The following is a 144,179-nucleotide window of genomic DNA, read 5'->3' on the forward strand; positions in this document are numbered from 1 at the left end:
AAGAAAACCTTTGTATTTCCAAAATGGGCACAAGATAAGGTGTTGAGGAGCACTAGTTATTTGCACATCTCTGAATGACCATACTAGCATGTGAATTACAGGGCATTTCTCAAATAGATGTCTTTTTTACACACTCTCTTATATTTGGAAGGAAAAAATGTAGAGAAAGACAAGGGGCAAAAACACTTGTTTTGCTAATCTATGTTCCCCCAAGTCTCCCGATAAAAATGATACCTCACTTGTGTGGGTAGGCCTAGCGCCCGCGACAGGAAACGCCCCAAAACGCAACGTGGACACATCACATTTTTTTTTAAAGAAAACAGAGGTGTTTTTTGCAAAGTGCCTACCTGTAGATGTTTTGGCCTCTAGCTCAGCCGGCACCTAGGGAAACCTACCAAACCTGTGCATTTTTTAAAACTAGAGACCTAGGGGAATCCATGAGGGGGTGACTTGTGGGGCTCTGACCAGGTTCTGTTACCCAGAATCCTTTGCACACCTCAAACTTTGGCTACAAAAACACATTTTCCTCACATTTTGGTGACAGAAAGTTCTGGAATCAGAGAGGAGCCACAAATTTCCTTCCACCCAGCGTTCCCCCAAGTCTCCCGATAAAAATGATACCTCACTTGTGTGGGTAGGCCCAGCGCCCGCAACAGGAAATGCCCCAAAACGCAACGTGGACACATCAATTTTTTTTAAAGAAAACAGAGGTGTTTTTTGCAAAGTGCCTACCTGTAGATTTTGGCCTCTAGCTCAGCCGGCACCTAGGGAAACCTACCAAACCTGTGCATTTTTGAAAACTAGAGACCTAGGGGAATCCAAGATGGGGTGACTTGTGGGGCTCTGACCAGGTTCTGTTACACAGAATCCTTTGCAAACCTCAAAATTTGGCAAAAAAACACGTTTTCCTCACATTTCGGTGACAGAAAGTTCTGGAATCTGAGAGGAGCCACAAATTTCCTTCCACCCAGCGTTCCCCCAAGTCTCCCAATAAAAATGATACCTCACTTGTGTGGGTAGGCCTAGCGCCCGTGACAGGAAATGCCCCAAAACACAACGTGGACACATCACATTTTTTTAAAGAAAACAGAGGTGTTTTTAGCAAAGTGCCTACCTGTAGATTTTGGCCTCTAGCTCAGCCGGCACCTAGGGAAACCTAGCCAACCAGCACATTTTTAAAAACTAGAAACCCAGGGGAATCCAAGATGGGGTGACTTGTGGGGTTCTGACCAGGTTCTGTTACCCAGAATCCTTTGCAAACCTCACAATTTGGCTAAAAAAACACGTTTTCCTCACATTTCGGTGACAGAAAGTTCCGGAATCTGAGAGGAGCCACAAATTTCCTTCCACCCAGCGTTCCACCAAGTCTCCCGATAAAAATTATACCTCACTTGTGTGGGTAGGCCTAGCGCCCGCGACAGGAAATGGCCCAAAACACAACGTGGACACATCAAATTTTTTCATAGAAAATAGTGCCTACCTGTGGATTTTGGCCTCTAGCTCAGCCGGCCCCAGGGGGAGCGACCCTTGCCTACGGGGTCGCTCCCCCTGCGTGACATTGGTGACAAAAAAACAATCCCTGGTGCCTAGTGGTTTCTACCCCCTTGGGGGCAGATTGACCTAAAATTGGCCAATCTGCCCCCAAGGGGGGCAGAAATGGTCTAAATACAATTTGCCCCCCCCAGGGGAGCGACTCTTGCCTAATGGGTCGCTCCCCATCTCTAAAAAAACAAACAAAAAAAACACCACAAAAAAAATTGCCCTGGCGTCTAGAGGTTTCTGCCCCCCCGGGGGCCGATCGGCCTAATAACAATAGGCCGATCTGCCCCCAGGGGGGGCAGAAATGGCCTAAAATAAATTCACCCCCCCACTTCCAACCCCCCCCCCCCGGGAGCGGCCCTTGACATTGGCGCCAAAAAAAAAATCCCCGGTGCTTAGTGGTTTCTGCCCCCTTGGGGGCAGATTGACCTAAAATCGCCCAATCTGCCCCCCCCCCCAGGGGAGCGACCCTTGCCTAATGGGTCGCTCCCCATCTGTAAAAAAAAAAAAAAAAAAAAGAACACACAATATTTTTTTGCCCTGGCGCCTAGAGGTTTCTGCCCCCCCTGGGGGCAGATCGGCCTAATTACAATAGGCGGTTCTGCCCCCGGGGGGGCAGAAATGGCCTAAAATAAATTTTCCCCCCACCCTGACAACCCCCCCCCATGGGAGCGACCCTTGCCTACGGGGTCGCTCCCCCTGCGTGACATTGGCGCCAAAAAAAGAAATCCCCGGTGCCTAGTGGTTTCTGCCCCCTTGGGGGCAGTTTGACCTAAAATCGGCCAATCTGCCCCCAAGGGGGGCAGAAATGGTCTAAATACAATTTGCTCCCCATCTCTAAAAAAAAAACAAAAAAAAAAACACACAAAACAAATTTGCCCTGGCACCTAGAGGTTTCTGCCCCCCCCCGGGGGCATATCGGCCTAATAACAATAGGCCGATCTGCCCTCAGGGGGGGCAGAAATGGCCTAAAATAGATTTGCGTGAAATTCACGTAAAAAAGAAAACTCCCTGGTGTCTAGTGGTTTCTGTCCCGCTTGGGGGCAGATTGGTCTCATCAAAATAGGCTATTCTGCCCCCAAGGGGGGCAGAAATGGCCTAAATATAATTTGCCCCCTAGGGGAGCGACCCTTGCCTAAGGGGTCGCTCCCCACACCTAAAACAAAAAACTAAACAAAAAACTAAAAAAATTATCCCTGGTGCCTAGAGGTTTCTGCCCCCATGGGGGGAGAAACGCACTGGAAGCTCTGCGCTGACGGCACAGGGGGGCTGGGGGGGGGGTCAGGATGGAAGGGGAAGGGCTTCCCCTTCCATCCCTGCCTTTTGGGGGGTGGGAGGAAGCACACAGAGGGAGCGAGAGCGCTCCCTTTGGGCTGTGTGCCGAGGACGTAATGGTTACGTCCTCGGCACAGCAGCACTGTGCCGCAGGACGTAACCACTACGTCCTCGGCACAGAACCGGTTAAGGAATTGCTATTACCACCAAATTGAACTTGGTGGTAACCATGTGCAAATTTTAAAAATGTATTAAAAATGCATTTTTAAAATTGACATGTAACGCACACATGCCCCTTTGGCATGTGTGTGCCTTACATGTCCTGAAATATTTTTTGGGGGTGCAGCAGAGGGGGCCTTAGGCCCCCAGCACCCTGGGTTTTTGCATTTCCTAAATTGCGAATTCCAGTTAGGAATTTGCAATTTGGGAAATGCAAAAAATTCGCACATATGGGCTTACAGGCCCATAGGTGCGAATGGGGTCTGTATCGCAATTTGCGATTCGGTAATAGCATTTGCGATTTTTAAGAAATCGCTATTAACGAATCGCAAATATGATACATTGCATTTTGCGAATCAGAAATAGCGATTTCTTAAAAATTGCTATTTCCGAATCGCGAATGCCTTTTTTGTTACTTCTGGCCCATTGTGTTCAATGGGCCTCTGGGAGCTTTGCAGGATTAGCGTCAACATTTTTTATGATAGTCCTTCAAAGCCCTGGACTAGGGTAAAAAATTATAAAGCTAGTCACCCTGACTACCGCCATGGTGCGCCATATTTTAAATATGGTCCACACATGGTAGTGCTAGGGGGACGCTAATGGGTGCAAGAAAAGTGGCACTTATCATAAATCTGGCCCTTAATTTACAAGCCATAAGTACATGTAGTACCATTTACTAGGGACTTATATGTACATTAACCATACCAATTACATGACGGCCAATTTTACTATGTTTCCGGGAGACAGTATAGACACTTTACCACTTTATAGCAAGAGTAAAGTGCACAAAGTTCTTAAAGTCAACAAAAGCAATTTTAGCAAAGGAAGGCAAAACGCGAGGGTGACCCTGCAGAATGGGCTGGGTCCAACACTTGACTTGTAGCAGTGGTCTCCCAGCATAAAAACAATCTCCATGGGCAGCTGCACTAAATATTTGAGTAATTATCATTGCATCAGTCTGTGAACGATTTCTGTTCAGACGATTAGTTCATGAGCTGATTAATTTGTTCAGACTATCGTTGAATTGTTGTCCTCCATAAAATCTTGGCTGCATTTGTGCAACTGTTTCTTACTTTTGTTGCTGGTGCCAGGATGAGGAAGGCATATGGTAATATGCAAGTAGCTATTTTGTGTATTCTGTGCAGTTCACATGCACGTGTTTGTCTTTATTGAATGATTTATTTTGTCCTCTCCATTACCAGCTACAGTGATGACTGTTTTCATGTTAATTGATTTCAGCGTCCAAGGAGCGCATGCCCTGCGGCTGCACACCATGATTTAAACATCCATCAAAGAAAACAGACACCAACGTTTTTTTGTAAAATCTTTTAAAGCTACGAATATTGCTGCTGCTTTGTCTTTCTATTTAACAAAACTATACAACAACACTGCCACTTTGTGCATTACGCAAAATAAACTGCTGAAAATCCGATGTCAACTGTGCCGTGTAATACATGCAAAATGCTTAAAATTAAAACCATTATGACGACGCTCAATCAGAATGCTTCTGACTAAATATGTAAAAAGTTGCTTCTTATAGTAAGTTAGAAATTTCTAAATACTGGTTATGGCAAGCACAACACCAGTGCCAGTCAGGCCCATTTATTCAAATGTAAATTTAACGGGAAAGCATTTATTCAGGAGGTGGGACCTTTTTTTGCACTTTGGAATCTTGTAGAAAATCTTGCAGAAAAACCAGTAGACAAACTTTCCGGCCTCCATTTTTGGGGGTGTTCCATCCCGATTCCTACCCCAGATGGAAATTCCATCCTTTTCTTTACAGAAATACATCTTTGTGCTTTTTGGGTTTGGAAACTAAGGGGCATTTTTATACTTTTTGGGGCAAAACTGCACTAATGCAGTTTTGCATCAAAACCTTTGGCATCGGCTTGCACCATTCTTGAGCACCAGCCGGGCACCATATTTGTGGAATGGTGCAAGCCGGCGCAAAGGGTAGGCTAGGGTAAAAAATAAACAATACGTTCGCCGGGTGGGGGTGGCGGTATGGGAGGAGGAGGTTTTGCACAAAAAAATGACATTAGGCAGGTTAGAGTAAAAAATAAATGACTCTAACCAGCCTAGTGTCCTTTTCCGACGCAAAACCATCCATACCACATGACTCCTGTCTTAGAAAATGCAGGAGTCATGCCCAGCACCCCAAAGGCCAGCACAGGGGACCAGGGTTCCGTGGGCATGGCCACTGCACCCAGTGCCAGGTAAGGGGGTCCATTTCGGGGTCCACAATGGCACATATAAGAAAAAAAGAATTACCTGTACTTACCTATACTTACCTGGGATGGGGTCCCCCATCCTTCGCTGTCCCTCTAGTGTGGGTGGGGGTGTCCCTGGGGCGGGCACCTGTGGGCTGGCTCACAGGTCCCCTAATGCCTGCCCTGACCCAGGCATTAAATAATGGTTCAAAGCAAGCTTTGCGCCATTATTTGACCCTCCTCCCACCATGCGTGATTTAAGCACAGGGGATAAATATGGCGCTAAGGCCACAGAGAAGGGGTCTTCAAACTGGGGCGGGCCCCCCTATGGGGGCCTCATGTGATCCTGGGGGGCAACAGTCTCTGTCCAAAATAAGCATTACACAGATAACAGTATTTTGTTTTAAGCATAAACTTGTTATTGCATTTTTAAAAAGGCAACAGTACTTAACTGCAATGTTTAAATACGTCTAGACTTAGTTAAACATTGCTATCTTTAGAAAATAATTGTGAAAGATTCTGAGGGGGGGCCCAAAGATCTTTATTTTTCAACTGGGGGGACGCGGCGTTAAAGGGTTTGGAGACCACTGCCATAGAGTAATTTTTTGCACAGGAATGCCTACCTTGTATCTCATTGACGCAAGGTAGGTTTCCACTTCCAAAAAATGACTTCAGCTCCATAACTTTGATGCTAGACAGGTCTAGCGTCAAAGTGTAAATGTGGAGTTAGCTTTGCACAGAATTTGCGTAAAAAAATGATGCAATTTCGGCACAAAACAAGTATAAATATGCCCCTAACGGTCTTTTTAGAGGTTGGCAAACAGTATACTCCCAAAAAGTTGTGGACAATCCCTCTGCTATGTCCACCACGTTTGCGATGGCGTATCCTATCTGCCAAGCTCTAAAGAATGCCCTGAATCTAAACATTTGCTACATACTCATGAAAATCGGAAAATATGAACAAACCTGCCAGTTAGTCAGTGTTCAACCTTCACAGGTGGGTCTAGCTTGAATTCCCACAAGCACTGAAAATCCACTGTTCTTGCGAAAATTCTGCACAATTGAATCCCATTTAAGAGGGCAAAATATAATTACTGATCCTATGTATCAGGAAAAAAGCCCTCTTTAATTAGATGCATGTACGTTTTACTAAGGTACACAAATATGCTTAGAAAGAAATTTTAGGCTCTAACCTAGATTTAAAAATGTCATAAAAGACATTGGTGCACTATTGTACCAACATTTTTGTATGAAATAGATTGCACTGGTGCAGATGCAACTTTGCATAGGCATTTCAAAGGTCCTAAAAGTAACAATGTGTGCCTGTGCAAATATTGGTTTGCACATATGACTGCTCTTCTGTTTGAGTACATACATCTGTTTTTTCTATGACATGCCCGAAATCATCATTTTTTGCAAATGCCAACTGTTGTGGTTCGTGGAGATGGCATATTACAATTTTCATCAGTTTGTGCACATTGTATTAAGTTGTTCCCAACTGAGAATATGGCTGTGAGCAACTGGGCATTTTGTTGTGTGGCCAGCACAAGTAATGAGACCACATTTGCCCTCCGCTGGCAACCAAACACCCCTTTGTAGCCCTTGACTCTTTCAGGATAGCAGAGGATAGCAGTCCAAGGCCTACAAGGGATGTGGTGTGGCCTAGTAATCACCATTCACAGGCACACAATAGTAACAGTCAATAAATATTTGTCCAGTGGGTGTTTTTCTATAGAAAAGGAAAAGTATATTTATTACACACACACTACTCAATAGTGCACAATAATTTGCAAATATACATAAAGTTGTTGGAAATACCCTTGGCAACATCTCATTTGACCCCTAAAGGGTCATAGTCACAAAGTTCACGGTACACCCAGATTCATGTATAATTTAGAAACATAACTATATATGGGGTTGTCAGTGGCATTAGGTCAATGTTGTCACAGTTCAAACTTAGAATCACAGGTCACAGTGATACTTCATTCCATCACTGACTCCAGTAACCATAATTCCTTTGCACTTATCATGAATAGTCAAGTCTTGCAATCATGTGCCAACATTATCAGTAATCAAGCATGACATCTTCTTCTGCACCTATCATGAGTAATCAGGCATTGAAAAAAGGCCCTTGCATTATTAAACTCATGGTGAATAATAATTTGAGATAAAGCATTTTCAAACTGTCATGAAGAACACTAGTCAATAAAGCATTGTTCAAATCCTGGGACCACCTGTCCCTAAATAAAGTGCTTTTCAATCCACCATGACTCTGATTCTTTTTTAACAATCTTTAGGCCACAAGCCTTGCAGCCATGAACTCAGCTCCGAGATGGAGTTGCACTCCCAGCTGTAGAGCTTCAGCCTAAACAGTTCTTAGAGGAAGGGAATCCTGGGTTGGTCCTTACTTTTTGTACCCTACAGATGTAGGGCCAGTTTTATTTGCAAAACATCTTGTGGAGAGCTGCTGCACTTCTGGAATCTCCCCACCCCCAAATTCCCCTGATATAGTTGGTGGTGTCCCTGCCATCCTGGGGCCATAACTTTGTGGAATGCTTTGGGCAGAACAAAGCTCAATGGAGCATTATGGGCACACCCTCCTGGGAAAGTGAATATCTGATTAGCAGTCACTTGCTTTTGATAGCCGCACACCCTCATGCTGGGGGTGCCCAGTCCTACCTGGGCACCCCACTAGCCTCCAAGGGTTAGTGGAAGCACAAAGAGCCCACCGATTGCCCTGCTGGCTCCCTGGATAGGCAGTACTTCTCTGTGCTGCCACAGGAGCTGGCAGTTCTCTTTCCCTGCGCACTCCTGCGGGCAGGGTGCTACTTCCCATGGTAGCCATACGCTCCCCTAGACATGAGCACGGGGAAAGAGGTATGCCCACAACAGCTGAGAGGGGTGCTGCATCACTCCACCTCCTAGATGACGTTGGGGCCCAGAATTGGGATTACAGAACCCTCTCTTTTTTTGCAGGAGTGTGACAGAGCTCCTGCTTTCGGTTTGGTAGTAAGGGGCCTGGAGTTGGGGGTCCTGGGACCCCATTTTCAAAATCTGGCCCACGGATTGGGTTCCCTGGGCCTTCTTAGCTAGCTTCTAAGCAGACCCTCTCCCAGGAGAAAAGTTACAATTCACTCCTTGTGGCAAACCCTGGCCCTGGCCCACCCAGTGGTGTGGGGGAGGTGAGTGGGGGTTTAGTAGCCGAGAAGTTGTGTTCCCTGCAGTCCTTAATTGTGCTGGTGTCATTGGTCAAATCCTTCTCCAGCTGATCTTTCCAGCCCCTTTGAGGCATTTTGCATGCTTTTGCCTCTTTTTGCTCCTTGTAGTAAGCCCTAGCCATCAGGAGTACTTTCGTCAGGCCTCCAGGGCTGCAGGGCCTGCAAGAAGCTGATTCCACTGGCTCTCTGTGGCAGCTTTCCTGCTCCTTCTCCTCAGGCACTTCTCTCCTCCTTGGTGCAGAGGTCCAGTTCTTTTTCCCCACCTAATCCTTCAGGTGGGTAAGGGCACCAGCTTTCCTGGTCCTGGGGAGATTCCCACTGATCCTGGGGGCAACTGCAGTAAGAGTCCTTAGTCCAGATGGCTACCAGGACTAATGACTATCCAGTGCCCAGCAGAAAAACACAGCCAAGAGAGTGCTCTCCCTCTTGCACAACACCTTTTAAGTGGAGGCGAAATGTTCTTGAAGCAGGGCACCCCTGGCCTATCCTGGGGTGCCACATGTCCCTGCAGAACTTTCTGGGACTATTCAAAGTGGCTTCACCCAGGAGTCATATCTCCTCTCGAGGCCACAGTTCTGCCTCACGCTGACATCATGGCCAGGGCCATCCCCACCAAACCTCCAAAGTGGAGCCTCCTCATGTGTTGACACCAGAGGGGTGGGCTTTCTCCTTTGTGCAGTGGGCTTGGACTGGCGCATGCCTTGTACAGTGTGGCAGTTGATTGATTGATGCTGATCCTTCTTCACCACTTCTTTCCTCCTCAGGAGCTGTGAGAAGCACTGTTAATTGCTTCCTTTGTGTGGGGAGGCCTTTCTTTCTGCGGTTGGAGAGAAATGTAATTAACTTGGCACAGAAGGGTGACAAACGGCCTGGGCCCTGATCCTGAGCTGAGACAGAGAAATATGACAATGCGGATGACCTGTACGCTGAACAGATAGCTTTTTGGAACCCCCATATTTGGGTTTGGCATACAGATTCCTCACCAGTTCGATACCAGGCTGTGCATGACAGGAATCTCGAAATTGGCAGTAAATACACACAGTCTATTTAACGTGAGTTTACCGTGGATGAGTCTGCAGTTGCGAACCTCACCTACAGTGAGAAGACCGAAAATCATATGATCAAAAAATGAGAAATTCGGGTGGATTTGATGGGCAGAACCCATCACCTTACAAGGGTAAAAATATGGTTAGCACTCATTTAAAGAACTGGGTTTATCAATCTGATAAAATATAAACGTTTCAAAGCAGGACAATGTTTAATATGTGCAACTGATATGTGTGACTCTAAGGTACTGTAAAAATATTACTCTGCATTGTAACACTAATAACTATACCTGTTTAAAGAATACTGCCATTAGAAATTGGGTTTTCGTTGACTGGGGTGTTAACCTTAGTCAAGCAGCAACCACAATCCTAGCCAGGGTAAGTGTCAGGCAAACCCTAAATTAACCTTTACTTACCCTCTGGTAGCTTGTCACAGAGCAGTCAGGCTTAACTGAGAGGCAGTATGTAAAGTATTTGTGCAAAGCTTCAAACAGTAAACTAATGAAAGCACCAAACAAAAGATTCCACACCATGTTAGAAAAATAGAGCAACATACATAAAATAAGACCAAAAAAGACACAAATCTAATAAGTAGAACTTAGGATATTAATTTTTAAAGAATAAGCAAGAAGTGCCAACCAGGGATATCTGGTTGTGCCAGACCAGGAAAAGTCAAAAGTTCAGATCGACACTGATGGAGTGCGGGCCAGCTACAGGGACCCAGTTGGCCCCGCTGAACCAAAATACCTTAAAGTCCTGTTGTGGGAGCACTGCATTGGTTTCATACCACGCGGTCGAGGAGATGCGTTGATTTTCCCTATGCAGCTAAGGAGATGCATCGAAGTTCTCCACACAACAGTGGCGATGTATCAGTTCTAAGATGTGATGGAGTTCGGGTGCTACCTGTGTCAACATCGAGGTAATGCGTCAATTCCAGTGAACGCAGTGGCTGCAATACAGAGTTCAGTGTCGCCGTTGAGGATGTTATTGATGGGGATGCAGGGACTATGCGCCAAAGAAAATGCTGCAGTGCTGGTACTGAAGGTGATGTACCCGTTCTGTCCATGCAGCAGTGATGATGTGGCGTTTTTTCCCATGCAACAAGGGATGTGTTGGGTCTGCTGAAGCAAAACACCTTAGACCCTCTTCCAAGGGTCCAGGACCGGTGTAGCACCTCTTGGCAGGGAAGATTCCTAGATGACAGGTTCTAGGTGTAGAAGCAGGTTGGTTGGAAATCTTTAAGTCCCTGAGACTTCAGATCAGAAGACCAGTCAGCTAGTCCTTGGAGTCACTCTGGGCTCAAGTGATGCACATGCAGTCTTTTTCACCCAAACAGGGGGACAGCTGGCAGCAGGCAGCACGGCAGCAAAGAGTCCAGCATGACAGCAGTCCAGCACAGTGACAGTCTTAAAGCAGTCCTTCATCCTGGCAGAATAGTCACAGGTCCAGACATATACTGAGTTGGGGCTGTCAGAGGTCCACTACGTATACCCATTTGGGCCTTTGAAGTGTGGAAGACTTCAAAGATAGGCCTTTGAAGTGCACAGAGGTCCTGCCCATCTTGCCCTGGCTACAGACTCACTACGGGGGTTATGCAGCCCTTTGTATGTGTACAGGACACCGCCTCTTCAGGTGTAAGTGAAGCTGTGGCCAGCTCCTCCCTCCCATCCTACCAGGATGGCCCATCTAGGCCCATCAAGTCACAATTAAGCTCACATTGTGTGTGGCTGTCTGGGGGAATACAGAAATCCCAGCTGTCACCCAACCCCAGAAAAGTAATCAGCGACAGTCAGCAGGCACCAAACAGCTAAAGTCAGGAAATGCCAACTTTCTAAAAGTGGCATTTTCAGAATTACAGTTCAAAACCCAACTTCACCATAAGTTACAATTTTAAATTGTGACTCCAGTGGCACCAAACCTAAAAAAAGTGTATCTCTTCCAGATTGTGAATTACACCTATAAAATGCAATAAGGTAATCCCAATGTTATTCTATGTAGGAGATAGGCCGTGCTGTAGTGAAAAACTACTTTGGGAGTTTTTCACTACCAGGACAAGTAAAACTTAAAAGCGCATGTCCTGCCTTTTAAATGTATTGCACCCTACCATGTGGGTTATTGATGACATACTTTAGGGGTGACTTACAAAATGTGGGCCATACAAAAGGGTTATTTTGCCAGGTCAGCATGGCAGTGTAAAACTGCATAACCAGACTCTTCAATGGCAGGACTGAGATATGGTTAAAGGGCTACTTAAGTGGGTGACACAATCAGTGCTGCATTCCCACAAGTAGCATTTAATTTACGGGCCCTGGACACATGTAGTGCACTTTGCTGTGGAGCTTTATATTATATATATTATTTTTATATTATATATTATATATTTATACTCTGTTTGCGCCGAATGTGCGTCAAAACTTTTGACGCACAATCAGCGCAAACCCTGCCCCATATTTATACTTTGACGTCCGACCCCGCGGGCATCAAAGTTCCACCATGTGCGTAATATTTTGGAAGGGGGAACCAGCCTTGCGTTAATTATATGCAAGGTAGACGTTCCCTTCCAAAAAATGACTGATGGGCGCCGTTTTTTAACGCCTGAGTCAGGGCAGGCGTTAAGGGACCTGTGGGCTCAGAAGGAGCCCAGAGGTGCCCTCCCATGCCCCCAGGGACACCCCCTGCCACCCTTGCCCACCCCAGGAGGACACCCAAGGATGGAGGGACCCATCCCAGGGACCCATCCCAGGGAAGTTGAGGTAAGTTGGGGTAAGTATTTTTTTTCGGTTTTTTTTGTGGCATAGGTGGGGCCTGATTTGGGCCCCCCTACATGCCACTATGCCCAATGACCATGCCCAGGGGACATAAGTCCCCTGGGCATGGCCATTGGGCAAGGGGGCATGACTCCTGTCTTTGCTAAGACAGGAGTCATGTCAATGGAGGTTGGGCATCAAACAAAATGGGGCAAATCGGGTTGAGGCCTGAATTTTGCCTCAGACCTGACTTGCCCCATTTTTTGACGCCCAACCTCCATTTTCCCCTACGCCGGCGCTGCCTGGTGTGAGTCATTTTTTTTTACGCACACCAGTCCGCAGCACCGGCTAACGTCATTCAATAAATAAGGCGCCCGCATGGCGCTTTGGAATGGCGTTAGCCGGCGGTAACATTTTTGACGCACCACTGCGTTGGCGCAGTTGTGCGTCAAAAAGTATAAATATGGGCCTAAATGTGACGATAAGCCAATGTTACCATGTTTTAAGGAGAGAGGTCAAGCACTTTAGCATTGGTTAGCAGTCGTAAAGTGCACAGAGTTCTAATGCCAACAAAAACAAAGTCAGAAAAAGTAGGACAAGGAATGCAAAAAGTGTGGGGGTCACCCTACAGAAAAGGACATTTCCAACAATTGGTTTAAATGAGATGTGCTGTTGTGTGCAGATACAGACAATCCCAAGTTTTGTTTTGTCAAAAATGAAACATTGTGCCCCAACAGTATGTGTTCTAAGATGACTGATACCTAGCAGCACTTCATTGAATGTCACTTTACAAATACATCTATGTTCTGGAACTTCCTCCCAGTCATCACGCATTGTGCAACCACACTGAAGGAATTCAAAAGTGAACAAAAGAACCACTTTCTAAACTTGCATTAATAATGCCTAAAAAAATATTCATCTGTTGGCGGAGCACACATGAGTGTTTGTCTTTTATATCCATTTTGTCTCACCATAAGTGGATAACTAACTGCTTCTCCTATGTATGTGATACATGTGACACCTATTTCACTGCAGTGCTTAATTTGTAAAAAGAACATATGTGCCAGGGCTCTGATCAGGAGGCCACTGCAGCTTGTACTGTTGTGTAGCCACTTTAGTTATAGCTCCATGTACGTTAGTTTAACACACTAGGCCGCTGTGCACTTTGGCCTAGATGTATTTTATTTGGCTTCGCATTGTTACTTTTAGAATAACCAGTTTTATGGTCTTGTTTTATTTTCATCTATCTAACTGTTTTTGCTTAGCCCAGCACTGTGTTCTCAAACAAGACATTCTTGATCACTTTGTGCTTCAGTCAAGGCTACAGTTCAGTACATTGCCGGTGAACGTGGTAGAAGTTTAGTCTCCAACATTCGTAGAAAATACACATCCTGCTCTTGGAACATCAGCTGTACTATTATCAAAACACTTCCTAGTCCCATTACACGTTAAGAGGGAGATTCCAGCCAGGGAACCACGACTGAATACTTCGCTGCAGATGCTAATGCAGACTACAGGCCTATGTTCAGGTATGAGGGCTGATGTCCTCCCGGGGGAACCTGAAAGGCAGAATTAGAGACTAACATGCTGTGCTCAGATTATGACTTAGATAGGAAATAGTCTATAAATCCAAGTGACAATATGATAGCTTTATACTTATGCTTCACTCTCCTCGTCACCATTTTAATATTGTCATGTAGTGCCGTTCTGGTTATTGCAGCTCACGCTTTGCTATCTAAAATTCAGTCGTTTTATTAAACCAGTCATTAAAACTTATACTGCCTCTTATTGTCATGTATATAGGAGACCGAAGTGTGAATGAGAGAACCGGATGCGACCTGAGTGACCACGACTTCCCTGAGAAGTATAATATGCCATGCGCTCGGCTGCCCAATCATCCCTATCTCCTGGTAGAGATGAGGCACTGCTAGTTAGCCAGAGCAAAACCCGGATTTAGAACGACAGGTGTCACCCGCAGTGGGTCAGACTCAGTCTCCCACACCGTGGATGATCTTGCTGCTCAAAATCCAATAGTCTCATTAGAATAATGAGAGCCTACGCGACAGCACCACCCATTACCGCTGTTAACACTGCTAATGACAGTACCCACATAACTACTAACCATCACACTCATACAAGTGTGACAATTCAGACTATTCCAGGCCTGCAAAGCTATAAGAATGACTTGGATGCAGGAATTAGTTGTTTTATTGTATATTGTATTAATAAACAACTGCTGTCCTGCCCACCTCTAAATTATATAAACTGTGCCACCATGTGGCAGACTGATGTAAGTGCCGGTTTTGAAAGTTAGGTGCAAGTGACGAGCACCAGAAACCACTAGCTCAAATTAAGTACTGCTTTCATGTTTACACTGGCTCTCCATTTATGTACTCATTAATATCTTCTATTTATATTGTGATCTATCTCTCTCTCTTGTCTGGCCCCCTCGTGCAAATGTTCTTGCTGCCTTTTTAGCTTCATGGCATTATCTTAAGCGTTGCTTTTACAGTTGGACTTCTGCTCTTATAACAATTTTTAATTTCTTCTCCAAGTTGTAAAGTGCGCTACCACGCCAGTTCCGATCCCACCACAAAATTAACCTAAGTGCTTTTTATAACAAAATACAATAAAAATAAACTGGGTGGCCTGATACTTCAGCACCACTTTCTAACCCTATCTTAAGGTAAGTCCTTCAAGTAACCTTTCATTCTGGCACACTTATGCCGCAAGCGTATGTTGTATTTCACTGTGCATTATCATTTGTTCCCAATTTCGATGTTGGGGTACATTTTGATTGAGTTCTAACAGTTGTAGTGCTGAGAGCTCACAGATTGAATGCACCTGTTCGCTCACCTCCAATTTTACCTTGTTGCAGACCCAGTTAGAGACTCTGTTATAGACATCTGAACACCTCGCACACTGTCAATCATCCCATCGTGAGAGTGACAATGGGGTGAAGGTGTATTGAAAATATACGTACCAGTGGTGGTTGGTGACTGAAAGCAGTGGTGGGGCACAAATACAAGACGGAATTGCACCTTGTGAGTGAGCTTCACTACCCATGTATTTCCATTCACCTACTCACCCACTGCCTTTGGTTGCCTACCCATTCACTCATCCACATTGTCATCCACTGCCATTCACACAACTCTTATACACAGACACCCACATTTTCTCAGCCACTCAGTCAAGCCCTGCAAACACTTATTCAAACAGACACACATTGCCTCACCCATCCAGTATCCAGCAGTTTCAGTGATAAAAGGTACACGTTTATTTGAGCTGCAGATTACATGTTTAATATGACATATCACGTCATTAGCCTGCAGAAGAAATAAAACGAGCATAACTAGCCATGATAAATTACTGGAACCATTACTGCCTTTGAGAGACGAAATCACCTACAGAGGCAGTGAAGGGAGAGGAGAGCTGAGAGAACAGATTGTTTTCTTATTGTTTGTAAAAAAGATAGAGCTCCAACTTACTTGTGTGCAGGGTTGTCTTTGGCATATTTATGACTTGAGGTCTTCAGGTCACACTCCTGTCTCCCAGAGAGCCCTGGATGGAGTTATTTGTGGTATTTATTCCATTTCTCTGCCACAGACTGCTTGTAATGCAGGAAAAGGGGATTTTCTTTGCACAATGCCACATTCTTTTAATAAAATGTGACCTCTGGTATGTAGACCCTTCTGATCACACCCCACCATTTGAGTAAATAGGAAAGGGTGGATAATAATATCGGAGTGACATGAAGTTTTCAGAAACCCGGGCTGAACAAAAAACGCTCCAGGCTGTTTACTATCAGGGCTTCTGGTGGAGGAGGAGATAAGCCAGGGACATCACTGCGTTCTGAGAAAACGTAAGGGCTTTGCGTGGGCAAACACTGTCAGCCCTACTGTGCAGCTTTCAGCCACATACTGACGCAGGCACAGCCCCTCAGCCCTTGAACACCAGCCGTCCCTGATACGTACTTTGGTGAGAAGGGAGTTCATTAAAAGGAGATCTCTGTCCATGATGCGATGTCTAAAACCGGCCCCTGCTATATTTTTGGGTTCATTTTATGAATTTTACACCATGTAAGGGTGTGCCATGGACCAACCATTTTGAAGGTCATCTCCTGGTTTAGGTCTCGTGTCTCCCTCTAGCTGATCCTAGAGCACAGCTCTTTGAGGTTTCCTTGGTGTTTTGCCGCGCTTCACAACAACCCCAAATAATTAACAATAAGGGGCACATTTATAAAGAAGTGACACAGCGCTTCAGGTCACTTTGCTGCACTGCATGACAGGGCAGGAATGCACCATATCTATCCTTATACAGCACATTTCTGCCTTTTCTCAGCGCTGACGCACAATGTGCTGCGTACAGTCAACGCAGGCACTCTTGCACCACGGTGCAAGAGTACCCGCGTTGTAAGCAGGACTGTTTTTATGCAGGAAGGGCAACTTCCTTTACAAAAACAATCCCTTGACACATTTTCCTCTTTCTACGTGTGCTGCATTCTGCATATGTATCCTCTTTAAACCTCACCTGGGGAAGCATAGCAGTTTTGGCGCATTCTCAGGTCTACCGGTCATTCTAAATCTTGGAATGCGTCAAAATCCATGGGTGTAGCTTGGGAACAGCCACACACCACCCACTGAATGCCTCTCTGGGGCAGTGTAAAGCAATGCAGCCATTTGCCCTGCATTGCATTACTCTGGATTTAGCAAGCCACTCAGGGCCACGCAAAGTGGCCTTCCGTGGCTTGATAAATTGCATTTTAAGGGTTGCATCGCTTTTGCACCCCATTGTGTGGAGCAAAAGTGATGCAACCCTTTGATAAATGTACCCCTTAATATGGAACTGAGCTGCAAGGCTCACCAGCACACAGGAGGTGTGATAGTCCATGCTCATTGTTTGTTCTGTAGCCATTGGAGTTTTTCTCTAGCTTTCCGGCTTCGCTAAGTATGAGAAAAGTAATTTGCCTGCAAATTAGTAACCAGTGTAATTTAGCATTCTGAGTGCCTCTCCTTTCTGAAAATCACTTTCAAACCTTTGTAAAAAAAATCTATCATTGATTAGGATTTAAAGGTCTGCAGTCTCTGTTTATTACTAAATAAGCCTTATAAATGGAGTGTTTTCAGTTCAGAAGCACACCTTCCATGTCACAGCACAAAGTGGGAATCGATCGGGTGAACAACCCGGCCGCGTGGATTAAAACGGCGCTAGAGAGGGACATCTGTACCACATTATTCCTGGCCTGAGTTTACATAGAGCAGCTTTTAAGTGGCTACAAGTATTCTGCTCAGAAGGCATGAAATCGGACACGAGGGCACAGTGCTGCTTTTGTCAGTCCATTGCTTGATGGGTGTTGTTTGACTTTATTCAAGATGACCATTGAAAGCAGTTCCCTTCTTTCTAAATTTTAGGATATGGTGCCGTATTTTCTGTGCACGTTACCAGCTGAAAAACCTAATGTGAAGATCAAGGTGGTAATAAATCACAACGATTTTTTTAAAGAAAAACTGTGCCATTCCATACGCATGGGAAAATAACTGAACGACTCCTTTTTTGTAGAGACCGTAAAGTACAATCACAAATTTGGGGAATAATATATACTTTATAATTGCTAAATCTACTCAACTCTTCATTTACTGAACATTGTGCACATGTTGTAGAGAGTGCAATACATACATTTGCTCTGCTTGTAGTGCATCCCAAATCGAGCGGGGCCAGAATATCGTGGACAAACTATCGAGCTACAAAAATATAGTAGCAAAAATACTGACTAACAAACTACTGTCAAGACAACTATCTACATGTAAGTATAGATTTATTATACCTACATCAGCATCTAAGTACCTTGAAAATACACATATAGACAGATACACTGTAATACACTACTTATGGTTCAATAAATAAACCTTAGCTTGCACCCCTTATGCACTGCTAATAACCTCACATAATATATCACTCATGACGTGTTAAATGGAATCACTGATGATAAGGTTCACCTTATTAGATGTTTGTCGATTTGGTGTTGGGTTGTCAACTTTTTAACTGTTTTGGTACTTCTAAATGCTTAATATATTTTCCTGATTTAAGTCTGTCTGCTCTGTGCCATAGCTACCAGGGGATAAGAAAAGGTTTGGATTATTGAAAACTTTACTGGACCTTACAAGAATAGTTACCTTATCACTTGAAGTGGACTGCCATGCACCCCAATTAATAATCCACTTTCTCACAGTAGTAGTGTGTCATATAACTGGGACTGCAGCCAAACCCGTCCCCACCCTCAATGTGTTTTTCACCACTACTGCACACATCCTTTGGTTGTGCAGAATAAAGGGGTTTCTGCAGCCCTAAAAGTAGTCTTCAGCTATTGACCTGTGGCAAAGCCCTGCGTCCCACATTCCAGGGGATGTTCCAGATCATGGGTGCATATATGGAAGAGGCCTGTGTTTTTGTTTTTCCTTTTTTAAACCTCTTAGCCTGCATTCTGATGGAGCCTGGTTGCAGGTGTGCAGGGAATCACCAGAGATGGTGAGGTTGTCTGCTGAAATTGTGATGGCGTTGTAAATGATGCAGTGGTTTTGAAGATGGTGCAGGCCAGCAAGGGGAGCTGGAGAAGTTCCATCAAGATGGGGGTGATCAGATCAGATTTCCTTAGGCCAGAATGAGGCATGCTGTGGTGGTTAGGATGCCCTTATGGGGTGCCAGTGTGGGGTTTGGTGTGACTCTAAGGCCCATATTTATACTTTTTTAGCGCCGCATTTGCGCCGCTTTGTGACGTGAAAACGGCGCAAACCAACAAAATACAATTGTATTTTGTAAGTTTTGCGCAGATTTTGCGTAAAAAAATTACACAATTGCGGCGCTACAAAAGTATAAATATGGGCGTAAGTACATCATGAGGCCTTTGCCTCCATCAGGTTGTCATGCACTCAATGAGGGCATGCTTGTTCAGGTCTGCAATGTGCACCTGAGTGTCTAGATGAGTGATGGTATAGTGACACAGGGCCCCAGACATGACTCTGACTACATACTAGTTCATATGCCTCCATTACACTCTCATGGAGTCAATGATAGTGTTCTTGTTCGGGTCTCTGAGTTGGCCCACAAGTATGTGGGTGACTGGTGGTGTGGTGATACAAGTTTCGTGTTACCTTGTAATTGAAACTGAAACTGAGTTTTAACTGAAACATGCATGTTGCAGATATTTCTTGATTATCTTTATAGTTGTGTAGTTTATACACCAACTCAATTCAAAATGTCTTGACCTCAATGATCACTCATTTTGCAAAGCAACTTTGAACACAAGACCATTCTTTATAAATTCTCACTTTTATTTTAAAGGGTTTTCATTATGCAAAAGGTACTTATTTGGATAAATCTACTAAGACTGTGAACTATAATTCTCCACTTTAGATTACTTCAAGACTCTACAATAATCTCCCTAGATTTAACTGATGGGTTGCCTTTACAACCTGTTGTGCTCAACCACAATGTATGTTTTAGAGATAATGCTGTAATCCTAAATCTTGATAATTTACCTTCTCAATTTAGAAACATCAAGTACTCAGAAGAAGACAAAGAAACCAAAGAGCATGTTTAAAGCAAAAAGGGTTGCACTCGGTTTTTAATGCTCTCCTTTGAGTATTCTACCATCTGAGCAACTCAAATAACCATGAAAAATAAACATTATGATGAAGGGTGTTAGAAATGGGGTCTCTAATTGGCAGAGGTATACACCTTTGTCCAAGTAGAGACCACAATCATAGTCAGGGTAAGTCACAACGCAATCCAAATGATCCTGTGCCCATCCTCCGATAGCTTGGCACTGAGAAGTCAGGCTTAACTTAGAAGGCAATCTGCAAAGTATTTGTGCATAACTTTATATAATGGCACAGTGAAAACACCACAAAAGACATCACACAGGTTTAGAAAAATAGATAATATTTATCTGAATAAAATACTGTTGAAACAATGAAAATCGAATGTATACAAATACAGTTATGAATTTTTAAAGGTTAAATCTAACTAAAGTGCTTAGAATACACCATAGCTCCAACTGGGGCTTTCACGGCGTCGTTGATGGAGTTGTTCCCAGCAATCTGACACCACCGGTGCCAGTCACGGAGTCACACGGATGCCCAGGTAAGTGCCTTTTGAAAACGAAGAACAAGGATGTTGCACGGAGTCAGAAAGAGGGGTTGATGGAGGTGGTGCGCCATCAGTCCCTTACTACTTCTGAGGAAAGAGGTGTTGGTTCTGCGCTGCAAAGCAGGTGAAGCGTTGGTTCCATCCGGATGCAGGGGGAGATGATGCGTCGTAATCCGCGATCCGTCGATTCCTTGTGACCCGGCGGGGTCGCTGGATCCGGTCCGTCAGCACGTGATGTCGACTTCGCAGTGTCGCAATGACCCTGAATGACATCAGTGGAGTTGCAGCAATGTCGGACATGCGTTGCAGGCTGTAATTGTTGTGTGCAATGAGGTCTACGGTGCAGTAGCAGGCTGTGGCGTTGCTGAAGTCATTCCGTGGTCGCTGGAGCAAAAAGCTAGCAGTTGAAGTCTTTGGTATCCCTGAGACTTGAGAACAGAAAGCAAGCTCAGTGCAAGCCCTTGGAGAGCACTTTGGGGGAAGGCAGAGTCCTTCCAGCACAGTCAGAAGGCAGCTGGGAAACAGCAAGGCAGCAGTCCTTTGCAGCACAGCAGTCCAGAGAGTCCTTTGGGCTGCCAATCAGGTCTTCTGACAGAGTACAGGTGCAGGTCCAGAAGTGTCTGAATTGGTGGGGTCAGAGACCCAGTTTATATACCCAAAAATGCCTTTGAACTGGGGGAGACTTCAAAGAGTGGTTTTGAAGTGCACAAGTTCCCCTTTCAGCCCAGTCCCGTCCGCCAGTGTCGCAGTAGAGAGTTATCAGTCCATTGTGTGAGGGCAGACCACTGGCCTTTGAAATGTAAGTGACAGGCCCTCCACCCTTCCAGACCAGGAAGACCCATTCAATATGCAGATGAATGCAGATGCGACTGAGTGTCTTGTGTTTGTGGTTGGCTGGGTGAAATGCACAAGGGAGCTGTCAACCAGCACAGACCAGATGTTGATTGGAGACAGGCTGTAAGCCACAGATGGTTTTAAGTGCAGAGAAATGCTCACTTTCTAAAAGTGGCATTTCTAAAATAGTAATATAAATCCAACCTCATCAATAAGCAGGACTTTCTATTATAATTCTGGCAATACTAAATATGACCTGGTTGCCCCTTTCAGATCAGAATCCACCAATCAAAAATATATGAGGGCAATCCTAATGCTAGTCCATGAAATGAGCAGGCCTCACAAGTTTTTCACTACCAGGACATATAAAACATACATGTACATGTCCTGCCTTTTACATACATGGCACTGTGCCCTATGGGTTACCTAGGGCCTAATTTAGGGGTGCCTTATTTGTAGATAAATGGGAGTTTAAGGCTTGGCAAGTACTTTTAAATGCCAAGTCGAAGTGGCAGTGAAACTGCACACACAGGCCTTGAAGTGGCAGGCCTGGGACATGGTTAAGGGGCTACTTATATGGGTGGCACAATCAATGATACAGGCCAACTAGTAACATTTACTTTGCAGGCCCTGGGCATGTGTAGTGCACTTTACTGGGGACTTGTAAGTAAATCAACTATGCCAATTGGGGATGAACCAATGTTACCACCCATGTTTAAGGGAGAGAGCATATGCACTTTAGCACTGGTTAGCTGTGGTAAAGTGCGCAGAGTCCTAAACCAGCAAAAAGAGTGTCAGAAAAATTGAGGGAGGCAAGCAAAAAGTTGGGGGATGACCACACTAAGTCTGTCAGGTCTAACAAAGGGGTACTGCAAAGTAAGGTTCCCCAGTCATTGAGAAAGAATTTCAAACTAATTTAAATCTCACAGAAAAATATCACCTTACCTTAACCCAGCAGCAGCTTCTTATGTTCCATCATTGCTTCTTCAATTATTGTCTAAACGGGCTCCATCTCAAAGTGGACCAAATAGGACACCTCCTTCATCCAGCACTCATATGCTCTGCGTGCAACAATAGTAGCCCTTTCTTTTATGGATCACTGCCCTGCTTTGCTATTTGACCATGTCTTTTCTGATTACGACTGTTCAACCAGTGAATTGAGCACATATATCATCAGTATTACAACTCATCCCTAAATTAGGCTTAATTCAGTCAACAGATTATTTTTAGATGAGGATTTCTCAATTTGGAAACTAAGGGTTTCTTGAGTTAGATTTCTTTGCCTTACAATTTGTTTCATGATCTGGGATTGCATTGATTGTTTTCGTAGATGGGGCTTAAATGTTTATAGCTCCTTGCGATTTGTCAAGTTCTTTTTCATCTTCTTCCCACCATCACATTGTGCCTGAGACTATGGTGCAAATTTTTAGAGAATCATAGCCCCAATGAAGGAAAACACATTATTTCAACTCCTAAGTTTTATTTAGAGCATGTGACAACTACTCTTCACTCTACTAACATACCACAGATATTGGACCTACTCTTCAATCGAAGTACCAGATATGTAGCTGAATCTTATTTCTTGGAATACTGCAGGCTCCCATGTGTTGACAAAGGGTTCCTTCAAGTTTGCTTACCATGGTGCTAGCACAATTCGTTTTCCGGAAACATAGCTAACTTAAGGGTATGGTCCAACAGATTTTTTATATTTTTTTATATAATCATGTCTAAGGTGGGTCCTGCAAAAATGTGCCTAGTGATATCCGTTGATAAATGTATTAACTGCAAGTGAGTGCGGATTGATTTTAGTTTAAATACCCTGCTCATTTTGAAAATTAATATGTCTTTAGTTAGTTTGCAAATAGCTACGTTGCTATTTAACAGATTTATGCTGGTAAATCACCTTTGATGTAACAGGAGAGATCTGGGAGTTTCCAACACAAACTATAGATGGCATCATTTTTTTTAATCAAAGGCCAACTTCTATTTAATTGTGTTTAAGGTTGAACCTTGCTTTAGATTACTTATACGCTTGTGGTATAACTTACATACATGCGATTCTATATCTTTAAAGCAACCTGTCTATATAGAAATATACTTGTTAAGAGATAAATCTGCTCTTTTCCTTGCTGTAAAAATTGTTGCATATAAATTGGCACTTAATCTTGGCTTATTAAATTCTGACAGGTTTAATGATACCTTTGAACAATGGATTAAATGATGCAATAGAGTTCAGAGCTGTACTCAATATTTTAATCATTGTATGAAAATTAAATAACTGGTTGTTATATAAGTTCTTGCCTACCCACGGAATGCAATTTTATCTTACAGCTAATTTAGATCCACATGTTCATCATTTTTATTTGCATTTTAAAACCACAGGCTTACAAATCTTTGATAATTTATGGTCTAATCTTTCCTATGCTGCAGAAAGAAATTGTACTCACTATTCTTGTCCAATACAAAATTTAATGCATGTGTTGTTTGGGTACCCTGGTGTAGCAACTGTGTGTCTGCAATATATTACTCCAATGTTGCTTAAACAGGGGATTTTAATGTTGTGTGGTCAAATTGTTTTATTTTATATGCCCGATTCTGTTAAATGTATGTTCGTGTGTCCTATTTTTGTTCAATGTTACCATTTTCTTATACATTTTGTGGAATGCACAATATAATAAACAAATAAACGGAAATATATGAATATTTATAGGTAATGGGTTATTTCAAATATTTCTTGCAAACATGCATTAATTGAACTTGGCTTAACCTTACAGTCTTTAATCAATAGTATAATCTCCCTTTCTTTTGTACACCAGTTTCCAAAGGTTACCTGATCAGATCATGGTCCCAGTTTTTAGTCAGGTCAAAAGATCATCATGCTTAGTCTTTTCTTCAAGAGACTACAGCTTTGAAATCACTAAGCATCCTTGGTATTACCCCGTGAGTTTAAACCAAGTACTGCAAAGACCATCTTTTACAGAGCATGGTAACCAGTTGTAAAGAAGGAGAAGCTGTTCTTTTCTCTATAAGGTGCAGCTACTATGTGTTTGTTACCTTTCACTCCACTTTTATGTGTACCTAATGCTGGACCTGGCCCTTTCTACCGGATCACCCTACAGACCTTTTGCCTTACTCCTCCTACTTTGGCTGAATTTGTTTTGCTGGTATGAGGACACTGTCCTTGTGCTGTCTCCTTTAGACAGAAATATTGGCTTAACCCCAACTGGCATATTTAGTTTAATTATAAGTCCCTAGTAAGGTGGTACTACAGATGCACATGGCCTGTACATTATATGGTACTATTGGGCCTGCAGCTCTGATTGTGCCACCCATTTAAGTAGCCACTTAGCCATGGCTCAGGACTGCTAATGCAGAGCCTCTGTGTGCAGTTTTTACACTGCCATGTCGACCTGGCAAAATAACCCTTTTCTCAGTCCCAAATCTTCCCTTTATATACATATAAGTCACCCTTAAGGTAGGCCTTGGACAACCCAGCAGGCAGGATGACATTTATTTAAAAAAACAGGACATGTGCTTTTACGTTTTTTCATTTCCTGGTAGTGAAAAACTTCCAAAGTAATTTTTCACTACACCAAGGCCTATCTCTCCCTTTGAATAACATTGGGATTACTTTATTAATGTTTATAAGTGTAATTCCCAATTCTGAATAGATATACTTTTCCAGTTTGTTGTCTCTGGAATCACAATTTAAAACTCAAACTTATGGTGAAGTCAGACATTAAATTGCCATTCTGAAAATGCCACTTTTAGAAAATTGGCTTTTTCTTACTTTAGCCATTTGTGGCCAGATGTGCGAAAAAACCAAATTGCGATTTGCAATTTGCGAGTCTCTGCGACTCGCAAATTGCAAGTCGCAATTTGGGATGCAGAAAGGTGTCTCAGACACCTTCTGCAAGTCGCTATGGGGTCGCAAAGACCCACCTCATTAATATTAATGAGGTGGGTCGCAAATTGCGGCCCCATAGCGACTATGGGCACTCGCTAACATGGAGGCCTGCTGACGTCAGCAGGCCTCCATGTTAGCGACCTGCTGCTCAATAAAGCAGGTTTTTTTTTTTTTAAATGTAGCCCGTTTTCCCTAAGGGAAAACGAGCTGCATTTTAAAAAAATCCGAAACCTTTTGTTTCGGTTTTTTCAGGGCAGGGAGTGGTCCCTTGGACCACTCCCTGCCCTGAAAAACTATTTTTGGGTGCAATCACAAACTGGAAGGGGTCCCATGGGGACCCCTTCCAATTTGCGATTGTGTTACCATCCACTTGAAGTGGATGGTAACTGCGATGCCATTTGCGACCGCATATGCGGTCGAAAATGGTATTGCATACCATTGCGAGTCGCAAATAGGAAGGGAACACCCCTTCCTATTTGCGAGTCGCACATGCATATTGCGAGTCGGTAACGACTCGCAATATGCATTTGTGCATTGCAAACCCACGTTTGCGAGTCGCAAACGGCGATTTTCGCCGTTTGCGACTCGCAAAAGGGTTGCTACATCTGGCCCTAGGTGCCTGCTGCCTGTCTCTGATCACATGTCTGGGGTGGGTGACACCTGGGGGTTGTGTATTCCTCCTAGACAGCCACATACAATGGGAGCTTAGGTGTGACTTCATGGACCATCTTGGCAGAATGGGAGGGAGGAGCTGAACCCATCCTCACACCTGAATAGATTGTGTCTTCTCCACACAAAGGGCTGCATACCCGGGAAATATCCTTTACAATGGGGTCTTTACCACGCAATGTCTTCACCACGCGTCTATTACCACGCAATGCCTTTACCACGCATGCCTTTACAATGAAATAGTAAGTATATGTCAGGTGGGTAAGGGTATTTACAATGAAATAGTAAGTATAAGTCAGGTGGGTAAGGGTATTTTAGTAGTAATGTTTTTTTAGGGTTTAGGGTGGGTAAGGGTATTTGGGTGGTAAGGGTATTTTTAGAGTTTAGGGTGGTAAGGGTATAAAATATACATGATAAATGCTTACTATTTCATTGTAAAGAGATGCTTGGTAAAGGCAGTACATGGTATAGTAACAACATTGTGTCGTAATGGATGCGTGGTAAATGCATGCATAGTAATGGCATTGGTTGCAATGTCATACAACAGCATACCCTCCGTAGTGAGTCTGGAGCCATGGCAGGATCTCTGTGCCTGATTCGCGCACCCAGCAGACCAATGGCAGTGACACTCTCCGTGCACCCAGTGATCTTCTTCCCCATGAACTGGACTCTTGGCAGAATTCTTGAGAAGGTAAAACTTAAGCGGGACTAATCTGGGACTGTATTCGTTCCGCACTCCATCACAGTCGGCTTGAACGTTTGACATTGACACAGTCCAGTGCAACCAGATAGCTGCGGTTGTCGCTTTATGGTTTTGGGTGCTATTTTGCAGTTTATTCTTTGAAAATTCATGACTCCTGTTCTACTGATTGGATTTTTGCCATTATGGTCTTCTTTTATTTGTGACATTTTGCGCTATTAATATAATGTGGCGTTTAATATTTTTGTGTGCTGTTTTCACTATTTTACTCTTTGAAGTGTTACGCAAATACTTTACACACTGCCTCAAAGTTAAACCTGACTGCTCTTTGCCAAGCTACCAGAGGGTGAGCAAAAGTTAATTTAGGTTTTGCCTGACACTAATCCTGAAAAGGATTGTGGTTGCTGTTTGACTGAGGTTTACACCCTAGTCAACGAACAACCCAATTTCTAACATCTAACTTTTGTTCTTCTTCACAGAAAACCAGCCAATTAAAAATCAGTAACCTTAAAGAAGTGTTTCTTTCCACCAAATCACTCCTTCTTACCAAAGACTTTTCATCCAGCAGCTGTTTCTGGATTGTTGGTCAGGACTTTGACCACTAAGCTTATGAATATGCACAACCTTGTGGATTTGACATGGATTTGGAATGATGGCATCAACTTGTACCTTTTCAACCTGTATGCAATGATTATGCATTGTGGAGGCAATGATTTAGGCACAGTTAATGGGGTTGCTTTAGCATTTGAAATGAAAGTAACCCTTGGAAAATCAACAAACATCTCCCCCCATGCAGTCATTGTCTTTTCCAGATTCTTTAAAGGCAGAAGTGCAAATGCTCTGGCCACTTTTGTCAACAAACCGAAGAATCCCAGAATCATATAAACAAAGTGAATTCCTTCAGCATCATTGACCATGGCTTTGAAACTTAAAAGTTTAGGGCCCAAGCCATCCTATTTCAGAGACTTCATCATGCAGTTTCATCTTAAACAACTTGGACCATATTATGAAAAGTGCCCCGGTGGCCCAACGGACATGTATGCCCACTTTGCGCACCCCCAGAGCACATTGGTATTACAGAAAGGGCTGCAGGTACTTGTGCAACCCTTTCAGTAATATAGATAGCACTGGCATACATATAGCGCCAGTGCTATCAGCAGAGGATATTCCCTCGTTTGCATGAGGGTATGGCCCTATGCCAATGAGGGAATCCCTTTGCCTTTGCTCCCACGCCATATTACAGACGTTGGTGCAGAGGCAAAGAAGCTGTCAGGAGGCGCACAGATAATGCACCATCTAAAAGGTGGCACACTGTCAGTGTGCCCCCTGATGGCAGCCCTCTGGAGGGGGGAAGAGGGTCCTATGAACCCCCCAGACATCACTTTGCAGGTGGGTGCAGACACTCACTGCACCTGCTTGCAAAGGAATGCTAATACCCCTTAAAAGTGCAGGCAGGTTGCCACCTGCATAGTGAAACATAGAGCAGCTTCTTCAAAGCCGTTCTGTTTTTCTCTTGAATATACTGCCCCCAGTATGCTTGCGGCTGCCCTGCAGGCAGCACATTCAATGTAATATGGCACACTTTCTCTGTTTGCACCCAGTACACCTGGTTTAAGGTGCACCATGGCTCAAACAAAACAAAAAGTGCACCCTGTGTGTTATAGGGCCCCTGGTAGCTAATGTTATAGGAAAGAGTGGAAATATTTTTTCTCACCTATGCTTAAAGTATTGAAAAAGTTTCTGCTTTTGTGCAAAGATGGCCTGCCTGTTATAAACCCAGATTGGCCTTATTGTCAGGTCTTATTGAACAAAGTGAATGGAAATTTTAAATTTAAAAGCATAGCTAAAACCTTTACAAATAATAAGCTTCAATACCTATAATGGGAAGAGATCTATAATCTATATACACAGTCAAATGACGGTCCTCTTACAGTAAACTACATTGCATTGCTTCGAAAAAATTACCCTCTGTTTTGTTTCCCGAACAAAAAGTAGCTATACAAATCAGGATGTTTGGTACTGACTAAGGTGGAAAAACCAGACAAAACTTAGCTGCCCGCCAAACTTGTTACTCCAATAGGCCACCTGTGTGCGGCCTGAACACTGCCGGCCCTATCAAGAGTGCAACGCAAGGCAGGAGGGCAGAAACAATGTTTCCGCCTGCCGGCCCTTTGGTGAACAGGGCCTTAGCAATGTGGCGGTGCGACGAGTGCAGCAGCACCGGTCTGTCGCGCATTCCACTGCGGGCAGTGGAATGCGCGACAGGGCTGTACCTGAGGGCCCCTGCACTGCCCATGCCAAGTGCATTGGCAGTGCAGGGGTCCCCAGGAGCCCCCCGTCACCGCCATTTCGCCAGCCTTTCCAAGGCGGTGTAACCGCAATGGAAAGGCTGGCGCTATAGGGACTCGTAATCCCCAGGGCTTGCAGCGCTGTCCTCGCGGATTACAACTGCCGGGGTGGTGTCTGCGGTCGGACTGTGGTAGCCCTGACGCAGTCATAATGTGGCGGTCAGACCGCCACAACTGCAGCAGTCCAACCGCCACCATGGCTCTGGCGATCTGAAGACGGCTAGACTCCTAATGATGCCCTTAATAGTGAAACCATCTAGCCCTGTGAAGTTACTTTTTTTCAACACAGTATAATATAAAGTTATAGAATATTCCGAAGGAGAAAAAGGAACATTTATGGATTGTCCTGAAACTGAAGACACATGTTAATTTTTATTTTCATTGTTATGGACATTTAGGTGGTCATTAGAAGTTTGGAGGTCTCAGGATCGCCATGTTGGCAGTGGCAGTCGAACCACCAAAAGACTGGAGAAGACTGCCAAATTATGACCCTCTTGGGTGAGCATGGGTGAGTGGGCGTGGCCACCTGGGTGGGGAGCTACAGGGAGGGCGGTAGTAGAAAGGGGGGTGGTAGACAATGATGGTGCTGGGGTGGTCCTAGGTGGGTCCGTCACGCCAGGGAGTGTCCACTCGGGGAGGATTCCAAGGATGATAATGTAGATCCTGTCTCCCCCGTGGCACTCCCCTCGCCCTCCGCGCCACTGGGTCCCTCTCTGTCGGTGGTCTCAGCACTCTGGGTCCTTTGGCTAGCAGCATCACCACTGGCCTGTGCCCCGTCTCCTTTGCCTGCTGATACTGATGCACATAAACAAGGAGAAAGGGAGGGAGAGAGAGGGTCATCACATTCTTCACATACACACATTACAACATTCAGAACTGTAGGTATACATATCCTGCCAAGGAAGTCACAGTTTAAAACCCTCAGATCCTACATCATGTCAAAATATGATACTTCCAACTACCCCATTTATCATCTGTCTCACTGACATCAAAAGCCAAGTATTTGAGCACTACTTGACCATCCCATCAAACCACCTGTAACTCTAAGGCAGCATATTCTTCATAGCCTGGCTAAAGCAAATATTTCATCCCCATACAGCTCATCACTGTCCATCATCTTATCAGTCTAAGGAAATGCAGTTGACATATATCACCATATCATGCCTACTCCGACTCCAAACCTACCCAGTCCATCAACAAAAGTCATGTTTCATGCAAGGAAAGTCATCTCTCATCACATACGGCACAGCACCTAGCCTTCCAATCACATGCCTAGCTGATCCTTCTGTACATAACTGACACAATGTCAAAATTCTCTGATGAATACACAGCAGGTGGCAGTTCCATACAGTGGGCATCACAATTTGATATTCCATGTCTGGAGAACAGCTATCCCAATACATGTACTAAATGTTAAAGGATTTTCTGCAGTCACTATTCACAGACATTGCCAAATACACCATAACTCCATGTATTGCGACTGTGGGCTACCTAGCATACATGATACATCCACAGACAATCACAGAGAGCATAGTTGTAACAACAATACTATGGAAAGCCTACAGTTTTCAAGGAGGGCTCATAACATTCCATTAGACATGCTGATTCAGAGCCAGGATATGACAACATGAGTACACCTACATCAATTACAGCTGTCCTGACATGTGATTCCCACTAAGTCCTGACAAAACACTTATCCCACTGAAAACCCACACAACTGCTATTTTACTGACCACATATCTCACAACAACAACAGGTGTATGTGAAATGGAGGTTCAGCTAAACCATGAAATCTGGCTAATATGAGGTCAGCCAAGACCAAATCCTGTCCAAAGAACCCAAATCAGCTTAGGTAAGTGTAGCAAAGAACAGCCTACTATACATGATCAGCCACCAAGTATCGATTGAGACATGATGTAGGCAGGTAATACCATATGTAGCACCCTTATAGGTATGGCATTGGCATATCTAGCATGGACAAAGCACACTGTCTAAGGGTAAAACAGCCTAGCCACTTACCTCATCTACAACAAAGGCATTGGGATACAGGTTATATGTTTACATGTCAATGTAATGCCAAGAAATGTTAAGGTCTAATACATGAGTCCCTAATTGTTGGATGTCAATCCGTTACAAACTTCATATACCTCATTGTATGATTATTAGTTGACAATGGGGACACCTCCTCAAACCTCATATGGACAGAACTATATTGGGAATACCAATTGCCTAAATGGGATGCCAGACCCACATAAAGTCTACAACTGTTTCAGGACGCTGGATACCTAGGACCTGTAACTAATATGTCAGGAGCAATGTTGCACATAGCTCAGATCAATCTAACTGGGAGTGGTGTGACACCTTAGAGCTACATTAAACACTAAATGGATGATTGGACTTGGGAACACTAGATGGGAAGGATGATACAGCAGCTTTCAGACATATCTATGGCTGGGTTGAGTAACACATGTGGCTCTGTTACATGTGCATCTCCACATGCAGTCATACATATTGCTGGACACAGGTGATCAACATGTGTCAAAGCACAACTCAAAGGCCAGATCTTTATGTTTATATTGGCAACTGGAGTACTATGTATTCCCATTAGTCAACATACCTGTACCACCTACTACATTGTCACAGCTGCTATATTGAGACAGCATACACCAAACTGTCTGAGGAAAGTACATGGATTCAGTCAGTACTTACCCCCTTGTGGCTGCTGTGCTGCCCTCAGATGCCCAACCACCTCAGGGTAGGCCACTGCCAATATGAAGGCCATTAGGGGGTCAGGGTCCGACGAGCACCCCTCCCTTGTTTGGAGGACATCCCCTGGTATGCTTCAGTGGTCTTCCGGGCCCAGCGTCTCAGGTCCTACCACCGCTTTCTACAATGGGTGGTCCGATGGCTGTGGACCCCCCAGGGTCCCCACTTGCTTGCCGATGGCACGCGGAATCCCCTTCTTCTGATCGGCATTGACGTACATGGATGACACAGACAGAAGGAGAAAGTCATGTCCACATCCACCATACCAATAGGGGTGGACAGTACACATCAGTCACAGCAAGTTGGCACACATACCCATCCTCTCTACTCACACGCCTTCACAATATACCACCCGTATGCATCAATACCTTCACAAGTTTACATCAATGTTACACTGTCAAACACAACACCTATCATACATTGCTATGACATTGGGCTCACCTGCTCCTCTGGTGCACCATATCGCTGTTCATACAGGGGTAGTACTTCTTCCACTAAAATTTCCAGCTCTTCAGTGGTGAAGGCAGGGGCCCTATCACCTGCAGGACGTGGCATGATAGCTCCCAGAGGCAGTACACAGCAGCTCAGGTCATAGAGGTCTATCTGGCAGCAGTGTCAGGAATCAAGTGAGCAATACTGTATAAGATGGCATTCACGGCTGCCACGTACATGACCGTCACCGCTAGAGGACATCGCCATTGGCCCAAGTTCGCCAAAGGCAGCAATGTCTTCCAATGGCAAGTTATACTGCAGTTGTGACCGCCTACCCCCATGACAACTTCCGCCGGCAGACTTAGGTCACTTCCACCTGTCCAGTACAGTTGGTCAGGCGCCTGCCATTTTGAGCACATTTCATGTATGTAAGTGTTTCCTAATCTGCGTCATATACTTAACCCCCTATTGTGCTGTACATCCATACATACTGCCCTCATGTTTGGTGACATATTGTGCATATGTGCTGTAAAAGCTGTGTTGTGTGGAGATATGTGGTGATATCTATGTACAACTACTCAGAGGTTCCTATTTGTCAGAAAAAGATGATAAGTCCAACAATATGTGAGAATTATGTATAAGTCTTACACACATTGACAGTAGTTACATAAGTTCTATCCCATTGTTATAGTTGGTAATGTGCATCATGGAGAGTGTAATTGGATACATAGCTATGTGCTGTACTGTATATGTGATGTTGTAGCCGCCCTCTACAGCTGTTAGGTGTGAGAAATGTAAATAGCTGTACATGATGTGTGCATTCTCATACTATGTTTACTTTTTTTCACATAGTTATCCTGCTATGAGGAGAGGAAGACAACCACCAGTGTACTGTCCACTGGTAGACCTGCACACCATTGAGGAAATGCATGTCATTCAGACATATCGTCTGAATCGTCGTACCATAATGGATCTTTGTTATCTGTTGGAGCCAGATCTGATGCCTGCCATTCGCAATCCCTATAGCATACCTCCCATAGCTCAAGTCTTGTCAGTGCCACACTTCCTGGCCACAAGGTCCTTTCAGAATTCAGTGGCTCTAAAGCAGGGATGTCTCAGCCCATGTTCAGTCTGGTTTTGAAGGATGTACTGTGTGCATTGTTGAAACACCTGGACAGCTACATCAGGTTTCCCCACTGAGCAGATTTGGCCTATGTGAAGGCAGACTTTTATGAGATGGGACACATTCCACATGTGGTAGGGGCCTGTGATGGCACCCATGTAGCCTTGGTCCCTCCCAGTGCAAATGAAGGTGTATAGGAACAGGAAAAAACTACCACTCAATAAACGTTCAGGTTGTGTGTCTGGCAGACCAGCACATCTCACAAATCACAGCAAGTATCCAGGATATGTGCATGATTCCTTCATCATGTGAAACAGCAATGTCCCACTGTTAATGACACAACTGTACACAGAGGGGGCCTGGCTGGTTGGTAATTTAACAATGAACTGTGTTTGATATTTATGTCTCTTGCCATCACAATATAGCATATCATACATACATGTTTGTGTTGTCTTCACAATGTGTTCACAGGTGACTCTGGCTATCCTAACCAGCCTGGGCTGTTGACACCAGTAAGGTACCCAACCACGCCAGGGGAAGTCCACTACAATGAGGCCCACAGCAGGACAAGGCGTGTATCTGAGTGGACTTTTGGGCTCCTGATGGGAAGATTTAGGTGCCTGGACTTATCTGGAGGAGCCCTCCTCTACTCACCCCACAAAGTATTTCAGATAATAGTTACCTGCTGAATGCTCCACAGTCTAGCCCTGAGACATCAGATACCATTGATACCAGATAAGGGGGAGGCAGCTGAACCTGTGACTAGAAACGCTGATATGCCAAGAGATGAAGAGCCAGAGGATGATGAAGCAGGTGACTCTAGGGCAGATCTCAACAATCAGTGTTCTAACTGAAACACAGGCATGTGAAGTAAACCTATTGTTCTGAAGTAAGTGTACAACCAGATGTAGATGGTTGGCATCACACCTCCTTACTTGCTTCATCTGTGGGGGTGTAATGTACTCCAATGCCTATCAGTGAGTTGTGAATGCAGACTGAAAGTTTATATTGTGTACAGGACAGATTGTTCTCCATTCTCATGTATTGTTACTGCAGATGCTAACTAACAGTTTTGGTAATGACTTCTCAGATGTGAGGTATGTTTTGTGCAATCTCCTATCCTCTTTCCCTTTCATTCACAGATGTGCCTAGATCCTGTTTAGCTAGCAACCTTGGCTTGAGGAATGCTGTGTCGGAAGCAGATGGGAATTGCTGAAGGCGAGAGGTGTACATGACAGATACCTGGTAATATTAGTTTAGTTTAATTGGGGTATAACCTTGATAGTTTAACCATCATAAAATGGGGTGGTAAATAGTTTATACTTTTCTTTCCCCTGTGGGGTAGAGAAGGATGTCAAATGGTGTATTATGTATCTGGAGAAGTGTCTGGCACATGTGTAAAGGTTGGGTCATTGCCTCTTGCTTCACAATGGGTGAAGTACTTTGTAATCACCATTGGACCTAGCTGTCATTTCCTTCTTACTTTGCAGTCCAAGATGCATGTCACTGTAGACTGACATAGGTGAGTGACATTCCTACAGGTATGGGACTAATGCTAGTGTATGGTTTCAGTACTGGGTACGTCTGTTATAATCTTTGTATGTTCCATGGCATGTGTGATTTAGAAGCTATGGTATGGGTATGTGAAGAGCCTATACCAGGTGATACAGAGGACCTAATAGTGTGTCCCTGCTTTGTAGGTAGATCACCATGAGCCTGACTTCTGTATCCAGTGTATTTGAATTGTATGCCACCATTGCATGCATCCTTATGGTACTCACAGTCATGCCCTATGTGCTGATTACAATACTGACTATAAATTTGTGTTGACCTGGATTTCAACCTCTTTGACATCTGTCCTCTAACATTTCTGTTGTAATGAGTCTCCTGCTGATGAAGTCCCCGTTTGATGTCCATTACAATGGGTGTCCGATACAGGGGGGCATGACCACACCACAGTTGGCATGCAAAACTATTGTACATAGATTAGAAAGGACACATACACAGTCCCTGTGTTTAAGTGTGATTTATTGTGCATATCAAAAGGAAAACTGTAACCATTATACAAATATAATTGAACATAATGGTGATGGGTGAAGTCATGGTGGATGATTTCATCAGGCTAGCTGCTACACCAGTTGGTAACACAAGTCCAGTGTCCTTGTACAATGGGCAAATGGAGTTAGGTTTCAGAACAGTCAACAGGGTGTATGTGTGGCACACAAGGGGGACTAATCAGGAGAGGTTCACTTCCTGGCAGTGAGTTTGGTCTTGACATCTACTCCTGCTGGATGTCTGGGTGGATGTCCACATTTGCGGGGGGCTTCAGCTACAAAGGGAGGGGTATCTGAGCCATGACCTTCCCCTGGCAGGGTCTCCAATCCACTAGCAGAATTTGAAGGAACATATGTTACATTGCTAGAAGGGGCCAGATGTTGTGTAGAGAAAGTAATCAGGGTGGTATTGATGTCACTCAGCACCCCTGCAATTGTAGCCATGTGGGCATTTTGTACTTGCCGCTGCGGTATGACTTCCTGGTGACAGTCCCTCTACAGGCTTTGATGTCCCCCAACATAGTGATGATTTGGCCCATCCTGTCTTTGGAACTTTGGTATGACCTCAAAACTTGGTAGATGGTTTCCTGGTCAGTTGTGTCCATTTGAGGGCCCATCCTTTGGCCCACATCATCCCTCCCATGCACCCTACCCCCACATGCATGTGTCCCTGGCACAGTGTGCCCACTCCCAGTGCATGCAGGTCCATCATTGTCAGGGGCGGCATGGTTAGACTCAGGTACCTGTACTGTGGGGCACACAATAGATGATACAGTTTTGGGACACAGGTTTGGGGGTGAATGGTTGCCTGTGATGTCGATGCAACAGGGTTGGTAGGAGTTGGTGTGGGCAGAGTGAGGCAGTGAGTTGATGACTGAGCAGGTGTCCCAAATGGGCCAGGTTGTTTGTCAGTGTCCAGACATCCAAAGGTGTTGGCCTCACTTAGGCCTTCATCCTGAGGGGGACTGACAGCCTAAGGTATCCTCTCCCTGGTGGCAATGGCAAGGTTACCCGTGGAAGATGTGAGACACAGAGATCAGGTTAAAATGTGTGTTTAGTTGCATTTGGGTGAAATGCAGACAGTGGCTTAACATGATTCCCTGCAATGACAATGACAGCTGCTGCACAGCATACCTTTGTTGTACAGACAACTCTGTGACTTGATTTCCATACTCCATGTTGAGAGTTGTTATACTAGGTTGGTACAGATTGCACTGCAGGTGGGATCTGATATTGTCTTCTAACATGACTGTTCACTCTGTTATCTAGTGAATAGTCAGGTTTGCTAGATGTCACACATTAAAGCTACCCTATTCACAATGGTGTCATAGTGGGAACACAGTATGTGAGTATGCAAGGGAAATTGCCCTTTATCTAGATGTTGTGCATGTGCATCGACTTAGCCATCTTACTTTCCAACCCAGGCCAGTCTATTTCTGGCTTGGGATTGTTGAACTGAGGCCATTGGTAATGGGCACTCAGCTGTAGCTGTGTTTTGCCTTGGTTGCTACTGCGAGTGTGCCATTGCATTTCTGTCATTGCCAAGTACTGGTCCTCACTAGAACAATCTAGGTAGTGTAGCTAGTAATTTAGTTGTACATGTATTACATGTAATGTGTTGTGCACATTCCAGGATTTCACAGTGATGGGTTAGTGCATTCTGGGAGCCATAGTGATATGATTAGCCTGTGGTTAATGTGCCATTACCAAGGGCTGTGAGGGCAGTTGGGCTCAGTGGAGAGGTGGCATGCCAGAGAGGGGCATTAGGCGATTTGGTGAGAGGTGTAGTGGCTAAAATAGTTCATTAGGTTGGGCTTGGGTGGTGAGGAAGCATGCAGGACAACACAACTGTGTGACATTAATGTTGTGGGTACTTACCAGGCTCCAGTCCCCCAGGTATGCCTCTGAGGCCCTCAGGATGCAGTATGTCTAAGACCTTCTCCTCCCATGATGTAAAGGTAGAGGGAGGAAGTGGGGTCCACCTCTAGTCTTCTGCATGGCTAGCTGGTGCCTGGACGCCATGGAACGCACCTTCCCCCGTAGGTCGTTTCACCTCTTCCTGATGTCCTCCTTTGTGTGTGGATGACTGCCTACAGAATTTACCCTGTTGACTATCCTTTGCCACAACTCCATTTTCCTGGCAATAGATGTTTCTTGGACCTGTGCTCCGAACAGGTGTGGCTCTACCCTCACAATTTCATCCACCATGACCCCCAACTTGTCATCAGTGAAACGTGGGTGTTCTTGAAGGGACATGGTTGTGGTTGTGCAGACGTTGTTTGGGGGTGTTGTGAGTGTAAGAGTGCAGTGTTAGGTAATTGGTGAGGTGTGGATGCTGCGACGTGAGATGAAGACGGTCATAGCGGATTGTGTGTGTGCTAGTGATGTGTGTATTGTGTTAGTTGTGCTGATGTGGGGTGTGTGCTGAGTGAAATGTGTATGTGTGCCTATTGTGTACAAGTACAAATTCTATTCTTGTTTGGCTTCTCAGTGTTTGTGTATGGCTTTCTGGATGCAAGGATTGTGGGTTGTGTAGGGATGTGTTATATAGGGCTGTGAGTAGGTGTGCCCGGTGTGTGGATGTGGGTCAGGTGTGGGGTATTCAAACTATCCAATGTGGTGTTGTGTTTTGACAAAAGTGAGTTGTGATCGCCGCGTTTCGGATCTCCAATGGTTTTCTGCCTTGGAAGAACAGGTGTGGTGATTTGTGGCTCGTAATCTGATGGGTGGATTTTTGTTCGGCTGGCGGTACTAAGACCCCCTCTTTTCGGTCCTCCAGTGTCCTGGTGGTTTCGGAAATGTGTCTGTTTTTTGGCCTAAGTTGTAAAATAGATGCCAGGCAAGAAATCGTGGGCCAGCCACCCAGCCTTGCTGTTCTACCCACGTCCATGCAAGTGCTCAGATTCAAACATGGAGCAAAATACAGCTGTTCAGGTGAAATTGATGGTCTCCTCCTTGATATACTTCTATAAAAAGAAGTAAAACAATACAAAAACATATAACAATGACTAGAATACATGCCAAATGAAGCTCTTAAGATGATATCTTATTCACACCTTTTTTCTTTATAGATTTCAGACACTATGGACCTTGATGCCCTACATTAAGAATGATGGACTTTGAATATTGGAACATACGTTTATAGCAAGCACATTGCAATCAATTCAAATGGAGTCCAACAATAAAACCCTGCCCTGCTTGTATAGCCAGGCCTAGAGCCTGTGACGGGAGTGGATCAAACCAAGGTCAATGGGAGACTTTCCTTTCCAACAATGCTTCCCTCAAACATGGGGAGGCTGTTGTTGGCATGAAATACCCACTGTATGTGGTGGAGAGAAATCACATTTCTGTGTAAGGCCAGTGGGAAATTGTGGCATCAGCACGCCTCAAGACATGCTGCAGTCACATATGGGCGAGAGAGGAGTGGGGCTCAAGCAAAAACAATTCCACTTTGCCCCCTTCCTAGAGAATAACAATGGAAACTTCAGATGCAAACACCGTAGATTCCCATTAAACCCTCCTCAGCATCAGCTTTCAGCCGATGATTTTACTGAGGAGGTAGTGTGGGCTTCAGCCTATGGCCAACACCTGCACCCAAGGGGTTGCAAAGGAATTCAAAATTAGTGAATCAGAAAAAATATTTACACATCTCTTTATCACCTTCCAAGACAGTTCCGGCCCTATTCTTACACCCTTAACAGCATGCATTTTTTCTAAGAAGAAAACCACAAGCACGTTCTGCTGTAATTTTATTGAACTGTATCTTAGCCTTCTCTAAATCTTTCTATGAAGTATTGGAGATCGGCATGCAGTGAAATTCATAGCTTCTGTTTTGAATGAAACCCAAAATATTTGACAAAATATTGAGCATAAAGAAAATTCCAAAAATTATTTTATTGTGGTACAAAAACCAGAGCAATTCACTTGTGAATTATTAACTCTCCATTTGCCAAAATCAATCAAAAAAATATATATATATACATTGAAAATTAACTGATACTCATATATCTGCAAAGGTACCTGCAGACGTTATAGTTCCTTAGTCATCACATTTCAACAATTAGGATTAAAACTACAATACATATCAATGAATGAATAGATTGCATTAAGAAGGTATGAGGCCTCACACTGTTAAAACGGATATTTCAAACTCGTGGTTGCTATCAGGAATCCATAAAAATGGAACTCTGACTTTGAGGTTTGTGACAATTCTATAGACCCTATTCACAAAGTGACATTTACATGTGAGTAAATCTACACGTGTTAGTTCACTTACACTTTTTAGAGAATGTACTACTCTTGGCTATCAACGATTTCTGGATCTTAATTTACTACAAAGTACAGACTTACATGTTTCCACCACCTGAAAAGGGAGTCAAGCCTAATTTACAAGTATAAGGTTACTATTAATATGTAGATGGAGGACTCTGCCACCGAGGGGATCTCCCTATGGTGCAATGTAGGGAATTGTTTAAATGTTCATTACATTAAAAAAAAACAATTAAAAATATGATTATGTTAAATATTATTTTAAAACAGACTGTATTGGGTTTTGGACAGAAACACTGCCCCTGTAGGTGAATGCACAGTGAACACAGAACAAACAAATGCAATTCCCTGCACATTAAATGCGACCCGCCTGATACCGCCTCAGCAATCTGTACTTACAACATCATTGAAATTAACACCAATCACCTTATCCCATCCCATATATGCATCAGCCCATAAAGGTTCGAATTTCGTCATCTCATGTGTGCCATATGGAGTGGGGAGGCTCTAGCACGATACCCCAGTAGTCCTCCCATGGCTGCCACACTTAGCTTGCTTCTGTGGGCAGCCACTTGCCATATACATTGCTATTTCTAAACCTATGCAGTGGTCCATCCCCTTTCTCCATTCCACTAAAGAAGGAGGAGTGGTTGCTGTCCATTCGTTCGTTATATCTCGTGTGGCAAGAGTCAGCCCCAAAAAGAGCAGCATTAGTTTGTATTGGTTTCGACTCAGTGCACAGTTAATAAGTAGAAGGGTGAGTTTCGGGGTCCATGGAGTCATTCCATTCCAGATTCCTACTCAGGCAGGATGTCATGATTATGTTAAATATTAATGTAAATTAATGTTATATATTACCTATTACTTTATTTTTTAATTTAAATATTTACTAATTGCATGTATATATGAAATTATTTTTTAAAGCTGTATTTAAATATTTAAAAATATTCTCACACAAAGGAAAATGTTTGTATTTGTTTACGTGTCTCCAAAAAATTACTAAAGGGTATGTACAGAAATTAGAAAAATATATGTTTTTCCCTAAATCATCCTTAGCCCTACCCAAGCAGCTCCTTATTCCTCCCTAAACCTTCATATTTTATTGTAATTATTCTGCATTTTCCAGCCTCTTCCCCTGTCCATCTCATATTTGCTAACAAAATATAAGTATACAAATGAGAAGATCGTCAAAGTTGACATTTCTGCATACTAAAGATAGGAGAGATGGAAGCAGAAAACTCTTCATGTCAGTCGGTCAATAGCATTTGAAGAAAGTGAGCTTTGCTATTACAATACTTTTACATATACTACAAAATGCAGTTTGTGACTAGGCCTCCATGTTTTTTTATTTCTAGTCTGTAGCTGCCTTCTGCCTGAATGATGTGTGAACCAAATAGCATTGTTTAGGGAGCAGCGTCCCCGTTCCCTCTCTGAAGACATTTTCTGCTGTGTATTTGTTGCAGGACCTAAAACTAGAAAACATTTATTTTCATACGATTAACTATATAATCATGGTCTGAAACATTTGTTGCATTACTCAATTGATGATAGACAACGTTTCCATTAACTGTATTGCTTTATATTCAGTGCTTTTGTCTGTGACTGAGCAGAGCTTGATGAAAGGCAAATGTGTTCACATCCCTTTAGGCCTTTATTTTTTGATAGGTCTGAAAACATATTTCACCTTCTTTCTAGTTGACAATGGTTAGAACATGCCATCGACCTTGCATGCCTTTTAATGGCAGCCAGCAGGCAATACCCATCCCCACATCCCATATGTTCTGTAATACATTGTGTATTAATTATTTTGTTTACATTTCTGAATGCTCTGTGCAGGTTTACATTTAAGTTTTCATTGTGCAATTGTCTACATAATTTTATATCAATCGTGTAGCGTACTGTCTGCATGCATCACCGAGGGCTAGTAAGCACTGTACAAACGCTACAGTGCAATACGCTATTACGAGGGGTGTGCAAAATTCATGCAATTTGCATTCATGTAATTACAAGAAAACTCAAAAAATGAATTTAAATTATGCCTAATTTCATAAACACCATTGCCGGTATCTTGCATTAAAAAATGCCACCATCGATTGATTTCACATTTAAAAAAGGGTGAAACTGCACGTTTTGTGGCACAAGCATACACCCATTTCTGCCTTCCTTTTATCTGTAGCTTTCTTTCCCCCTTTTTTCTTACGATAGTCGAATCCCCTTCTTTGATTATTGTTTATTCTATCCTTTCCTAGCAATTTTCCCTCATTATTAAAATACATTTTATAGCATTGAATTGTTGGCTATTTGACTTCAAAATGTCAATTAAACCTTTCAAAGTGATACTTTTGCTGGCAAATCTTTTCATATCTGATAAGCAATGTGGTGGTACTACTGATATTCAAAAAAGGTGTGTTACATTTTTGTCTACTCAAAACCTTAACCACTCTAGGTTGCAAAGGAGGGCAAGGGGGAACATCTTGATGTGGAGAGGGACCAAGCGGCTGCTGGGACAAGTGGCAAGTCAATTTCCATTCTCAGTGACAACTGCTGTATTTGTTAAGATATTCCATTCTTGCTTCCAAGCTCAGCAATCAATCCTTTTTTTAAAGTATCCACCTTCCTACGTTTCCACTTAGCATCTCTTTTATTCTAAGTATAAAATCAAATAATTTTATTTTGGCCAAAGGCCAAAAACGTTGCACAATAAATCAAAATTAAACACTTTCATAGCCATCTATGCCCTCTTTCATTTCACTGTATGTGGGTATTGTGGGTGGGCCTCTCAACCCAACAATACAAATATGGCTTAGACGTCAGCCCTTTAGCGCCTATGAACTTCGGGAATATATTTTTGAACTATGGCCCATATTTGCGCCGAATCTGCGTAATTTTTTAATTCAAATTCAGCGCACACCTAACTCTATATTTATATTTTGACGTTAGAATCGTTTAACGTCAAAATATAGGAGTCGGCACCATTTTTTGGATGAGTGCCCCTACCTTGCGTGTCAATGTGATGCAAGGTAGGCGTTCCCATCCAAAAAATGGTGCTAACCCATAGCCCCATATTTATCCCCCTCTTGCTAAAATGATGCCCGGGGGATAAATAATGGTGCAAAGCCTGCTTTGCACCATTATTTAACACCTTGGTCAGGCCAGGCATTAGGGTACCTGTGGAAACATTTCCATGGTTAAACACCATGGAATGGGTCCACAGGTGCCCTCCCCAAGCTCCAGGAGCACCCCCACCCCCACCAGAGGGACCGGAGGATGGGGGACCCCATCCTAGGTAAATAAGATAAGTATAGGTAAGTATTTTGCATTTTTTTTAAAGTGCCATTGGGGGCCCTCACAAGGGGCCCCCTGCATGGCACTGGGTGCAATGGCCATGCCCAGGAGACACTAGTCCCCTGTGCTGGCCATTGGGATGGTGGGCATGACTCCTGTCTTTTATGAGGCAGAAGTCATGTGTTATGGATGGTTTTGCATCAGGAAATGACGCTAGGCTGGCTTGAGGCATTTCTTTTGCCTTTAACCAGGCTAGAGTCATTTTTGACGCTCAACCTCCATCTCCTCTCCCACCACCACCACCCGGCTAGCATCATTTCAGTTGACGCTAGCCCAAGCTTAGTGCTGGCTTGCGCCAATCCATTAATATGGCGCCTGGCTGGCGCTCAGGAATGGGGGAAGCCGGGCTAAACGTTTTGGTGCAAAACTGCATTAGCGCAGTTTTGTACCAAAAAGTTTTAATATGCCCCTATGTTCTAACTCTGGTGGTGGCCTGTTTTATGCCAGTAGGCAAGATCCAGTGCCTTATCTGAGTGTATCTTTCTCGGTGACTGAGCCAGTAGTCATTTTTTACATTGTAGAAATGTTTTAAACTAGTCATTTTGGAACATATCCAAAATCATTTAGCAGCCCTACTCTCGCCATCCTCGAAAAGGTTGATCCTGTAGTTCAGCCAAACATTTAGGGTTAAAGTTAATCTAGGTGTATGGGGATGATAATGTAGCCCTACCTTTACCAATAGCCAGTTTATCCCATATCTTAACTGTTGTATGAACAGGGGTACTTGGTCGTGTATTAAGTAGTCTGTATTTCGTATCTAGCCACAATAGGTCCCATGTTGGTCATATCATGTTCAATGTGCACCCAAATTGTATCTGTATCTGGTCCAGTCCATGCTGCCACAACTTGCCATCGAGCTGCCGCATAATATAGGGAGAAATCCAGCACAACCATGATGCCCCTGTTTCTTAGTTGATATAAAAGACTTTTAGAGACGTGTGATCTAGTTTTGCCCCCAAGAGAAGCTCAGTATTGATTGCTGTATTAAATATTAAAACTCAGTCATTTTTAAAAACACATTAAGTATGTGAGGAAAGTGGCACCCCACAAACTAATTTAAACTATTTAGCTCTTTAGCAGCTATGCTCTCAGTGCCTGGATACCCTCACAGGTGAAGAGCTACACTATATAAATCTGATTTTGATCCATTTTAGAAAAAAATCTAGTTTTGATTATGGCAATGGCTGTGGATGAATTAATTCCATGTACTGCATTATGTGTGAGGGCAAAATCCCTGTGACAAAAACTGCATTGAAAAAATCAAGTGGCCCTAGGGGGGCTGCACTGTTGATTTCTAGTCTGAGTTCATGGAAAGATGCTTGCTGTGAGTACTACAATGTATGTTCTTTTCTTGGATCATCTAACTGTTCTTGCCAGAGATCAGGTCCAAGGATCCCGATGGGAGTTAGCCACACAGCTGCACCACCAAATGATGAAGGTCACTGCTGTGCGGTATCGCTGGCTGGTTATCCTGGAGGAGGTGGAGAAGGAGTAAGTTGTTACGACCTCGGGTCTCCAGTTGAGGTATCCCAGCCATGCCATTGCTGCCACCACAGGCGGATGAACTTCACAGCAGCCACTCCACCCCCAATCACAGAGGTCCTTCTGCAGCAATCGCTGAATAACCAGAAGCAGGTGAAGAAGGCCCAGCAGGACCTTGCCCATGTCCAGAAAGACATTTGAAGGAGTCTCGAAGCCATAGGCGGATGGGGCTGTTGAGTGTGGGAAGATCAGTGAGGATAGGTGCAGGAAGCTGGCCTGGTGTGCTGTGGGAACCTATGGTACTTACACCTTAGACCAGATCCAGGTATCCCCTCTTAGTGAAGTGTGGGCAGTGTCTAGAAGCCAGGCTCTCTAGAGGTAGCTGTGGATGAACAGCCAAGGCTTATCTAGGAGACATGCAAAGCTCATGCAATACCACTGTAGTCACACAGTACTTACATACCTGAAAAAATCAGTTGTACATAAATAAAGGTACTTTATTTTTGGAGCAAATCACCACAAAATACTAGAAGGGAAACCCACCAACAGGTGGTAAGTAATACTCTAAATATATAAACTAGTAATCAGAAACAGGGATAGAAAAGGTTAGAAAACAGTGCAAATAGCAATAACCAATAGTGATCCTAGGGGGAGCACAAACCATATACTAAAAAAAATGGAATGCGAATAGAGTAACCCCTCCTAGGTAAGCAAAATGTGTAGAGGGGAGCTGGGGGTATCAGAAAACCATAAAGGTAAGTAACACAGTACTCCCCAGTGACCAGGAAGGCAGGAGTAAAACAATGGATTTTCCCCAAACCACCCAAATGGAGGAAAAGAAGAAAAAGAAGACACCCAGACAAGACTGCAAGAAAACCAGTGGTGGTTTCCTGAAGAAAGAAGACCCGTGGAGAGAGGGGTCTAAGTTCAAGAGTCACAGTGGAGTCCAGGAGGAGTTGGAGCTACTATCCACCCAGCTGTGGATGCAGGAGTTGGTCGATGGTGATGAAGAACAGGTCAGCACTGCAGCCCTGCAGCCGGAGAAGAGTTCCTGATGGATGCAGATGAAGCCCCACGCTGGAAGGAAGATTGCAGACGGGTGTCGGGCAGAAATTCCAACAACAAGCCTTGGCAAAGGCATACTTGCGGCTAGTGGAAAAGAGGTGCTGCAGTGGACCAGCAAGGGCCAGGAGGACTCAACCCAGGAGGGGGAGACACAGGGACCCTCAGTGTCGCAGACAGTCCACAGGAGCAGAGGCAGCACCCCAAGGAGTCCCACTGGACGGGACCCAGGAGTCGCAGAAGAAGCCTACAGAGCACTACAAAAGAGGATCCCACGCCACACGAGAACTACGCATGAGGCTGTGCTTTGCAGGATGGAGTGCTGGGGGCTGGAGATAAATGTCACCTGAAGATCCCTTGAAGGAGATGAAAAAAAGCCTTGGCAGATGCAAAGGACACAGTGTATGGGGGTACTGGCCTGCATGGGAAGGCAAGGGCTTACCTTCACCAAAGTTGGATAGCTGGCAGAGAGGGCCAAGAGTACTACTCTGGACCACCACCCATTATGCAGGATCCACACAGCTCAGCAGGAGAGGGGATCCACGCAGGAGGCCATCGCTTGCTGTAGGTGCCTACGGTTGCAGGGAAGTGACTTCTTCACTCCAAGGGAGATTCCTTCTTGTTCTTGTGCAGGCGGAAGAGTTGCAGTCTTCTGTGGATGCACAGCTGGGGAAACGTTGCAAAGCTGGCAGGAGACGTGGAAACAAAGTTGCAGTAGAGTCTTCTTCATTGTAGCAGGTTGTGTCGGTTCCTGGAGGGTCCAGTCGCGGTTCCAGTGACCAGAAGTCAGAGCAGAGGTTGCAGCAGAGTCCTGCTGGAATCTTGCAAGCTGAATCTGAGGACCCACCCAAGAGAGAGACCCTAAATAGCCCTAAGAGGGGGACTGGTCACCTAACCAGATAAGCACCTATCAGGAGGGCGCTCTGACGTCATCTGCCTGGACTGGCCACTCGGATGCTCCCAGAGTTCCCTACCAACCTTGGAAACAAGATGGCAGAACTGAGGGACCGTCTGGAGGAGCTCTGGGCACCACCCCTGGGGTGATGATGGACAGGAAAGTGGTCACTCTCCTTTCCACTGTCCAGTTTCACACCAGAGCAGGGAGTGGGAGTTCCTAAACCGGTGTGGACTGGTTTATGCACGGAGGGCACCAAATGTGCCCTTCAAAGCAAACCAGTGGCTGGAGGAAGCTACCCCTCCCAAGCCAGTCACACCTGTTTCCAAAGGGAGTGGGAGTTACCTCCCTCTCCTAAAGGAAATCCTTTGTCGTGCCTTCCTGGGATTGAACAAATCAAGCAGCAGGAGGCCAGAAACCTGTCTGAGGGGTGACAGCAGCTGGGATGCCCAGAAAGCCCTGTAAAACCGGTGGGAGCAATGCTGGGGGTTCTCTACAGAGCCCCCAGAGTGCATGGAATTATACTTTCAATACTTGCAACAGTATTGGGGTATGATTCCGACATGATTGATACCAAAAATGCACAGATTCGGGGTTACCATTATGTAGCAGGACAGTATACGTGTAAAATGGCGTCCCCGCACTCACAAAGCCCAGGAAAATGGATCTGGAGTTTTTGGGGGCACCTCTGCTAGTGCAGGGGATCCCTCACACACAGGTACCTGCACCCTGCCCTCTGGGCTGAGAGGGCCTACAACAGGGATGACTTATAGTGACCTGATGCAGTGACCTGTAGTGGAAACGGGTACTTGCATGGCAGTATAACTGCTGCAGTCCATAGGGATCCCCTGGAATCCCTGGGTACTCTTTGAGCTCCATTGCCAGGTCTCATAGATTACCTACCACTCTGTCATCAGTCTTGCACAATTGACAGTGACCCTGCCCAGTCCTCCTGTCCTTTAATGATTTGATTGAGGTGAGCATCATCCATCCTCCCATCAGTAATAGTTGTATAGTTACTGCCCTTGCCCTACCCTTTACTGACCCCTAATGATGTCTGCCATCATAGAACCCAAATAACAATCTTCCATCCACATTCTTAGAATTTCTTCTCTTACATGAGTAGAAAAGGTGATGACTGCTACCTTTGACAATCGACCCAATACCTTTAGGCAGGGGTTTTTTACAAGGAAGAAAGGAAGACATTGCCAGAAAAACAAGGTTGTTTTTATTCTGAATGCTGCTGTTGAACTAGCCGGAGGATTCTCATTCTGGATCATAGACAACTAGACTAAAAGAAAACAAAACATGAGTGGAAAATCCAACAGTAGCAACATAGTGTAGAGTTCTTTACTAAAGTAAGCAGAATAAAGCCCTCAAGTCTCATGACTCAGGAAAAGGTCACTTCAGTAGGGTCCATGAGGCTTAGATTCGGGCAACCATTGTTGTGATGCATTCTCTACATTATGATGTTGTTTTCTTGCCTGGGTAGGAGTAGTGCCATGGGCACACTTGCAGATGGTGTAGTTTTAACCACATATAGCCTACCAAGTGTAAGATTGATTGGTGGTGGAAATGAACACATTGCACAACTTGGGGGTTATAGTTAGTGATTTAATGAATGGATGGTAGAGTTAATTAGTGAAAGGTGAGAGCTAGACAAACACAACATTGACAAAGTCCATGAGCACATCACCTCTGTCATGGAAGAAAGATGACTGTTCAGTTATCAAATCCAAGCAGTCTTTCTTTTTACTTCCACATTACTTAAGCACTACCTAGACTAGAAAAATGCAATATAGGTAGCGCTAACAAAGTTAAAAAAATGATACATTATACAAAAGGATGGAACATCTCAATTTTTCTGACATTGCCCATCTTGGAGGCATGGCTGAGCCACAGAGCAGGAGCGCCATGGAGGTTCCTTGCAGAACAGAAGGCCTGTGGAATGCAAAAAGATACTGACAATATTGGAGAGTGAAGGTCAGCATGGTGCAAAAGGAGTCAGAGGTTGACGCATAGGCAGGAGCACTAGTGTACCATTAACTAAGAGGCAATCTGCTATTGACCCAGACAACACTTCCTCTCTGACTTTCAAGAAGTGTGAAAGAACTTATTTTTGAAGATAGTTAGTGCAGTGAACAATAGGATCATGCGAAGGTAAGCTATGCTATGCTTAATAATTAGCCATACTGCTTATAAACTACCACTAAATGCTTGGACATCTTCCACCCTAATGTAATGTTGGCTGTAAATCTCTGCCTACATTGTTATCTGCCTATTTATATTGTAAAGCAAGGCATAATCAGCCATACTAACTGTAACTAAAGGTAGACAGCTTCGGTACAGCCCATGCAACTGTAGCATCACCTGCAAATTTTGGTGTACACTGTTACCTACATATATATCATAATAAATTGTGATCATCCTGATCACATTGTAACCTACTCTTGTGCTTAAGTTATAACCAGAATGCTTACTCTGCAAGTTAACTGTAAATATTTTCTTTCTCTGTATTCTAAATGTTAACTGTTTCTGTACAGCTCTTTGCTACTCTTGGTCATGTTCTCACCTTATGAAAATGTGAATAAATAAATAGCCAGACTACTTGCTGCATGTTCTCATCTGATCATCCAAAAATAAAATAGGTGCCCATCATGTGACAAGGTCAAACCACAACCACTTAATTATAGTAAAAGGTCTGCCACTAGTCTGCAGTATCCTAATCAACACACCCCTTTGTAGTCCAGAGGGTTAGGCTTCTTTGGGTCCTTTTGTATCACATAGAAGTAGAGAGGTATTGATCCTTAACCTGGCAGTTGTCACATACTTACAGATTTTATTTCATTTAAAAAAGAGATCGACTACTACACCAGGAAGTGTTGGCAGCCATCTTGGGACTGAGATTCAGCCAAGTCCCTCAAACAAAACATAAAACAAAACAAAAGAGGCCAGGATAGAGACAAACTGACCCCTTACCTCTGGTGCTGGGGTCCCAGAGTGACCCCCCCTGAGCTAAAAAGCATATATTTTTTAAATTAGCAATGCGATTCGGGGCAGAGCTATTGATCCACTGAAAATATTGAAAAAAGAGCAGGCTCCTGTGTTTTTTTATTCTGAAGCTTTTGGGTGGGCCAATCCCCGAGGCATTGCTATTTTAATGTGGGGGGCCACTCCACTGCACCAGGGACTGCCACCTACCCGGGGCTTTTATCATATTGAGGGGTGGGGGGATCACATGCACCCCCACAGCTGCGGGGGGTATCACCTCCACGTGGCTTTTGTCATATTGGGTGTGGGAGAGGGTAACATGCCCCCTCCCCGGAGCCCCGGGAACCGCTATCTCCCCAGGGTTTAAAAGAAATATGATGCAGGGGGGTAGCAGAGGCCACTCGGAGCTGACAGTGCCCACCAAGAAAAAGGAAACAAAGGCCACTTTCTGACAGCTGGAGTTGTTAAACAGCACCCACTGTCAGAAAGCATCTGTCTTCCCTGCACGCAACTAAGCGTTCAGGGAAGACAATTGAAAACATCGCTCCTGCATGCACTCACGTGCCCACTCACAGACCCACTCAGACCCTTGTACACCCACTCACAGTCCCACTAAGAACCTCACGAACCCACTCACAGACCCACTCAGATACTTTCGCTGCCAATCACAGACCCACTCAGACTCTCACACACCAACTTACAGACCCACTGACACCCTCACGCACTTATTCACAGACCTGCACAGATACTGAGTCACTGATGTATGCACTCTCACACCCAGATAGAGACTCTCACAGTCACTCTGTGGTCAACTCCCACCGTGCACAGCATAGGGTTGGGTGGTTAGGGGGGTTGGCCGCAGGGTCCGGCTGCAGGCCAGGCCTTGCGGGCAACCCCTGCTGCGCACTGACGAAGGTCGTGCACGGTGCAAGGTTGGTTGCTTATACAGGGTTGGTGTTAGGGCTTGGCCACAGGGCAGGCCCTGTGGCCAATTGCCGCCATGCACGGCTGAAGTCCATGCACAGTGGTGTTTGGATTAGCGTACTCATTACCCTATGTTAATAATAACATAGAAATTTACAGAAAAAAAAGGGTTACAGGGATGTTATAGTTAAGATATAGAATTTAAAAAAACATAAAAATTAACTGAAAACAACAAAGGTTACAGGGACTTTATAGTTAGGCTCACATTTTAAACGTACACAACCATAGAAATCAACCTGTTTTAGTTTGAGTTATCTCAAGTAACTATAACTTGTGCCCTAAGGTAACTATAACTCGCACCCTCGACATGCACTGCTAATTACCCCACAAATTAAAAGCACTCATGACATCTTTGATAATATCACAGATAATATTTGCAGTAAAAGAAATTACGAAAAACTGTGCATGGCGAGGGCGCGAGTTATAGTTACCTTAGGGCACAAGTTATAGTTACTTGAGATAATTCTAACAGATTAATTTCTATGGCTTGGTACTTGTCTGTGGTTTGGCAGTTGGCTACAGTATCCATCCCTTATCACAACCCACGCCCTATGCTGTGCACGGCCTTTGGCTGTGTGCAGCGTGGTTGGTTGGCCACAGGGCCTGTGAATTTCTATGGTTTTGTACAATTAACCTGGGAGCCTAACTATAACGTCCCTGTAGCCTTTGTTTTTTTTGTGTGAAGAGATAGATATATATATATATATATATATATATATATATATATATTACATTACCTATTGGCGGTCACCAGTAGGTAGTTATAGTTGAGATTAGTTTCCATTTTTGACTTGGCTATATCTTTGGAATTGTTTAACAAATCTTCACAAAATGTTCCAAAGAAAAAAGTATGCCCAAGGTTCTTGTTGTCAAAGGAAAGTTTCGGGATGATCTGGCAAGAAGGGTCCGAGAAAAAAAGGAATAAAAAAAAAAATGTGTTTCCCATTTTAATTCCCATAGGGGTTTTGAACATGACTACAGCCGAACTGCTGGACAGAATTACACCACATTCGGCAGAATGGTAGCTTTTGGTCCACATTGGTGCTTTGTGTTAATTGGTGTAAATTTGTTCAATAGTTTTTGAGATATTGACGGAAAACCAAATGTGTATATCTGGGCGGAGCCGAAGCACTGATCCCATGGTGAGATTGTGATTGGCTATCAGCACTTCAACTAGAAAGTGAAGGCAGCCATCTTGGGACAATATAAATGATAGCACCTCATTGCATTGTAGTGAATGGCACGTTTTGAGGATCCCAAAAAGGATAAAGTATAAAGGGTGATAAATTATAGTTACAATATAAATCATTTGTTGATGGTACCATACTAATTTTAGGGATTGTGGTGTGTTCTAATGTGATTTTACCCTGCTGGGATTTCATGAATCATGTTTTGGAGCAAAGGTTTTCTCATGATTTTCCCATAGAAGTTAAGAAAGGTGCTCCAGAAGCTACAATGAGAGCATATTTTCTGTAAATGTACACTGTCTTTCTTGGCCATATGAGAATTAAGTCAGGCATTCTCAATAAAACATGTACTTTCAACAGAAGCTCCCAGTCAGTTGATTCCTCTGTATTCTACTGTAGCCTCCCAGAGTGTTCTAAAGAACAACTAGAGTCCGAACATTCTTATTTGTGAAAACAGTGTGGCACACCTGAAGCCATCTTGATTGAATCAAACTGGTAACATTTAAAACATTTAATTTAGAAAAAAGCAAAATGAAGAGATTTATTTTGTCATAGAAATTATGGTTAGTGCTATAGAAAGAAAAATAAGCTCACATTTTAAGTGAGTTCTCAATCATTAAAACATTCTGACAAGCAGACTGAAACATACACTTTCAATACTAAAAGTAGACTGCCAGTTAACTCCTGGGTGAACAGCAGCTTACAGTGTTCTGATGATCAACTAGAATGTTAACATTCTGAATTTATGCCGAAGATGTGGCACATCTGAATAGAACTGTTAACGCGTCCTTCTATGTTAATTTATACACATTAGGACTCGTTTTAGGCCAATGAATCGTGTGACCCAGTGGTGAGACACCGTAGGACGAGATAACTGATCAATATGCCAAGCAATATATCAACAATGTCATCAATATTCACTACCACAATGCACTTTACTTTGGGTAAAGACATTAATCAAATTGTCGACGCAACCATGACCTTTCAGTCATGAAAAACCACACCTTTTGGTAGAAGTTTATGAATTTTATTCCCTATTGATTACAATCTACGAGCAGAAGAGCCAATCTCAAAACCAAGAAGCATAGAGCATAGTCACAATATGGCAACTGTGATAAGATTTCATTAATGCGAGAATCACGAACATAAGAACATAGCACGGCGTGAACATAGATCAGAATACAGTGAATATCACATATGTCTCAGTTCAGCATAGCGCAACGTCAGTCATTTGTCAATTTGCGTCAGTCAGAGTGATCTCCTATCCTAACCACTAATTAGCATCAGCATGTTGGGCTTCATGCAAAATAATTTAGAACACCAATTTAGAAAACATCTAACTATGGCCTCTATTCAAAATGAGCAGTTGGTATCTAGAAAGGAAAAGCAAACAGACAAATTACAAATTGCATTGTCATAATTACCCTCCAAGGATTAGGTCAGCACACAGGATCAGTCTTCGTCTTCAGGACATCAGTCAAATCGCCATCAGTCTAACTTTGTCTAAAGAACTGGGGACACTTCCCTCATAAGGAGGAGAAGTGTAAAGGGGCAGTCTATGGGTGAGGATGGTTTATTAAGTCTCAAAGTCACCGAGCAGAGTGACAGAGTTTCTGGATAAAATCAATCGCATTCCCTACCTAGTTCTAACGACCCTTCTGTGACATGGGTTTTTATCCCTTTTTCGTAATGCCTTCCCCCAAAATTCTATTGGACATTTACTATACCCCACTATCTTTAACCTATCAAATTATACATTAGGTAATTCCAATTGTCACCCCACGATAATTCATAACATTTTGATTGGTCTTCATAATTGATGCCTTCGGAGGTGGCACATCCGGGGTTACTTCACCATTTGGCACGTCTTCTCGGGTCATGAGTTTCCTTTGTCCATGGTTAAACGTCCTTGTACATTACATTAATCTACATTTGTTTCAATTTGTTATACAAAACTTAAACCAAGGCACCAAATGTGCGCTTGGGAACGGAATCACAAAGAGACATTCATCTTCCAAGTTGAAGATCAAGAACATTTGCAGGGTCATGGCCCTTTACGAGTCAGCACACTGGAAAACAGAAAAAATGCATTTAATATGAGAGCTAGGCAGCTAGATCCACAACTCACGCTAACTTAAGGCTTTTCAATGCAATATCGTAAATGCTAATATAAGCTTGATTAATCATCTCACGAACAATTTTACTCATTATTGTCATTAGTTCACATTAGTAGCTCCACATAGTCATAATTCAAATGCACGTTAAGCAAATCACTAATTATTGTTGTTTTCTATGCAGCATCATTAAACATTGATATAAGCATTTCATTCTAATATATGTTATTTAGACTACGCTCTCTCACCATCTTGATGGAATTGGAGTGGAAAACTAACAGTATTTTCTATTGAGGATACTGCGGTAAACAAGGAAATTAGGGAGTCAGCCCTGTGTACATAACTGTGCATTGGGATGGGTATTTTAGTTCACGTTTAAAAACCCTAGAAATTCACTGAAAAAAACAAAGGTTACAGCGACGGTATAGTTAGGAAATAGAATTTAAAAACCCTTGGAAATTCACTAACAAACCAAAGGTTACCGGGACGTTATAGTTAGGTTAAAACTTTACATGCACAACCATAGAAAGTCATTTGTTAGAGTTATTTCAAGTAACTATAGCTCATCCCCTAAGGTAACTATAATTTGCTTCCTCCCCATGCACTGCTAATTACTCAAGATATGACATCACTCATGAAATCTTCTTGACATCATTGATAATATCACTGTAACATTTGTAGTAAAATTATTGATGAGAAAACTGTGCATGGTGAGGTGGGGCAAGTTATAGTTACCTCAGGGCTCAGTTAAAGTTACTTGAAATAACTCTAACAACTGAATATCTATGGTATGTTGTGTGCAAAATCTGATCCTAACTTTAACGCCCCTGTAACCTTTGGTATTTTTGTGAATATATGTATATATATATATATATATATATATATATATATATATATATATATATATATATATATATATATGTATATATTTTTCACTAAAAAAACAAAGGCTACAGGGACGGCAGAGCTTGGTTTCAAGTAACTATAACTCATGCCCCAAGGTAACTATAACTATAACAGTCTCAACTGATGTAGAAGGGTCAATGGCAACAGGGGCACTCAGCATAGGTGGATTCTGAGATGGTGTGAACAAAGGGCCATCCCCCCTTGGACACACTGGGAGAGATGTTGTTAAGACAGACAGGGGGGCGTTGCTGGATATGCTAGCCAGGGGTTGACCCTCTCGACCGGGTGGCCATAAGACTCTATTTGGACTTGGAAGAGCTAGTCTAGATGTCTCCTGCCTAACAGCATTTACAAGACTATCCACTCCTTGCCTAGCGACCATGCTGTCAAAGTCAGGGAACAGGTGTTCCACAAACAAAGAATAAGATCTGCATAGTACCTCGAAGGAGGTTGGCCCAGCTCAGTCTCCCCTGGGCTCCAGACGGGCCCGCCCTTGGTCCAGGCTTCACCATGCCTAGCCTGTGCTTCCAGTGGGACATGGTGGAGCACTTAATAGCACTAGCATGTGTTGCTGTTTGCTGGGGCTGCCTCCTGGGACCAGACAATGCTGGTGACTGCAGTCCCATAGCCAAACAATGTGGATGTAGTGCCAGTGTTTCCCACGCCACGGGCCACAGTTGAGCACTTTAAAGTGCTAGCACTTTAAAGCGCTAGCAGGTGTTGATGATTGCCTGGTGCCTCCACCTGGGACCCATAAAATACAGGTGACTGTAGTCCTGTGGCCAAACAACTCTGATGTAGTGCCAGTACTTCCCATGCCACAGGACACAATATAGCGCTTTATTGAGCTTTCAGATGTTGCTGATTACCTGTGGCCCAGAGAATGCTGACGACTGTAGCCTCGTGGTCCAACAATGCGATGCAGTGCCGGTGCTTTCCGTTCCGCAGGACACGTGGATTGCTTTATAGCAGTAGCAGGTGTTACTGATTGCCTGGGGCTGCCTCCTGGGGCCCAGAGAATGCTGGTGACTGTAGTCCCATGGCCAAACAATGCTGATGCTGTCAGGGTTCACAATTTTAAAATATCTAGTGACACGGTGTAGGAGGCTGGCCTGGCTTATAGTGGGTACCTTGTGGTACTTACACCCTGTGCCATGTCCAGTTATCCCTTATTAGTAGAATAGAGGTGTTTCTAGCAGCTTAGGCTGATAGAAGGTAGCTATGGCAAAGCTTAGGCTAAACTAGGAGACATGCAAAGCTCCTACTATACCACTTATATCATATGCACAATATCATAAGAAAACACAATACTCAGAGTTACTAAAAATAAAGGTACTTTATTTTTATGACAATATGCCACAAGTATCTCAGTGCGTACCCTCAGTACGAAGGTAAGTAATATACACAAGTTATATGTACACAAACCCAAAACATGTAAGTAAGAGTTAGAAAAGTAATGCAAACAGTGTAGAATTACAATAGGATGCAATAGGTGAACGTAGGTCTAGGGGCAACACAAACCATATACTCCAAAAGTGGAATGCGAATCACGAATGGACCCCAGACCTATGGGAGCTTGTAGAGGGTCGCTGGAACTGTAAGAAAACAGTCAGGGTGTCCAAGATACCCCACACCAAGACCCTGAAAAATAGGAGTAAAGTACACCTATGTCCCCAAAAGGAAACAATAGTTGTGATAGGGGGATTCTGCAAGAACCACAAACACCAGCAAAGCACTAAAGACGGACTCCTGGATCTGAGGACCTGCAAGGCAAGGGGACCAAGTCCAAGAGTCGGGATAGTGTCCAGGGGGAGCAGGAGCCCAGGAAACCCCGGATGAAGGTGCAAGGAAGCTGCCTCTGGATGGTAGAAGCTTAGGATTCTGCAACAATGAAGAGGACTAGGAACTTCTCCTTTAGAAGGAAGGTGTCCCACGTCGTGCTGAAGGTTGCAGAAGTATTCCCACGCAGTAATACCGCAAACAAGCCTTGCTAGCTGCAAGGGTCGCAGTAGAGGTTTTTGGGTGCTGCTGGGGACCAGGAAGGACCAGGATGTTGCCCCTTGGAGGAGGAGACAGAGGAGGCGCTCAGCAACTCAGAGAGTCCCCACAGAAGCAGGCAGCACCCGCAGAAGTACCAGAGCAGGCACTTAGAAATGTTGTGAACCAGAGCTGGCTCAGAGTCCCAAAGGAGGGTCCCACGACATCGGAGTCCAACTCAGAGGGTTGAGCACTGCAGGACGGAGTGCTGGGGACCCAGGCTAGGCTGTGCACAAAGGAATCCTTGGAGAAGTGCACAGAAGCCGGAGCAGCTACAAATCACGCAGTACACAGGTTTATAGTCTAGCGTGCAGAGGCAAGGACTTACCTCCACCAAACTTAGACTGAAAGATCACTGGACTGTGGGAGTCACTTGGATAGAGGTCCTGTGTTCCAGTGACCACGCTCGTCAGGATGAGAGGGGACCCAGAGGACCGGTGATGCAGACTTTTGGTGCCTGCGTTAGCAGGGGGAAGATTCCGTCGACCCACGGGAGATTTCTTCTTGGCTTCCAGTGCAGGGTGAAAGCAGATGACCCCCAGAGCATGCACCACCAGGAAACAGTCGAGAAAGCCGGCAGGATGAGGCGCTACAATGTTGCTGGTAGACGTCTTGTTACTTTGTTGCGGTTTTGCAGGCGTCCTGGAGCAGTCAGCAGTCAATCCTTGGCAGAAGTCGAAGAGGGAAGTGCAGAGGAACTGTGGTGAGCTCTTGCATTCGTTATCTGAAGAATTCCCCAGAGGAGAGACCCTAAATAGCCAGAAAAGGAATTTTGGCTACCAAGAAAGGAGGATTGGCTACCAAGAAAGGTAAGAGCCTATCAGAGGGAGTCTCTGACGTCACCTGCTGGCACTGGCCACTCAGAGCAGTCCAGTGTGCCCCCAACACCTCTGTTTCCAAGATGGCAGAGGTCTGGGACACACTGGAGGAGCTCTGGGCACCTCCCCTGGGAGGTACTGGTCAGGGGAGTGGTCACTCCCCTTTCCTTTGTCCAGTTTTGCGCCAGAGCAGGTCTGGGGGATCCCTGAACAGGTGTAGACTGGCTTATGCAGAGATGGGCACCATCTGTGCCCATCAAAGCATATCCAGAGGCTGGGGGTGGCTACTCCTCCCCAGCCCTTCACACCTATTTCCAAAGGGAGAGGGTGTAACACCCTCTCTCAGAGGAAATCCTTTGTTCTGCCTTCCTGGGCCAGGGCTGCCTGGACCCCAGGAGGGCAGAATCCTGTCTGAGGGGTTGGCAGCAGCAGGAGCTGCACTGGAAACCCCGGAAAGGCAGTTTGGCATTACCTGGGTTCTGTGCTAGAGACCCGGGGGATCATGGAATTGTCCCCCAATACCAGAATGGTATTGGGGTGACAATTCCATGATCTTAGACATGTTACATGACCGTGTTCGGAGTTACCATTGTGACGCCATACATACGTAGTGACCTATGTATAGTGCACGCTTGTAATGGTGTCCCGGCACTCACAAAGTTTTGGGGAATTTGCCCTGAACGATGTGGGGGCACCTTGGCTAGTGCCAGGGTGCCCACGCACTAAGTAACTTGGCACCCATGAAGGTTGGCTTGTAACAGCCGTTGGCTGCTTGTGGGGTTGTCACACTGAGCACAGCTGAAAGTATTACTTGGCGGGGGACTGTCCGCCGAAGGGGGGGTGTTGAGTGCAGGGCCTGGAAAAATGCTAGACCCGAAACCAACCCTACAGTTCGCATGATTGGCGGCCATGCAGGGTTGGGGGTAGGCTACCAGTGGCGGTAGAACAGAGGGCCTGGCTGCATGCCAGGCCCTATGGCCAACCCCACAATACACACAGCTGAAGTTCATGCATGGCCTGTGAGGGTTGAGTGTAGGGCCTGGACACTGTCAAAGGCTGTGTGCTGTAGGTTGTGCACAGGTGAAGGCTCCTCACAATGGAGTTTGGACATGTGCAGGAGGGTTGGGCGAGGGGCCTGGCCTAACATGGGGTAGGCTTAGTTGCAGCAACCTCACACCATCCAAGGCTAGAGGCCGTTCACGACATGGGGTAGGCCTAGTTAAGTATGATAATAAAATATTACTTTACAGTAAAAAAAACGCTTGAAATTCACTGGGAAAAAACAGATCTTTAGGTGACGTTATAGTTAAGGATGGTTAAATTATCTTACTTTACTTTAAAAAAAACAAACAGAGAAATTCACTGAAAAATAGCAAAGGTAAATGTGAAGCTATAGTAAGGTGAACAAACTTTTCAAAACTAGTACGTCATTCACTTCAGCTGTTGTCAGGAACGTTTCGGGGTGATTCGCCAAATGGGGGCAGAGAAAAGGTAGGGGGAAAAACAAGTTTTCCCCAAGCATTTTGCCATAGGGACTTGAGATATCATTACAGCCTGAACCGCTGAGGGCATGGTAGGTGGTAGGGCCCCCTTGTGGCCCCCAGTACTGGCTTTCTGCCAGCCTTTTCATGGCGGGGTCCTCGTTATGAAAAGGCTGGTGGAATGTGGGGTTGTAATCAGCCTGACGGCACTAAGATCAGTGCCAGCATCGCTGGTTACAAGCACGACCACAGTTAATCTGTCAAGCTCTATGATCCTAGCGGGGATGACGGCCTTTAGGCAGGTCCACCCGCCAGTATTGTAATATGGCAGTCAGACCACCACAGCATCTGCAGTCGAACCGCCACCGTAGGGCTGATGGTCCTAGGACCACCAGCCTTGTAATCAGGCCCACAGTCCTAGCTATAACTATACAGTGACGACTGCCACAGTGTAATATATATCTGGTGTTTGGAAAAAATATTGAAAAGAATATTGAGATACAAAAATATTGTTACAAGAATATCAAAATGTCAAATATATTGTCAAAAGGTAAAAATATTGTTTTAATTGTTTTTAATAATGTAAAAATATTGATTTAGAAGATATCGTTGCACGTAACATAATTTGTAATTGTTAAATATTATCTCATTTTTTGTAGGGTGTTTGTACATGTTTCTTAATTTTTCTGTGTTTTTACTAACAATTTATTAATTATTATATTGTTGAAATATGTATTTTAAGTTATATTAATGAATAAAAATGGATTGATTTCTCATGCTTTTCTAGAAATGGGATATACGTTTTTTAGGAAAAATGTTAAAATGTGTATATTAATTGTATGCTAACTATTTCAATTACATGGAAAAAAAATATTGCGCAAGTTTAAAATACATTTTGTTACATTAATAATGTTAATAAATTATACATTATAATTAATTCAGATATATACTAATTGTATTAAATGTACCTTTAAAATTAAAGCAAGTCTTTAAATGACAAATAAAAATGTAAAAATTAAAACATAAACATTACATTTAATAAAGCAAAACAACTGAACATTTTTTTAAATAAAGGTTTTAAACTTTTATAATTTTTTGAAAAAATATTCATAAAAATATATATATTTATATTTAAAAAATTGAATTTCATTGTAAAAATATGTTGTTTATGCTGTATTTTATATATGTTTTAATTGTATGATTGTTAATTTAGCGTCAAGCTTTTCTTTATTGGTTTATAAAGGCATGAAATACAATGGATAACATTACGTATAATCACCTCTTAATACCTGTGAGCCTTAAAATGATCAGTCTTTCTGTAGAGGAAAGCAGGTAATACCCAATACAGATTTTCCTTAGCCAATCATCCAGTATATTACATCTAAAAATAGGAAAATGTATCTTGACCCCACCCACCCCTTAACAATAAACAAAGGAAGAAAACAACTGAGAGTAACCCAGGTACAGAGAAGGAGGTACATTCTTATGCAGAATGAAGGCTGAACGATGTGAGCATAGTAGAGGCAATATCCCTGTGGGGGTGGTAATTGTTCAGGAAGGTGACTGCTTGCGTTCCATGGTGATGGCCTGCTAGAGTCTAGTGTGCCATTGGGAGAGGGAGGATGCTTCCCTCTTCTTCCAATTTGCCGCCATTGTGAGTTTGGCCACCCCAAGACAGAGCCAAAAAATTGTCCTATCCCCAGTCATGTCTTAATCCCAACAATACATAATCAAGTGTGCCAAGGATCGTGTTACTAGAATTACTTTAATTTGCGCAAACTTTTTGGTTCAAAAGGGACAGATGGTGGGGTAATCCCACCATATATTACAGAAATCTCCATGTAACCCACACCCTCTCCAACAGAGATCTGACATTGTGGGAATATTCTCTTTAGTTTAGCAGGATAAAGGTACCAATCATACAGTACTTTATAATGTGCTTCTCCCATGTCTACTGAGTGGTTAAACCTGGAGATGCACCTCCAGAAAGTACGTCATTGAGCTTCTGTAACAGTGTGACAATATGTCGGGTCTCTGGTGGTAATTATGCTGAGTAGGAGGGTGTATGAAAAGGAAACACAACCTTCTGCACCTCCAACCCACCTGACAAAGTGTTCAATGAGGGTCAGGTTTCTAGCGGCTGCTAATCTCATGCTCGGTGTAGCAGCCAATGTTTCAGTTGCATACAATGGTACTGTTATGAGTCTAAAGGGTGAAAATTCCATTTGAAATTCTCAAAGGTAAGGATGTCGGAGATAATAAGGCATCCTTTTTCTCTCCAAGCCTCGAAGGGACCAGGCTGTTGGGCAAGGCAAAACGCAGGGTTATAATGGATCGGTATGAATGGGGACGGAAAAGTAATCCTTTCTGCTACTCTGTTCACCTTATCCCACACTTTAGGTGCCTCAGTACGACCCTGGCTGTCTTAAGACCGCCAGGGCTGCGGTGGTGATTGGACCACCTCCAATTTACCATCAGACAGGCACATCAAGACCGTGGCAGTTGCCCCACGGTTGGACCGCTAGCACCGCCAGTTTTCCTCCACTGGAGGGGCTGGCGGTCCTAAACTAGCAGGACAGCGCTGTAAGCAGCGCTTCCTGGGGATTATTACCCCCCTCTCTGCCAGCTTTTACATGGTAGCACCGCCATGTAAAGGCTGGTGGAGACGGGGTGTTGCGGACCCCCTGCACTACCCATGCACTTGGCATGGGCAGTGCAGGTGCCCCATGGCAAGCCCCCTCGCGCTTTTTACTGTCTGCTCTGCAGTGAAAAGTGCAACGGGTGCTGGTGCGCCCAACGCACTGCAGGATTGCCGCCAACTCAAATATGAGCCAACATCAATGCTGTGGGCTATTTCCCGCTGGGTTAGCAGGAAACTCCGAATGGGGGCCACGGGAAGTTGACCACAATGGTGGCAACCTGACTGCGGGACTTCTGCAGATGCCATTTTCTGTCCACTGAAGTCATAATAAGGCCCGAAGTGTTGTCTGTGTGGACGTACTCAAATAGGATCTCCCAGATATAGCTCTGCGCTACCGCCCTGTCCATGTGTAACCAATGTTTATCGGATTCGCGAAGTGACCACTCAGAGATCACCTGCAACTGCGTTGCTTTATAGAATAGGTGGAAGTCCGGCGTCATTTGGAAGTCTCAGTACCTTATAGGAGAGTGATGCTCTTCAATTTTGCAATATAAAGCGTGTTACCAGGGAGCGCAGGGCAGGCAGAAACCTAGGGTCTGGTGCTACTGGGACTCCCAGAAAGAAGTATAAGTGTTTGGGTAGCAAAGACATTTAAATAGCATGAAAATGCCCTACCCATGAAATATACATGGGGGCCCAACGTTTAAGATCCTCTTTCTTTTGTTGTAGCAGGGGTGGGTAGTTGACACAAAAAAGATCAGCAAGTTTAGGTGTAATCTTTATACCTACATATGTGATGCTCTGCTTCACCCATAGAAATAGGGTTACAGTCACCAGATACTCCAGTTCGTGAGAGAGTTAAATCAAGCAGAAAGGATATGTGTAAGTTAAGCCAGAAGCCTGCCAGTTCATCAAATTTTTGAAAATTCCATTTGCAAAGCAGCTAGTGAGGTTTGTAGAGAGATAATTATCAGTAAAACATCCTCTGCAAAGAGGACATTTTTTTTGTTCCACTGAGCCAAACAGCAGACCCTGAATGGAGCCACTTGCACTTATTTTAGCTGCGAAAGGTTCAATGTCAAGCAGAAATAGAATCGTGGGAGGGGGCAGCCCTTTATTGTACCCCTCCCCAGCTAGCAATGTTCCAAACTGACTGTGTTAACCAGGACCTGTAATCAAGAGGATGTTTAATTGCCCTTTATCATAGCAATAAATGTGTCACAGAAGCCAAAACTCCACAGTGTATGAAATAAGGACCCGTCCACCCAGTCGAAGGCTTCCATTGCATCTAAGGCTAGCAAAAGTGTTGGAACATACTTTTACTAACCTTCTCAACCAGGTAGACCACTCTGCATAAGTTGTTGTGAGTGTGCCTACCCTTGATAAAGACTGACTGGTCAGTGTGGACCAGATCTGACAAAAGAGTGTCCAGGCGTGAAGTTAACATTTTCTAGCATAATTTGGCATATAGATTGAGGAAGGCTATCAGTCTATACGATCCACAAAGTGTCAATTTCTTTCCTGATTTAGGGATGAGAGTCACCAGTGCTTCGCTCATCGACTGCAAGATTTCACTAGAGGCTGCCATGTGATTAAACAGGGTTGTCAAATGTGGCATAAGGTCAGATCTAAAGGTTTTATAAAAGTGGGCATTAAGGCCAACAGGGCCCAGGGATTTGTGAAGTTTTAGAGATGCAATTGCGTTCTTCACCTCTTCAGCACCAACCGATGCTCCCAAGATCTTGTTTTGCTCTTCTGTCACTTGGGGTAGTTCAATTCCCTTAAGATATTCCCTTTGCATGTTATCATTGATGGGATCTGCGTTATACAAGCCTTTATAGAAACTGCCAAATGCTTGTGTCTTCTCTGGATCTGAGGTAGTTAGCTCCCCAGATTCCTGACTTACTTCACCAATATATTCCCTCTCTCTCTCTTAGTTCTAAGCTGCCATGCTAGTAGGGATCCCACCTTATTGCTGTGTTCATAGGTTGTGTGTTTAAGGCAGAGAAGTGCAAGTTCAGCCCGGCTTGTATAGATAATGTTGAGCTTTTCCCGTAAAGCTGTGACTTTCTGTTGGTGTTCCCATGTTGGTTTGTCTTTGTGTGCCCGCTCAGCTTGCTGGAGCTCCATTTCTGGCGTCTGCCTCTCCCGGGTCCTTTGTTGAGTGCTGATATGAGGGGAATGCACTTTCCTCTTATCACTGCTTCGAATGTATCCCAGTTATTGAAAGAGGAAGTGTCTTGTGGATCATTAATTTGAAAATATTCCTGGATAGCCTTTCTTAGGTCATCTCGTAAGATAGGGAAGAACCATTTGTGAAATTTAGGTGGGGAGGGTACCAATTAAGTGTAAGCACCAAAGGCGCATGATCAGAGAGGGAAATAGGGCGTAACGTTGCTGTCTGTTTTACAACCTTCTAGTTGGAATTTCAGGCTAGAGTGGAAAAAGAGAGCAACTCCGTTATGTCTGGTAGGTGTGGATTATTTGTATGTTATTGTGTATGCCTTATTCTTCAATCTATGTTATTCAGCTCGTTTATGGTGGGTCTCCTGCAGCGTCACTATATTGTAATGTTAATCAAGTACTTTTTTACATAGTTTTTGGCATTTAGCCGGAGAATTAAGCCCCCTGGCGTTCCATGTGAGTGTGTTGATCACCATCTATATATATTTACCTAGAGTGTTTTTGCTGTAGTGGCAAAGTTGACCCCCCAACACCCATGACACCCTTCTGTCTCAATATAGGAAGAAGGAAAAAGGGCATTGCCTTGTCCTTCCATCTCAGATTCAATGTTCCCATTGCCAAAGAGAAACTGTGACCCTCCTGTACCTGTGATCACACCTCATCTAAACCCCAAAGCGTGAACAAACGAGACTATTAGTACCAAATAGCTAACATGGTGCACTAAGAGAAAAAACATGTCAGGAACATTGATCATAGTTTGCTAGTGCATCTTCATGAATGCGTCTAGATATCAAGGCTGATCTCCTCAAACCTGAGAAAATGGCTGATACCAGTAAGAGTACAGTCACCAAAAGTACAGAGTCTTGGAGAAGCAGCCACACCTACTCCAGGGCAGAGACCCATGGTCCCACGTCTATTCTAGATGTGCTCCCCCTTTAGTAGCTGACAGGATGGTGAACCGTTTTGTGGCCATTCTACAAAAGTAGGAGAGTACCACACTCAGAGCACCATAGAGGCCCTCATTACGATCCTGGCGGTGGGCGATAAAGTGGAGGTAATACCGCCAACAGGCTAGCGGTAACTACCGCCAAATTATGACCATGGCTGTGATATCTCCGAAAGACAGCCAATGTATCACACCGACCGCCAGGGCAGAAACAACAGTCACTACGGTAGTAGCTGCCTACAGCCAGGTGGAAAACAAAGTTTTGCCCACCATATTAAGACCCCTCAATCCGCCACCTTTTCCGGGGCAGTACCAACGCCATCAAAAGCCTGACGGAAACAGAGCACAGAAGTCAAAGGACTCACCATTGGAGACACAGGGAAGAACCACGCCGTCATGGAACCCGAACTGCATGTTTTCCCGATGATCTTCTACGTCATGCTCTACCACGAACACCAACGCCTGTGAAGACGATGACGGTGAGTACAGCCGCCTAGCACACAAGGGAAGGGGGGAAGAAATGAGAGTGACACACACACGCACAACACACACCCCACACACACACACACCATACACACAAGCAGATGCACAAGAAAATCAATTTGTCCACGATAATCGCCAAAATAATGCAAGGACAACAGGAATTGACTAAAGTGATTGTAATAAGATCAACATCAAAAATAATAAGTCATTGTGGCAATGCAACAGATATGTACAAATGTACAAAAAAGGGACACTGCACAGTCCATAGTTCACAAGGCCCACAGGGCAAAGACCAAGGCCCCACTCGATTCCTGCACCAATACCGAGAGAACACTGCAGGGGCATCAGTTGGCAAATAGGCAGGCACCTCAGCCAGATGCAGAAACAAGACCACTGTTTCTGGAGTGGGCAACATACCATGTGCTTGGTCCTGGGGACTGCAAGTCCACAGTCTCTCGAGTGGGTGAATACCCCACTGGTTCTGGAGGGGACAACATGCCATGTGCTTGGTCCTGGGGAGTGCAAGGCTACAGTCTCTTGAGTGGGTGAATACTTCACTGATTCCGGAGGGGGCAACATGTCCTGTGCTTGGTCCTGGAGAGTGCAAGGCCACAGTCATTCGAGTGGGTGAATACTCCACTGGTTCTGGTGGGGGCAGACTGCAGAGCAGGCCATGGAGGCTGCACTAGATGGCGTCCGCCGGCGGTGACGGCTGCACTGTGGTGCTGGATGTGGGAGGCTCCTGCTCAGCCCCTGCACCCTCTGATGGCTGCACTGTGGTGGTGGTTGTGGGAGACTCCTACTCAGACCCTGCACCCTCCAATGGCTCCACTGTGGTGGTGGTTGTGGGAGGCTCCTGCTTAGTCCCTGCACTCTCTGATGGCTTCACAACCACGGCTGGCGGTGGGGGCTCTTTGACATCTGCTAGTGCAGGCTCCTTCTCGTTCGCTGTGGCTGGTGCTGGCTCCTTCCCCTTCTTTTTGGCTGGTGCAGGCTCCTTCCCCTTCTTTGTGGCTGGTGCAGGCTCCTCCCCCTTCTTTGTGGCTCGTGCAGGCTCCTTCCCCTTCTTTGTGGCTGGTGCAAGCTCCTTCCCCCTCTTTGTGGCTGCTGCAGGCTCCTTCCCCTTCTTTGCGGCTGGTGCAGGCTCCTTCCCCTTCTTTGTGGCTGGTGCAGGCTCCGTCCCCTTCAGTATTTGTGGCCTGGAATCATTTCCACCACGAGTAGGTCCTGCTAAAATTGGGCCCGTGGACTGTTTGGCTGAGGTGCTTAGCTGGGTCCTTGATACCCTGGCCATACGTGCAGGACGGGGGACGGGTAGGGAGGAGGTTAATCTGGGAAAAGAAAAGCTTTTTAGGGACATTGGGGCGGGAAGAGGGAGAAGTAATGGGAGTGGCGGATGAGGGAGTAGTTGTTGGAGGTGTTTGTCTGCTGGATTTGGGTGCAGGTGCATGGGTTGTATGCTGTTGTGAGGTGGATGGCGGTTGGGTGTCTGAGTGCTTGCATTTGTGTACTTTAGGAGTGAAGGACAGACACAGTGGGAAAGGACGCAGGGGACATGTGCATGGATGTTGTGGAGGTGTCTGCCAGTGAGGTGTGTGTTCTGCTTGGTGTGGTGATGATGCTGGTAGTGGATGATGATGTAGTGCATGCAGGTGTGTGTGGACGTAACTGGGTAGGAGGGGGAGGAGGAGGAGAAGGAGGAGGAGGAGGAGGAGGGGGAGACAGTCGTTCTACCTCTTCCTGATGTTGTCCCTTGCTCTTGGGTGCTGTCCCATGGCGCTGGCCCTGTCCACAATTCTCCACCATAGCTCCATCTTCCTGGCTATTGATATTTTCTGCACCTGTGCTCCAAACAGCTGTGGCTCTACCCTGACGATTTCCTCCACCATGACCCTTAAGTCCTCCTCAGTGAAACGGGGGTGGCTTTGTGGTGGCAAGGGTGTTATGTGATGTGTATTGGTGAGGGTGTGTTGGGTAATGTGTATGGGTGTGAGTGGTGTGTGTGTCTAGTTGTCGCATTGGTCTTGGTGTCAGTCTTGTGCCAGTGATTTGTATTAGTAAGGGGTTGTGGGTAATGTGGGTGTGTGTTTTATAGTGGTGTGGGTGTGGTGTGTGTATGGGTGTCAGGTGTGTGTTATTTGAATTGTCCAATGTGGTGTTGTTTTGTCTGTGGTTGTCCATTCTGAGCGTGGCGGTATGTACCGCCAATGGTTTACCACCGTTGAATGTCCGCCGTGGTGATTTGTGGGTCATAATGTGATGGGCGTTGTTCTGTTGGCATAACGGTGTGGGTTTTGATACAGCCAGTTTATCACTGACCTTTGGTCTAGTGGATTTGTGTATGTGGCTGTATTCTGCCAGAATGGTGTGTGAGTGTTGTAATATGGTGAACGGATATCTGCCGCCGCCACGGTAACTTGGCGGACGTCAGCGTGGCAGTAAGCGGGATTTACCGCTAGAGTCATAATGAGGGCCGTAGTCTGTAGATTATCTTTTCTTCCGAGTGCGTAAGCGCCTATGGGAAAGCCATGGCCCCTTGTCATGGATTCCTGTCTGACTGTGGGGTGAGTCATTGGGGCCGTCTTCAGGACATGGTGTATCTGAAGGGAGAATGGGAAAAAGTGTTAATGCCTCTGCGTGATCCGTGAAATGGTAGAGTTTATTCTGAAAATAAAATGCAAGGCCGAAAAGGTAGGCCCAACGATATTGTATTTGGTCTTTTCTGAGTTTATCAGTGACTGGACCAAATTGCTATCAACAATTCAGTGACGCTGATGCAATGTCTTGATAGAGAGAGCAAGTATCGCCCTGGAAAGAGGCTTCATCCTTCTTACACGCGGGTTGTAAATTTTCTTCCTTCATTTTGAAGGAGTGTAGCTTTGCCAGAATGTCAGATGGGCGTCTGCTTCCTCCAAGCGATTGTGCATCCAATCAATGTACCCTGTTGATTTTAATCTTCACTGACCCGGGTCGTAAGAGCTCTGAGAACAAACTGTGACTACGGCCTCCAGGTCTGGGGGGGGAGAAATGTGATGCAGTGCAACTCCTCAAACTAAGACTGCCCCTCCAGAGACCTACCCAGGCCTCTACTGCAGATCGTCACTGGTGCTGAGCTTCCCCCTCAGGTGGGTCCACTGTTGCCATCATGCAGTGAAGCCCATCAGGCTGGCCCTGGGTTCCTTCTGGCTCAAGCATCACTCTCGAGGGCCCCCTCCCCTCATAGATATTTGCCTAGACTCAGCAGTATTGTATGGGGGTGTGGGCTTCATCTGCACCTGTTTGTCGTGGAGCAACACTGACCAGTCTGTTAGAGGTGTATGGCATATAGCAATACCGGATGTTGTGACATCTTGATTAATCTGGTGTCAGGGCAGTCAATGGGCAGTTGCCGCCTCTCCCCAGAGTCCAACATTCTTTGCAAACTTAATTGATCCCCATCAGCTTTGTAGAAGGTGAAAAGCCTTGATAATATCAGAGGATTTCAGTGGAGCCCTTATGGATTACATCCATTCAGCCATCTTGGCTGGCTCTGCCTCCCTATGATTGTTAAATTTGGATTCTCATTTTATTTCTTTTTATGGTTTGACCTTTAGGAACAGTAGTAAATATTTTGAAAAATATATTAATTATAAATAGTGATAGCTTTGTTTTATATGATAATGTTAGTACATGAATAGGTTTGTAGTTTTGGTTAGTTTGTTTTAAATTAAAGTTTAGTTTATTTTATTGATAAAAATTGTGTGTGAGTATGGAGTATTGACTGTGTAAATAAAATGTTCAATTTTTAGTACCTTGTACAAAATGTTTTAGATTGCAGTGGAAATAGTAATGTTCACCCCTTTACTGTCCAACATGTTCTCCAAATTGGTACAGATTGGAGTGAGACTAGTAAATGTCACCTCATAAGTGTGCAACTCCTTCCCTGAATTGTCATAGATTGGAGAGGCAATAGTATGTAAATGTCACCCCTTTGGAGTCAAAACCTTTTTCAAATTGCTGTAAATGGGAGTGGGAATAGTAAATGTTGCCCTTTTAGTGTTCAACTGTTTAAGGATTTGGGTGTATTATATGATATGGCTATGCAGCCTTACCGTGGCACACACTCACAAAAACATTCTTGGGTCCAGTCAGTTGTTTAGAATTTTGCTTAGCCTCACAATATCTAGGATGGAAGGCAAAATGTGTAGCCTACTGCCTTAAAGCCACGCAAGCAAAGAATGACACATTACAGTATGCAATATGGAAAGTAATAAACACTCCACAAACAGGATGGTACTGCCCTGAATATAGTTTTGAGTGTCCTGGAGGCACAAGCGATCTAGGCATGTCACCTTCCAGTGGCTTGAGCATTAAAGCTATTGATAAAACAAGAAAAACTAATTTTGAGGGAGGCCGATATGTGGGCACTGAAGAAAAAAGTGCATGGTAGATGGGCAGTAATGGTTTATAAACCAGGGGACCTATTTACAAGAATGTCACGCAGTGCGATGCAGCAAGTCATCTTGCTGATCTGCACTGCCTAATAGGGAAAGGGCTGGAATGCACTGGATTTAAGACATTACAGCACATTCATGACTTTTCCCCTGCACTGGCACCCTTTTGAAAGGCTAGTGCCAATGCAGGCATCCTTGCACCAAGGTGCAAGTGTGTCTGGGTAGCATGCAGGATTGTTTTTGTGCAGGAGGGGACATCTCCCTGCACAAAAACACACATGAGAGGCATTTTCATTTTTAATGTGTCCTGCAGAATGCAGAACACATAGAAAGAGGAAGTAACAAGGAGAAATAAAGATATCTGTCTTTGTTACGCCTCACCTGAGAAGATGTATCTTATTGACGCATTCCTAGATCTACCAGTTCTGGTAAATCTGGGAATGTGTCAAAATCTATGGGAGTTACATGGAACGCCTTCCTAGGGCATAGTAAGGCAGCACAGCGAGTTGCGCTGTGTTCCCTTACTCCAGATTTATACAGCCACTCAGGGCCATGCAAAGTGGCCTTGCATGGCTTCATAAATCACATGTAAGGTTTTTGTCGCTCTTGCACATGTTGCAAAGTGCAAAAGCGACAGCGCAGGTGCATAAATAGGACCCCAGGTGTTCCTTCAATCTGTCTTTCGCAACCACTTGACATAGAAATGAAAAAGCCGTTGATGAAATCAAGATTTGGTTTAATCCCCTTAAAAGCGTATTGGTATGGCGGACAGGAACTGGATGACAACAGGCAATGCAGATTTTGGGTGATGAGTCCTTGTCTCACAACCTCTGCATTTGTGAAAAGTTACTCTTCTTAAGGACGTTTTGGTTGCTTTAAATATTTTGAGTATTAAATATCAGGAGTTGCAAGAAAGTCATGCAATCAGGCTTTAAAGATGAATCAGCACAGGTATCTGCTCGATTTATGAAATTCCTTAAAGGCACTTCATCATTTCTGCAGATGATCCAGACTCAGTTGAGGATAGATAGTTTTACTGCTATTGTGGGGTCGGAATAAAGCTAGAACAAGGGTGTGTTCAATGTTAAAATGGTGCTAAGAATCCTGCACTTTATCTGGCTCACAGAGATGGATTTATTATTATTCCTAATCAGATGCCAAAATCTGCACCTTGGACATGTCATAAACTGTCACTTAAGAACAGCATAATTTGTATGGACATGGCACTTTGTTGATTTTTGCTGAGGTGGTGTGCCACAATACTGGGCATGGTTTTTAATTACAATTGGACTTTTTTGTAAACAGTTCTTTTAAAAGTATTAATGGTTTTAATATGAGACACGTTTTATATATGAATCCCTGAAGAATATTTCCCACTATTGTAATGATTTTAATTCATCATTCAATAATGATACTATGAGTCTGATTGAGAGTTTGGCAGAGAGGTTACTCCCTCACAACGTTGATGGATATCGTGGCTGCTGAAATATAAATCCCATAGGATATAATGGGATTTATATTTCGGAGTATGGGATATCCGTCACCGCTGTGACGGAGTTACCCCTTGGCTAAACTGTAAATCAGGCCCTATATCTTAAATCCAGTCAGGCTTGTTTGAGCATCCTTATGCTTATAACAGTACCAAATAACAACATAAGAAAGCAACACAAAAAAACACCATTTAATAAAAAAAGATTATATTTGAATGGATTTTTAGAGTCTAAGATGGGCAAAAGCCACCAGATGGTTTAGGAGATATGAATTTCTAAAGGTTTTATCACTTTTGAATTCAACTGCAAACAAGAATTGGTCAATCAAAAGTTTGTAAACTTTTTAAAATTTTACATAAGTTAGTTTGGCTACTCTGGCCCAGACTGGGTGACCAAATCTGACAGGAAGAAGATCTGGGGGGCCAATGTGGTAGAGATGGACAGTTACCCTGCCACCACAAAGTTTTCCAGTCCAGTTCCAAACTTTACAGCACAATCACCACCATTGAATTTAATGGAGTGGTCCTGATGCTGGGAATACAGGCTGAAAAGATACTCAAAGATTCTCCAGTTGCTCTGTGGTCGATGTGGGTGCCTTTGTGGTGATTACCACAGTCCACACAGATCATGTGGTATGACTTTTTTCACAGAGGTTGGGGTCCCACAAATTCCTGTCTCAGACAGAAGAAGGCCAGCTGCTGCTGGTGGCTACTGGTCTCCGAACACAGCAGTCAGAGCAAAATCCTTCAGTGGAAGCTAGTGCCCCTCTTGGGTGACCAGTCTGGCCGAATCAGGTGCATCCTTTGGTCATCATGGATCAGGCTCTTGGGGCATCCAGCGCCTGTCAGTGGCTATTCTTGCAAAGTAGCTGCTCACTTGCCAGTTTGGGCAACTTCAGCTCCTTTGTCCTGGAGCTGGTTCCAAGGGGTAAGCCAATTGACCCTTGGAGTCACTACTTTAACTTGGGGCACAACATTTCCCTGAGACGAGAGCCCCAGGCATAGTCCCAGTTTCGCTAGCCCAAAGTGCAGCAGGTGCAGTGAAGCCTCACTTTGTGCAATCGAGGAATCAGCAGAGTAGTACTTCTTTGGTCCTTTTTCCAGTTCCGATGAGATCTGAGGTTCAGGGTGCCAGGAGTGCCATATTTATTCCAGGAAAGTGCCTGAGGGGTCCACGATGTCTCTACCCAATGGGCTACCAGGTCCCCTCTCTCCTGATGATGACTTTCCAGCAATGTGTGGAACCTAACAATCCCAGAGTGCACTACTCTGCCCATTCTCAATATGTTGGCACCCTTCCTCAGCTGTTAGGAGCTTGGTAACCCACCCTACAGTTGCGGCTAACCCTGGGCTACAAGTCCACGGGAAAACCAGTTTGGGCAGTCCCTCAGAAGGGTGAACACCATGAGCTACCAAAGGCAGATTCTCCTTTGAAGCTCACCTTCTAGCCTAGCACCCTAAGTGGCTTTCTGCAAAGGGGAGGTAACATCTAACCCTAGAGCAGGCTGCTATTGTTCCTAAGTCTGGGTGCTGTTCACAATACGGACCGGGCGGGCAGAAATCTGTCTCTTTGCCAGAGCCCGTGTGAGGCTATTGGACCACCTGGGTCACAGAGTGGCAATTGTATAAAAAGTTGCATTACTTGAACAGTGAAATTAAATTCGACCTGGACATGACCACAATTAATCTGATAATTTACAGTACCCAGTTAGGTAGTCCCATTCAGAAGTTAGCTAGGCTGGGGTGCCAGCTGGAAACCCTGTACTAGCCAATGGGGCTAATAACTTTGACAGCAAAACAAAAACTTAGGGGAGTTGCTGCTAAGACATATAAATGGTATATGTCCTACTTAATAATATACAGCTCCCTGCCATGGGGCTCTATGCGCCTTACTTAGGGGAGTCTTACATATGTTGTTCAGGGAAGTGGTTACTGCTATTTGTTTGAAGGGTCAGCCTAACTGGCAGTGTAACCACTGCTCTTCTAGTCTGCAATGGCAGGCTGGGAACCATTTTGTATCTTGCCACACATAGGGTGGCATAATCAGTGCAAGCAGCGCTGCCCTGGTGATTACGAGTCCCCTTTCCGCCAGCCTGTGCATGGTGGTAGTCCAGCCATGCAAAGGCTGGCGGAAAGGGGGGGCCCCTGCACTTTTTTTCGAATTAAGGGCAGTGGAAAACGCAACGGGTGCTGCTGCACCTGCCACATTGAACCGGCGTCAATGTTAAGGCCCTCTTCACTGCTGGACCGGCAGGGGGGAACACTGTTTCAACCCGCCGGCCCTCCGCCAAACTCGTATTGAGGGCCTCTGTCTTACATGCCCCTTGTACACTGTGGTAACATACTAGGAACTTAAAGGTAAGTCAGTACTTGCCAACTGGCAATAGGCAACTCAACATACACGTTGTAAGGGGTTAGAAAACTGGCACTGAGGGCCAGTTAAGAGGCCTTAGTGCACTCAGAGTAGAAAATCCAGCAGCATCAGTCCAGAATATGTGGGGGTGAACATGCAAAAAGAGGCATTGCGTTATAAACAACTTCCCAAATTAGTATTGGTTGGAGTAGGAATAGTATTTGAAGATCTTTTAGAGTTCCACACCTTCCACAAATTGGTTTAGATTGCAGTGGGAATAGTAAATGTCACCCGTTTAGTGTCCAACACCTTCCCCGAATTGGTTCCGGAATCCAGTCGCAGTAAGGTGCTGATGTTCATTTTAACAGGTAAGTCCTTTTTTGAAGGTTTTGTAAGGGTTTGAGGGTAGTGTGGCTGTAAGTGAGGGGTGTAGAGCAGGTGACTCCAACCATTTCTGTAATGAGAGCTACTTATGTTCAGTGAATCTCTTTGAGAGCTACTAATATTATTAGTGTCATAATGGTGTCTACATCAGATAGAATTAAATTAGTTGCCATGCTATGCAAGCAATCATCTCAGTGCATCAGGCAAAGGTGCAGGCACTGATGTAATAAAGGTTATATCCATAAGAAATGTATCTGCATGAATAATACATTACAGTCATAGCTGCAATGCTTCTGATACCAAGGTAATAACATTTGTAAAAAGTGTTCCTAATGCCACATAATTTATCATTCCAACATCAGCTTTGCATATATTTTGGAAATTCAGGCACTTTAATTCAAATATCAGATTATGAGTTCTGAAAGTAAACACATTTCCATATCATATGTTTAATCTCTATGTTGGTATATGTATATTATTTCAACCACGCAAAAACTTGTAATTTAATAAGCAGGGCTGCACTCAGGACAGCTACTTATAGGTAGCAGGAGAGCTACCAGTAGCTCATGAGCTACTCGTTGGAGAAGCCTACTGAAGAGGTTAGTTATAGTATTGATTGTGGGTTGTTTATAGATTTACTTGTATTAATAGTAATGTTTTTCACTGGTTTGCAGTTTTGGGATTTCATACAATGTTTTAGTAATGTATTGCTCTGTTATGTTAGATTGAGTTATGCTACTTGTTTTATGAATACTAGGTGTGATGTATACAGATTTTTGGGAATGTATTATGTTTTGCACAAGGGTTTTCTGATTTTCTTTACTGGTTTTTGTCTACGAACGTGTCCTATAGGCATTGGGAATTATCCTTTTTTTTAAAAAAAATACTTTGATTTTCTTTCTTGGGGTTTCCAAAAGCGTTTCTGTTTTATAAAACAATTTTTCAGGTTTTTTATGGTTTCTGTTTTTTTAAAATTATTTTTATTAAAGTTGCTTGTGATCAATCAACACAAAAAAAATAATAAACAATGTAGACACACAGCATCGTTCATGAATACTTGTTAAAATTAAATGGCCTTAATACAGAGAAGAAGTATCATGGAGTGCAGCAGTACCAATGCTGATGCAAAATGTTGAACATCAAAGAAATGCATTAACCCAAACATTATTCAGATGTGCACGGGCCTTGGGGTCTTTAGCCTGAAGAATAGATGACTTGAGTTTGGAAATCTGTAAAAGCAATCACCACCATTCAGAAACCATGGGGTCAGTAGGGTGGACCCAGACTCTAGCAATGCATAGATCAGAGTGATCACAACTGATATCAACGAGTTTAATCTGGTACTATTAACATGTGCCAACATGATATCCTTAACCGACCACTCAATATGGTAATCCAGATGAAGGGATAGGAACTGCGCCACACCTGACCAAAAAGCTTTGAGTGTGGGGCATTCCGCAAGCATATGGATAATATCAGCTGCATGTTGTCCACATTTAGAACATGGTTCGAAGTACTCTTAGAACATTTACAAATTCTGTCTGAGGTATAATATAACATAGACCCTGTCTGAACTGCTGCAGTTTTAGCCTAACATAAGAAATCAAACAGTTTATAATATGAAAAGCATCTGAGATTTTATCAACTGAAATATCCTAACGAATGGCCTCATTACGAGTCTGGTGGCCCAAGGACCTCCAGCCTCGCAGTAACGGTTGGACTGCCCACACTATGCGGTCCGACTACCACATTACAACCTTGGCGGGCAGACCCGCTAGGGGACTGCTGTCACCGAAGGGAACATGGTTCCCGATGGGATGACGGTGGTCTGAGTTGTGATCTGCCATAGTGGCGCTGAACTCATCGCCACCGTGCTGGTTACAACTCTGCTTTCTGCCAGCCTTTCCATGGTGGTCACCCTGCCATAGAAAGGCTGGGTGAAAGCCAGTGCCGGGGGGCGCAGAGGGGGCTCCTGCACTGCTCATGGCATGGGCATTGCAGGGCCCCCCTGCCCAGCACAATCAGAATGCGCACTGTCTGCTGTGCTGTAGTGCTACGGTATTTGCCTCAGCTCCCTTAAGGGCACCAAGGCCCATACCATAGCACTGTTCCTGCCGGGCTGACCAGCGGGAGCATTGTAATACAATGTACCTGCCAGTCAGCCCGGCGGGAACATTGTAATACGACTGGGGGAGGCGGATGCTGCCAGCATGATGGTGGCGTCCTCCCTTCGGCATTGGAGGTCCTGTGGAAGGACCGCCAATGCCATAAAGAGCCCCTAATTTTGGCACCTCATTGACAGCAAGGCTAGACTTATCCTCCGCTCTACTTATGGACATAATGCTATATAAGATTTTAATTGATGGATTGACATCTAAGGTGAAAAGGTAGCCAGGATATTGGCATTCTTGTCCCCAGCCTTGTATGCCGGACTGTGTAGGAAAAGTGTCAGATTTGTAAGTATTTGACAAAGGACTGTTGGGGAAGGTCACAGAGTGTTTCGAGAGTAGAAAAAAGCACAAAACCCATCAGAGTCAAATATCTGACCCACAGTTTTAATGCCTCGGTCAAACCATCCTTTGGGCACAGAGTCATGAAAGACAGATGGAAACATAGGGTTATCACTCAGTAGTGTAAAGGAATAAATAGTTGGAAGAGAATATCAGGTGCAAATTTCCCCCCAAATCCAGAAAACGTCCCTGATGATCTCAAACTAAACCTGTTTGAAATAATTCAGATCAGAGCGTCTACTAAGAGAGAACTTGAAGTCCAACCCTGGGGCCATTTTATACCTTTGAGCGAAACAGTCAGGATCTTGATGAGTGAGAAAGTTCTTAATGCAAGAGCCAAAGTGGCCCAGATGTACAGCTGGAAATCCAGAAGAGACAGACCGCCTTGGCTAAAGGGAAGTTTTAAACGATGAATAGCCCTTCAAGCTCTCCAATACCCCAAGATAGAGCTGTTGATCGCCCCCCTCAAGATGCTTAAAGAAGAGATCCGGACCCCTTAACCAACAAAACTATGCCTAGCCTACTGCTGACATTTCGAGCCACATCAGAAACTGCATCTGCCTAATTGTTAGGACTTTCAGGCTGATGTGGCAACACTAAGGCCCGTATTTATACTTTTTTTAGCGCCGCATTTGCGCCGCTTTTTGACGCAAAACGGCGCAAACCTACAAAATACAATGGTATTTTGCAAGTTTGCGCCGTTTTTGCGTCACAAAACGACGCAAATGCGGCGCAAAAAAAGTATAAATACGGGCCTAAATACTGAGCCAAAGGAGCCAGCAAACTTCTAAGATTTTACCAAAAATGTTTGTGTCAGAATTGATCAGCCGGTATTAACATCTTTCCTGTGGAGGCTTCTCCTTTTTAGGAAACACTATAATGTTTTTAAAATTCCATGAGGCAGAGCCTTTTTTTGATACTTGACACCAAATTCAGAAATAGGAGAAGCAAAAGTTGACCAAATGCCTTGTAGAATTTCAGCAGAATAGCATCCTCTCCATCTCCCTTCCATGATGGTTATGATTTAATTGCCCCTTCAATCTCCTGGAATGTAATATCCCTCTCTTATTCCGCAATCTGTAGTGGACTAAAGCGGTGAAGGCACACATATTGAAGCGCCCTGTAACTAAGATACTTGGTTGCAACTTTTTAATGCAGTCTTCGATCCAACATACAGCAAAGCATCACTAGCAAAGAATAAATAGAGGATTCATCTTGACCGCTATCTTAATAGCTTGGGAACGCTTGTATTCAGCATCACAAAGCTGGGCTAGGATTTAAAAGCCTCCTCGTTCTGCAATCTATCAGCCTGCAAGATAGACTGGAAAGTAATGCATTGTATGTAAGCCTTAATTGTGTTCCAGGCTATGTAAGGTGCAGTAGAACCAATATTAACTTGACCAGATATAAATATTTAACCATATATATATATATTTCTTCTTCAAGGGTCTGGTTAGAGAATCCGGTAGAGTTTCCTCGCCTTGCAGGATTTAGCATTTTGAACTATTTAGTTAATTAAATTGGTATGCATTTTATATTTTTGATTTAATTGTCCGATTGTTTTGGTTAAAATTGTTTATAGTTTGATTTTATTGGTTAGTTAAACTTTGGTTTGATTTTTGCATCAGTTATGTCCTTCTATGGTAAACACTAATTTAGGTTTTATTTATAATGTATGTTGTATAGACCCTCATTACGACATTGTCTGTAAATGCAGTTTACTGCCACGCTGACGGCCGCCAACCCCCGTGGTGGCGAATGTCCTTTAGCCATATTATGACACACACACACACCAATCTGACAGAATACAGCCACATACACAAATCTGCCAGCCCAAAGGTCAGTGCTAAAGTGGCGGTCCCAACACCCATACCTTTACGGCAACAAAACAATGCCCATCACATTATGACCCACAAATCACCACAGCGGACATTCAACGGCGGTAAACCATTGGTGGTACATACCGCTGCGCTCAGACTGGACACCCACATACAAAACAACACCACATTGGCCAATACTAAAGACACACACCACACCCACACACCACACCACTATAAAACACACAGCCACATTACCCACAACCCTTTACAAATACAAATCATTGCCACCAGACTTACGCCAAGACCACTGCGACAACTAGATACCCACCACCTACACCCATACATCGCTCACTTACCCCACATCACACACCCCACCACATTACTCAACACACTCTCATCAACACCCACCACACAACACCCATATCCCCACAAAGGCACCTCCATTTCACTGAAGAGGAGTTGAAGGTCATAGTGGAGGAAATTGTCAGGGTTGCGCCACAGCTGTTTGGAGCACAGCTACAGCAGATATCCATTGCAAGGAAGATAGAGCTAATGCGGAGAATCGTGGACAGGGTGAACGCCGTGGGACAGCATCCAAAAACAAGGGATGACATCAGGAAGAGTTGGAATGACCTATGGGGGAAGGTACGTTCCATAGCAGCAAGGCACCAGCTTGCCATACAGAGGACTGGCGGTGGACACCCACTTCCTCCCCAACAGCTCACAGTATGGGAGGAGCAAGTCCTGGCAATGCTGCATCCTGAGGAACTCACTGGAGTAGCCAGAGGAATGGATTCTGGTAAGTCTACATTTACTACTTATCACCCCCATACCTGCATGCTATCACATCCCCTCACCCTCACTCCCATCACTCCACTCCATCCCACACATTGCACCTACACATATGACTATCCCCAATGCCAGGCCCTGCATGCGATACCAATGCAATGTCAGCCCTCCCAGCCCTGCATGGACACCCATCACCAAAGCATGCACAGCATAGGGGACCTAACACTATGACATCACCATTGACAAGCAAAAGGTGGCAGGGCAACACCAGCAATAGAGGGGAAGCCAGGGATGTACAATATGTCATACACATGAAGCATAATACATCACTTACATCCTCACAGGTACCCCAGCCAATGTCAGTGGAGAGGAGATGCCACAACTATCCAGCCCCCAAAAGAAGATGGCCCCAGTGATGACAGTAAATCTGGACTTCTGGATCTGGATGACCTACCTGGCCCACAGGGACCACTGGACAGCCAGTCACCCAAGCCCACTCACAGACCACCACAGAGCCTCCCCCTTCAGTATCCCACACCACACAACCCTCCCAGCATTCCCACACCTCTGTCCCCATGACACGTCAATCAGCAGTGTGCCTTCCTGTACAGGGACCCCAAGGCACACCTCGCCCTCAAGACAATCAGCGTCCTGGGGTCAGTGGCAGTGGGCACACCGTTCAGGGGACAGAGGCAAAGGCCAACAGGGACACCGGGAGGACTGCTGTGCGCCATGGGGAGGACAGGACCAGCGAACCGACTCTCCAGGAGGCACCCACTGAGATCCTGGGAGCCTACCAACATTCCCAGGACACGATGGGCCAGATCCTTGACAACGTGCAGAAGAACAGGCGGCTGCAGGAGGAACAGTATCAGGGGATTAGGGAGGACTTGCAGGCCATCAACACCACCCTGATCTCCATAGCAGGGGTGCTGGCAGACATGGCCTACATCATGAGGGAGGCAACAGCACATCAGCGGGCCCCTACCACTAGCCTGTCCATTCACCAGCCCTCCACTTCCATTGCCGCTAGTGGGCAGGAGGCCCTGCCACAGGACCCACAGGCCACCAGCATCCCTCCACCTGCAGAAAGTGAAAACACCTGCAAATGTTGCTTGCAACCCAGACAGAAGCCAGAGACACTTGCCAAGACCCCCGCCAGGAAATTAGACTCTCCTGATTGTCCCCCTTGTGTCACCTTGTCCACTTTGAACTGCTGTTATTCCCCTTCCAATGGCCCCATGGACATTGCACCTGTGTTACAAACAGCTTGGAACAATACCCTGGACTTTCCTCCGTCATCATCCCATTCCTTTGCACTTTAACCTCTATTCCTTAGCACTACATTAAACACCCTTGAACACAACTCGACTACTTGTATTTTATGTGTTGAAAATGTGTACTTATGGAAACAGGCACATCCATTGCAAATGAACTGTACACTGTGAGAGCATAGAAATAATGACCTGTAGCTGGCTATAGTCAGCACATCAGTACACAGTTCTTATATCACCAACATCTGTAAAATGACAAACCACAGGTGACAGTAAGTAAAGAGAAAAGGAAGTTAATGCCACCATGCTACAGGCACCCAGAATACACCAATAGTCATAGAAATGTGCAGTTGCACTGTCTCACCTGTGTGTCATTGGAAGTACTGACGGATGAAAGCAATGTAGCTGCACAAGTGTTTTACCAGGGCAGACAACACTCTTGCCAGCACAATTTAGAACATTGGCTGTGACATTCCTGCTGCCAAGCCCACTGTCACTTGGAAAGTACCTGTTGCCAGGAAATGGAGCACTGATAGCACTTGCACAAGAGGGGTGAACCCAGTTGGATGACGGATAGATGAGATCAGGTCAGACTCCAATTGGGCACACAGCTCTGTGATTGTGGCCCTGTCCAAGTCTATAGGTGAGGATAATGTGCCTGTCCTCCAGTGAAGCTAAGTCCACCAGGGGTCTGTACATGGGGGTATGTCTCCACCTCCTATTCATCCACAACAAAGGTATCTAAGGGACACAAGAGTGAGTAAACTGTCACAGTTGAAACAATGAAACCACAACTGCAAACCACATGGTGCACTTATGTATTGGGACAGTGTTAATGGCGTGGTATGTGCCAATCTAATCTGTGACGCAGTAATTGTCGATATGACAGTTCTCCCCCGAAATGGCGACCGCTTGTTCTGTATGTAGGGACAGGTGGAAGTGAGGTAATTCTGCTGACGTTGGGCGTCATGGCGGAAGGCGGTCTTGCAACACTGTCCAATTCCTCATGAGATAATATGGGGCTCTATGGAGTACAGTGGCTAATGGGGATCTACGCCGGCAGTGACGGTGTACACCGCGGACATGACTGCCATCTTCTATCTGATTCCTTACTTGTTTTCTGACCTTCAATAGGAGAAGACCTACACTGTGTGTGCTGCTGTGACCTGTGTCTGGATCCTACTATGGGCCGTGTGACCGGGGAAAGCGCCTCAGCCTTCACTTCGGAGGAGTTGGAGGGACTGGTGGATGGGGTCCTACCCCAGTACGGACAGCTGTATGGGCCTCCAGGTGAGTACACTTTGGGCACGATGCATGTGGGAAGGATGCATTGAGATGTGTATGCAAGCATCATGTAAGTGGGGTGAGGGGAATGTCTTGTGGCAGTGTACATGGTGTGCGCTGGGCTATGTGTGTGCCAATGGTGATGGAAACGGGTATGGTGGGCCATTTGTGTGACAGGCTGGAATGTTTGTTTAATGGTCTTCTCCTGTCTGTATTGCCTCTGCAGGTCAGCGCCCATCAAAAGAAGGGAATATGGCGTGCCATCACCAAGGATGTGCAGATGTCTATGGCAGGCGGAGCATCCACTGTCGGAAACGGTGGGAGGACCTGAGACGCTGGGCATGAAAAACCGCAGAGGCCCAGCTGGGATGACCTCTCAATGAGGAAGGGGTGCCCGTCGGACCCTGACCCCCCTGATGGCCCGCAAACTGGCAGTGGCCTACCCTGAGCTGGATGGGCGCTTGAGGGAATCGCAGCAGCCACAAGAGGGTGAGTACAATGGGTATCATTACATATTTTGCCTGGTGGGGTGGTATTCGGGTGGTGGATGTGTAATAGTGGGTGCCCCTAAGGCCAGGCCAGACATTGCAGCATGGGTCACCTGAAGGGTAATGGGTGCATGGCAAATTCAGGTAACCTGGCTTGTTAGCAATCCATTTCAGGCAGGGCATCGTGGGTCCCTGGAGTGCTGCAGTGTGTGATCCTCATTTTGTCTTAGTCACTCACCATATCACTGGTAGTGCAATGCATAGTGCTTAAGCCTGTTCGCTGTGTGTGATGGTGATGTGCATGCCAATAGTGGTGTTGGTGCAGTCATTGACCCAGTTTATCTTTTGTCTCTCTCTCCCCCTTTCTAGTTTTGTCATCCTGTCCTTGTGTGCATTAGCATCATCTCGCAGAGGAGCAGAGGAACCAGCGACAGAGGAAGCTGCATCCCATAGGACCCAGGAGGCAGAGTTCACCGATGCCGAGGGAACCAGTGGAACGGAGGGCGAGGGAGCACCATGGCAGAGATTTGAGGAGACAACACAGACTCAGATACCTTCTCTGATGGGAGCTCCCTGGTGGTGGCAGACACCTCTGCAACCACCCCAGCTGCAGGTATAGCTGCCACCCCCCTACCAGCACCGCCCTCCCAGCAGCCCCTCAGCGAGTTGCCCATGCCCACTCACCAAGGACGGTGGGCATCTTCTTCATCGCAGGCACCTCAGGGCCTGCCCCAGTGAGCCCTGCTGCCCTGAGTGAGGAGGTTATTGACCTCCTGAGATTCATCACTGTAGGGCAGTCAACCATTGTTAATGCCATCCAGGGGTTGGCATCCCAGATGCAGCAATGCAATGCATTCCTGGAGGCAATTCACTGTGGACAGGTGGCCCAACAGAGATCGATTCAGGCTCTGGGCTCCTTTCTGATGGCAGCCATTGCCCCTGTTTCTACCGTCCCCACTCCAACTACCACTTCCTAGTCCCATTCTCCTCAACCCCAACCCATCCCAGGCAAACATACAGACAAGAATGTGCACAAGACAACACTCAAGAGTGGCACAGGCAAACACAAGCACACTTCATCCCACAAGAACTCACGCAAACACCATACAGTTGCAGACACAACATCCACTGCCTCCCCTTCCTCCTCCACCTCTCTCCCAGTCATGTCAACACTCACACCTGCATGCACTACATCAACATCCACCACCAGCATCTGCCACGGTTTCGGGCGGGTCTGATCAGGACTCTGGTATCCTAAAGAGGTAGTGTACTGGGGCAGAAGAGCAGCTAAAAGCATACACGGAAAGGAAAGCTATGGACAGGTACAGGAAACAGGAAAGTAAAAACATAGCAACCCTTGTGTGAACAAACAGGAAACGGATTACTAATGGACATACACGCTGGGGTTGTACACAGAGTAGGGCGCAGAACCTCACACAGTGACAGGGAATGTCAATGCCTCTGAGCAGTTTGCTCTTACAGATAGTCACTCTGTCAACCCCATAGAAAGGAGGCAGCAGAAGTGATTCTGTCTCTGGACCCTAGAAAAACAAACAAGGATATTACTTACATCAACAAGACAAGCTCTTGTGGGTCCAGCTGGAAACACAATGGCAATTCCTGTAAAAACAGCAATAGCACACTGTCACTGTTAGGCACGAATGACAATGTATAACACTAGACAAGGATGGGGGCTGGAATTGCCTCCTGGAAACCATGAGCCAACCCCAGTACAAAGGAGGACACTTATACACTGGTGAAGACTGATAGAACACTTACCAGACACAAATACCGAGAAGAAACGGAAACAGACGGAATAAACTAAGAGACTGGGGCGGGAACTGGGAACAGGCTCAGGCTGAAGCAAAGGTAGGACTAGGACTGGAAAACAGGGCACAAACTTCTGGCTGGAACAAACAGAGACAGGACTGGGAAACAGAGAGCAGGCTCTGGCTGGAACAAGCAAGGACAGGGCTGGAATACCGGGAGTAGGAATAGCCAGTAAACAGGACTGGGAAACAGAGAGCAGGTTCAGGCTAAAACAAGGCAGAAGCAGGACAGAGAAACAGGAAGCAGGCTCTGGAAGAAACAAACAGGTGGAAGGCTAAGAGATAGGGAGCAGACTCTGGCGGGAACAATCAGGAGCAGGGCAGAGAAACAGGAAACAGGTTCAAGCTGGAACAGAACAGGAACAAGACTGGAACACCATCCGGTAAGGGGTCTGTAACACAAAGGAATCGAACTTCAATGCATGATGGGGATCTTGAGGAAATGGCTGCTTATAAGCAGTTTCAAGCTGCAGAAAACCCCAGGTGGAATCACATGACTGGGCTGCACAGGAGAGGTCACAGGTGTGTGTAGTTTCAGACACTTGCAAGTCCTGGAGGAGAGGATCCGATGTAAAGGAGCAACTGGATTTCTCCCATAGAAAACAATGTAAAACAGAATCCAGGCTTTCCTGACTACCAGGCTGTGCATTATCGGATTTGCAGTACCAAGAAGCAAATGTAATACTACAAAAGCATGCCATGGCGAAAAGAGAAACAAACGGGAGTCAGCAAGGGACTGTAGATAAGTGTTCAAGGTGATTCCCAGGCTTCCGACAGTCCCCTTACAGCGCCCCCTAGAGATGGGACGATCGAGTCGTAACAGCATCACCACACCAAGCAGCAGACACACCTCACTAGCAGACACCTTCAAAACAGGCATGCATGTGTCCCCTTTGTCCTCTCGTACCGTCTGTCCCCCTCCTAAAGGACACAAACGCAAGCACTCACACACCCAACAGCCATCCACCTCACATCAGCATACAGCCCTTGCACCTGCACCCAAATCCAGGAGACATACACCTCCTACAACCACTCCCTCTATGCCACTCCCATCACTCCTACCTCCTCCAGCCCCACCGCCCCACCACCCCACCGCCCCTAAAAAGCTTTTCCTTGCCCAACTTGACCTCTTCCTTCCCCCTCCTCCCCGCATCCTGCCCGTATGAGCAGGGTACCAAAGACCCAGCCCAGCACCTCAGCCAAACAGTCCACGGGGACAATGGTGGCACCACCTACTCGTGTTGGTAAGGATACCACACCTCCATCGAAGAAGGGGGAGGAGCCTGCTCCTCCATCGACGAAGGGGAAGGAGGCTGCACCTCCAGGCAAGAAGGGGAAGGAGGCTGCACCTCCAGACAGAAGGGGAAGGAGCCTGCACCTAGGAGCCTGCAGCTCCTGGCAAGAAGAGGAAGGAGCCTGCACCTCCATCCAAGAAGGGGAAGAAGCCATCCACCCCTGCCAGGAAGAGTAAGGGATCCACACCTCATGTAATGGAAGAGACGAAACCCACTACTACAGCGGAGGGTGTCAGGGTGACACCTCCACTACCCTACCACCAGCTGTCACGGGGCCCCCACCACCAGCTGAGGAAGTGCAGCCATCAGCAACTGTAGAGGCTGCCAAGGAGGCACCTCCATCCACCACCACACTGCAGCCATCAGCAACTTTAGAGGCTTCCCAGGAGCCACCTCCATCCACCACCACACTGCAGCCATCAGCAACTGCAGAGGCTGCCCAGGAGGCACCTCCATCCACCACCACACTGCAGCCATCAGCAACTGCAGAAGCTTCCCAGGATGCACCTACATCTGCCAACAAACTGCAGCCGTCACCGCCAGCGGATGCCATGTAAGCCACCTACCAGGGGCTGCTGTAGGAGGAGCCCCCTCCAGAACCAGTGGGGAAGTCACCCACCTGAGACTGTGGCCTTACAGTACCCAGGACAGAGCAATGGGCATGTTGCTCCCTCCAGAACCAGTGGGAAATTCACCCACCTGAGAGACTGTGGCATTGCACATCCCAGGACAGAGCAATGGGCATGTTACCCTCTCCAGAACCAGTGGGCAAGTCGCCCACCTGAGAGACTGTGGCCTTGCACTCCCCAGGACAGAGCAATGGGATGCTGCCCCTCCAGAACCAGTGGGCAAGTCACCCACCTGAGAGACTGTGGCCTTGCACTCCCCAGGACAGAGAAATGGGCATGTTGCCCCCTCCACAACCAGTGGGCTTGTTCCTCCTTCCGGCTGAGGTGCCCCCCCCTTACCGAGGTGCCTTCCCACTTCCAAACTGATGCCCCTGCAGAGTGCTATCCGAATGAAGTCAGGACTCAAGCTGGGCCTTAGACTGTGCTCTGTGGCCATGTGGGCCCTTTGAACATTGGACTGGGCAATGTCCCTTTGTGTACATGTGTACATATCTGTTTCATTGGCAAATTGATACACTTTTTAGATGTTGAGTTGAATACAATCACTTTCGTCCATTCCTGTTGTCCTTGCATTATTCTGCTGTGTATCGGGTGCAAATTGTTTGTCGTGTGCAGCTGCTGGTTGGTGTTCCAGGTGGAGCATAATGTTGAAGATCACTGGGAAAACTTGCAGTTCCGGTTCCATGGCAGCGTTCTTCCCTGTGTCTCCGATGGTGAGTTGTTTCTCTTCTGTGATGTGTTTCCGCCAGGCTTTTGATGGCGTTGGATCCGTCCTGGAAAAAGTGGTGGTTTGCAGTGTCTTAATATGGTGGGCAGTACTTTGTCTCCCCCCTGGCTGTTGCCAGCTACCGCCGTGGTGAGTGTTGTTTCCCCCCTGGCGGTTGGTGTGGTACATTGGCTGTCTATGGGAGTTCTCACAGCCATGGTCATAATTTGTTGGTAATTACCTGTTGGCGGTATTACCAAAACTTTATCGCTCACCGCCAGGCTCGTAATGAGGGCCATAGTCTGATACAATTCGAATGGAGTGTTTCGATACAAATTTATTTATACATTGATATTTAGGGTGTTGTCTAAATATTTGTAGTTAATGCACATTTTTTTGGTTGTATTGTAATGATTTTAGTGGTATAATTTATTGGAGTGAATTGTCAATATTTTGGTGTTGTAATATATTTATATTTAATTTAAACATGTGTATAAAATGTTTTAGGTTTATTTTAAATAATTGTTTTATGTGAAACGTGTTTTTTATATTTATTAATTAATGACAATGTAATTATTTTGGCAATATAATTGTAGTCAATATCGTGTGAATCAATATTTTTGACATCTTATATGTTTACTTAAAGGTGACTCTATTTTTATTTCTGATCTATGTCCCTTCAATATAAGTAAAAAATCTATATTTTTAACAATTATATTTGTGTTCTCGATAATTGTGGCTTTACTAGTTAAGTATGGGAAATTGACATTTTTTGTGAACAATATCTATTTTCTGATGTTTTTGATTATCGATATTGTATGCATCAATATTATGTGAATGATTCATATATTTACATATTTGTAGGACTTCCAGACATAGGAATCCCTTGGAAATGTGGCCACTGTCTTGCGCCCATTTGACGAATCTGCACAAAAATTTAAATACCTATTCTTCCTTCTACATTGGAAGACGATGCAAAGTTTTGTAGTAATTGGTCAAGGGTGTGCACATGTAAAAGGGGGACAGGAAACACTTTTTTTTCACCAATGCATTTTCCATAGACTTTTGTAAGTGAACTGATTTACATGAGATTTGGCAGGATTGGAAATTATGGCGTGCAAATTAGCCTTTTGGGTACTAGATGTAAGTAGGGTAAGTATTTTTAAGTTAGAAGGCATTTTAACTAAGTGATATCTGTGGTTGGGATATTTTCACAAATGTTCACAGTATTTCACGGAGCTACCAAGGTACTTAGCAATGACAAGTCATTATGTGATTGGCTTATGACTGCCATTACAAAAGTTAAAAGTAGCCATGCTGTTTTTAGGTACACTTTGCCTATGTTCTGCATTTTGACCTTATATGTAGGTATTAGGTTTGTTATGTTTCCACTACCTATGAGCACTTTTTAAAGTGGTAATAGGTAGCGGAAAGATATTTACATGTTTTTTAAAAATATGTGCATTACTGTGTGTAGGAAAGTGCCCTTTTGGCTTGATTGCCCCCCCCACACACTTTTTACCTGATTTTGATGCTGACTTGACTGAGAGTGTGCTGGGATCCTGCTAATCAGAACCCAGCACCAGTGTTCTTTCCCAAAACCTGTACCATTGTTCCCACAATTGGCACACCCCTGGCACACATTTGAATCCTTTGAAAAAGGTACCCATGGTACCAAGGGCCCTCTGACCAGGGAAGGTCCCCAATGGCTGCATCATGTATTGTGCCACCCTGGGGGACCCCTCACCAAGCACATGAGCACTGCCTTTGCAGCTTGTGTGTGTTGGTGGGGAGAAAAAGGGTGCCATGCCCACAAAACACTGCCTTTGGCACAGGTAAGTCACCCCTCTTACAGCCCTAAGGCAGGGTGCCCTTTACCACAGGTGAGGGCATAGTTGCATTAGCAATATGCCCCTACAGTGTCTATGTCCATTCTTAGACATTGTAAGTGCAGTGTGGCCATACTGAGTATATGGGCTAGGAGTTTGTCATTACGAACTCCACAGCTCCATAGTGGCTTCACTGAAGTCTGGGATGATTGGTATCAAAATTATCAGCACAATAAACCCACACTGATGCCAGTGTTGTTTTTTTGGAAAATGCAACTAGAGGGCATCTTAGAGATGCCCTCTGTATCTTATCCAAACTTCTAGTGCGGGACTGACCGGTCTGTGCCAGCCTGCCACTTCCAGACAAGCTTTTTACCACATGGGGTGAGAGCTTTTGTGCTCTCTGTGGCCAGAAACAAAGCTTGCACTGGGTGGAGGTGCTTCATACCTCCCCTCTGCAGGAACTGTAACACCTCGCGGTGAGCCTCAAAGTCTCAGGCCACTTGTTACAGTGCCCCAGGGCACTCCAGCTAGTGGAGATGTCTGCTTCTCCCCCCCTCCTGGACAAAGCCCAATGTTTGGTGACAAGTCTGGTAAGAAAATCAGGGAAAACAAGCAGTGACCACTTCAGCTAGGACCACCCCTAAGGTGTCCGGAGCTAAAGTGACTCCCTCCTTGCAAAATCCTCCATCTTGGTTTGGAGGACAAGGACTAATAGGGTTAGGTCTGTGTCCCCCTCTCAGAAGGAAGTGGACACCGGAAGGGTGTAGTCATTGGCTACTGCCCTCTGAACCTAGTAATTCCACTAAATCCAGGATTTAAGGGCTCCCCTGACTCTAGCTCGTCAGATTCTTGGTGACCTCAAGAAGATGACAAGAAAAAAGAAGTACTGCTAAGCTGACCCCCAGCAGAGAAGACTGAAGAAACCATCTGACTTGGCCCCAGCCCTACAGGCCTGTCTCCAGCTTCTAAATCCCTACTATAAAAAGGCAATGACCTCTGAAAAGTCTCAAGAGGACTGCCTGCACCCCAGAGGACCAAGATCTCCTGTGGACAGACGCCCTGTCCAGAAAGAAACTTCAGCAAAGGACTCCAATACTGCCCCGGATCCGTGAGTCCTGCCCACTCTGCACCCCATGCCCACGGCCCGTGTCCAGATGGCCCAACCGACTAGAGCTGGTCCTAAGGCAATTCAGACCTAGTGTCCATCCTGGGTTGGCCCCTCCCATCGAACACGATGATGTCTGCAGCCTAAATCCAGAGGAACCCCCTAACCATGAGAGAACCAGACAGATTCCATATGCCCAAAGGTACTCTTGCACCCGCAGCCCACTGGCCTTTGGGAATCTGACCACCGGTCCAGCAACGTCCAGCAGGCGGACCTCCTCCTAATCTAGCCTGTGGTTTTCCGGAACTGACCCTCTGGACCTAGCCTGCAGAATCCTTGTGAGCCCCGCGGTCCCCCTATTGAGAAGCATTGGGAGCGCGACACTGTGTTTGTACCCTGTACCCAGGTGTTCCTGCTCTGCTGAAGGTGTGTGTATGGTGCTGACCTATGGCCACCCCGGTGCTCACCTGAACGTCCCAGGTCTGCCCTCCGAAGACGTGGGTACTTACCTGCAAGCAGGACTGATTCTGAGTGCCCCCTGTCTCCATAGGACTCCATTTTAAATCCTGCATCACCTTTGACCTCTGCACCCAGCCGGCCCCCTGTTGCTGGTGGTGGGTGTTTGGGGTTAACTTGAACCCCAAACTGTGGGCATCCTAACCCCCGGAGACTGGAACTGTAAGTTTTGTACTTACCTCAAAACTGTACTAACTTTTCTTTTCCCCTGAAACTGTTTCTGAAAATTGCACTGTGTCAACTTTAAAACAGATATTTGCTATTTTTTTTAAACGATGTCGGAGTTCCCAAAAGACTCCGTGTGGTCAGACTGCCACGGACGGCGGTGGGCACCTTCAGACCGGTGGGGACCATGTTTATGACGGACACATTACGAGGCTGCACACCGCCAGGGTTTCTGCCGTGGTCAGACCGCCAATAAAACCCTGGCGGAAACCAACTCAATAAAAGGAGAAACTTACCTTCAGGAACACAGACACGTTTGGAGCCACCATGGAACCAAGAACTCAAAGTCCTCCCACTGCTCCTGTTCGCACTACGACTCCGAAACCAGCGAAGGTGATGACGAAGATAACAAACAACCAAAGTACACCCCCCCTAGCAAACACTGGAGGGAAAGCCATTAGAACACACATAACACACATAGGCCCTCATTCTAAGTCTGGCGGGCGGCGGAGGCCGCCCGCCAGACTTCCCCCCTCCAAAATACCGCTCCGCGGTCCAGAGACCGCGGAGGGTATTCCAAGTTTTCCCCTGGGCTGGCGGGCGGCCGCCAAAAGGCCGCCCGCCAGCCCAGGGGAAAACAACCTTCCCACGATGAAGCCGGCTCGTAATCGAGCCGGCGGAGTGGGAAGGTGCGACGGGTGCTACTGCACCCGTCGCGTATTTCACTGTCTGCTATGCAGACAGTGAAATACTAGCGGGGCCCTCTTACGGGGGCCCCGCGACACCCCCTACCGCCATCCTGTTCCTGGCGGGCGAACCGCCAGGAACAGGATGGCGGTAGGGGGTGTCAGAATCCCCAAGGCGGCGCAGCATGCTGCGCCGCCTTGGAGGATTCATTTCGGCAGCGGGAAACTGGCGGGAGACCGCCAGTTGTCCCGGTCCGACCGCGGCGTTACCGCCGCGGTCGGAATGCCCAAGGGAGCACCGCCGGCATGTCGGCGGTGCTCCCGCCCCCGTTGACCCTGGCGGTTCTGTACCGCCAGGGTCATAATGAGACCCATAGTCAGGTTAGTCAGTGATGGCCACACACACACACGCAACAACACATCCATACCACCACACACACACGGACAGCTACATTCACACACAAACCACACACACGCACACCAAAAAAAGATACACCACAGCCAACACACACATGCCAATCACACACATCACCACCACTGGCTAACACCCACAAACACAACACCACTGAGTCACACAACGACATCACAATAGCAACCACACTACACACTGGCAAGCCATTGCACTGCACACCTACACATGATCACACATACTGATAACACTGAACAACATCTCACAACCAATTAACACCATCACACACCCGTACAACGTACCAAATGTCACACCATACCCACACAACGCATAAGACATAACATTCACCATACACACGGACGCACACACATCAACCACACAATGGCACACAACACCACAACACATCGCACCACAAACAATACACAATATAGCTACACACATGCCTCCAACTACACAATAATATACCACACAAAATACACACCAATCACAGCAGAACTGATGGCAGGGCCTCACACACACATGCAGGCCATGTACCATAGCACACACAACCAACACAAACACACATGTCACACATACACACACACACACAAACTAAGGACCACTACACAAATCCGATATGGAGAAAGAAAGGTAGGACAAGTAGTGTTTGATGGATGCCAACATCTTGTTGGCCCAGATGTATTAAATCGTGAAAATAAATAAATAAATAATAACTATGTACAAAAAAAAATCCCATAGACCAGTGTGGCGGGTTCGTTATCTCCGAGTAGGAAAGATATTGGAATAGTTCGATAGGCGCGGTTTGAGGGGGATGAATGATTTATTTATTCGTTATCAAGGTTGGGTTTTCTTTTATCTCTGTTTGTTCCGCAGGTTTAACTTTCTGTTATGTTCACCCAGTATCCCTCTCTCCTTCTCAGGCTCCGTTCGGGGTCCCGCTGTGGTCCGGTCCTGATTTGAAGGGATTCCTGTCTGGTCTTGAGTGGAAGTAGCAGAGTGTCTCCCAAAATAAAGACAGAAATGAAAAATAGGTAAGTGTAGAGGTAAGTAAAGTCTATAGCGGGTTAATAGGGGTGAGGGTGAGTACAGGTGGTTGGGGTGAGGTAACTGTCATTCACTCAGTGCGCATCACCTTCCCGTGTGGTGCCTAGGTTTCTCTCTCCTTTCGAGAGGGTGGTTTTTTCTCTCTCTCTCTCTTCTCTTTGGGCTTTTTGTGAGGTTAAGAGGGGGGTGGGGGGGCGGTTACTGCGGCTGTACCCGGATCAGAGGGTTTCTCCTTCCTTACAGGACCTTCCTTTTACCCTCCCGGTAATCCCCCTTTTAGCCCCTATTCCCCGTAACCAATGAGGCAGAAATTCCCAGTTCTGGTACGAACGGACCTGTAGGGGCCACGTCCCTCCGGGGACGCGGCCGGGTGTCTTGCAGTCTCCCGACTTTGCTTCGGCAGGGCCGGGAGGCGCCCTGGGTTTTTTCTCCGTCCCTCGCGGTTCTCCTTCCGTGTCGGACTTCGGTTCCGTGTTCGTCGGCTCTCGGCTCTCTCGCGCTCTCTGTCCCTTCTAGTTCCTCCGTCTCTTGATTGCCTCCTCCCCCTAGTCCGTCGTTTCTTTCTAGTTTCTCAACTCGGCTTCCTCCGGCCGCTGTCACGCCCCCGAGGCTTTCGCTCGTGCCCCGGGGGTATGGCCACTCGATCCCTGTAGCCGTACTGGGAGCTGCTTCGGCGGACGCCCGGCTACACATCCCCTCCCTTGAATGGGGCTGTTCGAGACCCAGAGGGCCCGGGAACCTGGACAAATAATCCACCTGACCCATAAGATCCCGAGGGAGATGGCAAACCTGAAAGGAGAAAGGTTGAAGCTCCATGAACCATCTCAGAATCCGAACGTTGGTATCTTTATACCTCGAGAGCCAGGTAAGAGGAGCGTGGTCCGTATATAACAAAAAAGATCTTCGTAGGAGGTAGTATTGTAAGCTCTCGATCGCCCACTTGATGGCGAGACACTCATGTTCAATTATGGGATATTTCTGTTCTCGGGGGAAAAGTTTTCGACTAATAAAGACTACTGGGTGACTTATGCCGTCCTTATCTTTCTGGAAAAGTACAGCCCCCAGTCCCACATCCGAGGCATCTGTTTGTAGATGAAACGGGAGATCAAACTTAGGACACTTTAAAACAGGTTGGGTAGTAAGACACCGTTGTTGGGTATGGTAACTATGGGACTGCGCTGGGTTGAGACTTGAGATGTTTTTAGGCTGCCCTTTCTTCAATAGGTCTGTCAGGGGAGCTGCTAAGGTGGAGTAGTGTGGTATAAATCTCCGATAGTACCCCACTAGGCCTAGGAACGAACGGATCTCTTTCTTTGTAGTGGGGGTGTTTTTGCATAAAATGGCCTCTATTTTATTCATTTGTGGTCTAATTATACCTCTCCCTATATGATATCCCAAGTAGGAGATCTCATTAAACGCCAACCGGCTTTTGGATGGGTTGGCTGTCAGTCCTGCTTTCTGTAGGGCTGTAAGTATTTTATCTAAATGCAACAAATGGTCACTCCAAGTTTCGCTATAAATGACGATGTCATCCAGATAGGCGGCTGCATATCCGGTATGAGGTCGTAAGATGGTATCTATGAGTCTCTGGAAGGTGGCGGGCGCCCCATGTAACCCGAAAGGAGAACATTAAAATAATATAGGCCTGAGGAGGTAGAGAAGGCCGTTTTTTCTTTATCTGCCTGTGCTAAAGGAATTTGCCAGTAGCCTTTAGTCAAATCAAGGGTAGACATGTATTTGGCCTTCCCTAATTTCTCTAGGAGTTCGTCTACCCTTGGAAGGGGATACGTGTCAAATTGAGATATTGCATTGACTTGTCTGAAATCAATACAAAAGCGTATAGACCCATCCGGTTTCGGTACTAACACCACCGGAGAACACCAGGGACTTTGGGAAGGCTCGATAATACCCAGATCTAACATCTTCTCTATTTCCTTCTCTACCAGAACCTTTCTAGCTTCGGGGATACGATAGGGCCGCAACCGAACTACCTTCCCAGGTTGAGTTATAATTTGATGTTGTACTAGGGTGGTTTTACCCGGGGTCGGTGAAAACACATGGGAATGATCGTTGAGGAGTAGGGTTAATTGTCTGTTCTGTTGAGACGTGATTTCTGTATTCCTATGGGGTTCCTCGGGCTCAGAGGGTCGGTCAGTGGGACACCATCCTATTTCTATCTCCTTAACCGTATTAACTAAACATCCCGTGCTCCGACCTACTATAGGTTCCTCCCATTTTTTTAGCAGATTGACATGAAAGATCTGTGACCTTTTGGGATTGGTCGAGAGTTGGACATTGTAGGTAACAGGAGTTACCACTCCTATCACCTGATAGGGCCCCTGCCATTTTGCCAACAGTTTGTTATCTGAATTGGGGAGAAGTACCAATACTCTGTCCCCTTCTTTAAAGGTTCGCAATTGCGTGTTCCTATCGTAATATCGTTTTTGTTTAACCTGGGCCCTCTCCATATGTTCCCTAACGTTCTCCCATACGGTTTGTAACCGGAATTTTAAGTCGCTGGTATATTCCAAAAGGGCTTTTTCCCCATCTTCTTCCTCCTCCCACTGCTCGGCTGCCATGTCCAATAATGTCCTAGGTTGTCGCCCGAACAACAATTCGAATGGGCTGTGTCCCGTAGAGGCTTGTTCATGTGTTCTGATGGCGTACAATACTAACGGGAGCTTCCTATCCCAATCTTTACTTGATTCTGAAATTGATTTCTTTAGGAGAGTTTTCAGGGTGCGGTTATATCTCTCGACCAACCCATCCGTTTGCGGATGATAAACCGCTGTTCTCAACTGTTTAATCCCCAGCAGTTGACAAACCTGGGCCATTAAATTGGACATGAACTGGGTACCTTGGTCGGTTAAAATTTCTCGGGGAAATCCTATCCGGGAAAAGAATCCTATCATGGCATTAGCAACACTCTTGGTGTTAATACTGGTGATGGGGATGGCCTCGGGGTATCTAGTGGCGTAGTCTACCAATACTAGTATATAACGGTATCCTTTAGATGAAGGAAGAAGAGGATCTACGATGTCCATTCCTATTCTGTAAAAGGGCACGTCAATAATGGGAAGAGGCTGCAACAGGGCTCTTCTCTTTGGGCCGGGATCGATCAATTGACATTTAGGGCACTGTTGACAGAATTTTCTGATCTGAGAGAAGACCCCAGGCCAGGAGAACCTTCTTAACAGGTATTCTTCTGTCTTTTCTCTCCCATATTGACCACCCCCTGGTTGACTGTGGGCCAGGTGTAGTACCTGCAGCCTATAAGGTTCGGGTACTAGTAGCTGTTTCTTTTCCCTCCTGTTAGGGCCAGTAATTCGATATAACCGATTTTTATCTATCGTAAAGGATGGACCCGTATTGTTGGGACTTCGGGGTCTGGCAGTTTTCCATGCATTAATCAAACTCGGATCTTCCCTTTGACAACTACGGAAGGGAGGAAGACCGGTAAGGGTATGGACCCGTGTAATTAACCCATCGTGGCTCGAATCCCCTTGCGCATAGGATTTCCTTGTTTCTCGTTTTTCTCTTCTCGTGTGTTTGTATCGTACAACCGGAGGTTGAATTGGTAGGTTAAAGAAGGGAGCGCTCCTCCACCAGGTACTCATGTCTTCTTTATTCCTTGTACTGTCCAAAAGTATCGAAAAGTCCTTAAAATCTGTTCCTATGATGGCTTCTTCAACCAGTCGTTCAACCACCCCCATCCGTATGGGGGTCTCTTTTCCTTCCCATGAAAGGGTGGCCCAGATTAGGGGATATCTATGTATGCAACAAATGGATACAGTGAGTCCCGGAGTGAAGGCATGACTGTTTATTAAATCGGCTCTAATTACGGACTGGCTGCAGCCTGAGTCGATGAGGGCCACAGTTAACCTCCCATTAATTAATAGTTCTTTCTTGTACTGGGTTTCTTTTCCCCCTGTGAAGAAGACCCGTCCTCTGGTAACCCCTATCTCCATAGGTTCAGGTTTTTCAGTTTTTAGAGGACAAACCCGGGCGATATGACCCCACTCTCCGCAACTAAAACATTGAGGTTGCTGTATGTATGGTCTCTCAGTCGCTCTAGTTTTTCCTAGGTCTTCTACCGATCTTCGCCCTAGGGACAAGGTTTGTCCGGGATTCTGTTGGATGGGATTAGGGGGTGTACGTGGGAGGGGCGTCCTGAACTCGAGGGAGCGGTGGAAGGCACAGGCCAGCTCAATGGTACTGTTTGTATCAGGGTTCGGGTGTTGCTTGATCCAGTTGCGGGTATTGGTGGGGAGGGCATCTAGATATTACTCTAAGCGGACAACCTCAATGATATCTTCCCTATTAGCCCCAAAGGGTCCTAGCCATTTGAGACCCAAATCTTTAATCCGAAAGTATAATGCCCTGGGATTCTCGGAGGGTCCCCACTTGGCTTTCCTGAACCTGACCCGGTAATGTTCTGTGTCAAAGCCCACCCGCTCCAGGATACTCTTTTTAATGTCCTGATATGGTGTTGTGCCACCCGGGTTTACCGCTTGGTACGCGGCTTGGAGAGTCCCCGTCAGTAAAGGAGCGATGTACTGTCCCCATCGATCCTGAGGCCAGGTGGCGGAAGTGGCAACACGTTCAAAGTTGGTAAAGAAGGCGTCCAGGTCTTTGCCTTCCTGATACCTCTGTAAGACTGAGCTGGGTACGTTCGGATGTACTCGAGTGGTCGCAATGGTATCTGTGAGGCTTTTTAGTGCATTCTCATGTACCAACTGGTTGTTGGCCATGATTGTGGCCTGACTTTTAAGGGCGTTCTGTAGGGCTTCTCGTTCCACTTTTGCTTCTTTCTGCTGCTCCTCCCACACAATTTGCAGGTGTCTTTGATCCTCAGCTAATTGCTGCATCATGTCAGCTATTGTAGGGGTACCCTCCATGGTCTCTATCGATTCTTTCGCCTATTCCAATATCCCAATTCTGACACCACTGTAGCGGGTTCGTTATCTCCGAGTAGGAAAGATATTGGAATAATTCGATAGGCGCGGTTTGAGGGGGATGAATGATTTATTTATTCGTTATCAAGGTTGGGTTTTCTTTAATCTCTGTTTGTTCCGCAGGTTTACCTTTCTGTTATGCTCACCCAGTATCCCTCTCTCCTTCTCAGGCTCTGTTCGGGGTCCCGCTGTGGTCCAGTCCTGATTTGAAGGGATTCCTGTCTGGTCTTCAGTGGAAGTAGCAGAGTGTCTCCCAAAATAAAGACAGAAATGAAAAATAGGTAAGTGTAGAGGTAAGTAAAGTCTATAGCGGGTTAATAGGGGTGAGGGTGGGTACAGGTGGTTGGGGTGAGGTAACTGTCATTCACTCAGTGCGCATCACCTTCCCGTGTGGTGCCTAGGTTTCTCTCTCCTTTCGAGAGGGTGGTTTTTTCTCTCTCTCTCTCTCTTCTCTTTGGGCTTTTTGTGAGGTTAAGAGGGGGGGGGGCGGTTACTGCGGCTGTCCCCGGATCAGAGGGTTTCCCCTTCCTTACAGGACCTTCCTTTTACCCTCCCGGTAATCCCCCTTTTAGCCCCTATTCCCCGTAACCACTGAGGCAGAAATTCCCAGTTCTGGTACGAACGTACCTGTAGGGGCCACGTCCCTCCGGGGACACGGCCGGCTGTCTCGCGGTCTCCCGACTTTGCTTCGGCAGCGCCGGGAGGCGCCCTGGGGTTTTTCTTCGTCCCTCGCGGTTCTCCTTCCGTGTCAGACTTCGGTTCCGTGTTCGTCGGCTCTCGGCTCTCTCGCTCTCTCTGTCCCGTCCCTTCTAGTTCCTCCGTCTCTTGATTGCCTCCTCCCCCTAGTACGTCGTTTCTTTCTAGTTTCTCAACTCGGCTTCCTCCGGCTGCTGTCACGCCCCGAGGCTTTCGCTCGTGCCCCGGGGGTATGGCCACTCGATCCCTGTAGCCGTACTGGGAGCCGCTTCGGCGGACGCCCGGCTACAACCAGTCCAATGTCAGTGGTGCCAAAGGCACATTACGCACCTCACTGTGTCCCAACTTGATTCCTGGCTGCAAAATGACCTCCACAGGGTAGGGGCATCAAGCGGGCAGACAGGCACCTCAGTGGTGAGGAGGGAGGGTTTGGCTTGGAAGGGGGGGTCCTTGGGTTTGTGCAGGAGGTCTTGGGTCTGCCTTGGCATTGGGGCTTGGGGAGGGTCAACTTTTTGGCAGGGGGAGGGGCATGGGCACTGTCAGGGGTGGCAGGGGAGGAGTTTGAGGTGGAAGGGCTGGGCTTGGGGAGGGACACAGAGCACTTGGGGTCTCAGGTGGGTGTTGTCTGTGGGCATGCCGGTGATGGGTCTTGTGGTGCTTGTGTTTGTCACTGCAACCATGTCTGTTCAGGTGGATGCATGCCTGTGTGAATGTGTGCTCTGGAAGGGTGTGGGGAGAGGGATTTCGGATTGGGAAGAGGTAGGTGGAGGGTGACGGTAGACAAAGGGACTCAGTGAGGAGGCCAGAGCCTGAAAGGATCTCTGGAGGCCAGCAAGGACACCGTTAATGCCTTCCAGGGACGCACTGCTCTTTTAAACTTGAGCTGCCAGTCCCTGGATGGCATTCACAATGGTGGACTGACCCAAAGAGATGGACCTCAGGGGGTCAATTGCCTCCTCACTGAGTGGGTCAGGCTGACTGGGTCAGGGGCAGAGGTGCCTGAGGAAAAGGAGATGCCCACCCTCCTGGGTGAGCTGGCACGGGCAACTGGGTGAGGAGCTACAGGGAGGGGGGTCCTATTAAGGTTTTGGCGGACAATGATGGTGCTCAGGGGGTCCCAGATGGGTCAGCCTCCGCCAGTAAGTGTCCACTGGAGGAGGTTTCAGAAAATGAGGTGTTGGATCCGGTCTCCCCCGTGGCACTCCCCTCGCCCTCCGTCCCACTGGGTCCCTTGGTGTTGATGGTGCCACCTTCCTGGGTCCGATGGGCTGCTGCTTCCCCACTCGCCTGTGCCCCTGCTCCTTCACCAAACGATGCTGATGCACACAATGAGAGAGAGGAAGGGAGAGAGTGATAGGGGGCAAAATGGTTAACATACACCTCCCACTGACACAGCTAAACAAATACATCTGTCATAGTACATATCATGGCTAGGAAATCTCATTTGCAAAGACACATTACCTACATCATGTCATTACATGTCACTACTACCTACACCTGCCAACCCTCACACCTACTGCAAGACCTAAGTAGGACTGCACTACTAGACTCATCCCCACAATGCCAACCTTGGCCCTCCTAAACTGGCACAATAGCCAAGCAACGCTATAAGAGTCACAGGCCATATGATGGCAGTCAGTCAGCAATGCAGCAGTGAACAGGCTAGGGGCTTTGTAACAGATGCCATATACACACAATGGTGACACATCAGGGATCTCCCAGGGTAGGTATCACCACCAGTACCAATCCACAGTTTCGAAGGCCACATCACCACAAGTATTGTTGCTAGGAATACAACATCTGTGTAATCAGGCCTCATCAAACAACATGTATCAGTATCCCAGGTTGCCTACCTACACATACCCCAGTCTGCAGATCACCTATATAGGCCTAGTCAGTTCTTAAGCCAGTACTCCTGTCCCATGAAGTCCAGCACTGTGGTGGAACTGTGATGCTAGCCCCTTAATTTGTCTATACCAGAAACAGTACATGAATTACATAGTCCCAGTGATGAAAGGAGAGTCACACAGTTGCATATATAGGTAGCCTACACAAATGGCAGTAGACTGACACCTCAGAGCCACTAATGCAAATGGATGGAGCTGCTCTTACACAATTCTGAGGGTCCTACTGACACTCACATCCATTGTATGGCCAGGATGGTGACACACATGTGCCTATGTCATAAGTGCATCTCTACATCATAGATATTGAGAGGTATGGAACAAGGAGATATAGATCCCTTGACATTAAAGCATGGGGACACATCTACAAAATATACTCTGCCAGGGTGCCTACCGCCAATTCCCAAAAGTTGATGCACATGTGGGATTAACTACAATGGCACTTTGCCAGCATTGAGGCACCCATATCCCAATTAAGGCCAGTCAAGTCCCAGGATACAGTCAGTACTCACCACCGTGTGGCTGCTTTGCTGCCCTCAAACGCCCATCCAGGTAAGGGTAGGCCGCTGCCATAATGTGGGCCATTAGGAGGGTCCGACGGTAAACCCCTCCCTCATTGGCAGGACATCCTCAGCTGGGCCTTCACGGTCTTCTGGGCCCAGCGCCTCAGGCCCCCCCACTGCTTGCGACAGAGGGTGCTCCACCAGCTATGGACCACCAGGGTCCGCACTTTCTTGGCGATGGCACACCAGATCCCCTTTTTCTGATGGGAGTTGACCTGCATGGGTGACACAGACAGAAGGAGAAAGTCAATTACACTGGCACCATACCAACAGCAGTGCACTATTAACAGCAGACCCATCAAATGCCCACACATTCCAACCTCATGGTTCACATGCCTAAACTCCATGGCCCCTGCATGCATGTACTCCCTGACCGATACACGCATGCCATTCACCATCACACACACCCCAATCACACATGACTAAGGCATTGGTCTCACCTGCTTAACGGATGCTCCATATACCGGTCTATACAGGGTAGGACCCCTTCTACCAGCTTCTCCAGCTCTTCTTGGGTGAAGGCAGGGGCCCTATCACCTGCAGGACATGGCATGTTGGCTCCCAGAGACAAAACACAGCAGCTCAGCTTCTGGAGGTCTTCCTTGCTAGCGTGTCAGGAGTCAAGTGAGCAAAGCGGCAGAAAATGGTGGTCACGGCCACCATGTACAGCTCCGTCACCACCGGTGGTAATCGCCATTGGCCCAGTTCCCCATAGGCAGCAATGTTACCCAATGAGAAGTTTCACAGCGGTTGAGACCGCCTACCACCATGATGATATACGCCAGCGGATTTAGGTCACTTCCCCCTGTCCAGTGCCGCAGGACAGAAGGCTGCCATTCTATGCACATATCATGCCTTGATGCAGCAAAATAAGTGCACCATACACATTTTTCGTCAGAGAGCGCAGTAGACCCCAGTTGTGCCATCATGGTTTGGCACATACATGTGACATGCATGACACAGTGACCTTATGTGGCTAGTTGCCTAATGACCAGCATGTCCAGATGCTCATTACATGACTAGCGCTATTACCGTATTGGTATATGGAATGACTACATACATGCTCAGTGCTGGACAGGTCAGCATACCACTTAAGCTACATGACACATGTAATGTATGTCATAAACTAGTGTACAGGGGCAGCAATGTGCAGCATGGGTGGAGTCCTTGCCTCTTCTGCATGCCCAATGTAGTAGGTGTTAGCAGTGTGCAGCATGTCTACAGTGTTAGGTGTGTGCTATTATGATATGTTCTGCTAACATATGTGGTGTGCATATCACATTGTACAATTTCTCCTCTCCATCCTAGATACCCTGTCATTAGGATATTGAGAACTGCACCAGTGTACCGTCCGCTAGTTGACCTTGAAACCATGGAGGAGAGGCATATAATACAGACATATTGGGCCTCATTACGACCCTGGCGGGCGGCGGAGGCCGCCCGCCAGGATGCCGCCCTCCATAATACCGCTCCGCGGTCAGAAGACCGCGGAGGGTATTATGAGTTTTTCCCTGGGCTGGCGGGCGGTCTCCAAAAGACCGCCCGCCAGCCCAGGGAAAAACTCCCTTCCCACGAGGATGCCGGCTCGTAATCGAGCCGGCGGAGTGGGAAGGTGCGACGGGTGCTACTGCACCCGTCGCGTATTTCACTGTCTGCTACGCAGACAGTGAAATACTAGCGGGGCCCTCTTACGGGGGCCCCTGCAGTGCCCATGCCATTGGCATGGGCACTGCAGGGGCCCCCAGGGGCCCCACGACAATCCTTACCGCCATCCTGTTCCTGGCGGGCGAGCCACCAGGAACAGGATGGCGGTAAGGATTGTCAGAATCCCCTCAGCGGCGCAGCGAGCTGCGCCGCCTTGGAGGATTCTTAGGGGCAGTGGAAAACCGGCGGGAGACCGCCGGTTTTCCCTTTCTGACCGCGGCCAAAGCGCCGCGGTCAGAATGCCCAAGGGAGCACCGCCGGCCTGTCGGCGGTGCTCCCGCCCCCGTTGGCCCTGGCGGTTCTCTACCGCCAGGGTCATAATGAGGCCCATTGTCTGAATTCTCAGACCATCATGGATCTCTGTACACAGTTGGGGCCAGATCTGTTGCCTGCCATACGTAATCCCTATGCCATCCCTCCCACAGTTCAAGGTCTGACAGTGGTACACTTTCTTTTCACAGGATACTTTCAAATTACAGAGGGCTTGGCAGCAGGGATGTCACAGCCCATGTTCAGTCTTGTGCTGAAGGATGTACTTGTGCTTTTTTGAAACACCTAAACAGATACATCAGGTTCACCCAAAGAGCGGATTTGGCCTATGTAAAGGCAGGCCTATGATTTGCGACACATCCCTAATGTGATAGGGCCACAGATGGTACCCATATACCCTTGGTCCTTCCCAGTGCCAATGAACAGGTGTACAGGAACCTGGAAAACTACCACTCCGTCAATGTCCAGGTGTGTGTGGCAGACCAGCACATCTCCCAAGTGACAGCCAAGTTTCCTGGATCTGTGGATGACTCCTACATTCTGAGGAACAGCAATTTCCCACACATGGTGGCACATCTACAGAGGGAGAGGGCTTGGCTCATTGGTATGTATGCATTTGGATGTGTGTCCCTGTTATGGCACCTGTCATCACAATGTTCCCTGTTGCTGTACCTAACCTGTAAGGTGTCCTATCTCTGTGCACACGGGTGACTTTGGCTATCCTAATCTTCCCTGGCTGTTAACTCCAGTGAGGTTCCCTGACACTGAAGGGGAACTCAGTTTCAATGAGGCCCACGACAGGACGAGGCGTGTAATAGAAAGGACATTTGGCCTCCTGAAGGCCAGATTCAGGTGCCTGCAACTCTCTGGAGGTGCTCTCCTCTACACCCCCCAAAAGGTATGCCAGATCATAGTTGCCTGCTGCATGCTCCACAATCTAGCCCTGAGATGTCAGATACCCTTACTAGCTGATGAGGAGGAGGCAGCTAGACCACTGGCTGGTGATGCAGACTGGGAAATGGATGAGAAGGCAAATGAGGAAGGTGACGCTGACTCAAGGGCTGAGCTCATCAATCAGTACTTCATACAGTTATGTTGTCTGTGCATTGCATGTCTAGTATTTCCACATAATTTGTGTTAGACCTGACAGCCTTAGGGTGGTCATCCCCCATCCTTTTGCCTGCCTCCCTCCACTTTTCTGGCACTGTTTTTGCTGGTTTTAGGACTCTGCGCACTTTAGCACTGCTAGCACTGGCTGTGCCACCCACATAAGTAGCCCCTTAACCATGTCTCAGGCCTGCCATTGCAAGGCCTGTGTGTGCAGTTTCACTGCCACTTCGACATGGCATTTAAAGGTACTTGCCAAGCCTCAAATTCCCCTTCGTCTACATATAGTTCACCCCTAAGGTAGGCCCTAGGTAACCCATAGGGAAGGGTGCTGTGTAGGTAAAAGGAAGGATATATACCTGTGTGTTTTCATGTCCTGGTAGTGGAAAATTCCTTAATTATTTTCCACTACTGTGAGGCCTGCTCGTTTCATAGGCTAACATTAAGGCTACCCTCATAAGTAGACAGGTCATATTTTGTATGGCCAGAATGGTAGTACAAAATCCTGCTTATTGGTATGGCTGGACTTTGTATTACTATTTCAGAAATGCCACTTTTAGAAAGTGAGCATTTCGCTTCACTTAAAATCCATCTGTGCCTTACAGCCTGTCTCCAATCCATGTCTGGGTTGGGCTGGTTTGCAGCTCCCTTGTGCATTCCATCCACACAATCACAAACACAGGATAGTCAGTCACACCTGCACTCATCTGCATACTGAATGGGTATTCCTGGGCTGGAAGTGTGGAGGGGCCTGATACATATTTCAAAGGCTAGTGGCCTGCCATCACACAATGGACTGCCAAACCCCCTACTGCGACCCTGGCAGACAGACTTCTACTGAAAGGAAACCTTATGCACTTCAAAACCACTCTTTGAAGTCTCCACCACTTCAAAGGCACTCCCCACCAACTGAGACACTTCCTGTGATAGACACTCTAAACCAGATCCTGGAACCTGCCCAGAGGAGCTGCCTAGCTGCCCAAAGTACTCACCTGGACAACTTTGCTGTGAAGAACTGCTGCCTTGCTGTTGCCCTGCTGCCTTGCTGGCCTCTGGCTCTGCTAAGAAGTGCTCTCCAAGGGCTTGGATTGAGCTTGCCTTCTGTTCCTGACGTCTCAGGGCCATAAAGTCTTCTTCTCTTCTAGGAAACTCCTTGTGCGGTGAAAATCGATGCACAGCCTGCCGGAAACGATGCACAGCCTGCCCAGCAGTGAAAGAATCTTCACATCGCCGAACCGGAACGATGCAGCCCAGCTCCTTGAGTGGAGATCGAAGCAGCGTCTGCATTGCGACCAGAACTTTGACGCACAGCCATACTATATCGACGCATCACGAGCCAAAACAACGCAGTCTGACTTCCTGCATGAGGAATGGACGTAGTGCCTGCCATGAGACAGAAACTCCAACGCACTGCCATACCGGATCGGCTCAGCACCTGTGACTTCGTCCCGCATGCCCAAGATTTCTACGCATCATCCCTGGGCATCAAAAGACCCCACATCGCAGTGAGGATCCTACACTTGCATGCCGTAAATTGACGCAAAGCCCTTGCCGCATGGGAAGAATCAACACATCGTCTGTGCGCGTCAGAAAATATGACGCACACCTTCCTTTTCCCAAGCATCTCCTCCTCTGCAGTCTTCATGTGTGTAATTTTGATGCATACCAGGTACTTTGTGCACACAATAGACATTTGTTGATTTTTAAAGACTTAAGACTCTTATCATTGCAAAAGTGATATTTCAACTGGTGCTTACCAAATCTTGATTGCTTTGACCTTAATTTACTCAGATAAATATCTTATATTTTTCTAAACCTGTGTGGTGTATATTTGTGGTGTTTTCACTGTGTTATTGCATGATTGATTGCACAAATACATTACACATTGCCTTCTAAGTTAAGCCTGACTGCTCAGTGCCAAGCTATCAGAGGGTGGGCACAGGATAATTTGGAGTGTATGTATGTATTGGTATTTATACAGCGCATTCCGGCCTTAGCATCGAAGCGTTAAGTGGCAAAAAGTGAAAGAGAAGAGTACCTAGGGAGGATGCACAGTGGCTTCCCAAAAGCACAAAATTTAATTTGGAAAAAGACAGGTTTTCAGCTGCTTCCTAAAAGACAGAAAGTTATTGTCCTTCCTAATGGTCAGAGGAAGCGTATTCCAGAATTTGGCTGCTGCTACTGTGAAAGCTTTATCACCCCACCTAGCCTTACAGCTACGAGGGCCGAAAATCAAATGGAGACCTGATGACCTGAGCTGACGGCCCGGCACATACCATTGTAAGGTATTCAGACCCTACCAAGTGAAGTGCCTTACGAGCTAGACAAAGAGCTTTGAATGTAGTGCGCCTCTTGACAGGTAACCAATGCAACTGTCTCAGGCTGCCTCTAGCCGAAACTGAGCGAGGGAGATCTAATATCAAGCGGGCAGCAGTGTCCTGAATCAGTTGCAATTTGTTGAGAGCACCTTTGTCAATATTTAACAAAGGTGCATTACAGTAATCTAGTTTGGAGATCACTAAGGTAAAAGACACCGAAATTCTGAGTTCCTTTTGGAGGTAGTGGAAGATTTTCTTCAGAGTTTTTAGAATCCAATAGCAGGCTTTGGTAGTCAAATTTACTTGGGACTTGGAGTTGTCAAATACGATCCCAAAATTTCTGGTGGATGCTATAGGGACAGGCAGGTCACCGCAAGATTGCGGCCACCAACATGGGCTCAACAACTCCCTGCTAGAGCTGAAGAAAAGGATCTCCGTTTTGTCGCCATTCATTTTAAGCCAATTATGTCCCATCCGTTTGTTAATCTTGCTCATGAAGTGATGGAATCTATCTGCTACCTCCTCCCTGTTCTTATTAACTGGAATAATTAGCTGAGTATCATCAGCATAGGAGTCAGCCAGAAAGCCAAAAGAGAAGATACGTCTAGCTAGCTTGGCCACATAAAGATTAAACAAAGTGAGACTGAGAGAGGAGCCCTGTGTGATCCCACAAGCTAGTTGAAACGGGGTGCTCTGAAATAACCACAACTTACTGTAGTAGATTGCTTGCATAGAAAGGACTTCAGAATACTCAAGGCTTTCTTTCTAACTCCCAATTGGTGAAGACGCTGTACCATTAAATGCCATGAAATGGTATCAAATGCAGCAGATAAATCCCATAGCACTAAAATAGCTCCATCCCCTTTATCAACCGGTCGGCAAATAGAATCTGAGGTGGTGATAAGGGAGGATTCTGTGCTATGACCTTTCATAAAGCTGTGCTGAGAAGGACCCAGACATCCTGTTTCTTGTAGGAATTGTGCCAGTTCGGTGTTAAGATGTTTTTCAAAACGTTTTGCCTGAAAGGGCAGCAAAATTATGGGCCAGAGATCATTTGCAGCACCACCGGGGTTCTTTTTCAAAGGAATAACAATCGCTTCCTTCCATGATGGAGGAAGTACTCTGGTGTTCAGAATCTCCTGATATACAGGTACCAGGGCCGAGGACACGAACTCTGGAGAAAGCTTCAATATGTGATGTGGGCAGAGATTGCTTGGAGGGCCCGACTTGACTATCCCCATAAATTCCTTAATCCACTCCATCTGCAGAGGCTGGAAATTAGTGAGGTTAGGGGTATTATTGCTTTCTAAGTCGTTTAATTGCTCATGGTGGTCTTGTACCTCAGAGTGGTGGAGCAAATTAGCTTGAATTTGAGCAACTTTATTTTTTTTTAAAACAAGCGACTTTGTTGCAAAATTCTTGTGAATTTTCCAATTCTGGGGGGCAGTTGGAACAGTGAGGGAACGTACCACTCTAAAAAGTTCCCAAAGTCAAATCTGTCAATGGCCAACCGGAATTGCTCCTAGGCTTGCTCCCAACCTAAAGTCAAGGCCGGGATAAGATTCTGCCCCTTTATCCTACTCTATTGTGCTTTAGGGGAAAGGACGGGGGAGACAAACACAGATTATCTGTCACCCTAAAAATAAGGAGGTGGTGATCTGTCCACTCGAGGGCCCTATTCTCCAAGAGGGCACAATTGTCATGGTGAGCAAATATCCCATTTAGTAAATGGTGGCCATGTGGGTGGCCGACGTAACCTTAAGTTGCCAGTCAAGATTCGCCATGAGGTTTAGGAACTCTCCAGTATCGGGGTCCTGAGTGTCCTCAAGATGACTATTAAAATACCCCAGTATACTGCACTTGGGGACTGCGGTGATAGGCTATATAATGGTGGTCCAGTGTTGAAGAAAAATGTTTTTAGGACCTCGAGGATGATAAGTGAAAGGCCCTCAAAAAATAAAGTTTTTTAGGTGAACCCTAAAGTAGGCATCTTCACAAATATCTAGTCTAGCATTTATGGCTTCCCAGTGACAGCAGTATTTTGATTTAAAAATAACAGCTAACACACCTCCTCTGTCGCCAGTTCTGTCACGTTTGGAGAATGTGTATCCAGATGGGGAGGCTGCTATGAAGTCAGGCCCAAATCTTCTTTGGCCCAAGACTCAGCAATAAATAAGCAATCCAAGTTCAAACACTCAATTGTGTCTTAAATTTCAGTCCTGTGTTTAATCAGAGGGCGAGCATTGATTGGGTGTGACTTACCCTGACTAGGATTGTGGTCCCTACTTGGACAAGGGTGTATACCTCCAAAAACTAGAGACCTCATTTCTAACACTTTGGTATTAATGACCCTCCTGACTTAGAATATCAGTGGTGGTGTAATGTGTTCCTATCCCTATGTGTGTGTTGTAGGTGGTGACTGACTGCATGGAAGGTGCTGTGTTGAAATGTCTCATCTCTAAAATGTCTACTCTATCGAGGTTGGAAGATTCACATCTCCTATGGACAGACCTGTATTGTGCTATGTGTCCTGCATTCTCCTGAACTCATGTCATTCCAGCGACTGACTGTGCACTGTTCATCTATGTCACTCCTACGTATTGCTTGAGCCACTCTTTTTCAGTATCTTTTTCAGTATCGTTAGATTACTGTTCACTGGGTGGTGTTTTTCACATGAGAGGTGCCATCTACAGTGTTTTGTGAAGTATGTTATCTGTTGTGCCCTGTTTAGTTGCCTACTACACTGGGCACATCAACTATCAACTACATATGCGGTTTGTGTAGCACCATGCTAACTATCTTGATAGTAGACTCTGTCATGGTCTTTTTGCAGGTGTGATAAGTGGAGTTACTCTGGTGTGTAGCAAGACTAGTGGCTCCGTTACATCCGCCCTGGTACATATGTGTTCTACTGTCTCTGCTGCAGATAATGCCTCCCTCTGCAGCCCATTTCATCGCCTGTTGGATTGTGGCCCATACCACATTGAAAATTAGGTAAATATACAATTGTATCTGTAGGTCATGGTAGGTGAAATCCTCAGAGTAGATGGCACAGATGTAGGTAGCACAGGTCCAGTGTCCATGGGCGATAGGAAAATGGAGTAATGTCAGTGAACAGTCAACAGGGTGTCTCGGTGGCACACAAGGGAGAGTAATCAGGAGAGGGCCACTTCCTGGCAGTAGGTTTGGTCTTGGCATCTGCTCCAGCAGGATGTCTCGGTGGACGTCCACGTTTGCGGGGGGGGTCTTCAGCTACAGAGGGAAGGGGTTCCTGAGGCCTGTGGTTCCCCTGACAGGGCCTCCATTCCACTAGCTGCCGCAGAGGTTGAAGCCTCATGTGTGATGTGACTAGTGCAAGGGGCCTGCTGGTGGGTAGAGGAAGCACTCACGATGGTGGTGAGGTCCCTGAGCACCCCTGCAACAGAGGGCATGGTGGCATTGTGGGCCTGTCAGTGCTACATGGCCTCCTAGTGGTATTCCCTCTGCAGCCTCTGGTTTCCCCCCACATGGATATGATTTGGCCCATCCTGTCCTGGGATAGTTGATATTGTTTGGTAGCCATTTTAGTTATAGCTCCATGCACGTTATTTTAACACACTAGGCCGCTGTGCACTTTAACCTAGATATATTTTATTCAGCTTCGCTTTTTTTATTATTACAATAACCATTTTACGGTCTTGTTTTATTTTCATCTATCTAACTGTTTTTGCCTAAGCCAGCACTCTGTTCTCAAACAAGAGATTCTTGATCACTCTAGGCTTCATTCAAGGCTGCAGCTCGGTACATTGCCGGCGAACGTAGTAGACGTTTAGTCTCTAACATTCGTAGAAAATACACATCCTTATGTAGGAACATTTTCTCTGAACATCAGCTGTGTTATTATATAAACACTTACTTGTCCCTTACACGTTAGAGGGAGATTCCAGCCAGGGAACCACGACTGTATGCTGATTGCTGAATGCTTCACTACCGGTGCTAACGCAGACCACAGGCCTTTGCTCAGGTATAGGGGTTGATGTCTTCCCAGGGGAACCTGAAAGGCAGAATTAGAGCTTAACATGCTGTGCTCAATTGCCACCTAGTTAGGAAATAGTCCATTGATCATAGTGACAATATGATAGCTTTGTTTTTATGCTTCACTCTTCTCGTCACAATTTTAATACTGTCATGTTGTGTCGTCCTGGTTATTGCAGCTCACGCTTTGCTATCTGAGATGCATTTGTTTTATTGAACTCATTACTGAAACATATACTGCCTCTGTTTGTCATTTATATATGAGACTGAATTGCAAATGAGACAACCGAATGCGATCTGAGTGACCACAACTTCCCTGAGAAGCCTAGTATGTCATGCGCTCGGCTGCCCAGTCATCACTATCCTTTGGTAGAGATGAGGCACTGCTAGTTAGCCGGAGCAAAACCCGTTTTAGGGCGACAGGTGTCACCCGGCTGTGGGTTGGACTCAGACTCCCACACCGCGGGCGATTCTGCTGCTCAAAATCTAGTAGTCTCATTAGAATAATGAGAGCCTATGCGACAATATGCTCCAGGGACTTCGGAGATATCTTCCTGCTCAGAGGCCTCCCTTGGCTGCCCCGTCCTCTGGCCCACAGGTTCCCTCCCATGTCCCTTGCCCCCATGTGCCTGTGCCCCTGGCACAGTGTGCCCACTCCCAGTTTCACCAGGACCTTCATTATCTTGGATGTGAGGGGTGGACTCAGGTCTCTGGACTGTGGGGCACACAATAGATTAAACAGACCTTGGAGCACAGGTTTGGGGACGATTAGCTGGCTGAGATTTTGTTGCCACAGGGTGGGGGTGGGAGGTTTGATGTGGGCAGGGTTAGACAGGAAAGTGGTAGACTGACCAGGTGTCCCCGATGGGCTAGGTAGCTCGTTACTCTCCAGACATCCAGTGACATGGTCCTCACTGGGGCCTTCATCTCAAGGAGGGCTGGCAGTCTCTAATAACCTCTCCATGGTGGCTGTGGCAGGGTTACCTGTGAACGGAGTGAGAGAGAGTTAAATGTTGGAGGTGTGTATGGTTGTCTGTTAGTCTGGTGCATACAGTGGCTTGACTTGATTTCCAGTAATGGCATTGACAGGTGCAGCACAGCTAACACTGTTTGTGGATAGTGGATTCTGACATGTGTACCATGCTCCTTGGGTTGTGTGAATCAGGCTTGGTCACTTTAGCTCAGTGGATGGTTTCTGTTCCTGTGTGATGGTTCACATGCCAGGTTTGCACTGTTGGCTGGGGGGCATTCTGGCTTGGTATATGTGAGTGGGAATGGCTGTACATTGCAGCTTGGTGTCCAAATGGGAGGGGGGTATGTGTGTATGCAACATTGTTTGTCCTGTATGTGCCTGTTGTGCATGGAGTATACCTTCTTACTTTCAAGGCCAGGATTAGTCCATTTCAGGGTAGTAGGCCTGGATTAGTGGCCCTTCGGATTGGTGACAGTACTGTGTCTGTGTTTGGGCACATATGGCATTGTGTAGTGCTACTGCATTGCTATCATTGCCATGTAGTGTCCTCAGTTGAAGCACCCAGTTGTTGTAGCTAGTGCAATAGTCATACATGCAAGAGGTGTGAGGTGATGTGCACATTGCAGGTTTCGATGTAGATGGGCTAGTGCATTGTGGGAGTAATAGTGATTGTACCTGGCAGTGCTATCTGTGCACTTGGAAAGGTGTGTGTGGGCATTGAGGTGGCTGTTGGCGTGGCATGCAGGATAGGGGCTTTAGGTGACTGGGTGGGAGGTGTGGTGGGAGTAAGAGTGAATTGGGGAGTGTTTGGGTGGTGGGGAAGCATGCTGGACAGGACAAATTAGTGCCAGGGGAGTGTCAGTTACTCACCAGAGTCCAGTCCTCCAGGTATTCCATTCAGGCCCTCTAGATGCACGATGTCCAAGACCTTCTCCTCCCTCTATGTGAACTCTGGGGGAGAAGGAGGGGGCCCACCGCCAGTCATCAGTATCGCCAGCTGGTGTCTGGACGCCATGGAACACAGCTTCCCATGTAGGTCGTTCCACCTCTTCCCTTGTGTGTGGATGTGTGCCCACAGAGTTGACCCTGTCAACTATTCTCTGCCATAACCCCATTTTCCTAGCTATGGATGTTTGCTGTATCTGTGCTCCTAAGAGCTGTGGCTCTACCCTGAGTATTTAATCGATCATGACCCTCAACTTTTCCTCAGTGAAGAGTGGGTGCTTTTGACGGGACATGGTGGTTGTGTTATGGGTGGGGGTGGGTGTTGTGTGTGTAGGGTGCAGTTTAGGATGCTTGGTGGGGTGGGGGTACTTGGTTGTGAGTGCTGGTACGTTGTGGTGTTTGTGTGTAGTTGTGATGTGTGTATGGTGTAGGTGGTTCAGTTGTGTGGTGTGTGGTGAATGTGTAGTGTATATGTGCCTCTTGTGTGTAGGTGCTAGGTTTGTGATTGCGGCTGCCCTCCTCTTTCGTTCTGTGGTTTTAGTTGCAAAGGCTTGTGGGTTGTGTGGGGGTGTGTTATATAGTGCTGTGGGTGGGTGTGTCTGGTGTGTGTCAGGTGTGGGATCTTCGAACTGTACAATGTGGTGTTGTGTTCTGACAGGAGTATGTTTAGTCTGCGACGGGTTGGACCACCAATGGTTCCCCCCCCCCATGGAAGGACCGCTGTGCTGATTTGTGGATTGTAATATGGTGGGCGGAATGTTGTCAGCGTGGCGGTGCTAGCGGTGTATCCGCATCTTTCCCCTGGCGGTGTTGGATTTGTGGCTGTTTTTTGGCGGTCTTCATTGTGGACTCTTAATATGGCGGGTAGGATACTGCCAAGACTGGTGGTCTTGTGGCGGTCACTACCACAGTGGTCTTGGCAAAAGACCACCAAACTCATAATTACGTCCTTTATGTGGTAATAGGTAGGAAACAACAATAAAAGCTACTACTTACCTCATTCTAAAACACCAATACAGAATGCAGCAAAACACAAAACGAAGAACACAGAGAAAATGTAATGAAAACAATGCTGCTGGTTACCTCTGGTGAATAGAGCTATTGGCCAATCACACACTGCCTTATCATTTGCATGTACTGCGGTATGCAGCAAACCTACAGCCGTATAATGCTGCACAATATATTTCTAATTATTTATCATTGATTCATCGTCATTACTTTATTTCTGTCAACTACCATAAAAGCAATACTGAACAATAAAAGCAAATGATTACAAAAATCAACACTGATGGCCCATTAGGTTCCAAAATAAATATAACACAAGAGATAGAAAAACATTTAAAACACAAGCATCTTAACCCTTGCCTGGGCCACCTTGCGGCCAGCGATATCGTCTTGTTCCCCAGTTACAATATAGCAACATACATAGCTAACCACGCTTCCATAAAACCGCATTAGATCAACGTGAAAGTGCTCTAAATGGCATACCTACATTAAGGAACAAGTTAAAATCCTTCTATAGAATGAGCCATAAATAATGTACGCAATGCACATGATATGAATCCGTGCTAACATTATGGTTACATGACTTCATAAACATAGACATGGGACACATATTAAAATCACATCAATAATAAAACATTAAAAAAGACAGTACATGACATGCAAATTGGGCAGTCATCTGGACTGTATTCATAACTGCCAGCGCTGCACAGAAAGCCAGCTACAAATCAGTGTTTTGCCCAACAGTGTGAGAGCAGACATGCACCATAGGGGGAGGCCCAAATGTTTCCTAAAAACTCACACTGCAAGTAAAAATCTACACAGGCAGAAGACCGTTACCCTGCTCGTATCCAAACTAAGAATTCGGAGAGCAAGGGAAAAATGCTGAAAACGCAGATTATGACATTAGGGTTTAAAACATTTTGATCTGGTACGTAAGTACATTGGACAACTGAACAGAACATGTTCAATGGTTTTCACCTGATCAGAATATAGGGGCACATTTTGTTGTCAAGACACGCCTTATTCCATTTGCAGGTGTAACTGTTCAGTGTAGCTATTCAGTGCTAGGATGCCAACCCTTAACTTAATAAAGAGTGTGCGGTGACCTCATCAAGGTATAGTTCAAACATCCAAGTGGGTTTTCTAATCAAAAACTTGCCAGGGAGACTATCAATATTAGTGTTCCGCACATATTCAGCTAAGTATTTTAAACATTATAATTTTAAAACGACTTACACCATTCACACATACCAACAAAAATTGCTGTTTACACTAAATAATATATTTCCCTGCACATTACATCTATATCTGTTAAAATACCTTTAGCCTACGTCAGTTTCAATTACCACACTCCACTGTATGCCACTTCACACCATGCCACTCCACTCTATGTCCCTCCACTATATGTTAATCCACTGTATAAAACTCCACTCTACCCCACCACACTGTATGCTACTACACTCTACGCCGCTCCATTTTACAACACTTCAGTGTACCCCAATACACTGTCTGCTCTTCCACTCTATGCTACTCTACTGTATGCTGTTCCACTGTACGCAACTCCACTCTATGACACTAAACTCTATGCTTTTCTACCATATGCCACTCCACTGTACGCCACTCCACTCTACAATCCACTCCACTGTACACTATTACACTGTACATCACTCATCTTCTATGGCACTACACTCTATACTACTCTACTCTACACCAATCCACTCGACCGTATTACTCTCTAACTGCATTATTCAGGTGTATGACACTCCACTCTATGCCACTCTACTCTACGCCACCCCACTCTATGTCAATAAAATGTACACCAGTAACACTTAAAGTTCTTTCACTCTAGACCACTCTACGATATGCTACACTCTACCCCACTCCACTATAAAACACTCCACTTTACTGGATTCCACTCTACAATACTCCACTCAATGCCACTAGACTGAACAACACTCCAGTCTACGTTCTTTACTATATGTCACTATACTGTTCCTCACTCCACTCTATGCCACTCTACTGTATGCTACTCCACCGTACATTATTACACTGTACACCTTTCCACTCTATGCCACTCCACTCTACCCCACACCAGTATATGCTATTCAACTGTATGCCACTTCAATATATGCCACTCCACTTTACGCCACTCCAGTCTACACTATTCCAATGTACGCCACTCAACTGTACTTCACTGTACTCTACACCAGCTCACTCTACAACACTACACTATACATCATTCCACTCTATGCTAGTCCACTGTGCACCACTCTACTCTAATACACTACAGTGTACACCACTGCACTGTACACCACTCCACTGTATGATATTCCACTGTATGTTGCTCAACTGTATTACACTATAATCTATGCCACTCCACTTTATGCAACTACATTATACGCCAATACCCTACACCATTCTACTGTATGCAACTCCACTCTATAACACTCCAATCTATGCTATTCTACTCTATGCCACTCTATGACACTCCACTCTTACCCACTCTAGTGTATGCTATTCCACTGTATGCCACTCCAGTGCACACCACGCCACTCTATGCCACACCACTCTATGCTATTCAACTGTGTGCCACTACACTGTACCTCACTCCACTCTATGCAGTTCACTCTACAACACTCCTCTCTACGGCAGCCCACTCTATGCCACTCCATTGTCCTACTTTAAGCTATTTAATTGTATGCCACTCTGCACTAACACACTCTAGTGTACGCCACTGCACAGTACACCACTCTGCTGTACGCTATTCCACTGTATGCTGCTCAACTGTATGACACTCCAGTACATGCCACTCCACTGTATGCTACTAAAGTATAAGGCAATAAACTCTACACTCTTCCACTGTACTCAACCCCACTGTATGACACTCACTCTATGCCACTCCACTCTATGTCAATCCATTCTACGCCACTCAAACAATTGCTATTCCACTGTATGCCATTGCACTCTTAGCCACTCCGCTTTATGCTACTCTACTCTAGCACACTTCACTCTACACCACTCCACTCTGTGCCACTCCAGTCAATGCCACTTCTCCGTACCCCACTCCGCTATCTACCCCTTCCCTATACAACAATCCACTATATACTATGACACTGTACATACATCCATTCTATGCCACTCCACTGTATGCCAATCTGCTCTACACCAATCCATTCTACATTATTACACTCTACCCTATTGCACTGTATGACACTCCATTCTACACCACTCTACTGTACCCTATTCCATTATACACAACTTCACTGTCACTACTCTAGGCCAGTGGCACTCAATGTTACTCCAAACTACACCACTCCATTGTATTCTACTCCATGGTACACCACTCCACTCTACGCCACTCTCCACTGCCACTACACTCTATGCCACCACACTCTGTGGTATTACCCTTAAAGCCTCTCCAGTCTTACCCTCCACTCTATAACACGCTCCACTCTACAACACTCTACTATAAAGTACTCCACTCTGCAGCAATCTACTTTAAGTCACTCCACTTACAGCAACCCCATACTATACTATTCCTTTGTATGCCACTCCACTGTGTATCACTCCACTCTACACCACTCAACTGTACGCTACTCTACTGTACACCCCTCCACCATATACTGTTCCACTCTATGCCACCCCACTTATTTGCCCCTCCAGTCTACCACACTTCAGGGTACATTATTCCACTGTATGCCACTCCACTCTATGATATTCCACTGTACGGCACTACATTGTACCACTGTCCACTGTACACTAGAACACTCAACTGTACACCACTCTACTCTATGCCACTCCATTGTATGGCACTCCACTCTATGCTATTCAACTGTGTGCCAACCGACTCTAAGGTGCTCCAATGCACGCCACTGCACTGTACACCACCACACTGTACACCAATTCACTCTACACTATTCCTCTGTATGCAACTGCATTGTTTGGCACTCCACTCTATGCTATTCCATTTTATGTCACTTACCTTTATGCCACTCTAATATACAGTATTCCTTTTTATGCCACTCCACTGTTCGCCACAGCACTCTACTCTATCCCACTCTATTCTGTGACACTCCACATGCCACTCAACACCACTACAATCTATGCTATTCGTCTAAACCACTGCACTCTACAGTTATCTCCTCTATGTTACTTCACTCTATACTTTTCCAATGTACGCAACTCCACTCTTGCCACAACACTGCACGCAATTCCACTCCTTGTCACTCCAGTGTAGAGAGGCCACTCAACTGTATGCACTCTACAAAAGCTATTCCACTCTACGTCACTACACGCTATGACACTCCACACTACTGTACGGTATGTCACTACACTGTACCTCACTCCACTGTACATTGCTGCACTCTACGTCACTGCACCCTTTGCAACTCCACTATTTTTTTACACACTACCACATTACACTCTATGCCACCACATTATTCGCCTCTCCACTGTACATAATGCTACTGTATGTCAACCCCCCTACGTCACTCAATTCTACAACATTCCACTGTACACTTTTCAACTCTATGCCTCTCCATTATACATCACTCCACTGTACCACACTGCACTATACAAAGTTCCAGTCTACATCATTCTACCGCACACCACTCCACTTTACGCTCCCCACTGTATCATATTCCACTCCACTCAACTCAACTCTGTGACACTATACTCTACGAAAGTACAGTTTACAACACTCTCCTCTTGTGTACTTTACCATACTCCACTTAATAACACTCCATTCAATGACAGCAAACTCTACAATTTCATTTTTTTTACTAAGAATACAACAACACTGAAATTCAGTGAAAAAACAAAGGTTTAATCTTTGTTATGGTAGGAAAACGTTCTTCATTCTATCTATACAAACCAAACTTAAAGTACACAAACATTAGAAATTCTTCAGATATAGTTGTATCTTAAATTCATAATTTATGCACCACCTTTACAGTTATATAACTTTATCCTTAAGCCACAAAGAAAACCTTAAGTACACATTTTTTATTCCTAAACTTAGAACTATTTATAATGTATGCAACCTTCAAATTATTCTAACTCGCTCACCTCCACACATGGGGTATTCAAATCAGTAGCCACTCTGCATAATCTTTTGGGTCATCGAGAGATTCTTGGAGCAATATCTCAATTGTCACTTTGTTGATACTTGCTGTGCTATGTGACATCACCAAACTGTCAACAACCTTCACCAGTACTTTGTGAAGAATCTTATGCATTTTCTAGCAGTGAACCATCTCCAACAAGGAACTGCTCACCAGACGCAACCAAGAGAACATGGATACCATAATTTTGAGAACAATTAGGAGATTAACAGGGCACACCATCAGAAGAGAACAAGTCTCCATCACAAGAACAGCTCACCACTGGAACCCAGAAAGAAAAAGTAAGGGAGGTAGGCCATAAAACACCTGGAGGCGAACTGTGAAAAAAGAACTAAAGACCCAGAACCACAACTGGTGCACCATACAGATACTTGCCCAAGACAAAATAAATGGACGTTCTTCATTGCTGCCCTACATGCCCGCTAACATTATGGGTAGTAGTAGTAGTAGTAGTAGTAGTAGTATCTGTGCCAGCCTGCACCTTTGCACTATACTAAACTGATATGTGAAACTAACCCATTGCCGATGTTGAAAGTGAAGCTGTTGCTGTCTATGCAGTTGTATCTAGTGATGGTGTTGGGTGTTAGTGCTGCAGTTGTGACAGTGACAGGCTGGCGGAGGACTGCGAGACAACAGCACCACCCTCTGTGAGGCTGAAAACTACACTTCTCTTCAGCCAGGGCCTCAAATTTGTAATTGTTCATCTTCTAGATCACCCGGTTTCCTGTCAACGCTGCTTTGCATTACTTTTAGTTGGTTTCCAGCGCAAAACAAGTTTTGCACTGAAAAGTAAACAATGAAAAAAACATTTTGTGCTAGTTTGCGTCACTTTTATGACACAAATGCAGAACATAATGTTAATAAATCACCCCCTCAGTGTTAAGAAAGGAATGAAATTGGTCATCACTTTTTTGTTCCGGGGGTCCAGTATTGTGACACAGATGCTCTCTTCTGATGAAACAATATTTGTTTGCATCCTTTGATTTGTGCTGAAGCAAAGGATTATTCTGCTGAACAACAAAGCTGCTTCTTCATTGACAATGTCTGTTATACCTTTTGCAAATGTTCCTATGCAGGTGCAACAACGAAACTGGTTGGCTCATGGTACTTTCCTCCATGTTGACTTTCCGTGTCATAATCTCAAAAGGCAGTAGTACTTGGATCAGGCACTCCACTAGCCCCCATTTGTCCATCTCCATTGGTATGGCATTTGAAGTTGCATCCCCTCTTCTTTGTAGTATGTAATTATTTATACGCCTGGGCTGCTCAAACTGGCGCTGCAGCATTTTGGCACCTCCTCTTACAGGAACTCTGTTACCACGTGAATGGTCCTTTTGGGCTGTAAAGAATTAATACAATGAGTGCAAATTCTGTGACAGGTGACCATTTAGTTGTTGATTACATCTTTTCCGAGGAAGTCCTGCACAGTTTAGGTTTATGCAATGTATGCTCCACGAGCAACGGCTTTGACAATAATACTACCATTGTCAGTGGTAATTAATACAATGCTCATACCTCTAGTTTGAAGCTATTTATAGACTTTGGTATTAAATTCATGCACAATGCAGGCAGCTGGATGTGATTTCTCTGTGGCAAACATCACAAATTTTGCTGAATACCTTGAAAAGCATAATTAGCGGTGACACCAGTAGCTAAGCCTTGTTTCACTCCCTTAAAGGAGAACCCTTACGCTTCTTCATACATTCACCAAACAACTGCAGCACTTGATGGTACTGTGCTGGCGCATCAACTGTGGAAAAACAGGTCCAGCTAAGAACCTTCGTTTTTGGACAGAGGGTCTCTACAAACTATAGAAAACCCTCTCCTTGTACGAACGAAATAGGAAGGAGGTCAAACGCTTATACACTGGCCATCTTCCCATTGTATAAATGGAGTCTATCATTGGTTTAGTGGTACAGCAATTCCTTGATTAACATAGGCCCTCATTTTAACCCTGGCGGTCTTCTGACTGGCAGGGTAATGTGGCGGTATTACCGCCAACAGGCTGACAGTACATACCACCACATTATGAAATTGGCGGGTTGGCTGCAGCCAACCCGCCACTTCTCCACTCATAGCACCATGGTGGTATGAGCCACCGGGCCAGAGATGTCTATCTCCAGCCCGGCGGCCGACATAGTACCACCCATGGCTTTATGAACCAGCTTACCACCATGGTTTTTGTGGCGTTATCAACACCAAGAAAACTATAGCGGTACACCTACAGGTGACAGGGAATTCCTTCTCTGCCACCGGTAGGCGGCCCCCTCCCACCACCCTAAAACTCAACTGACGCCCCCACACCCCTTCCATCCTAACTCACCCCCACCCCCTCTGATCCACTAACTCACCCCCAACCCCTTTCCCATCCACTCGCACACACCCGCAGACACGCACACACCACACAACTGACCCCATCCGCCACAGCCACACACGCACACAACACCCACCCTCCCCCACTAGTCCCAGCGACCCTCCCCACAAACATGCACACCGATACCCACACGCACAACGCATACGCCCATTCACTTACAATGGCATAAACTCATTCATACACACACTGGCATACACGCATTCATACACACACTGCCATACACACATTCATACACACACTGGCATAGATGCATTCATACACACACATACAACACAACACGCACAGACTCATTCACACACACACTCACTCATTCATGCACACACTCAGACTCACACACAACACCCCCCACCACCGCCCCCAGACGCCCGACTTCCCTTGTCCGGCGAGGAGGTTGTCTGGCAGGGAATGGGCGCTTCTACCGCCAGCAGTACCTCACCAGCAGAACACCGCCAGACCATATTACTGGTCATAATACGGCTGGCGGTGTTCAACTGGCGTGGCGGAGCTGGTGGTAGCAGCACCAGGTTACCACCTTCCGTCACAATGAACACTGCTGGATTTCTGCCCATATTGTGGCCAAGTCAGACAGTGCTCATAATATAGTGGACGGATGGTAGCTGCGGTGGCGGTATGTTGGTGGCCGTCCCCATGGCGGTAGGCGGTGTTTACCGCCAATGTTAAAATGAGGGCCATAGTCTTGATAGTTGGTTGTTATGACTGTTTTCTTTGTGATAAGTCCACTACTGACCTATGTGGAGCAGGTAGGCTGCTCAGACAATTTGGGTGACTGTAAAACTCTGTCTCTTGTGCCATTCTGACGTTTCCGTGGGTGATAACTGCACACAATGAGCAACAGTCAAAGGGATACTTCGCATGACACTGACTTTCTCGCCTTATTCCTTAACGCCATATTGTTCTATCAGTTCGACTTCTTCTCTCTCTTACCAGCGTATATCTCTTTGATGTGGTTCCCACACTGTTGTGTGTTGATTTTTTCAATGGACCAGGTGGCCCACAGCACCACAATATCCACCTCACTTAGCACACCACACTTTTGTGCAGCAAATTGAGTAGTTGAATGTGCTGATTAGAGGGGATCAGTCAGGGCATGACTGGGAACCCAATGCAGTCCTGACAAACTTTATCAGACCAACCCACATAGGGTGCCTAGCGAGCAATCCTGGCCACTCCAATGGGATTTGGGGGGATTCTCCCCCAAAGAACATTTGAGAAAAAATAACAAAAAATGGGGCATTCCTCAAGACATTTTTCATTATATATACAATTGTATTCGTTTTTAAAGCATAGTAAATGATGACATTACAGTGAACGAGGATATGGCAATCTTTATTGATTCCCTCACCCTCTAACAGTGCCTCTCAGCTCTCCATAACCCCTCCCTCACATGTATTTTATGTGTTTTATACCGCCTCTCTTACTAGCATAGGGAGTTGGAGCACTTTGCTTCATTCACACATACAGGGACAATGATTCATACATGTGTAAGTCAGTGTAAAGAAAATGTTACGTGGAACAAAGGGGACTACAAGGTGTAGGATTCACATGTCATCCATACTGGTAGGCATTTTTAATAGTGCTTAGTACATTTCTGATTTAGAACATAACACAGTGGTTAGAGTTGTCTTTATTATTAACACTTTTTTTCTACCTAGACAAATGTTTTTTAGCAAAATTAGGATAATCAAAGACTGGGAAAAGACATAACTTTCTAATCAGTGCCACGTAGTTTGCATGCAGCTCCTTAATGGCAGTTCATAGCTCACTGTGATAGATTATGATTGTAACTTGTGAACTGCACAGTAACAAAAGGAGCTCTGTGACAAAAGCAGTATCCCACTGAGCTATGCATATATAATACTGTTTTGTGATCTGCATAGTACACATTCTTTGCAGCAGGCATATTAACCCTCTGTGCTACCTTGGATGAGTCAAAACTGCAACTAGAGAAAACACTGATCCCTCTCTCTCTCCAGCGCGGCAGATTGGTGGTTGCTTTCTCCAAGAAACCCATTAGACATAAGGGATTTTAAAGGGGAATAATGAGGAATTAATGGGTAGGGGTGGCCCGCCCAGGCATTGGGTCTAGCTCCCAATCCTCCCCCTCCAAATAACCCCCCAGCAGACTTTCTGCTACCTTTCAGGGCAGACTGAAGGTGTTTTCCTCCAATCTGCCCACGGTGGGGAGCAGAAATCCCACTAGACAGCAGGGATGTCTTTGTTGACTTTGTTTATGGAGAAATGGGTGGAGGCAGCCAGCCTAGGCATTGGGCTCCACCCTTCAAATGACCCACAGGGAGAGATAGCAGGTCTTTAACTCTTATCTGACCCAGTGGGCAGAGCAGAAAGCCTGCCCACATATTGGGCCTAGCCTCTACCACCAATATGATCCCAACAGTCTTTCTGCCCCACTGGGGACTATTGCATTCCCATTTTTTTGGCAAGAAGGGAAATTTCAATTTTTGATTTTTTTATATAAATATGGGTAGCAGAGTTTGGCCAAGTCCCAATATTGTCTTATTTGTATGCTTAATGGCTGCACCTTTTGGGCTCAAGTCATCTGCCACAGGGCAAATCTACCAAACCCAGACTTTATCTGAAAACTAGACATACACAGAAGTCCAGGGTGGTATACCTTGCATGGACCTCATAATGTTTCTGACCCACAATGCCCTGCAAACCTCAACCTTTGCCTAAAATTGCATATCTACCTTGCATTTCTGTGATATAAACTTCCGGAATCAGCAGCAATTCACAAAAAGAAAAAGTACTGTCCAGTGTTCCACCACTTATGCCGATAAAAATGCTACCCCCATTGTGTGACTTGGCCTAGGTTCCCCGACACGCTCAAATCAAACCGAGGTCAGTGAGAGTCGCTCCTCAAGACTCCCATTGACCATGGTTTGATGCTTGCCTGTCATATGAATTAGGCTCAGCCACACAAGTGAGGTAGCAGTTTTATTGGGACAAGTAGGAGAGTGATCGGTGGTAGGAATTTTGTGGATTCCTGCTGATTCCAGACGTTTACATCACAGAAATGTTTTTTAGTCAAAGTTTGAGGTTTGGAAGGAACTCTGGGTAAGACAGCCTGGTGACTGCCATGCAAGTCACCCCATCTTAGAACTCTGAGCACTTTACCAATGCTGACAAGTGCTAAAGTGTTGCACGCTCGTTCCCCTAAACATGGTTTGATTGGTGCATCCGCAACTGGCCTATTTAATTTACTTTTACTTATACTTTACTTAAAAGTCCCTAGTAAAGTGCACTACATGTGCCCAGGGCCTGTACATTAAATGCTACTAGTGGGGCTGCAGCAATGCTTGTGCCACTCTCCCAAGTAGCTCTTAAACATGTCTCAGGCCTGCTATTGCAGAGTCTGTGTGTGCAGCTTATACTGCCATGTCGACTCAGCATTTAAAAACACTTACTAAGCCGTAAACTACCTCTTTTATTACATATAAGTCACTCGTAAGGTAGGCTCTTGGTCACCCATAGATCAGGGTGTTATGTAAGTGAAAGGTGGCCATGTACTTTTATGTTTTACATGTCCTGGTAGTGTAAAACTCCAAAATTAATTTTTCACTACCGTGAGACCTACACCCCCGCCAACAGGATAACATTAAGGATTCCTTATTACATTTATTAAACTGTAATTCCTGATTGGGAAGGGGTAGATCTCTCATGTTTTGTATCTATGGCATTGTAATGATAAATCCTCTTTAATGGTAAAGTCAGATTTATTGTTACAATTTTGAAAATGCCACTTTAGAAAGTTGGCATTTTCATGCTGTTAGCCCTGGGTGCCTTCAGCCTGACTCCAAAACACGTGTGTGGTAGGGGACAGCTGGGCTTTGTGCATTCCCTCTAGCAGCCGCAAAGGGAGCATAGGTGTGACTGTTGGGTCAATAACATCCTGATGGGTCGTTCTGGGCAGGATGGGAGGGAGAAGCTGGACACAGCCTCATTCTAACACCCTTTAGACTGTGTCCTGCCCCTACACAAAGGGCTGCATACCCTCAAGTAGTGAGTCTGGAGCCAGGCAGGAAGAAAGGCTGACTAGCCTCCTGTTGCATGACTCAGAGACATCAAAGTCTTACACCCTGCTCCTGGCCCACTGGAGGTGGACCCAGATGCTTACCTCAAGGGAGCCGGCGCACCCTCTCCTGCGAGAGCAGAATCGACGCATCGCTTCTGTTGAGGGTACAGGACCAGCACCACATTGCACTCAGAACAAGTGCATCGCTATCTGAACAGCTGCATCAGAACAACTGCATTGCAGCCACTGCAGGGAGACGATAAACACATCCCCTCAACTGTGTGGAGAAACATGGCACATCGGCCTCTGAAACTACATCTCAGAACCGGCGCTTCATCTTTGGAACCGGTGCACTGCCATTGTTGTGTGGAGAAAATCAACGAATCACCTCAACTGTGAGATCAACATCAGTGCATCACTTGGCTGCACCCCGTATCTTGCTGTTGCGGCCAGGACCCTGGTACTTTTGTTCAGCAGACCTATTGTAGTCCCTGTGTCTAGCCTGCACTCCTTTGCAGTCCATCTGAACTCAAGACTTTGCCCCAGTCCAGTGTGACCAGATAACCCTACAGGAGCTTAGTGCTTCTAGGCAATATTTTTACCTTTAAGATGTAAAAGTTCATATCTTGACTTCTACTTATTGGATTTTTATAGTTTTGGTTTTGTTTTATTTATTAAATTAAGTTCTATCCTTCTAACCAGGTGTGGTATCTTTTTATGTGGTGTTTCCACTGTTTTACCGTTTAAAGTGTTGCACAAATACTTAACACGTTGCCTCCTAATTAAAGTCTGACTGCTCTCTGCCAAACTACCACAGGTTGAGCACATGTTAACCTAGGATGTGTTTGTGACTTACCCTCACTAGGATTGGGGTTTCTGTTTGTACTGAGTGCGTACCTCTGCCAACCAGAAACCCAATTCCTAACATTTTCTAAGATGCCGGCTTAGCTATGCCCCAAAATCTACAGCTAACCACTTTGCAAAAAATGGAAGAGTTTTGAATGGAAAAATGTTATGTATCCATTTTGCATTTTGGGCTGTTTTCTGTTGCAGGCACTAGGCCTATGCACACAAGTGAGGTACCATTTTTATCAGAAGGCATAGGGGAATGCTGCGGGGAAGGAAGTTTGTGGCTCCCCACAGATTCCAGCACATTCTATCACAGAAATGTGTATTTTTAGTCAAAGTTTGAGGTTTGCAAGGTACTCTGGGTACAACAACCTGATGAGAGCCATGCAAGTCGCCCCTCCCTGGATATCTCTAGGTGTTTAGTTTTAGAAAATGTACAGGTTTGCTAGGTTACCTGTTGGAAATGGCCCTCTCTATAGGGTCACCGCCAAACATTTTGACTTCCTCCTCCTACTTTTTCCTGGAATTGTGCTTGCTGGCCTTAGGACTCTGTGCACTTTACCACTGCTAACCAGTGCGAAAGTGCATGCGCTCACTCCCCTGAACATGGTTTGATTGGTATATACCTGATTGGCATATTTAATTTACATGTAAGTCCCTAGTAGAGCGGTATACCATATACCCAGGACCTGTAAATTAAATGCTACCAGTGGGCCTGCAGCACTAATTGTGCCACCCACGGAAGTAGCACCTTAAAACTTGTCCCTGGCCTGCTATTGCAGACTGAAGGTAGTTTCCCAATGCCATGTCGACTTGGCATTTACAACGCCTTGACAAGCCTTAAACTTCCCTTTTCTTTCATGTGTTACTCCCAAGGGAGGCCCTAGGTATCCCATAGGGCAGGGTGCTGTATAATTAAAAGGTAGGACCTATACTGTTTGGTTTTGCATGTCCTAGTAGTGAAAACTCCTAAATTAGTTTTTTTCACTACTGAGAGGCCTACCCCTCCTATAGTGTAACATTGGGGATTTCTTATTAAAACTAATAAGTTGTAATTCCTTACATAGAGGTTGTGGATATCTCATGTTTGGTATCTATGAACTTCTAATAATAAAGCCTCTTTAATGGTAAAATCTGATTTATTATTAGAAGTTTGAAAATGTCACTTTTAGAAAGTTGGCATTTTCCTGCCCATAGCCATTTGTGCCTGTATGTATCCTTCCTCAGGTCATATGACTGGGTGAAACTGACAGTTTGGAATTTGTAAATTCACCCCAAACAGTCCCACAATAGGGGAATTAGCAGGGCCCGAATGGGAAATTAAGTGACTTGATGAGCGGCCGAGCTAAGCACAGACACACTTGCAACTGAATAGGCTGGGCTCTGCCATGACACAATAGGCTTAACAACCCTGTATTGTCAGTGCAGGAGCCTCATTTTTGGAACTTCAGAGAACCTTTTTGTCAACATCAGGGCAGTGTGCACTCTACGGGCGACTAGAATGCAAAAACCTAGCAATTTCAAGCTAACATAACTTATGCATTGTGCTGATATGCTGTTGTTTAACCTTTTGCATTGCAGAGTTTAATCCTGAAGACTTATGTTCAGCGTGCATTTAAATACTGTTCATATGCAATGTACTGCTGCAGGCTTTCAGACTGTGTCAGGGTGTGGTCCCTTTCCAGGGCCTTCTAGAAGCTTTCCCTGCAGCATGCCTGGGTGTGGTTTGTGGGCTGGGCAAAGACTCTATAAAAGGGAGCCAGCCCAGCTCCACGTGCTCACTATTCAGAGGTCCCGGTGCAGAGCAGCAGCAACTTCATGAGCTCCTGTTCCGGAGGACTTTGATCTTCCAGGCCTTTGCCCTTCATTGCTTTGGTGTTCTTGATCAGAGCGGTAACACAGAGGTCAGTCTGGGCCCCCGATCCCGTTTTCGAAATGATTCAAGTTCTTGGGCCTAATTTTTCATGTTGAGAGATTTTACCTTGTGCGTGTTAATGTGCTCTTGGTTTTTCTGGCATTTACATGTTGATATTCGAATCGGCAAGACGCGCAATTCATTCCTCGTGTTTAACTTTGATATTCATTGTGCGCTACCATTTCTTGGCAGTTACATGGTGGCATTCAAATCGGCAAGACGGGTGATTCATTCCTCGTGTTTAACTTTGACATTCATGGTGCGCTACCATTTCTTGACGGTTACATGGTGGTATTTGAATTGGCAAGACGCGCGATTCATTTCTTGTGTGTAATTCATGTTATTCATTGTACGCTACCATTTCCTGACATTCATATGGTGGCATTCGAATCGGTCAGAGGCGCGATTCCTTTCCGGTGCTTAGACTCATGTTATTCCTTGTACGCTACCATTTCTTGGCATTCATATGGTAGCCTTCGTATCGGCAAGATGCGCAATTATTTTCCTTGTGTTTAATTCATGATATTCAGTGCGCTCTGCCATTTCTTGGCATTCACGTGGTGGCCTTCGAATCGGCAAGACACGCGATTCGTTTCTTGTGTCAAATTCATGGTACTTATTGTGTTACCATTTCATGGCATTTACTTGGGAGTGCTCGAATCGGCAATACGCGCGATTCATTTCTTGTGTTTAAAATCATGATGTTCATTGTGAGCTACCACTTCATGGCATTTACTTGGTGGCCTTCGAATCGGCAGGACGCGCGATTCATTTCTCGAGTCTAACTTATGTTATTCACTGTGCACAATCATTTCATGATATTTACAACCTTTTGTTCAAATCTGCAATGTGCGCAATTCATGTTCCTGTAATTTAAGAAAACTAAAGTGCTAGAGTTCATGATGTGATATTGTATGTGCATAATAGTCCCTCAAGCACGATTCATATGGTGGTTTAGAAATTCATTCAGATTATTTCCTGAACCTCATGCAAAATTCTATACTTGAATTTGAAAGTTGTATTTAACCTTTCTTGATTCCCTCACAGGTATCCAGTTATCTTGAAGCCTAGTTATTTAATTCCATGCTTAAGTTGTCCATGTTTTCAGTATGACAATGCTTAGGGCCATATGTACGAAAGCTTTTTCCCATAGACACAGAATGGGTAAAATCCTTTGGTACATCTGGCCCTTAGAGTCATAGCCTAGTACTGATTAGTATGATATAATCTTGATATTGTGTATTTTAACCTTTTGCTTCCCACAGGTCTCCTTTTCCCCACTTGGACTCTCTTAGACTCTGTGACATTCTAATCAGAGTATTGGAGCTGTCTTGTAGTGGAAGTGTTGGGAACGTGCACAGACCCCCAGGATATGGTGACGCTGACAGAATAGTGATCCCACAAATTAATAATCCTCCTGGTTTGTGTATGTTCTCAGCATGGCCACACTGGACGAGCTAGTCAAGGCTATCACTCAGCTCCAAGCAGAGGTGGTGTCATCAAAAGATTTGGCAACTAGCCTAGCTGAGAGAGTGAGTCAGTTACAGGATAAGGTAGAGAAGAAGGAACAAAATCCCACAGGTGTGTCTTGGCCAGGTCCTTCTTCTCAGACTTCTGGAGGTAATCCTACAAACATTACCCTCAATGTTCCCTCAGCCATTCCTTTAGCTCCCCCAGAACGTTTCTCAGGCGACCCCTTGAAAGCGCAATTTTTCCTGGTTCAAGTGGAATTACACTTCACCTGCCTACCACATACTTTCCCTGATGCCCAGTCCAAATTAGCTTTCTTGTTATCATATCTGACTGGAGATGCAGCTACCTGGGCTATTCCTCCTGTGCGTAAAGACAGTCCCCTGCTTTATAACTGGGAAAATTTTGTTTGTGAGTTTGAACGAGTTTTTGATTGTAGAACTGTAACATTGTCAGCAGATCGTGAATTATTAGACATACGACAAGGGAATCAGGACTTAGGCCTTCATGACAACATTTGCGGTAAAAGCCGCTTAACGCCGTGCAGAAGAGCGCCAACACACCGCTGTGGCAGCGGAATTCCGCCACGGTCATTATGACCCACTGCTCGGAATCTGCCAAAATTGAGTCACCCACACAAGTCCGCCATACCAAAGGTCAGTGATAAACTGGCGAAAACAAAACCTCCACCGCCACGCCAACAGAAATACACCCACACTATCACGACACACGAAACCACGCTGCGGTCTTTCAACCGCGGTATTCCATTGGCGGTACACACCGCTGCGCTCAAAATACACACACATTTACAAAACACTACCACATTGGACAATTCAAAATACACACACCTGATACACATACACACACCACTCCCACACACCCAATACAATATAAAACACACACCCACATCACCCACAAACCCATACGACCAAATTACCAAGACAAGGCCAGAGACAGACACTACAAACAACTACCAAACATCCACAGGCACACATTACCATCAACCACATAACTTCCACACACCACTAAATATCACCCCACTTATCACTACACACACCACCCCAAACATCACCCACACCACCCCATGGCACGGCAAAAACAACCCAGGTTCTCTGAGGAGGAGCTCAGGGTAATGGTGGAGGAAATCATGCAGGTAGAGCCACAGCTATTCGGATCACAGGTGCAGCACACCTCCATAGCTAGGAAGAGGGAGCTATGGCGAAGGCTCGTGGACAGGGTCAACGCAGTGGGACAGCACCCAAGAAATAGGGATGACATCAGGAAGAGGTGGAACTACCTACGGGGGAAGGTGCGTTCCGTGGTATCAAGACACCACCTTGCGATTCAGCCTACTGGCTGACGCCCACCTCCTCCGCCACAACTAACAACATGGGAGGAGCAAGTCTTGGCGATTCTGCATCCTGAGGGCCTCGCAGGAGTAGATGGAGGAATGGACTCTGGTAAGTCAAACCTCAACTATTACATCCCCCACCCTACTTGCATGCTATCACATACCCCCACCCTCACCCTCACCCCCATCACTCAAACTCCTCACAAATGTACCAACATCACAAACCACACATCCCAACACCAAGCCCTGCATGCAACAACAAAGCATGGCCACCCATTACCAAGGCATGGCCACTGCCTATGCCCATACACCCCCCTAAACCACCATCACACAAGGCCCACAGAGGAATGCAAGCACTGGGGTACACGGTCACCCACCCATTGCACACCATGGCACACACAGATGTAATAAACATCCTTTCATACCCCTGCAGGACCCCTACCCAACGTCACCGGACAGGAGGGTCCACACATGTCCACACCACCAACAGAAGAAGCCCACAGTGATGACAGCAGCTCTGTCCAACTGGATCTAGATGACCAGCCCGGCCCATCGGGGACTTCTGGACAGTCGGTTCCCCTCACACAGTCACAGGCCACCACAGAGCTTCCCCCCTCTGGAAACACCAGCACAGCACCCAACCAGCTGGCCCATACCTCTGTCCCCAGGACACGTCAAGCAGCAGTGTGTCCACCACTACAGGGAACCCAGGCTAACCCACCACCCCAACAACAGGGACCTGGGGGCAGTGGTAGTGGGCACACGGTCCAGGGGACGGAGGCACAGGAACACAGGGGAACTGGGAGGGCTGCTGTGTGACAGGGGGAGGACAGGCCAAGGGAACCCACTCTCCACAAGGCCCTCTCCAACATCATGGGAGCCTACCACCATTCCCAGGAGACGATGGGAACGGTACTGGGCAAGTTTCAGGAGACCCAGCGCCTGCAGGAGGAACAGTATTTGGGCTTCAGGGAGGAACTCAGATCCATCAATTCCACCCTGGGCACCATCGTGGGGTGCTGAAGGAAGTCCTCAACACCAGGAGGGACACTGTGGAACAACAAGGGGCCCCTGACACTAACCTGGACAATGAACTGCCCACCATCTCCGCCGGCGCTAGCGGACAGGAGGCACCACCACACCAGCACCCCACCCCCTGCAGATGGAGAACCACCCCGCAAACGGTCCCTGAGATCCAGGACAGAGACAGAGAATGATGCCAAGATCCCCGCCAAGAAATGAGACCACCCTGATTGTCATCCTTTTTTCCCACCTTGTCAAAAGGGCAAATGCACCTGTGAGACTAATAGACTGGACTCTGCCATGGACATTCCTCCACCATCACCCCTCACCATTTTACAACCCCCCGCCAATCTTGGGCACTTAAATAAACACCCTTAAAGCACAAAACAATCTGGAGTCTGTCTGTGATTATGAAATAGTGTATTAGCAATTACAGTGACAAAATGCTCTTTCAAATGTAATGTCAACATACCTATGTCACACAGCTCTAGTCCATGAGGAAGCAAAGCAGATGTCACACAGTGGGACCCACATATGTGAAATCATAAGGGAAAGTGACAACTCAGTGACTATACACTGGGTGAAAACGACAGACAGTAGAGAGGTAGTAGTGTTAAAGAACATGTAGTAGGCAGGTTTGTATTCTCACCTGTGTCTCACTGGAAGTATTGCAGGATAAGCGAGTTCCTGTTGTCTATGTCCTCTTCTTCTGCTTCCTCGTCTTCACTGTCCACAGGCTCCACAGCTGCCACAACACCGCCATCTGGACCATCCTCCTGCAGAAAAGGCACCTGTCGTCGCAAAGCTAAGTTGTGAAGCATACAGCAGGCCACGATGATCTGGCACACCTTCTTTGGTGATTAGAATAGGGATCCACCTCTCATATGGAGGCACCTGAACCTGGCCTTCAGGAGGCCGAAGGTCCGCTCTATAATCCGCCGAGTTCGCCCATGGGCCTCATTGTAGCGTTCCTCTGCCCTTGTCCTGGGATTCCTAACTGGGGTCAGTAGCCATGACAGGTTGGGGTAACCGGAGTCACCTGCAAATGGCGAGGGCAACTGTTAGACACACACTAACCTGTAGGGATATCCCCAGACCCAGACAACCATTTCAACTGACTTGCTCCCAGGTGCTCACCTAATAGCCACACACAGTGCCTCTGGAGTTGACCCATCACATAAGGGATGCTGCTATTCCGCAGGATGTAAGCGTCATGCACTGAGCCAGGGAATTTGGCATTCACATGGGAGATGTACTGGTCTGCCAAACACACCATCTGCACATTCATGGAATGATAACTCTTCCGGTTTCTGTACACCTGTTCACTCCTGCGGGGGGGTACCAAAGCCACATGTGTCCCATCAATGGCACCTATGATGTTGGGGATATGTCCCAGGGCATAGAAGTCACCTTTCACTGTAGGCAAATCCTCCACCTGAGGGAAAACGATGAAGCTCCACATGTGTTTCAGCAGGGTAGACAACACTCTGGACAACACGTTGGAAAACATAGGCTGGGACCTCCTTGATGCTATGGTCATTGTTGTTTGAAATGACCCACTTGCAAGGAAATGGAGTACTGACAGCACCTGCACTAGAGGGGGTATTCCTGTGGGATGGCAGATAGCTGACATCAGGTCTGGCTCCAGCTGGGCACACAGTTCCAGGATTGTGGCACGATCAAGCCTGTAGGTAATGATCACATGTCTTTCCTCCACTGTCGACAGGTCCACCAGCGGTCTGTACACCAGAGGATGTCCTCGCATGTCCCAGCGGACGGTGCCTATGAAGGACAACAGCGAGCACAGAGTCAAGCAACTCAGAGGTACGTACCCACGGCTCACACAGAACACAAATCATAATCCGAAATTTGGCCTGTATCAGTGTTGAGGCAAGGCTTAGGTATGTGTGACGCAGTTAAAAATTAAGCCATGTGGTCCCCTGAAAAGGCGGCTGCCTGACCTGTAAAGTGGGACAATGGGATGTGAGGTAACTGCGCTGGCGTTGTACACCGTCACGGTAGGCGGTAGAAGACCGCGGCGCAATCCTGCATTGGTTAACATTGGACCCTATGGGTCCCAGGAGCCAATGACGAAGTACGCACCGCCGCAGACGTGACCGCCATTTTCTATCTGTTCAATCACTCGATGCCTGATCTTCGACAGGAGAGGACCTACACTGCAAGTGCTGCTGTGACCTCGGTCTGGAAGAGACAATGGCTTGTGTGTCTGGGGAAAGGGCCCCTTCCTTCACATCAGAGGAGTTGGAGAAACTTGTGGATGGGGTCCTACCCCAGTACACGCTACTCTACGGTCCTCCAGACAAACAGGTAAGTACACTGGGAGCATGCTGTATGGGCTATGCCTGTGTGGAGTGGGGTGGATGAAAGATTGGGGGGGGGAGATTGCGGCATGCATGAAATGACAGTCAGTGCAAGTGCCACATGGCAAGGGTACGGAAGGGGGCCAATGACTGTGACGGTGCGGATGATTATATCTTCTCCTCTTCCCCTGTACTATTCTTGTAGGTCAGCGCCCCCCAGAAGAAGGATATTTGGCGTGATATCGCCAAAGAAGTCCGGACCCTTGGGATCTACCACAGACGGAGCACCCACTTCCATAAAAGATGGGAGGACATTCACCACTGGAGCAAGAAGACGGCGGAGGCCCAGCTGGGGATGGCCTCCCAACGTGGGAGGGGTGCCCGTCGCACCATGACCCCCCTGATGTTCAGGATCCTGGCGGTGGCGTACCCGGAGTTGGATGGGTGCTTGAGGGCATCACAGCAGCCACAAGGGGGTGAGTACACTCTCATTCTGCTGATTTTGTGCGCAGTGGAGGTGTCTGGGTGGGGGAGGTGGGCTGTGGGTTTCCGTAGGCCAGGGCGAGTGTGCTAGTTAGGTCCCCTTGTCCTGGCCGACCCTGTGGCACCCCACCCCACCCCACCTGTGTACAGTGCCAAGTACACCTAGTCAGGCTCTGTGACATCCATGTGTGCAGATGTCGGCCATAGCCTTGTAGGCCATGTCCCAGGGATTGAACAGTGGACCCCAAGTGCGCGGCGTAGTGCAGGGGCTTCTGTGTCTGTCGTGTCCGCCAACGGTAGCAGTAATGCATGCACTCAACATGTCTTTCTTCCTTCTCCCCCCCCCTTTTTGTGGTCTCCCTGTTCTCGTGTGCATTAGCATCATCAGGCCAAGGAGCAGTGGCACCGGAGCAGGAGGGAGCTGCATCCCACATGGCCCCGGAGGGCAAGACTACGGACTCCGATTTCACCAGTGGGACGGAGGGAGAGGGGAGCTCCATGGCGGGGACAGGAGCTGAGACCAGTGATACGGACTCGTCCTCTGATGGAAGCTCCCTTGTGGTGGCGGCCACATCTGTGCCCCCCGCATCTACAGGTGCAGCCGCCACCCCCCCTCCCAGCACCGCCCTCCCAGCAGCCCCTCAGCCTTTGCCCCGTGCCCGCTCACCCAAGAGGGTGGGCATCACCTTCGCCTCAGGCACCTCAGGCCCTGCCCCAGTCACCCCTGCTGCCCTCAGTGAGGAGGCAATTGACCTCCTCAGGTCCCTCGCTGTTGGGCAGTCTACCATTTTGAATGCCATCCAGGGTGTAGAAAGGCAGTTGCAACAAACAAATGCATTCCTGGAGGGCATTCATTCTGGTCAGGTGGCCCTTCAGCAAGCTTTTCAGACTCTGGCCTCAGCACTGATGGCAGCTATTGTCCCTGTCTCTAGCCTCCCCCCTCCAATTTCCTCCACCCAGACCCAATCCCCTCTACATCAGCCTATCCCAAGCACACCTTCAGACCAGCATTCACACACGTCAACACACAAGGGAAGCTCTGGCAAACATAAGCACCACACATCCCACAGGCACTCACCCAAGCATCACACACATGCAGAAACACCAACATCCACTGCCTCCACTGTGTCCCCCTCCTCCTCGTCTCCCTCCTCCCACCCAGTCTCGTCTACACTCACACCTGCATGCACTACATCTACAGCCACTACTTCCATCACCAGCACACCCACCACCACACCCCGCTCACGTGCAGTCACCACCCCCACTACCTGTGTGTCTGTGACACCACCTCCCAAGATACACAAACGCAGCCACACACCCACCCAACAGCCATCCACCTCACGACAGCCTCCAGCGCATGCACCTTCACCCAAAATCACCAAACAAACACCTCCTACAACCACAACCTCTTCCTCCACTCCCAAACCCCCTCCAGCTACCCGTCCCAGTGTTCCCACAGACTTCAATGGAGCACTACCTGTACTTCTATTCTTGGTGTATATATTTGTTTATGGTGTATATATATTTTTTGCGCACTGGATTTTAATATATTACAATGGTTACACTCATTTCCTTTTGTCTTTGTATTCTTCCGGGGGGATGGGGGGTGTAACTATAATGTATCATGCTGTATTAGTGTGTGTGTTGTAGTGGGTGAGGGTGGGGGTGTTGCATGTGTGTGTCCCTGTTTTTTCCCTCCCCCATCCCCTGTGTCGTAGGTGCAGTACTCACCGTGGTCTTCGCCGCTGTCGTTCGTGCTCCTGGTACAGGAGTAAAAAGATAAGGGCCGGAAGGATCTGGAGCTCGGGTTCCATGGCGTCCAGATTCCTCGTGGGGTGTGTAGAGGTGAGTGTTTTCCCTTCGAAGTCCTGTTTCCGCTGTGTTTTTGTTCGCGGTAAATCCGCCCCGGAAAAGGCAGCGGATTGGTAGGTTGTGATACTGTGGGCGGTACATTGTCCTCCGCCCGTCTGTTGGCGGTGACCACCATGCTGTTTGTTTGTACAGCCGTGGCGGTCGGAGTGTTAAAATGGCTGTCTATGTTGGCGGTTTCCGCCACGGTCGTGATTCCATTTTTTTTCGGCCGGCCTGTTGGCGGTCTTTCTGCCGCTTTAACACCGACCGCCAGGGTTGTAATGACCACCTTAGTGTCATATTTAGCCAACTTTAATCGGCTGGTAGCCGAGACATCCTGGCCTGAAGAAAAGCAAGCGGCCTTGTTCTACAAGGGACTCAAAGAGGAGTTAAAAGATATTCTAGCTCAAATAGACCCGCAGCCTACAAACTGTCAAGCATTGATAAACCTTGTTTTGGGGCTGGATCATCGTTTAACAGAACAAAAGGGAACACGAAAAAAGACTGAAAAATATTCTTGGCGTGTTCACGATAATAGAGACTCAAGAACTCTGAAAGAAAGAACACCGGAACCTATGGAAATTGGAACAATCAGGAGACCCTTGACCAAATATGAAAAGGACCTACGTATGTCTCTATTGTGGGCACCAGGGTAATTTTGCCAAAGAATGTCCAATCAAAACCAAAGAACAAACGAGGTCTGGTCCAGAAGGTTGCAGCCAATGCACAAGTCGAGTCGGAAAACTAAAACACCCAAGATGTAAAGAAGGGTTGCTCTTGGGTGTCACCAAGGACCCTTCACAATCTAGACATCTCAAACTGGGCATAACAGTTCAGATAAAGAAAAAGACCTATTTCAAGAAGGCTCTAGTCGATTCTGGGGCTACTTTGTTGACGCCCAATTGGTTGGTGCATGGGGGGTCCCATGTATTGTGAAAAAGACCCCAGAAATCATTCAGGCAGTAGATGGAAAACTCTTGACTGGAGGTCCGGTAACTCTTCAGTCTGTACCCTTGTTGGTGATTTGTGAAGAAAAGAACCAAAGAAAGAAACATAAAGAGAAACTCATCCTTGACGTGATCCATGCTCCCCAGTAAGGAATTATCCTTGGCTTACCCTGGTTAACTCATCACAATACAGAGATTAATTGGGCTGAACGAAAGGTCGTGTTCTCATCAGCGCTATGTAAAGAACAATGCCTCCAAAGGTCTCAAGTATCAAAAGTTTGCAACTCTTACATAGCCACTGCCACAGAGAAAGAAATTAAATTGCCCAAACAGTATTCATCTTCTGAAGATGTATTTGATGAGAAAGAAACAGAAAACTTGCCTCCTCATAGACCTTATGACTGTCAAATTGATCTAATCCCAGGCGCGATACTCCCCACCTGTTGTGTATATGCCCTATCAGAACATGAAAATCAACATTTACGAAAGTATCTAGATCAATTCTTGGAGAATGGTTTCATCCGCCCTTCTAAGTCTCCTGCAGCCTCTCCGTTGTTTTTTGTTTTAAAAGCGAATGGAGATCTTCGAGCTTGTATCGACTATAGGGGTTTGAACAAAGTCACCATCAAGAATAAATATCCCTTGCCTCTAATCCTGGTTTTGCTGGAACAAGTAAAGAAAGCAAAAACCTACACAAAGCTTGATCTACGAGGTGCTTATCATTTGGTCAGAATGAGAGAGGGCGATTAATGGAAAACAGCGTTCAAGACAAGATATGGCCTTTTTGAATACACCGTCATGCCTTTTGGTCTGTGTAATGCTCCAGCCGCATTTCATTTTTCTTGAATGACATTCTTAGAGAGTATCTCAACATATTTGCCATAGTTTACATCGATGACATTTTGATGTACTCTGACAATGAAAATGAACATGTACAACATGTCAAGAAAATTCTTGCAGCCCTTCGAAAGAACCATTTATATTGCAAACTAACCAAGTGTGAGTTTCATGTTACCACAGTTGAGTTTATGGGGGTTATCCTTACCCCTCAAGGTATGGTGGTGGCAGAAAAGAAAGTAAAAGCTGTATCGGATTGGCCCACTCCAAAGACTGTTCGTGATGTACAATGTTTCCTGGGGTTTGCACATTTTTACCGGAGGTTCATAAATCACTTCTCCCAGACAGTGGCCCCAATCACTAAGCTACTAAGAAAGAAAGAAAAATTTGTATGGTCCACATAAGCGGATCAAGCCTTCTCAACTTTGAAGAAAGCCTTTTCCACTGCCCCAGTCCTGACTCACCCAGATGCAGATCGTCCCTTCATAGTGGAAGCTGATGCTTCAGATGTAGCAATAGGTACAGTCTTGTCTCAATGAAGCAAAGACACTGGCCAACTTCATCCTGTGGCTTATATGTCTCGGAAACTGAACGAAGCCGAACAGAACTATGTCATTGCTGAAAAGAAGCTTCTGGCGATTTGTGATGCCTTTAAAGAATGGAGACTTCATTTGTTGAGTGCCAAGTACACTGTTACAGTATATACTGACCATCGCAATCTTCAGTTCATGAGTTCCGCCAGACTTTTGACCCCTCGGCAATGACGCTGGATGATGTTTTTTGCCGAATTTGATTTTGTGGTAACTTTCTGACCTGGTAAAGACAATCGCAAAGCTGACGCCCTGTCCCGCCAAGAGTCTACCACGTTGCCTGCAGTTCAAACCTCCAGACAAAGTTCTATGCATCATAAAAACTGAAGATTTCTTTGAAGACATCCGTAATTCTTTCACTGTTGAGAAATGGCAGACATAGGCCCAAGCCGATCCCAAAAGGTCAATCAAGCAAGGATTACCTTTTCATGACTCTCGTTTGTTCGTGCCCACTACCAAACTTCGCAAGATAGTGTTTCATTGGTTGCATGTTATACCTACAGCAGGTCATCCAGGTTCTCCTAAGACTCTTGAATTAATCCAACGCTATTTTTGGTGGCCTACCCTGACAAAAGATGTAAAAGCAATGGTAAACAACTGCGAAGTCTGTGCTCGCATTAAAACCAGTCATACAAACCTGAAAGGGTTGTTGCACCCACTCCCAACTCCAAGTCGTCCTTGGGAGCACATTTCTTTAGACTTTATTACAGGTCTACCAGTGGTTCAACAACATTCAGTAATCCTAGTGGTAGTAGATAGTCTCACGAAATATGGACATTTCATTGCCTGTAAAAAATTGCCCACCTCCAGTGAACTGGCAACTATTTTACTGAATAGAGTGATTCGTTATCACGGACTGCCAAAAATAATCCTCTCCGATCGAGGGTCACAATTTGCCTCCAATTTCTGGAAGACATGGTGCAAAACACTTCAAGTGACATCCACACATTCTACTAGCCACCATCCTCAAACTGATGGTCAAACTGAGAGACTAAATCAGACTTTGAAGCAATACCTGCGTGCTTACGCTGAAAAAGCACTTCATTCTTAGACATCAATGCTCTGGTTAGCCGAGTTAGCCTACAATAACTCATTACACACTTCTACTGGCGTCACAACCTTTTTTGGCTTTTTTGGCTATCTTCCTGACACCTTGCCCATCACAATCCCTCAAGAAAGTTCTCTTACACCAGCTGTATCCGAAACCATTCAACATCTGCATCAAACCCAGAAATTGATTCAACAGCATTTAGAAAAGGCCAAACAAAAATACAAAAAGCATTATGATAAGAAACATTGTGAAGGACTGCAGTATCAACCAGGTGATAAAGTGTGGCTTTCCACAAAACATATAGACTTCAAGAAGAAGCACATGTTCAACCCCAAGTTCATTGGTCTTTACACTGTCCTTCAGCAAATCAATCCTGCGACCTATAAACTACAATTGCCAAGATCATTACGGATTCATCCAGTGTTCCACACTTCCCTCTACAAAAAGGCAGTCCAGAAGGTCCGCCCTCATCCTGCTCCAGTTCTAGTACAGGGGGAAGTAGAATACGAAGTAAAGAAAGTGTTGGACTCCAAACGGAGAGGGCGAATCTATGGAACTTAATCTCATAGAAAGATTATGGCCCTGAAAGTAACTCATGGGTTTCTGCATCTGATATCCATGCTCCAGTACTTGTGAGGCGTTTTCATCGTCTCAATCCAGACAAACCAGGCCCTAGAGCACGTCTGGGAGAGGGGAGTACTGTCAACATCAGGGCAGTGCGCGCTCTACGGGCGACTAGAATGCAAAAAACTAGCAATTTCAAGCTAACATAATTTATGCATTGTGCTGATATGCTGTTGTTTAACCTTTTGCATTGCAGAGTTTAATCCTGAAGACATATGTTCAGCGTGCATATAAATACTGTTCATATGCAATGTACTGCTGCAGGCTTTCAGACTGTGTCAGGGTGTGGTTCCTTTCCAGGGCCTTCTAGAATCTTTCCCTGCAGCATGCCTGGGTGTGGTTTGTGGGCTGGGCAAAGACTCTATAAAAGGGAGCCAGCCCAGCTCCACGTGCTCACTATTCAGAAGTCCCAGTGCAGAGCAGCAGCAACTTCCTGAGCTCCTGTTCCGGAGACCTACTTTGATCTTCCAGGCCCTTGCCCTTCATTGCTTTGGTGATCCTTGATCAGGGCGGTAAGACGGAGGTCGGGCTGGGCCCCCGATCCCGTTTTCGAAGGCATTCAAGTTCTTGGGCCTAATTTTTCATGTTGAGAGATTTTACCTTGTGCGTGTGAACGTGCTCTTGGTTTTTCTGGCAGTTACATGTTGCTATTCGAATCGGGAAGATGCGCGATTCATTCCTCGTGTTTAACTTTGATACTCATTGTGCGCTACCATTTCTTGGCAGTTACATGGTGGCATTCGAATCGGCAAGACGCGCGATTCATTCCTCGTGTTCAACTTTGATATTCATTGTGCGCTACCATTTCTTGGCAGTTACATGGTGACATTCGAATCGGCAAGACGCGCGATTCATTCTTCGTGTTTAACTTTGACATTCATTGTGCGCTACCATTTCTTGACAGTTACATGGTGGTATTCGAATCGGCAAGATGCGCGATTCATTTCTTGTGTGTAATTCATGTTAATCATTGTACGCTACCATTTCCTGACATTCATATGGTGGTATTCGAATTGGCCAGAGGCGCAATTCCTTTCCGGCGCTTAGACTCATGTTATTCCTTGTACGCTACCATTTCTTGGCATTCATATGGTATCCTTCGCATCTGCAATAAGCGCAATTCTTTTCCTTGTGTTTAATTCATGATATTCAGTGCGCGCCACCATTCCTTGGCATTCACGTGGTGGCCTTCGAATCGGCAAGACGCGCGATTAATTTCTTGTGTCAAATTCATGGTATTCATTGTGTGTTACCATTTCATGGCATTTACTTGGGAGTGCTCGAATCAGCAATACGTGCGATTTATTTCTTGTGTTTAAAATCACGATGTACATTGTGAGCTACCACTTCATGGCATTTACTTGGTGGCCTTCGAATCGGCAAGACGTGCGATTCATTTCTCGAGTCTAACTTATGTTATTCATTGTGCACAATCATTTCATGATATTTACAACCTTTTGTTAAAATCTGCAATGTGCGCAATTCATGTTCCTGCAATTTAAGAAAACTAAAGTGCTAGAGTTCATGATGTGATTTTGTATGTGCATTATAGTCCCTCAAGCACGATTCATATGGTGGTTTAGAAATTCATTCAGATTATTTCCTGAACCTCAATCAAAAGTCTATACTTGAATTTGAAAGTTGTATTTAACCTTTCTTGATTCCCTCACAGGTATCCAGTTATCTTGAAGCCTAGTTATTAAATTCCATGCTTAAGTTGCCCATGTTCTGAGTATGACAATGCTTAGGCGTCATAGCCTACTACTGATTAATATGATATAAACTTGATATTGTGTATTTTAACCTTTTGCTTCCCACAGGTCTCCTTCCAAGCTGTTCCCTACCTAATCCCGTTTTCCCAACTTGGACTCTCTTAGACTCTGTGACATTCTAATCAGAGTATTGGAGCTGTCTTGTGGTGGAAGTGTTAAGAATGTGCACAGACCCTGAGGATATTGTGACACTGACACTTTTTGGAAACTTCACACAACTTCTAGGAGAAGGGCACCAGGGTAAAAAATAGGGCTCCCAGACCTGCTCCTGTATTCACTACTGATCCTGCAGAAGGACTCTCAGAGGACTGCCTGCAGCTGTGAACTGCTGTGCACTCTGTCAGACTGCTTTTGTGCCTGGAAGGATTGCTTTGATGGATGGAGCTGGTTTAGAACTTTCAGAGGCCAGCCCTGCTGTAGAGCTCTGCATTACCGCCTGCACCAATGACTTCAGGGATGCCTCTAAGAGGTAATTCAGCTGTTCTCCTGTTCTGAGCCACAGGGACATAACAGGCTCCCACCACCTCAATCCTGGACCCGGCCTGAGCCTTGGACCACCAAGAGGTCTCCATCCATTCCTGGACCATTGGTTGTGGTGCTAAAGGTGCCCACAAGGCCATTTTCCAAAACTGAGGACTTGCTATTTTGAACCTCAAACTTAAACAGTTCCGAACTCTGGTCCTACTAATTGTATCTTCATGGTTTAGGTGTCAAATATTGTATTAAAACTCTCTCTACTTTTCTAAATTGGTTTGAGATTTTTAATGTGTTGTGTTTTCACTGTGCTGCTGTTTGTGTACTGCATATGAACTTAACACATTGCCTCCAAGTTTAGCCTGACTGCTTGTTGTGCCAAGCTACCCAGGGGTAAGCACAGGTTAGATTGGTGACTTTTTGTAGTTCACGCTGCAAGGGATTCTGGGTGTTTCTTGACCAGGGCTCACACCCCAGTCAAACAACAACCAATTTCTCACATTAACCTACGTGCCAGCTGAGTTAGAGCCTAAAATCCACAGCTACACACTTTGCAAAAAACAGATCAGTTTTGAGTGGAACAATGTGATGTAATCATGTTGTGTTTTAGGCCATTTCCTTTCTTGGACACTAGGCCTACCTGCACAAGTGAGGTACTATTTTGTAACGGAAGACAAGAAGGAGCATAAAATAGTACGATACTTATTATTACCAATTGGATTTTGCTGCATTTGTGACTTCCAAATGTAGGCCAGTGTGTAAGAAAGAAGATATTTAGAAAAATACTATCTAAATCATATGCTTGTACAGGTACCCACAAATTGAGAGATGTTCAAATAACCAGCGCTCCTAAACTCCACACCTTGTGCCCATTTCAAAAATACATGTTATCTTGATATCTATTTTTCACTCTCTATACTTCACCATATGGATTGGTCTATACTAAATATACAATGTTAAAAAAACACTGTACAGTGCAGCTCAGTTGTTGGATGTGGGTACTACGTAAACCCAGAATCAAAATGTTCTAATGAACGTAATGGTACATTGCGTTTGTAAATCGGCCATAGTGACAAAAAGTTACAGATGAAAGCATTGTCACAAATGGCAGTTTTCTCCTACTCATCTTCAAAATTTCTTAATTTAAACAGTTTTTTTTTTTTTAGGAAAACCTTGAGGGATCTACAAATTTGACCCCTTGCTGAATTTGGAATTGTGTCTACTTTCCAGAAATATATCACTTTCCTAGATCACCCGTGGGTTTCACACTGGTTTGCACTACAAACTGGAAGTAGGTTGAAAGCACAAAAATAAGAAAAATTGGCTACCTCTTTGAAAAAATGGCAAAGCTGTGGTAAAATTTTGTTTTTTTGATTCATTTCTACATGTTCCTGATGTTGTGGTAACATTTTGTTTTTTTGATTCAGTTCTGCATATTCCTGAAAGCTGGAAAGATTAAGATTTTAGCCATTTGTTGATGCCATTTTTATTAAAGAAAATGCAGACACTTTTATCCAAAGCACGTTTTTCCTGTTTTTCCCCAAAACCCTAAAATGTAGTTTTATTTTGGCTATTTTTGCAATCTCCTCCAGGGGAATCCACAAACCCTGGGTACCTTTAGTATCCCCATGATCTCTGGAAAAAGGATGCAAGTTTGGCGTGGATAGTTTATGTGGACAAAATGTTATGGAGGCCTAAGCTCGAAATATCCCAAATAGCCAAAAAAAGGCTTAGCACTGGGGGTTGGGCTAGCAGCAAAATGGTTAAATAAAGCAATCTGTTTTGAAAAATGCAATCAGTTTTCCGTGAAGAAAAGTAGGCTGTGTTTTAAAAAAAATGAAAAGTGCAAGTTTCAATTTTTAAGAGAAAGTAGCAGTCCACAGGACTCTTAAAAAATATTTTTGTCACCCACCACAAAGAGTAATGGCTTACCACCTTTTTTGAGGAGGTGGTAAAACATTATTGTTTTGCAACCAGAATATGGTTGCAAAACATAAATATATGCCAGTACAATCTGTTTTTTGGAAGAGATCCCCTCACTACGTCTCTTCCAAATACCAAATCACAAACCCAAATTGCAATTTTGTAGAATCACAGTTTGGTGTTTGTACGTTAAAAAAAACATTTTGTAGGTCGCAAAGGGTCGGATTTTGTCAATCAAGCTGTTTGCAACCTCAAACATTCTTCCTATTTCTGGCAAAGGAGGGGTTAGGCAGGTACTGAGCATGGAAAGTCTCTGGGAAGTGAGTGGAATGGGTGTTGAAAGACTGGAGAAGGAAAGAGGAGCGGAGTAGATGGAATAGTGTAGTTGGTGGTAGGTGTCAGGATCTTATCTGGATTTCTGCAGGAGTGAGAGGACCACGCAAAGTTATGTCCTAACTTCCTCAAAAGAAAGGAGGACCTAACAACTAGTCAAAGCCACTCCTGTCTAATGAGGGAGAGGGGAATGGATAAAAAAACAAACACTGCTTCTGTGGTTGGCAATTTCTTGAGGTACGTCTGCTACTCTTTAATTGTTT

Source organism: Pleurodeles waltl, chromosome 11 (assembly GCF_031143425.1).
Source record: "Pleurodeles waltl isolate 20211129_DDA chromosome 11, aPleWal1.hap1.20221129, whole genome shotgun sequence".
In the NCBI taxonomy this organism is placed as follows: Eukaryota; Metazoa; Chordata; class Amphibia; order Caudata; family Salamandridae; genus Pleurodeles; species Pleurodeles waltl.